General features: G+C 39.7%; 8 protein-coding genes, 2 non-coding genes and 2 pseudogenes across 15 annotated transcripts in view; 6 read left to right on the top strand and 6 right to left on the bottom strand.

The window, feature by feature from the left end:
- Nucleotides 1-6,270: 6,270 nt before the first annotated feature.
- Nucleotides 6,271-14,417, top strand: LOC104592778 (V-type proton ATPase subunit C). 2 transcript variants are annotated; one of them, XM_010252260.3, is made up of 11 exons: nt 6,271-6,536; nt 6,675-6,743; nt 6,840-6,967; nt 7,080-7,179; nt 7,854-7,921; nt 8,369-8,510; nt 9,292-9,408; nt 9,619-9,744; nt 10,640-10,723; nt 10,820-10,899; nt 14,146-14,417. In XM_010252260.3, the coding sequence occupies exons 1-11, from the start codon at nt 6,417-6,419 to the stop codon at nt 14,240-14,242; spliced, it is 1,131 nt and encodes a 376-aa protein (XP_010250562.1). In that variant the 5' UTR covers nt 6,271-6,416; the 3' UTR covers nt 14,243-14,417. The 2 variants fall into 2 exon arrangements, with proteins under 2 accessions (XP_010250562.1, XP_088757821.1); XM_088901695.1 differs by having other exon boundaries at nt 6,275-6,536; nt 14,101-14,161.
- Nucleotides 14,418-40,220: 25,803 nt separating this feature from the next.
- Nucleotides 40,221-42,823, bottom strand: LOC104592777 (basic helix-loop-helix protein 80-like). Of its 2 annotated transcripts, none has more exons than XM_010252258.3 (8): nt 42,302-42,823; nt 42,020-42,193; nt 41,854-41,919; nt 41,655-41,723; nt 41,438-41,524; nt 41,084-41,263; nt 40,881-40,982; nt 40,221-40,777 (listed from the first exon to the last, which is right to left on the bottom strand). In XM_010252258.3, the coding sequence occupies exons 1-7, from the start codon at nt 42,677-42,679 to the stop codon at nt 40,893-40,895; spliced, it is 1,044 nt and encodes a 347-aa protein (XP_010250560.1). In that variant the 5' UTR covers nt 42,680-42,823; the 3' UTR covers nt 40,221-40,777; nt 40,881-40,892. The 2 variants fall into 2 exon arrangements, with proteins under 2 accessions (XP_010250560.1, XP_010250561.1); XM_010252259.3 differs by having other exon boundaries at nt 40,638-40,777; nt 40,881-40,979; nt 42,302-42,818.
- An 18,056-nt stretch (nt 42,824-60,879) lies between these two features.
- Nucleotides 60,880-62,908, bottom strand: LOC104593260 (GDSL esterase/lipase At5g03980-like). Its single transcript, XM_088902322.1, has 5 exons — nt 62,653-62,908; nt 62,284-62,499; nt 62,019-62,173; nt 61,535-61,808; nt 60,880-61,328 (listed from the first exon to the last, which is right to left on the bottom strand). Exons 1-5 carry the CDS (start codon nt 62,906-62,908, stop codon nt 61,111-61,113), a joined length of 1,119 nt encoding a protein of 372 aa, XP_088758448.1. The 3' UTR covers nt 60,880-61,110.
- Nucleotides 62,909-63,436: 528 nt separating this feature from the next.
- On the top strand, nt 63,437-63,518 carry LOC148800900 (small nucleolar RNA SNORD36). The gene has a single exon (XR_016084854.1). It is a non-coding gene; the product is annotated as a small nucleolar RNA SNORD36 (small nucleolar RNA).
- A 2,372-nt stretch (nt 63,519-65,890) lies between these two features.
- On the bottom strand, nt 65,891-71,035 carry LOC148800899 (mitochondrial phosphate carrier protein 3, mitochondrial-like). The gene is made up of 6 exons (XM_088900256.1): nt 70,291-71,035; nt 69,191-69,552; nt 69,038-69,081; nt 66,916-67,130; nt 66,718-66,842; nt 65,891-66,363 (listed from the first exon to the last, which is right to left on the bottom strand). The coding sequence occupies exons 1-6, from the start codon at nt 70,588-70,590 to the stop codon at nt 66,300-66,302; spliced, it is 1,110 nt and encodes a 369-aa protein (XP_088756382.1). The 5' UTR covers nt 70,591-71,035; the 3' UTR covers nt 65,891-66,299.
- Nucleotides 71,036-72,549: 1,514 nt separating this feature from the next.
- LOC148800898 (small nucleolar RNA SNORD36) lies at nt 72,550-72,631 on the top strand. Its single transcript, XR_016084766.1, has one exon. It is a non-coding gene; the product is annotated as a small nucleolar RNA SNORD36 (small nucleolar RNA).
- A 5,355-nt stretch (nt 72,632-77,986) lies between these two features.
- Nucleotides 77,987-84,082, bottom strand: LOC104593259 (mitochondrial phosphate carrier protein 3, mitochondrial-like; annotated as a pseudogene). Its single transcript, XR_016083486.1, has 6 exons — nt 83,637-84,082; nt 82,533-82,894; nt 82,380-82,423; nt 78,737-78,951; nt 78,539-78,663; nt 77,987-78,184 (listed from the first exon to the last, which is right to left on the bottom strand). The product of XR_016083486.1 is annotated as a mitochondrial phosphate carrier protein 3, mitochondrial-like (transcript).
- Nucleotides 84,083-100,738: 16,656 nt separating this feature from the next.
- Nucleotides 100,739-102,993, top strand: LOC104592776 (acyl carrier protein 1, chloroplastic-like). Its single transcript, XM_010252257.3, has 4 exons — nt 100,739-100,898; nt 102,203-102,301; nt 102,428-102,550; nt 102,681-102,993. Exons 1-4 carry the CDS (start codon nt 100,830-100,832, stop codon nt 102,810-102,812), a joined length of 423 nt encoding a protein of 140 aa, XP_010250559.1. The 5' UTR covers nt 100,739-100,829; the 3' UTR covers nt 102,813-102,993.
- A 3,164-nt stretch (nt 102,994-106,157) lies between these two features.
- LOC104592775 (protein NETWORKED 3A-like) lies at nt 106,158-107,983 on the top strand. Its single transcript, XM_010252255.3, has 2 exons — nt 106,158-106,663; nt 106,793-107,983. Exons 1-2 carry the CDS (start codon nt 106,576-106,578, stop codon nt 107,524-107,526), a joined length of 822 nt encoding a protein of 273 aa, XP_010250557.1. The 5' UTR covers nt 106,158-106,575; the 3' UTR covers nt 107,527-107,983.
- Nucleotides 107,984-108,183: 200 nt separating this feature from the next.
- Nucleotides 108,184-110,940, bottom strand: LOC104592774 (uncharacterized). The gene is made up of 4 exons (XM_088902183.1): nt 110,914-110,940; nt 109,842-109,907; nt 109,687-109,760; nt 108,184-108,640 (listed from the first exon to the last, which is right to left on the bottom strand). Exons 1-4 carry the CDS (start codon nt 110,938-110,940, stop codon nt 108,256-108,258), a joined length of 552 nt encoding a protein of 183 aa, XP_088758309.1. The 3' UTR covers nt 108,184-108,255.
- Nucleotides 110,941-119,895: 8,955 nt separating this feature from the next.
- LOC104592773 (uncharacterized) lies at nt 119,896-123,179 on the bottom strand (annotated as a pseudogene). The gene is made up of 2 exons (XR_016084747.1): nt 122,130-123,179; nt 119,896-121,606 (listed from the first exon to the last, which is right to left on the bottom strand). The product of XR_016084747.1 is annotated as an uncharacterized LOC104592773 (transcript).
- Nucleotides 123,180-140,917: 17,738 nt separating this feature from the next.
- The window catches only part of LOC104592771 (serine carboxypeptidase-like 45), a 3,535-nt gene continuing 985 nt past the window's right edge, over nt 140,918-143,467 (top strand). Inside the window, exons 1-7 of one of the 2 annotated variants that reach the window (XM_010252253.3) lie at nt 140,918-141,359; nt 141,489-141,590; nt 141,731-141,826; nt 142,208-142,300; nt 142,387-142,466; nt 142,580-142,861; nt 143,006-143,130. In XM_010252253.3, coding sequence (XP_010250555.1) covers nt 141,002-141,359; nt 141,489-141,590; nt 141,731-141,826; nt 142,208-142,300; nt 142,387-142,466; nt 142,580-142,861; nt 143,006-143,130 — 1,136 coding nt within the window. In that variant the 5' untranslated portion in view covers nt 140,918-141,001. Of the gene's footprint in view, nt 141,360-141,488; nt 141,591-141,730; nt 141,831-142,207; nt 142,301-142,386; nt 142,467-142,579; nt 142,862-143,005; nt 143,131-143,467 lie in introns of both variants that reach the window. The other variant, XM_088899540.1, reaches the window with a different exon arrangement.

Here is a 143,467-nt window from a genome sequence, read left to right as displayed (position 1 = left end):
AAACGGGCAGCATTCTGATATATAACACATGCATGCATGGTGTAAACTGATGGACGAATAAGCTCCAAGGAGGAATTGGTAGCCTCTGGTCTGATCAGAAGCGAGCTCTAGCCTTTGGCCTTGGCATTCTCGATCCAATAGGGATAGATTTAACTTATTGCCAGGTGCCAATGACGACCACTAACTAGCTATAGCTACAAATAAAAAAAAGAAAAAAAAAAAAAAAAACTGTGAGATTGTACCAACGCCAACACCCAATTGGGAGGTACCATGCATGTGCAATCAAGCCCACGCCTGAGTACTCTCCTCTCCATTACAATATCACAAAATCTACTTCCTGCTGTTTGCCATAAGCATCCAAGAAATGACAGCAGAATGTAGATCATATCATCATCTTTCCGCTTCAATCATCCATCATAAGAGAAATCCTATATACATGCAAGATCTGAATTTCTATAATTATAGCCTTCTTTTTTCATATATATATATAGAGAGAGAGAGAGAAACAATTATTATAACAATAACTTGCACTAAACCAAACTATAGTTTTTAATTAATTTGTTAGTCTTTATCATCATTTAATACGTACTAATCTCATATGTCAGGGTTCAAAGCTAGTAATGGAAAAGAAAGCTGCTGATCAGATGAGATTAGTAATGGAAATTAAAAGAAGAGAGAATCCGTACGTGAGTGGCTTAGATTGAAGGCTCGTTTTAATCTAAAGACGACCCAACCCGCTTCGGATCAAGAAACGGAGAGCTAGCTCTGTATGTCTGACCTTTCCCTTTGACAGTTTGGATTATGTACCAGGGTGCCGGAAATCCAAGAAACTTGCAGATTTCTACGGGGAGGTGCTGGTGAGTATTTGTAGCACCCGAGGTAGTAGGGGAAGGAATTAATCAATTAATGTAGCAGTTTGAGAGCTTGTCTTGCTACGCCTGCGTTGTTTTTCTTGAGATGGGTTGTGTTCGATCTTTGCTTCTTCCTTGGTTCGTGAGGGTCAAGTCTTTTTTGGGTCTTTTGTTTTCTGTGCTGGGCCTACTGCCCTAGGCCTTATTGAGGTGGTTTGGCTTTTTGAGGGTCTTGGTTTGGTTTGCGGCTTTGGGTGTTGATGTGATATGGGCCTGGGCCCGTTGCTGATAGAGTAGAGACATGTGGGCAAGAAATCCAGTGCGATACCAATAAGTAACTTGAACTTATATATTTCATCAAAACCTTTGGACTCTTAAGATTTGGGTTTCTAGGTTTTGGTCCTATCAGATAACCCCAATGGTTAAGATGGTCACTTGGCAGTTGGCACCCGTTCAAATAGGAGGCATCTATAGGATAAAACCCATGAAAATGCAGGCTTTTCGTGATATGGCGCTAATGGGCCCTGAGTTCAGATTGATGCCCCACAGAGCGCCCCTCACATACATATTTCACCGTGCAATGGAACATTTTCCGTATTGATTGTCATGGGAGATGTTTCCGAGATGTGCTGTGGGGTGCCATGCAAATTCATGGGCCTCACATGTACCCTGCTTTGCCCCATCACCAGTTTGGTTCCCTTGTAATGTGTAGTATTAATTATGTAATAAAAGAGAGAGAGAGAGAAAAGAAGAATGATACCCATCAAATTTCAAATGGTTATTGAAAGGAGATGGGAGATAAATCAGTGATCGTGATTCTCATTTCTAGTTTCTAAAGATAAAGCAATTAATGATACCAAACCAAATAAATCAAGAAATATAGAATAATGATGACGTAGTAAAGAGAAAAAAAATTAAGGAGGATAAGAAATTATTGTGATTCAAACGGTTGAACTTGAAATGATAAGCTATCATGATATGATAGATTAAAGTCAAAAAGAATTAGCTGGTATAAGGCAAAGGCATTTAATCTTGTTTTGCACAGTGATCATTTTGAATGACAAAAATAAACATTATTAATTCATGGAAGATATATAAGTATTACAATTTATCTACTGAACTTGAACCGAAATGAAATTACAGTTTGATTTGAAACGAATACTTAAATATATATTGCCATCAAATCTCCAACTAATTAATGAAAAGCCAAATAAGAACTTACTAGTCAAGTGTGGTATGATCGTCATCCTCGTTGCTTCTCTCTATTTACTACTTTTTCTGGGTTTTTTTTTTTTTGGGGGGGGGGGGGGGGGGGGGTAGCTGCTAAACTCTAAATTGAAGTTTTAATGGGTCTAAGTGCTGAAGCGGAAACCTTACAACATTGTCGTTCTTAACTCACATAGAATGAAAAAGGGTTTATGTGCCTTTTCACCGCTTTGGTGTAGAGACATTTTTATTTAACCAAAATTTTATAGATAGAAATTAGGCTCACAAGATATATTTAAGTTTGTTCATAATTTTAAGATATTCAATTTATGAAAACTTAGGATATATTTAAAATTTTTACCATTTAGTTATTTAAAACATTAAGGCCCCATTATCTGGGTAAATGTACTTATCCGGGTAAGTATTTTTTAAGAAAGATTTATTCGAGTAAACCTAATGACCATTTTAGTCATAAAAATTTATTTAAGTTTGTTGAAAAAATTTAAGGTATTCAATTTATGAAAACTTAAGATATATTTAAAATTTTTACCTAGGGGTGTTCACATTAAATGTCAAACTGACCAAACTGGCCCGACTCAGCCTGAGTTAGTCGATTGTTCAAAGTCATTAGTTGGTTTTGATTTGCATCAAAAAATAAATCGACAATTTGGTTCAGTTTCGGTTTTCATACAAGTCAAATCGAACTGAACCAATCCTATATTTTTAAATAATTATTAATTAGTCCCTACCCTATATGTTAAATGTTGATATATTTTATTTGTATTTTATTTTGAACTTTGAAAAAAAATGGTTATTTATGATAAAAACTAAAAACGTAAAACCAATACAAATATAATACAATGGTACAATATTTAATTCGGTTTTGTATAAATTTAAATATATATTGACAAAAAATCAGTTTTGCATAAAAAACTAATCGATTTAAATATATATTTTGGTTTTGCATAAAAAATAAAAAGAAATAAACTTAAATATAAATAGATATTTTAGTTTAAAAAATATATAAAACTGACTAAATCGATAAACTGACCCAAACTGACCCTTCATGTTTGGGTTGGTTTTGCTTCAGGGTCAATCGGTTTCGGTTTAGTCAATAAGTAAACCGATTAGGTTAGGTTGGTTGAAAAAAAATGACTCAAACCAACCCAACCTGACCCGTGAACACCCCTATTTTTACCATTTAGTTACTCGAGTAAGTATTTTCCAATAAAGATTTATCCAGATAAGTGTATTTGTCCATGTTCTTTTATTTCTTACTTTATCCACCTAATAGGTGAAACCTAGGAAAATAAATTTTCTTTAATCCCACATAAATCTGAAAAGAGAATATGGATTTCTTGCCCTCTCAAAATCAATAAAAAAAAAAAAACGCCCCCTAAGAGAGGTTTAAATATTTTATTAATAAACAAAGGGCCCAGTTTAAGTAATTGTTCCTAAAATCAATTTATGTAGTGACGTCTACTCCGCAAATTCACGTCAATGCTTAGGGTGTGTTTGATATGACAGAAGATAACAAGCAAAAAGTTGAGGAAAAAGCTTTTGACAACCCTTTTATTTTTGGGTAAAAATGTAAAACACAAAAACCTTCTTGAAGTTTTTAACAATCATAAAATCTTCCTCTATAATTTCATTTTAATAAATACCTCTCCTAAACTTTTGAGAAATTCAACAAAAACCTTCCTTCTATCACTGTCACAGAAAACGTTAGATTGATGCATCAATTTTTTTCAAATACCCATTTTATCATTTTGTAAAAAGGAAAATTCCCAATAGGTACCTTGTACTTTAGGCCGAGTGTCAATTTAGTATCCAAACTTTAAAATGCGACAATCTAGTACCTGAACTTTCATTTTGTGACAATCTAGTACCCGGCGTTAATCAACCGTTAAATGACATGCAAAAAGACAAAAATGCCCTTCAAGTGTAAACTCCCACCCTTGCTCCTCTGTGTAAATTCCCAACCTCCACGGCAACCGCTTCAAATGCCTGGACTGTGGACACGTTATTAAGAATGTCGAACAGCAATTTAAATACACTGAGGTGGGTGTTTCTTTCTTTCTTCGGATTATGCCCTTTCCCTTTGCATTTCTGCTTTTACAATTTTCGAATGTTGAGATGCATTTCCTTTTGGATGATTGGTTGCAGCCAATAATCTGCGCGAATGCGCTCTGTGCAAAAAGAACAAAGTGGGCATTGCTTTGCCAAGAGAGGAAATTTGCAGATTGGCAGAGGGTTCGGATGCAAGAGATACCAGCAGGCTCTCAAGCTTTCCAAATTTGCTTCAATGATACTGTCATTTGTCTTTCTTTCAAGGATTGGACGAGTATAATTGCATCTCATTTTCTGCTTCTACAGGATCATTTTCACGGGTACTGTTGTCGTAATACCTGGCATAATGGCATTAGCGTCACCGGGTAAGAGGGCTGAATGCCGCCGAGAAGCCTCCCAGCGTTAGAATTCTGCTGCTGGAAATGAAGGTGTTAGGGGTTTACGGGCATTGGGAGTGAGAGACCTTAACTATCGCCTTGCCTTCATTGCCAACTCAGTGCAGGTTGATCAGTTGAAGGTGTTCAGGTAGTTGTTTCGATGTCAGTCTGGCAAAATTTGTAAATTGCTTTTCAATGATCTCATTCTTATTGGTTTTGCTACGGGTGGCTGATGGGTCTCATCAAATTTCTTCCATTCAATGAGCTCACTCTGCCCTCCTTACTTCGGTTGTACCTGGATGGGTGTTTCATATCGGAGTCCTAGATAAAGTTCATTCGTTCTTCACTTCTTGCGCAAATACTTATCTCGTATATGTGATGCAGACTAAATATAGAACGCCATGACCACCGATCCTTCTTCTTTGTGTCTAGGCCTTGGCCCATTTATCTCATTGTTGGCATCATATATACGGCCATCTGAATGTTTTCTGTAGATCATTTTCCCACACGCCTGTTGTACTTGAGGTTGAGGACTACTGTCTGTCCAAAAAAAAATGGTTGACCCCAGATCCTCCATGATGCCACTATGCCTCAAGCTCTAGATTCCCTATTAAGGGGTTTCCATGTATACATGCCATGAAAGCATCCAACAACGTTCAGCCTTCAATGAAACATGTTGCCGAATGAACATTTTTTCCTAGTGGGCCTTATCATTTGCATTCTACATTTCTTTTTTTTTTTTTTTTTGGTAACAATTTGCATTCAGAGGATGAGTGTCTTTCTTTCAATCCTCTGACAGGAAGAAGAACTAGATAGCATTCTTCAGACGCGTTAAGCACCCCAATATTGTAAGGTTAAGGGCTTATTACTGGGCTGCTGATGAAAAGTTTCTTTGGTGGCGATGTTGGGGTGGAACCGGGCATGGCCGGAGCCATTGTTGCAAGCATTCTTCGATGCGGTGAAGAACGTCTGGCTGGTGATGGAGGGAGGCTTCACCTCCATCAAGAGATTTGGGTTCCCGGAACCTGATCTTCGTTTTCAAGGGTAATTTTGATATTTTTAAAAGTCTTAAATCGCACATGAGGTTACGTAATATACATAACTGATGGTCTATTAACGGTAGGTACTAGATTGTGGCAAAATGAAAGTTCGGGTACTAGATTATTGCATTTTGAAGTTTGGGTACTAAATTGGCACTCGACCTAAAGTATAGGGTACCTATCAGGAATTTTCCCCTTTTATAAATTATTTTACATACAAAATTACTGAAATAACTCTATTTTAACTCAACAAAATACATATTTTAGTAATTTTGTATGTACTGAAATGATCGTTAAAGTAGATTTTTGTTAAGTTAAAACGGAGTTATTTCAGTAATTTTGTATTTAAATAATTTATAAAAGGGTAGAATGGATATTTGAAAAAAAACTGATGCATCAATCTTACGTTTTCCATCTGGGACAGTGATGGAAGAGAGGTTTTTGTTGAGTTTCTCAAAAGTTCAGGAAAGATATTTGTTAAAATGAAACTACAGGAGAGGTTTTATGATTGTCAGAAACTTCAAGGGAGGTTTTTATATTTTACCCTTTATTTTTTTATCAAATCAAACCAAACGTAGTCTTGGGCGAACGGGTAATCTGACGTGGATAAGTGACTGAATTGGCGTCCCGTAATTGGGGGCAGGTGCTACCCACTGTTATCTCGGGGGCATATTTGTAATTCGAATACCATCATGTTTATTTTTCGTTTTCTTTGTCATTTTTTTCGAGCAGAACCCGCCAGAAAATGGGAAGTTTCCGTTTCCATCTCCGCCCATGCTAGAGTTTGCATCGCAAGCCGATCTCTCTGTCTTCTGTTCTAACTTCCAAGTACCAGCAAAGCAATTCGGAACTCGAATTATCGAACTTCACTAATGGCGGCAGTGACAAGCTACTGGGTGGTTTCCCTTCCCGTTCAAGCATCTGCTTCATCCCTTTGGACTCGTTTACGGGAAGAGATCTCCAAGCACTCCTTCGACACTCTTGTTTACCGGGTAAATTTAACCAGAACAACATGTTCAAGCATTTCTTCAAGTCATATCTCCAAATTAAATAAAATATCTGTTTTTTTTTTCTCAAAATTTGATTGAACCTTAGTATATAGTTTATATATTTTTCTTTAAACTTTGCAGTTCAATACGCCTGATCTCCGTGTAGGAACTCTAGATTCTCTTCTGTCACTCAGCGACGATCTTTTGAAAGTAAATAATTCATGATTCAAAAACCCAATTCCTTATCTCCTCATTTTACGTTGAAGTTTTTAACTTTTCCTTTCTTTCGATTTGTGGGGTATGTAGTCAAATAGTTTCGTTGAAGGAGTATCTCACAAGATTAGGCGTCAGATCGAGGAATTAGAGAGGACCTCAGGTGTTGAGGGCGGTGCTCTGAGGGTCGATGGGGTCCCCATTGATTCATACCTTACCCGGTAATATGTTATTTGGATTAATATGGAATTCAAGTACAAGTAAGAGATGAAAGATTGTGATCTTACGCGGAATTTTATTGTCATAAAACTGAATCTGATTTTGCAATGGAAGATTCGTATGGGATGAAACAAAATACCCTACCATGTCACCCCTCCAGGAGATTGTGGATAGCATACATGTTCAAGTAGCCAAAATTGAGGACGATCTCAAGGTAATGAATGCTTCTTCTTGTTGACTGGATTTAGTTGGTCTTTTTTATTCTATTACTCTAGCTGTCCTTTTATAATGTTATTACTTGTTACGTAAATGGACAGTTATGCAGAGAGTTGCCAATTTATAGTCATATGTTTCAAATAATAAAGGTACCCATATATAGTGGACTGTTGAAGATCTCTGGCCTGAACATACATTGGAAAAAGCAAACCTAGCACCACTTTGCCTCAAGTCTTTGTTTAGGGCGGAACAGTGAACATTCTTGTAGCTCCATTGACAGGTCATTGTAGGGTCTAGGACTAGTAGTGTACAAATACTGACAGAATAAAGGGAGTTTATTGGTGGTATTACCTGGTTTTGAAATAGAGCGCTGAAGGTTGAATTCCATTATGGTAGTTGAAGTTGCACAAAAATTTGCCTACTCAATTGTGAAATTCTTCTGCAGATACCAAGCACCTTACATGCAAGATAACATCCATCTGGTCACAGTTTGTGAATTTCCTTCTACTAGAATTCCTTTCCAGAGAGATGCCAATGCAATCCTCTGCCCCTCTGAAGTAGAGTAGATTGTCAAAACAGATTGCAGACAATAGTTTCATTTAGAACAATTTCACTTTATCTTCTTTAGATTGATCCTTGTCTTTGGAATTTTTATTTTCCTGACTTTTCCAGGTACGCGTTGCTGAGTATAACAATGTACGCAGTCAGCTTAATGCAATAAACCGAAAGCAAGGTGGAAGGTATTATTTGAGGCTACAAAACCTTTTAGGATTGAATCTTTCAAAAAATAGGGTATGATGTTATATACCCAAAATGTGTATCTTGAGGAAGGTAATGGACTAGGAGGTGAAAATTGTAGTGTACATTAGATGATGCACTTTGATATGCAAAATGACAAATACAACTCATGACCCTAGGAAACAACAATTGTCAAGGCATAGAACTGTCTCTATACAGAAAAGCCCTTCTATCTCCAATCTTGCCATTTTACTGGCAGGTGAATTGAGCTCTTTTGAAAGTTGAAATCTATCTGAACAGACATTGAGGGTAAAATTCCCTTTGATATGAATAGACATTGAGCTCACTAGGAGTCCATCTGTTCTTGCATTGTCTTTTATTACTAGGTAATTTGCATGTGGAACTCCTATTAAGATTTCTTTATCTGATCTGTCTTTACATAATTGCAGCTTAGCTGTCCGTGACCTTTCAAATTTGGCGAAGCCAGAGGATATAATTACAACGGAACATTTAGTAACGCTCCTTGCAATTGTTCCTAAGTATTCACAGAAGGACTGGTTGTCAAGCTATGAAAAACTTACTAATTATGTGGTAAGATTTGTTTATGGATCATTAGATTTTTTTGCCGATGATGGTTCAGCAGAAAGACTGCTTTTGAATCTATGGATGACTTACTAATTATGTTGGTATATTTTAATGTTATGTGATGGACTTTAGGTCTTGCATCTTTAATATGAGAACATGAAATGAAGTATTTCTTGACTAGATGTTTCAAAGAATCTGACATGAAGATCACTTCCATGAGATGCTCCAATTGGAATACATGGAGCATCAGGGTGTGTGTATATATATATTCAGGAGCCTCTATTCTCCGTGCTAAGATATATGGTTTGGCTAATTGTTTACTCTGTGTTTTCTACCAATTGCTATGGTTTGTTTTTGGACAATAATTGTTATGTTTTAGGTTATGGCAAGTGCTTGAGGAGGATTGGTTTTTCTTTGGTTTACGTTTAGTTGGTTTTTTGAGATTTGGGAGAGGATATCTGAAACATTGAGGTGATTTCTTTGAGAAAAGGAGCTGAAGGTTTTTCTAGCTGTTTTGGGTGGGCTTGGGCCATTCTGTTGTTGTTGAGTCTTGGTGGTAGCATGTTGTGTTTTTCCAAGTGTTTTTGTGGGTTTGAGCATGTTGAGCTTCGTTTCATTAGGGTGTTTTTTTTTTTTTTTTTTTTTTGGGGGGGGGGGGGATCTTTTGCTTTGTTTGAGGTGAAACCTTGTCACCAGAATTTGTATTCTCACTCCATTTTTCTTTTTTAATGAATTTCTCCTTGTGGTCAAAATAATGATATGTATTAATTAAGCTAAACTATTTTAGGTTCCCAGGTCCTCCAAGAAGTTGCATGAGGACAATGAATATGCCCTTTACACTGTTATGTTATTCGGACATGTTGCTGATAATTTCAAAACAAGCACACGTGAAAAAGGTTTTCAGGTGAATTTTTCATGCACTATTTTTTTTTTTGAAAAATAGCCTGACCTCATGGATCGGATCTCTTAAAAGTTTACTTGCTGGTATTCTCAGGCAAAATGGATTCAAAATGCATAGCAAATTTTAAACTAATCATTCTTACTTATATGAGATTGATTTTGGTGGAAGATGTCTTCATAATAGGGGCTTGTATTGTTATTTTTTGTGATTCAGATTCGTGAATTTGAATATAGCCCAGAAGCACAGGAAGGTCGAAATAGAGAGATGGAAAGACTCATGGAAGATCAGGAAACTTTGAGAGGTTCTCTTCTTCAGTGGTGCTATACTAGTTATGGGGAGGTAAAATTTATATTTGTAGCCATATTGTCCTTGGGCATTCAATAGTTTCTAAATTGGAAAATCTCATTCTTTTCCTTTGCAGTAAACCTACATTTCTAGGCAAATACTAATATTCAGTTTCAAAAACTTGTGTAGTCTTTCATTTGTACTTAAAACAGTTTCTTATTTCAAGCAGGACAAGAGAATGCAACTAAGTTATTATTGCATATATGTTAACTTCCAGAGGTATTTCAACCTAACATTTAGTTGGTACCTGACCTCAAATGGTTGGGATTAAGGAGTTAGTTACATAGGTCAAAATTTTTCTTGTTTTCAAGACCGCCTGATTGCTTGAAGTTGGGAGATCTTAATCTATCCATCTTCTTTGCCTTCAGTAATATCCAAGAAGTCTGGTAAATTGGAAAGTTAAGTTAGATTGCTTTAATTTGTTTTGTCTTTCAGGTGTACTTTCAAGTTGCAACTTTTTTCTGTCCATGTTATATTCCAATTTCCATGTTACAGAGTATCCTCTCTAAGCTTTATCTCATGCTTTCTCTTTAAAAATTGCCAATTATGGGAAAGATTTTGAGTAGGCAGGTTTATGGTTAATTCTTTCAAGATTACTGTTGATTCTAAAGCTGTTTAGTGATCAAGTAGTAGTGATTCTTATGTACAAAAATGATAAGAGTATATCAAAAAACAATAGCATAAAACTTTAGATATCTTCCACTGGTACTCTTTCTTGTATTGCCAACTCTAGAACAGTTTTTTTCTCTTTAAATAATCTAGTTACTAATACTATTGTATTACTCCTATTACTATATTTTGTATATTGATCTTTATCTTGTGATTTTTTTTTGTTGTTTTCTGTTGGTACATTATTTCAGGATTTCGTTTTGAATGATTTGTTTTGCAGGTTTTTAGCTCTTGGATGCACTTCTGTGCTGTACGTGTCTTTGCAGAGAGCATTCTGAGATATGGCTTGCCACCCTTGTTCTTGGTAACATGGCTTCTTAAGAATCCTCAAATTTATAATTGGATTTTTTAACCCTGGATCAAACTTTTGATGAATTATTGGTCCTTGAACTGATTTCAGGCAGCAGTTTTGGCTCCATCCATTAAAAGTGAAAAGAAAGCACGCTCTATCTTGGAGGGGCTGTGTGACAGCACACATAGGTGAGTTATAAGTATATGACATTTATAGTGTCCCTCACTAAGTGTTTTGAAAGAGAGAGGGACAAGAAAAGCACAAGGGCTTTCTAGTGCCTGAGGCACAAGGTGCAAGGCACATACTCAAACAAAGCAAGGTGCAAACGTTTTAAAAATTTCAATAAAAAATTTAATATATAAAAATATGCAAATTTGAATTTTAATAGAACTAAATGTTTTAAAAACTTATTAGCTCTTATCAAAATGTATAAGCATGAAATACAAAATAAATTCAATGTGAAAGTGAAAGAAAACAAATATGAATTATACCGAACTGCAACAAATCAAGCATATGAAATTCTTAACATGTTTGCTAATGTCCTAGTTTTTTTTTTTTCAGTAGGGCCTATGTCCTAGTTGAATCACTTAATATAGCTATTGTGATATTAGATGTCTTGAATTTCTAATCCTAGGAGATAGGGGCTTTTACGGAGGCAGAGTGCTAGTAAGCCCAGAGGTTCAGGATCTATGCCCGAAACTTGAATTTTTTGCCCATAAAGATAAAGGGTTGATTTGTGATTTTGGTAATTTGATCATAGTTCATTTATTTTTGTGTCAAGGGTTAGAGATTATCTGTATTCTTATTGCTCATTTAGGTTGGTTTGCAGAAAGGAAGGGATAAAATGGAATATTCTCAAAAATTCTTTTCTTCCCATGTTTGGTTTGCGAGATGTTATGATATGAGATGGGAACATCTAGGATTGTAGTTTTCAATTTCTGGGAAGTAGTATCACACAATTTTGGTGTGAAAAAGTGAGGAAGGCTAGTCTAACACATGTTAGGAGATGAAATGGGAAATGTCTAGGATTGTACTTATCAAAATTTTTTTTTTTTTTTTGGTAAATGGGATCACACAATTTTGGTGTGAAAAAGTGGGAAGGAGGAAAGGCTTGTCTTACACAAACTATCTCCATAAAAAGAAAAGCACTTTCTTTCTTGTTAGGGCTAACATTCCCATTCTTTTCCCTTGTGCAACCAAACAATAGAACATGAAATGATTGCATCCAGTCTTCCTTTATCTTCCCATCCCTCTAAAATCTTCCTGCAAACCAAACCTATCATTAGTGGAAATTTTGCTACCTAAGATCCTATATGCAACAATTTGGGCTTCAGGTATTCAAAGGGTCATTGTTTTTGTTTCTTTTAAAAGTTAATAGACTATTAGAAAGCTTTAACCGTTTAAAACACAAAAGTGCACAACAAATAACTAAAAGAGCATATTTATGAAAGGTGAGCATCTGGGTGCCCTTGTGCCTTAGCCTAGGCAGCATATTTGAAAAAAGGCTATGAGGTACACCTTTTAAAACACTGCCCCCACCCCACCAGAAAGTAAATAAAACAAGTTGCATTAATTATTGTATAATGTTTATGTCACAACCTAGTGGATCGACAATGGCCAGAGGAGAAGAGAATCTTTTTAGGTAACGATAGGGAATGCATGATATGTGTGGTGCATCTGCAGGAGGTTATGCATCCCCTGTCCTATAACATCTAGTGATCCCAGTCGGCCCAATAGCTCAACAATCCCCCACTGCAAACATAAACCTTTATGAATTGATCCCATTCTAAGTAAGTGGTTCCATCTAGTCTTATGGTAGTCACAGCATTGTAGAAATTATCCACAAACTTGACTGGACCAATATAAAAATAAATCAAGCCTGAACAGGGGATTGTTGAGGTATTGGGTTGCAACCTTTATAAAAATAAATCCAACAATACAATGATGTAAAAGCTGCCTAAGAAGAATAATGGAAATAAAGCAATAGGAGAAAACTAGAAAACATAAGAGAATTTAGAGATAGAAAAGTTCATGGAACAAGCTCCCACAAGAAGGTACAATTGAAACTATTTCATTGAATCAATCACTCAACTTACTCTAGGGCAATCAGGTTTCTACTAGGCCAGCCTACCTTGGCTGTTTTTCTAGTATTCTCTATTACCTTGATCTCGGTCCTTGTGAAAGAAACAAGTTCTTAATGTGCTAGAACTAAGACATTACATGTGAGTTGCACTCGAGACAATTTCAACTCAATCTATTAGCTAATTTCTTTAAGATTTAAAGAAACTATTCCTGTGCAATTTTGAAAGTAAAATGAAGTCAATGCCCAGAAATATAAAAATCATATAATGCCACTAAAGGAGAAACTGGGAGATGATGATTCTCTTCTAATCTGGTTGAAATTCTTGGAACTTGAACTGCCCATCCTTGTTTGGCATCCCTGGAGGTGTCATGCTTGTGGGCCAATGGTGGGTTTTGCCACTTTCTGCCCCTTCTCTCTGATGGAGTATCACCTCACGCCTCATGGGGCTTTTTCTAGGCTCTATTAATTGCTTAGTTCTTCAGCTGAATCAAGCTTGAATTTGAATTTGAAGCCCAGTAGATTCTTGTTCTCCATTTGTCCTGGCAAGGATTTCTCCTCGAGTGGTTGACAAAATGCAAGAATGATAATTTGTCCATTATTGTTCAGTTTTATCAAGAGCAGGAGTTGGGATTTGGGCTTTAGGTTTGTATGGGATTTTTCTTTGTTTTTGTTGCACCAGAGGGGCTAAATAAATTGAATTATTGTTTTTGTTGCACCAGAGAGGCTATATAAATTTTACTGCAAAATAAAAATGCAATGTTAAGTGGCATGTGTCTCATTCTAACTTTAGAATCATATTCTTTCCCAAGTAAAATCAGAAAGTTAGCTCATATCCTTCAATCACAACTCAAATCTAATTTAATTAAAAAACCTAGCATATAGGCTTTCAAGATATTACATTGCCTGGACCATTTTCTAGATAAAGTGCATTGTTTTCACAGGTTGACAGCTAAAGTCATTGTTCAGTTTTAGCCTCTTCGTGACAGCCTGAACGGTTTTGACTATACTAGGCCTCATAATGTTTGCCTGGATCTCCTGAAAACAAAAACTGTGCGAACACTCTGAGGGCATGGCATCCAGCTGCACATCGGGAGTATCTCCCATACTTGTTAAATTCATGGAGAGGTTCCCAATGTGCAGCTGAATGGTCATCCTCTCAGTGTTCTCATGGTTTTTTCTTTCCAGAAATCCCTCCACTCATAATGTTGCCTGAAACCAGACTGAAGTCACTATAAGACTACTTTTCATTTGTACTAACGTGCATTTACGCATTTATCAATTTATGCATATAATTCATTCCTTGCAGTCCATGACTTGTAGATCCATAGATGATCAATATATTTTGTTACAGCTCCTACTGGAAATCTGAAGATGAAGGAGGGATGGCTGGTCTAGGATGTGATGCTGATGCTCATCCGTATGTCTCCTTCACAATCAATATTGTTTGAACTAATTAACTACAAGTCGGATTTTTGTGTTGCCATCAATCTGGATCCCTATTTATAGGATTTCTTTTAGACTGCAATAGCAATTGATGGGGATCGGAAACACTGTATAGTAGAATAAGTTACATGATTCTTTTATTGTTTATTTAGATTATATATACAACTAGCTTTATCTTCATTCATGGGCTCTTTTTCCCTGTTTTTTTGGGGCCTCTTCGGAGGCAAAATGTTTTCCTTTATAATGAATTTTCTTGGGCAGGGGGAGGGGACGGTGTTTGGACTTGCTAAATTTTGTATCTTATTTTACCTGGAGGTGAAATCTAAATATTATCATAATCCAGACAACTTGATGCAAATGGCTGCAGGTATACCTTTTCCTAACGAGACAACATTTTCTGCCTTCTCACCAATCAAAGGACAAAAAAAAAAACTGCACTCTTTTTCTTCCTTTGGTTATTAAGGCTCAGTTTGGGAAAAGTGCAAATACAAATATTTAGTTATTTACAGTGTAAAACCTTGTGTGCAGTATTTCTAAACATTGTTTTTGCACTGCACATACTTGTATTTGTACTCTTTCCAAACTGAGCCTAACGTTTTTGCATTATAAAAAAGAGAACTGAAAAGGGGGGAGGCGTAAAGCCCAGATTCGGATATATAAAAGAAGCCCAGATGCGCTGACACGCCATATGAAAAAAGCCCAGATTTGGATGTGGCTATGACTTGTGAGATTCCTAGATTTCCTGGTTTTTACCGGTGGCGCCTGTGATAGAAGTTTCTTGCATTGTATCCATCGCCATTCCATTCCATGATATTTTTTGAGTCTGTTCCTTGGGTGTGTTAATGAGCTTGTTTTAGGTGATATATGTCAGCCTAATTCGACCTGGGTTACTTAATAAAAAAAAAATCCACCTGGGTTTCTCATGGGTAAAAATATACTGTTTGGGTTCATCTAGGTCCATTATGGGACATTAGAGGATTAAACTTTAAACGAGCCAGTTTGGAGAAATACCACGCCTTAACTATCAAAGAGAATCGCTCTCCAATTCTATTGATTCGACTTCAAAATTTAGAATTAAATGGCACATCGTTATCGCCTGCAATCCTACTTCCAAAATGCTTTAAATCGCCTGCAACCCTATTTCCACAGCTAAGCTTTACCAATGGTTTTGTGTTATGGGCCCGAGCGTAGGATCGCGTCACGGGTCGCTCCACCGCAGGAACCTCAGTTCTTTCCTTGCCTTTGGCCTTGCGTACAGGCCCTATTTTGACTATCTCAGGGGTGATTTGTCCAAGAGATCACCAAACTCTCTTTCACTCCCTTTCACTCTCTTTCTTGACTGAATATTCGATATCCTCATTCAATAATAGCGTCTCCTTAAATAGGAGATTACAAGAGGAGGGTTCCTTGTTGGATTCAGCTAGATTAGTCCTAAACGGACTCAAACTCCTACTTCTAATTAGACTACTTATTTTTAATGGTACTACAATTCCTTTTAAGAATAGGGGATAAGATAAGGGAGAATGGGATAAGGGATAAGGGATAAGGCGCGTTCTCTTGTCGTGTCTGGATAAGGGTGGGCCCACCCTATGAGCTGTCGTGTGGGCCCCGCTCTGCTGCTGCTACTGATGCGCATGCGCGCGGCTCATGGTAATCGCCACCGCGCGGCGTGCGCAGTGCTGCGCGTGGTGCCGCTGCCGCGCGGTGCTGCGCGCGACTCATGGTGCCACTGCCGTGCGGTGCCTGTCGTGTGCGCGCTACTGCCTCAACTGCTGCCGTGTGGTGCGGGTGCTCATAACATCACTCCCCTCCTGGACTACGAGCTTGTCCTCAAGCTCGAGGTCTGGATAAGCGTTGTGGAGGTCGGTCCAGGGAATCCAGGTCGCCTCTGCTAGGGGTAGTCCCTCCCATTCGACTAAAACCTCAAAGGTGCCTTGATGGATGCAGGACCGGATGAGGGCACGGGGCTGGAGGATAGGTCTGCCCTCCTGCAAGAGGGGTAGGGGAGGCACATGATCGGGAGGGGTGCCAACATAAAGCTTTAAGAGGGATACATGGAAGATGTCGTGGATCCTGCTGTGCTCCGGGAGCTCGAGTTGATAAGCTACCTTCCCTATCTTCCTTAGAATCTTGAAAGGCCCGTAGAATTTGGGGGCCAGGTTAGGGGGCCCCCGGCGCCTGAGGGACAGCTGCCTGTATGGTCGGAGTTTCAGCCAAACGTACTGCCCTGGTTCGAAGGTGACTTCGCGGTGCTGCTGATCGTAGGCGTGTTTCATACGTGCCTGCGCCTGCTGTAGGCGCAAGGAGACTTCGGCCAGGAGGGCATCATAGGCTTAGAGGCTGCGGTCCACTTCTTCCAGCCGCGTTGAGCCCGGCTCGTAGGACAAAAGGCGTGGAGGATCTCGGCCGTACACAACTTTGAAGGGAGTCATTCCAAGGGAGGAGTGATAGGATGTATTGTAGCAGTATTCAGCCCATGGGAGGTACTCCACCCAGCAGCGCGGCTAGTCCCCCACAAAGCAGCGAAGGTACATCTCAATTGTCCGGTTCACCACCTCTGTTTGGCCGCCTGACTGTGGATGGTAGGCTGAGGAGAAGGCGAGGACCATGCCTTGTAATCTAAAGAGCTCCTTCCAGAATGTGCTTGTGAAGATCGGGTCCCGGTCGCTGACGATGGATTCTGGGAGTCCATGTAGGCGAAAAATGTGGGTGAAGAAGGTATGGGCGACCGAGACTGCGGTATAAGGATGGGATAAAGGGAGGAAGTGAGCATATTTGGAGAACCGGTCCACTACCACGAATAGGACTGACTTCCCCCCGACTTTGGGAAGCCCTTCGATGAAATCCATGGCAATGTTGGCCCAGATCTGCATTGGGAGGGAGAGGGGTTGGAGCAGGCCTGCCGGGTGCAGATTTTCCCATTTTTGCTGTTGGCACACTGTACAGTTCTGGATAAAGTCCCGTACCAAGGCCCTCATAGCTTGCCAGTGGAAGTCAGCATGAATGCGATGTAGCGTTTTTTGAATGCCTTCGTGTGTCGAGTGGTGTATGCTAGCGATGATGGAGGGGATGAGGGGGCAATCAGCGGGTAGGTAGATCTTTTTGTAAAATACCAGCCCATCATGGAGAGACCAATTCGGGTTAGCAGACCCCGACTGTATTTGTTGGACTATGTTGTTCCATTCTGATGATTGTGGCAGTGTGTTCCGAATGTCTTCTAGCAGGGTGGCTCGTGGTTGGGAGATCGCATGGAGGAGCATACTATCTTCTTCTCGTCGGGACAGGGCATCCGCTGCACGGTTCAGGGATCCTACCTTATAGTCCACTCGGAAGTCAAACCCCAGAAGCTTGCTGACCCAATGTTGCTGTGGGGAGGTGGTCAGTCGTTGTTCCAGAAAGTATTTGAGGCTATAGTGGTCTATTTTGACGACGAAGGGTCTGCCCCACAAGTACGACCTCCAGTGCTGTACTGCCTTGGCTAGGCCAATGAACTCGCGTTCATAGGCGGGTAATTTGAGATGGCGGTCAGCTAGCTTGCGGCTGAAGAAGGCTATCGGGTGCCCTTGCTGTTGAAGGATGGCTCCTATGCCCGTGCCGAAAGCATCACACTCGACTGTGAACTCAAGATCAAAGTTTGGTAGCTGGAGGACTGGTGTGGAAGAGAGGGCTTCCCTTAGGCCTACGAAGGCTGCCTCGGCTGTGCTATCCCAGTGGAAGGCATTTTTCTTGAGCAGGTTGGTAAGCGGGGCTGCTAACAGGCCATAATTCTGTACGAACTTTCGGTAGTACCCTGTTAGCCCTAGGAACCCACGGAGGGCCTTGGCAGACTGTGGCCGGGGCCAGTCCTTAGTGGCCTGAATCTTGGAACTGTCCACAGTTACACCTTGCCCGCTGATTACATGTCCAAGGTAAAGGACTTGGTGTTCCCCAAAGGAACACTTGGATCTTTTAAGGAAGAGTCGGTGCTGCTTTAGGAGCTCGAGCACAACCCATAGGTGTTGAATGTGTTCCACCCACGTCTTGCTATAGACCAAGATGTCGTCGAAGAAGACAAGTACATATTTACGGAGGTGGGAGTGGAAGACTTCATTCATCAGGGCCTGGAATGTGGAAGGGGCGTTGCAGAGGCCAAATGGCATAACTAGGAACTCGAAATGGCCATGATGCGTCCTGAAGGCTATCTTTTCTACATCTGCGGAAGACATCCTGACCTGGAAATAGCCTGACCTGAGGTCTAATTTCGAGAAGAATTGTGCGCCGTGGAGTTCGTCCAATAATTCGTCTACGATGGGGATCGGGAACTTGTCCTTGACGGTTCGGCTGTTGAGTTCCCTATAGTCTACACAAAATCTCCAAGTCCCATCCTGTTTGGGCACCAACAGAACTGGGGACGAAAAAGGGGAGTGGCTGGGCCGAATGATCCCCTGCTGTAGCATATTTGCGCATTGCTTCTCTAACTCATCTTTCTGTCGGTGGGGGTAGCGATAGGGCCGAACAACGACCGGGTCTGACCCTACAATTAGAGGGATCCGGTGGTCGCAAGCTCTAGGAGGTGGGAGGCCCTTGGGTTCTTGGAAAATGGCCAAGTAATCGATGAGAAGTCTCTCCACATCCGTTGTGCGCGAATTCTCCCCCTGGAGTGCATGCAATTGTGTCTTGGTCCTTGTCCGGGTTCCCTGCCAAGTAACCGGTTTGCCATCTAATTGGAAGGTCGTGGTCAGGGCAGCGAAATCCCACAGGATTGGGCCTAGCGTGATCAGCCATTTGACGCCTAGGACGATGTCAAATTCGTCCAAGGACAGTACAAATAAATCTTCTTGGAAGGATTCTTTTTCAACCTGAATCCTAGTGTTCTTGCAGATATCGGGGCTGTGGACTCTTTCCCCGTTCGCCACGGCTACCTGTAGTTGTGGCCTGACTTCCATGGGCAACTCTAGCTTGCGGGCCGCCTGATTGCTGATGAAATTGTGGGTGCTTCCGGAGTCTACCAGAATGCGCACGGGTTTCCCCGTCACTAGTGCCCTTAGTTGCATCGTCTGGGAGGTTCTGATTCCTGTGATTGTGTGAAGTGAGATCTCGGGTTCAGTTGGTGACGGCTCTTCCTCATCCTCTTCAGTCTCGTCTACTAGAAGGCAGAATAGTTTCTTGCATCTATGCCCTGTGGAGTATAGATCATCACAATTGAAGCACTGCCCCTTCGCGCGCCGTTCTGCCATCTCGGCTCGGGACAGATGTCGGATGGGGTGTGACACCCTACTGCTCCCTGTCTGTGATACTGATCTGGAGGGGTTACCGGTGTGGGTCCTCTGCTCCCTGTTAGGCGCAGGGGTAGACACTCCCACTGGCCTTGATGGTGCCTAAGTCGTGGCTGGCCGTCTAATGCTAAAGGGTCCCTGAGTAAGCTGCATCTTCCGTTCAAAGGCGCGGGCGAGGTTCATTGCCGTAACCAGATTTGGGGGGTGTTGCATCTCTACGTCCACCCTTAAGGGTTCTATCAGCCCTGCTATGAACATGTCCACCTGCTGATCTGGTCTGACCGTGGCCGCTCTGGCAAGCAAGGTTTGGAACTGGCGTTGATATTCAGCCACGGTTCCCATTTGGTTGAGGTTGATTAGCTCACCCAGCGGGTTGCTCGTCATCGGGGGTCCAAACCTGAGGAGGCAATAGGACCTGAACTGCTCCCAGTTGAGCCCGGGTTCTTCTTGCTCCATGCGATAGAACCAGAGTTGTGCCTCTTCCGTAAGGTGGAAGGCTGCCAGGCTGACCTTGTCTCTGTCATCCGTGCGCTAGTTGCGGAAGAACTGCTCGCAGCGGTACAACCAACCTAATGGGTCTCCGGTGCCGTCGTAAGATGGAAATTCAAGCCGGCTGTACTTGGGGACAACTGCAGTCATCGGTGCTGTGGCTTGATGTTCGTTGGCTGATTCTGTCCCGTCCGTGCGGCGACTGCTGGTAGAGGCTAGTCCCTCCGAGTTTTTTTCTTTGTTGGAGAGGAACGCTTCTAACAGGCGACGCAGCTCCCGAGCGTCATCTTTGACCTCTCGGACCTCCATACTAGTTTCTGCGAGCCTATGTTCCAGTTCATGGACTCTGAAAAACAGCGGCTCCTGTTCCCCCATGACGGTTGGCTCTGATACCAAGATGTTATGGGCCCGAGCGTAGGATCGCGTCACGGATCGCTCCACCGCAGGAACCTCAGTTCTTTCCTTGCCCTTGGCCTTGCGTACAGGCCCTATTTTGACTATCTCAGGGGTGATTTGTCCAAGAGATCACCGAACTCTCCTTCACTCTCTTTCTTGACTGAATATTCGATATCCTCATTCAATAATAGCGTCTCCTTAAATAGGAGATTACAAGAGGAGGGTTCTTGTTGGATTCGGCTAGGTTAGTCCTAAACGGACTCAAACTCCTACTTCTAATTAGACTACTTACTTTTAATGGTACTACAATTCCTTCTAAGAATAGGGGATATGATAAGGGAGAATGGGATAAGGGATAAGGGGATAAGGCGCGTTCTCTTGTCGTGTCCGGATAAGGGTGGGCCCACCCTATCAGCTGTCGTGTGGGCCCTGCTCTGCTGCTGCTGCTGGTGCGCGTGCGCGCGGCTCATGGTAGTCGTCGCCGCGCGGTGCTGCGCACGACTCATGGTGCCACTGCCATACGGTGCCTGTCGTGTGCGCGCTGCTACCTCAACTGCTGCCGTGTGGTGCGGGTGCTCATAACATTTTGGGAATACATGCTCATCATTTAAGCATCACAATCACTATCCTTAATATGAAGTAGATGTTCTAGCCCAAATATAATGTCGCATTGGCAGTGACGTGTTCGTTTCAAAGCACTGAAAAGGAATGCTAGAAGGGTCTGGAAATAGTAGGTGGGCACATGGCTCTAAGAAAACTTTCAATTATGGTGCGTATGGTGGCCGAGAAGGGATGGGATGAAAAAGGATGAGGTGAGAAAGGAAAATTTTATTTTCTCAATTTGGGTGGTTGTATTTACTTGTTGAGAGACCTATTATCCCATAGAAGTTGCTTTCTAATGTTTGGTTGATGTGAAAATTTCGTAACATGTTTGGTTTTAACAAAAATGGTATCCAACTCTACAACACAGCCCTACCATATCCAACTCCACATGTATTTACACCAGGTCTAAAGCACCATTGTTAAACCAGGTGCTAATGCACACTGATGGCATCTTTCTACTCATCGGTGCTAATGCACCAGATCAGGAGAAGGGATTTTTCTAAATCTGTAACAATAACATGGTTTTTTTTTTTCCAAATATGTAACAAAAGGGTTAAACCAGGCGCTAACGCACCAGATCAGGAGAAGAGATGGCTTGTTTCTACTTGTCGGCGACAAAAAAAATCATCTGGCCAACATGGTTGAAGGGGCAAGACGTCGAGAGGTCGATGGAGAAGCTTTCAACAAAGTGAATGAAAATGGTACAAAAAATAATGGAAAATACAAGAGGAAGTTGGATCTATACTTGCGTTGGAAGAAACCACAGGGAACGTCGCTGGTGAGCTCACCGTTGGAGGATGCGCAAGCAGAAGATGAGCGACTGGAGGAGTATTGGTGGTCTGACAGTCTCGATAGATTTTCTCATGTAACCGATATAATTTTCTCTTCTCAGCGGGGTCTCACCATTTTGGCATGACCCCTGTTCTAACTTTTGGGAACCCGTGTCCTTTTATCTTCTTGGAATTCTATCGTAACAAATACGGGAAAGGTGGAATATTCCACCAATATTCTTCCCATCCCTTTCCTTCTCCGCAAATCAAACGGACCATTAGGGCTCAGTATTTATAATGCTGGGTTAACAAAAGAGTGAAACATTCAACTTGTAAACTTTTGATTGTAACAATTGTTCCCTGCGTTGTCGATGGTTAAAAAGGATTCCTCTCTTAGAACTTAATTTGCGATAGAAATATTAGTTTTCAGGTAAAAGACTAAAACATACCCTGAGTTTTATAAATGGATTTAAAAATTCTTTATGACTCTTTTCTCCTTCATTTTCTCTCAAATTTTCAAAAAGAACCAATAAGATTATAAATCCAAATACAAATGAAGATAACACAGAATATCACTTTTTCCCTCCAACCATTAGAAAGAATGGGAAGTGAGGCTTTAATATGTATCTAGAGATTGTTTAACGAGCCCCACCCAGTTCAAGTTGAATTTTATCTATACAAATTCTGGCATTGGATGTTTTAACAGCTGTAGATATTGGTTATACAAATACAAATCTAAAAAAAAAGATTTGAAATGACAAATCCATTTTAGTACCAAGGAATGAGAAGCAGAGAGACTTGATGACCTATTCCTCCAACTAATACCATAAAATACAGTGGATAGTGGATGGTGGATATGCATTGGTTTGCACCACTGTGTAGCACTTAATTTTCCAGGCTAATTGTTGACCAATCATTTTTCAAATAAACTAGTGAAAGCCATCCTTATTATAATTCAAATAATTGAATAGGTGAAATAGGATTTAAGTGAATTTACATATTATAATGTTTCGCTGATGGAGGGTATGTTTAAGTGTAGTGGGTCAATCTACAAGGTATTTTGAGAAACTCAAGATTTATTTAAGTCAATTAATGAAAACTCAGGGTCTTTTACCTTTAGTTTTCTAGTGCATGATTGATTAAATTAAAACAATTCGAATAAAGTTTACACCGGTTTGTAAAATTAATGCCTACTCAGACCATATCCTAACCATGAATGACATTAATTTACTATTTGTTCATAAAAACGATGTCAATTTACTGGAGCTGAAATACCCTGTTTTACATTTATAAAATGAAATCTTTCTTTTTCTTTCCTTTTCTTTGTTTCTTTGTCTCTTACCATTACCAAAAGAGAAAGAGCTTGATTTTTCCGGGATAAAGTGTTAAAAGTTTTATGAGTCCACATCGTCCGCTTTCTGGGTCGGGCCTGGATTGGGCTAGACCTAATTCTCAACCGACAAGAAAATACATAACAAAGATGATAGATCCAGTCCCATTAGGGTCTAGGACTAATAGATCTAAAAGCGACCCCTTTATTTATTGGGCATATCGGGTCAGACTGCTGCCCTGATTATAACTAACCAGCTAGATGTAACTTTGTATTATTCAAAGGCTTTCAACTGGAGAAGAATGAAATGCTGGAGTTGTTCAAATAGAGGGAGACAGCTTGTGAGTTGTGACAACCTGTGAAAGGCATTGATCTTTTCTGAATTACCAAGAAAAGATAGATATGACCTCGACAACTTCTCTGAATAACTAAATCTTGACAAAGAAACCTATTAGAGTTATTAGTATATTAACCAAAACCACTTCGATCCATTATGGTTGTCCCCTTAAAATAGTTATTAATGCCCGCATCTTCATTCCTTGTTCTGTTGATGCTTGTATTTTGATCATTTTTTGAAAATAAAGCTTGGCTTTCCATTCATCTCAGAAAATGATTTTCAGAGGAATCAACTAAAAACTCAGGACTAGCCGACCAAATTTGAATTATATTACAATGAATAGCTAGCTCTCTCCTATCTGGGCTGCTGCCTGCCATGTTATCTTGCTTTCCAATGTAAGAGACTGAGAATGAACGTAGGCGATTTAAGAGACCTCTGCAATCAGTGATCAAGGTGTGAATACACCAACAGAGGATCAATAATACACTATTAATTATTATATACTTAATTTGGTCAATGGCCCAGTAGTATGTATCTTTAAACTGTTCCCGTAACATGGCTTAAAAACTTTTGAACATGCAATAATAGCTTCAACTCTGAGGTAGAAGCAGAACGTCAAGATCATCCATATAATCAATGACTAAACTAACCATTTGACGCACCTTCTGCGGATAGTAATCCTGAGGCCTTGTATGTCAACCTCTTTGGTTGTGTTTGGTACCGCTTCTGTTTTTAATTGAATTGCTTTAGGCTGATTAATACACATTGGCGATTGTTCTTTGAGGCTGTTCGTAGTTGAAACAAGCATACCTTAATAATGCATGTGGGACGCTGTTTGTAGAAACATCAAACTGATGTTTCAGCTAAAACTGAAAATTAAACGAGCAATGATGATAATCATTCTATCTCAAGTGGCTCTCACGCGACAATTTAATACCCAAACTTCTTCAAAACGTGCCAATCTAGTACCTGCCACTAACTAGCTATTAAGTGTCATTTGAAAAGATACAAATACCCTTCAAGTGTCATCTAATTCTCTTTATCAACCATCCAAACGTTGACAAAAAATGAACAGTCCCAGACGTAACCCCAACTTTCTTGAATAAAAGAGGCAAGGATTTAGGACTGTTCATTTTTTATCAATATATGGATGGTTGATAAAGAAAACTATATGACAATCAAAGGGCATTTTTGTCTTTTCAAATGTCACTTAATGGCTGGTTAACGGATTGGTTAATGACAGGTATTGGACCGACACATTTGGAAAGTTTGGAGTCCAAAGTGGCACTAGGCCCAAAGTACAAGGTATTAATCGGGATTTTTCCCTTTTATTTATGAGTATATAATCTAATAAAAGGGGCGGCCAGATCTAATTCTGAGCTTCTCCTATTCTCTTTTCTCTTTTCTCTCTTCTCTTTTAGCTGAAATCTTTTTCTTTTCTTTCTTTTACAGTTTTTATATCAAAACAGGTTGTCCAAACCTTTCTACTCGTAGTAACAACATTCTATGGATTTATTTTTTAGGTGATATGGAAGAATCCAAGAAATCACAACCAAAAAAAAAAAAACAAAAGATAAAATACAAAGACATTGAAGAACATACAAGATTCAATGTTAGTTCGGCAATTATGTCTACTTCTATTGATGAACACTTTAGGAAAATTTGATTTTCTCAAATCAACAATTACAAGTTTACAACCCTAACCTACAAGTTAGAATTTTCACCTATGAAAGTGGTATAAGCCCCTTTTGCACTCCAATTTTCTTGCAAGGGATCCCTTGGTATACAATATATATACTATAAAATTAAGATTGTATCACTTGGATGATGAAAAATGGATACCATTAATTGACCACACCTTCCTGGTTTACTGTCTCTCAACTTGTCACCTACCAAAATTGCTCATGGATTTCTTTGAATATATTCTCATTTTTCTTCTGTGTAGCTTTCCTATTCATCTATCTCATTATTCCTTTATTATCTCTTCTAAATTTCTTTATACATAATTATTTTTGAGCCTGACTTATGATATTGGAAACACATCTTAACCTTCCAGCATCAGCATTATAGATATTGACTTCCTTATGACACTTCGTTCAATACAGCATTGTTGGTCTCATAGTCATTTCATAAAAAAAAAAAAGAAAAAAATTCTTTTAATCCAATTGATATTCTACTATTATAGGACTTTAAATTCAGCCCTTCACCCACCTGTTCTACTCTTATTCTATGGATGATACCCTCCTTCAATTTCTCTCTGGCTATGAATTATTGACCGAGACAATGAAAGAGGTCACATTCCAATTCAAATTGGACCCTGATGCTTGCGTCTATCATTGTTACCATACATTATCAAACCAATGTATTTTTTTTTCTTTTAATTTGGTGATAAAATATTTTATTCAAATTAAACCAAGGTAATGAGAGAGGTGATATTGAGTGATTTCAGACTAAACTATGTATAACCATGATTATTGCAACTACAACTTGAGCAGGTTAGCTAGCCTGGCTTAGGGCCAACCCAAGAGCTCAACCCTACATGACCTAGGCTTGGGCTTAATTTGAGATTGATCCTAATTTTGCATACCAAGACCAGCCTAACCTAAGCCCAAACAGTTTTTTGACATGTCTAGCGTGGGGCATGGAATGGACGGAGATGTCAAATAGTTTTTTTGCGTAGGTGAAATGATTGAACGGTTGTTTAGACTCGAGCCTATATTTGGTTGAGCTCAGAGTCAGAGTCTCTAAGGACTGAGGCCTTCTCAAGCGCACCCAGACTTAACTTAATGTCGATGCAGGAGTGCAGCATGATCATGAAGGCCGCTTTCCAAAGTTGGATTCACTTATCAACCTCCTCCACATCTTATTTTTCAAATAAAAGCTTTATATTTAGTTTGTGTCAAATTTATGAGGTCCGTGTTGGGAGTTGCGATTACAAGTTCTGACCGCACCTCAAATCATCAAATAGTCGTCGACATAAAATATATGTTTTACGAGTTCTGGCACATATGATATGTGGAGTTGGACAAATGTCAATCAGTCCCAAGAGTGATTCTGGGTGTTGGGTTTGGACCAGCCTCAATACAATACTGGGCCCGGCTTTTGGGCAATCACCAAACAAGGCCTAGTCATATTATCAGGTGGGTTGGTTGGGCCATCTAGGACCAGGTCCCTACTCACTACTCTTTAGTGCCTTGGTATCTCTCAAAAGGGTGGGTCCAAGGCTGACCTCTTCATTATTAATCATTGATTAGCCTGCCTGTCCTCATGCTTGCTAAAAGCCACTCATGGAGTCACAACATCCATGCGATTGTCGAGTCCCCTCAGGCCGACTTCTAATTTCCATCCATGTTAAAACTCAAAAAAAAAAAAAAATGTATTAAAAAGTTAAAACTTGAAACTGGGGTCTGGGGGTGTCAATGAGGTACGAGTCAGGCTGGCTGTACAGGATTTTAAAGCTCAAACCAAGCCCAACTAAATCCGAGCCTGATCAAGTCTGATCTGTTCAATTCAGGCCTGGCTCATACTAAAGTTTTGATGCATTTGAGTTGGGCTAAGGCAAAAAAAAAAAAAAAAAAAAGGATTCAGGCCTAAATCAAACTCGAATTAATTAAATGTATGTATATATAAGGAGGCATATATATATGATTGGACCAGGCTCATACTACTTAAAAGATAGATTTAGACTCAGCCCAAGGTGCAAATTGTAAAGTGTGAGCAGGTTGACTTGGCGTTTGATATTAGGATCAGTGAAAGCACCCATATTCTGAATTTTGAAACCCATAAACAGTAAAGTTATCAAGCAAATTGAGCCAACTTAGTGCAAATTATGGCTCAGGTTTTGGGTCAAGCGAGATAAGATAGGTTGGGCCTTGGGCTGATTCACAACCCTTTTTACCCAACTAAACAGTCTGTTCTGATCCACAGTATATAGAAAGAAAAAGGAAATTGTGGTGGGGGAGGGGGAGGGCCATGAGCCATGCCTGTCTTGCCCTTGCAGTCAGATGCTGGTAGTACTGTGAATGTGTGATAAACTAACAAGTCGGCATGGGACCGGTGATGCATTAAAAACTTGGTTACAAGATACTTGATGTCGGCCAATCTTAGCCGGTTCGCCAACATGTCCATTCCCTTCCCCTCCATGGCTCCATCTCCAACAAAAAAAAAAAGATATAAAATCCAATTGAATTTGTTTTTGGATAAAACTGTCCAATTTCATAATACATAATAAAAACATCGATATCCTTCTCTATCTTTATGTAAATAGCAGTTAATGTGGGATAAAATTAGGAGGAAAAAAATTGCTGGGAGGATTAATTAGCTTTTGTTCAATTAGCATTAGCTAGGGTTGGGTCATGGGTGGTAGTTAGGCAACATCATCATTCATTGATCAATAAAAGGGTTAATTTGTTGGCTCAGGCTATATACAACCGTTTCAATTCTCAGTTGATTTGGAAATCACTTCATCAATTGTGGGCCAACCTATCTCTTTAATGTCTTCACAATCCATCCTCCTCGGCTTTGGGTTGATTGATTGCTCTACTTAGGCGCAGGAAAAGCTGTGTAAAGTGATAATAAAAAAGGAAAAACCTTGATATATATATATATATATGGAGTTTGGGCAGCCCATGCCTCAGGCCCTCTCAACTACAAGAGATGAGGTACGACCCTAGCTATATATATATTTAATGAACCATTGTCTGCTTGGTTGTTACTAGCTTGAGCGAGGATGCATCGATCCGTGCCATCTAATAATCGGTCGGGCTCCCCTTTGTTCAATTATGTATTCAAAAGACGACAGGGAAATTGAATGATCCCAGAGGCCATGCCATACATGCATGCTCCTTCTCTCAGTCCTGGTCCTGGCCCGCTGACCCCAAGGACCAAAATTAACCATGATCTGCTGGCTACTGCACCGCCACATCCAGTCCCCATAACCCACAGAGCAGTCATGTGGTCTGGCTCCTCGATCCTGACCCGTGTGAATAAATATAAGTTGATAATAAATCGAAACCCTCTTCATCTCGTCCTTAAGCATTATCCCAAAAGAAACAAGTTGGGAATGCAGAGTAGTAGAGAGAAACCTGAGTGAATTGTGTTGTTATTGAGAGATTGGCCTCCCTCTCCCTCTCCCCGTTGTCTTCTACTACTGTCAGGATCAGCTGGGAAGCTAGACAAGACTCCGACCCTCGACGTCAAGTGTCTTGAGCCGTATTTCTGATGTTTCCGGGAAGGAGAGTAGGATTCGTGGGTTGTTTCCTTGCCACGTCAAAAAAGCATATAGGCCTTACATCCACATACTATATTTGTATTTGCATGTATGCACAAGAAGAAATTTTTGTCAACATCGTACTTCGCAGCTAAGTTCCTATTAAGGTGGTGTTTCGCACCGTGTTCATTTCGTGGATGGGACCATTTTATGATGAACACCCATTCTACAGGTTATGGATGGGACCGGTCCACACTATATCGTGGATCTGTCCTGTCCATACCCTAATTTCTCATCCACAGCAAAATCTCATGGTTGACTGTCCACACTTGATTTTTTATCCCCTACTTCACACTTTCCCTGAAAGGCTGAAACCTTATTGTTTGATTCACATTTTAATATTTTTGTAATAAAATATTAATTATTTACTTAATTTTTTTTAAATTTTTAATGTTTTATCAATAAAATCATATTTAAATATTTTTTATATATTTTTTAATTTTTTATTATTTTACTATTGTTTTTATAAAAAATAATAATATTTATTGATTAATATTAATTCATTGATGCATTTTCCAATATATTTATCATATAAAATGCAAAAATTAGATGTTTATAATTAACTATGTAGATCAAGGTTTTTGAACCGTTATTGACTTAGACGGTCAGACCGTTTGGCTTGGGAATTATCTAGGAAAGTGGTTCCATTTTACCCCGAACCCAGTATTTTGCCAAAAACCATTGATAAAGTCAACAACCCATTGACCCAAGCGGTCGAACCGTCAATCCATCAACCCGTTGAACAGTTTTTAACCGTTTTATTTTTAATTATTTTTTTTTATTTTTTTAATTTGTTTATTAGAATGGGTCATCCATTCGAACCAGACGGTCAGACCGTCAAGCCAGAAACCGGTGACCAGAACGATTTCATTTCCGCATCATTTTTTAAAATGTTGATGTAAATCATTCATAAATGTATATGAGATACATGAAATAAAAAAAAAATGTAGTATGAACTGTTTCACACCATGCCTATAGAATACCATTATGAGTATAGACTAATTTGCTCCACACAATTTATCTAAAGTTCAAAATAATTGTGGTCTGTGAATTGATCTCTGCCATAAGTGTGGTGTAAACCAATCCAAACCCACCAATTTTTTTATTTACATTAAGAAACACCCCCTAAATTAATTAACTACTACCGCTCTATATAATATATACAAATCAGTCTCATCTCGTACAAGATAAATCTAATTAACCAAGAGAATGAATATTCCCATCAATTTGTCCTCTCTCAACCTGATCTGAACTTCAGTTACGTTGTCAATTAAAGAGTCACTATGTTAGAACATCCAACTAATCCCCGTAGAGTCCGCTTCAGTGAGGGCAAAGCCAATAATCTTTACCGCCTTACGTTAAAAATATTTTCATACGTGTATGATTTATTTTATAGAAAATATTTGTAATGGAAAATCGGAAAGGGTCACTCGAACGGTGCAAGCACCGACTTGCTCTGACAAAAGCCGAATTCATCCCCGTATTACATGAGATGAGACTACGAGAGAGAGAGAGCGCTTAAAAGGCTAGGAGTAAGGCATGGGTTCAGTTGAAACACATTTTTGTAGTGGGAAATGTTCATCCGCGTGCAAAAGTAAACCGTACGTATTAGCCCCTAGTCAATTTTGATCAATCAAAATCCACACGTGATTCGCTACCGAGTGTATGATTCGAGTTGATTAATCAGATTTTTTTCGGATATTATATGTTTTTCATACCATAGTTGAACCCTACTTACTAATTCATTGGTTTGAAAACCCAGATGAAGAGCATTATCACTGGCAAAGTGTTAAAAAGGCCCATATCATATGTTTGCACAGTTTTATCAAAGAGTAGTCTCATAATAAGCATGCATTCAATTTGGTGGGTTGGTAGGCAGGCAGGCATACGTAAGAGGGAAATTAAGTGAAAGACAAATCAAAATTTACCACCCCAAGAGGCAAGAGCTCTCTCAAAAAGTGAACCTATATCTAAATTTAATCACATTCGAATTAGAATCGGAAGAGGTCTAGAGAGAGAGTGAGAGAGGTAATTAGGTAGTTGTGTTGAAAGACCACGTGGATGTCATTGTGGCCCCTACACGGAGCCCCTGGCATGTGCATGTGAAGAAGCATCAGGAAGGTGCCCTCTAGGGTCTACTGTCTAGGTAGGTGGCCGGATAGAGGATCGATCCCCATGAATGTAATTGTTGAAATTTTGAAAACAAGGACCACCCTGATGAGTGATGAGTGATGACTCCTCCCTCTCCCTCATATGCCCGCCTATGGGTGTTGAATGTTGAATTGTTTTGTTTTGTTTTGTCTTCTCTCTAGTCTTCTCTTCTCCCCACGAATATGCTGTCATGGCCATCCCTTACTCGGATGTTGTGTCGCATGTATACCTTCTTCGCCTTGGCCTAGCTAGCAGTTTTATAGTTACTATAGAAATTGATTGAATGGACCGAGATGAAGTTTGTGGAATAAGTATGCAAATGCTCGCATGCAAATGCAGCATACACCACTTAAAATTTAAGATTAGTTATACTTTATCAGGTGATCTGATGAAAAATGTATACATACGTACATGGGTGTATTTGGTCAATTATAAAGCAACAGCATATATAGATCCTACATGGATGGATGGGATGGATGATGCATGAAAATGACACTCATAGAAATGGCCAAAAATCCCAGTCCAAGTGAAAGAATCACCCACGGGTCCTACTGTTGATGCCGTGCCCATGACATACGACGATTAGAGTGTGGATCGAAGCCTCCTGATAATAAGGCCAACCGGGAAAGATCGCGTGGTTTGCTAAGTGGTCCAAACCATTAATATTTTTTCTTATTTCTACTAGCTACCAACTTAAGAGACCAAGAAAGAACAAGCCGGATCTATATATTTATTCGTTGATCCATGCATGTTGTAAAAGAAGAAACGATGAGATTGGATTTGCTCATTGGCCTAATTAAATTTTATTGCCCTTATCATTGATATTACAAATATTATTTAAGAGAAAGAAGCGATATACTTGGAGCTACAATTATATATATTCTAATTAATTAAAGGAGTTGCATTACATAGATTGACCCAAAATGAAAGTGCAATAACTCAATAAGGATATCAATTTAATGAAACATATATATATATATATATAGGAAGCTTTATAGAGTGGAACTGGGAAACAACATTCATACATTCAAAGGCAAATAAATAATTATTGAGGCTATGTTAGTCGAATAGTTAATTGAAAAAATACATACAACTGAGATTTCAAAATTAGCACATGTCGCATGTAGATGAGCGTATAAGAAGATGGATGAATATAATCATGAAAATGGTAGCAATTTAGGCGGTAATCAGCACTGTGTTCATCTCATGGGTCTCGTTCATGGGGTGAACACCTGTTCGGCTGCTTGTGGATGGGAGTCCCGTCCATGCCCCAATTTTTTATTTACGGCAAAAACTCGTGGTTAGGGCCTGTCCATATTTTATTTTTTATCCACTGTTTCACACACTTCCTAAAAGGCTAAAATCCTATTGTATGTTTCACATTTTAATATTTTTGTCGATAAAATATTAATTATTTTATTTATTTTTTTACTTTTTGTTAAATTTTTATTGTTTTTGTCAATAAAATAATATTTTTAAAATTTTTAATTATTCTACTATTGTTTTTATAGAAAATTTAATATTTATTGGTCATATTAATTCATTGATGTATTTTTCAATATATTTATCATATAAAATGCAAAAATTATTTATTTATGATTAACTATGTAGATCATTCATAAAATATATATAAGATACATGAAATCAAAAAGTGTGTGTGGATTGATCCACACCATGCCTATAGAACGCCACTATAGGTGTAAACTTATCTAGTCCACACAATTTGTCCATAATTCAAAAACGTTATGAACCATTCCACACTCACTAATTTTTCATCCATACTACAAAACACCTCTTTAATTAGCACAAAGCACCAAAGCACCAGTGTGCATGCCATAAAATCAGAGTGGCTTTAGTAGGAGTCATGCCTTTTTGTGGGGTGTCAGTGTTGTCACGGCCATGTCTTCCTTTTGCCTTTTTCCGAACCTTTCACCCTTTTGCAAATGAAATTAAACAACAAAAAACACGTTGGATATGCATGCAGTCAACAGCAAGATATATTGCAGAGAGAGAGAGATTTGTCGTGCGCTAATGTGAAGTTGCTTTAGTAGCAAGAGGCAAGAGCCACACGAAAGAACAGTTGATGAACCGGTGGTCCACGGTTTGACTGAGACTGACTACTGCTGAAAATTGATGACCCAGCAGGTCCATACCCTAATTTTTATTAATGAGATTTTGATGAGTAGGTAGTACTACTACTGCCAAATAACAGTAACACAACACAACACCTGTTGTGATTGTTTTTTTTTTTTTTGGGTAAATACACAACACAGTGATTGTGTTTTTGAACACTGACGATGAAATGAAAGCACAGTTATATTAACGCACGGTCCAATAGTCCACACTCAACTACAGCTAAAGTGCTAGCGATTGATGGATGAAGCCAAGCTATAAGGGATATGGGCCGGCCGGCCAAAATGGACAGCTTGCTTCTTCTGTAGAGATACCAACTAGACTAGAGCCACGCTCACCTGCGTCTGTCTTCAAATTCAAATCCATGCATGACATCAACCTCTCTCTCTCGCTCTCTCTGAAAGAAATTAGCGTTTTTAACTGTTCCGTTCATCCCTAAAAATCTTAATTCCACCCCTAAAATTTAGGGATGAAATGAATCCTGACGGTGCATTGGGATATATAGTAATTTTTATATTCAATTTAAGCTATTCTTTCTATATTTTAATTTTAGTCGGGGCTTTTGGGATTTCAAATCCCATGGCGTTTTTCAATTCACCCTATCCATCAACCCTGCAGTGCTATTTCTACGCTTTTTTACATATAAAGAGGACAACCAAATCTTATCCTCTTTTTATCTTTATTATTATTTTATTATTCTATATAATGCCTAAAACTTATGTAGTCGGCCCCATAGATTTGGTATTAATTGGTACAGAGCTTAGATGATCTGAACCCATACTTGCCTTGCTCAAGTCCAGACAACCATCCCAAAACTTTAACTTTTAATGTCCATCTTTCTCCGGTCCTCTCTCCCTCTGTGTTACATATTACCTAATCTAATTCAAGTCCTTTTTTGTCTTTTTGACGAAAAAAATATACATAGACTACATTTTTTGCCCATGCTCATGGTAACGTGTCATACACAGGAGACTTCCAAAACAACTAAAGTTATCTCCAGTGTTTATTGCCACTCAACTGGTCACTGAAAAGGGAGCCTATTGGACCCATAACTTGTCATGGTCTGGTACTTTTATAAAAACAAGGATTGCGACACGGTTGAAAAAGGATTCCAACTAAATATATGAATACATAAAAAAAATGAGTTAAATCATGTTTCAATTTTTTTTTTTTTTTCATTCTTACCCAAGATTAAATTTTAAAATGAATAAGAATGGGTAAAATTGAATAAAATGAGAAAATATTGCTATAAATTTAATGTTTTTTTCTTAAAAATTTATTTTGTTTAGATTGATAAGTGTCCTATGTTAGTTTATTTTCATTTTTCAAAAAAAAAACTTTGTGTGTCATAAATAGCTAGCCTAGGTCTCCAAAACCATTGACATAGATGTTTATCGATAGATGGTCGACAATCAATGTTTGTCAGTATAAGTTCCCACGGCAATTCTCTAGTAAACATCTATGGCGACAATTTTGTAGACCTAGGTCAGCAGTTCATGACCACCAATAAGGTTTCTTTAAAGAATGGAAACGAGCAAGATGGGGCATGATTATTTTACATGTTGCAAGTTACATCAATTTTTGTGTTATGGGTTGATTTTTCATTCTAAAAAGTGACGCAGAACAGAAACTGTAATTGAACTTGATATTGTGCAAGCTACATATTGATAAGAAAAAGCCTAGAATCCACTAAGTTGAAACTCTAGTAATGCATTAAAAAATAAGAGAAACTCTCTGAAGAAATTGTATTTGAAATTCACTACCTATAAATAAAGGCTTAGGGTCCCTTTTATAGGCCATGAATTACAAATTTATTCAAACTAGGAAACCAATTCCTAAGGAAATAAATAGGAAATGAGACAATTCCTACACCTTTCCTAACTAATCTAAAAGAAAAAACAAACAAATAAGAACTCTACTAAAACTAGGAAACTAAAAAAAAGAAACAAATATGAAAGTTGAGTGTTTTCGTAGGACTGTACATTTTCATCATTTCATTCCTTTTGGGGTAATTTCTTCCTATCCAATTACTCCATGTATTTATTTGCAAGCTGCTCCATATCAAAAAGAATAAGGCCCATGACAAGAACTTTGTAACCAAATAAACTAATATTATTTATTCTTGCCCATTCTTACTTAGGATGAGTAAGAATTAAAAGAATGAGACCTAGAACAGTAAACCAAACATGGCCTTAAACACCCAATTTATGCGTTATTTTCTTTCAGGAAAATTTTATTGGCAAATGCAATCGTAAGACTTAACTTCATCCTGCTAGGACTTAATTTTATTTCGTCTCTAACTTTGAGTCTAATATGTGTCGGTGCCTTGAATTTTAGTTGTGACCTGCTTGACCTCACCCGTTTTTATACTTGGATCCAATCCAAATATGGACTCTATGGGGTTGTTTCTCATTATTATATGTTGTGTAAGAAGTTATCTTGTAAGAGTGTGAGACAAAATGAAATAGGGTGTTTAGGTGAACTCAGAGCTAAGAGGTTTGGTAAGGGAAACTGTATAGCATTATGATTGTAATCTCTATTGTTTATATATTAGATTTTTTTCTTCTTTGATGCCCTTAGATATAAATTATAAGCTAAACCATGTGAATCTCTGTGTATATTCTCAAGTGCTCTTTTTTATGTTTCTTTTTTGTTTTCTCCATTTGTCAATCGATTTATGTGTTGGATTTACTATTCTGCAACATAAAATGGTGATTTTTGGCCCAATTGATGTTCACGTAGGGTCCTTCTGATGGTAGGTTCCAATATATATATATATATGGAATAAGTGGCAAGTTATGGGGTTTCCAAACCTATATTCAGTTTCCATATGTGCCTTCCAAACCCTAGCTTTATGGTAGAAGAAAAGATTTTATTGATCTCTCTCTTGGATCCCAATATGGGTTCAATCCATTCAAACAACAACAATAACAATAATTAATAATAATAATAATAATAATAATAATAATAATAATAATAATAATAATAATTTGTTGATCAGGTTGTTATATTAAATGAAACAAGTAATCCTCTTCTATATATAGATAGATAGATAGCAAGATGGTCCACTGAAACATTTCAGCTTGAAAATTTTATGTTCATGTTACGACTGTGAAATAATTAAATACAGATAAAATGAAAATAAAAGTTGAATCTACGAAAATAAAGGCATCTTGACAATTAATTCAAACAAGCCATAATCAACCCATGTACCCTGCCAGTTTAATAAAAGGCTGTTGAACAAGAAAAAGTGGTGTCTGAAAAGATGCCTCTTAATTTTAAGGACAATTAATGGCTGATATGGCTGAACTAAATTAAATGGGTTGAAATTGATTAAGTAGGTTATAATAAGTTCCATAATGGTTGATATGTTATATCTAAAACATTTTTTGTTGCAGTATTTTTATCAATTAAAAGATAGCATAATAAGTCATTGAGTTGAGGAGCCATTATCATTATGTAATGCATCAAAAAAATCATGTAATTAGGTTGGGCCAAGCATGTGGCAATTCTAAACCTCATCCACCTTCCAGATTATCCGTTTACATGCAAAAGGGTTGGTTAGATTGGGCCTCTAAGACGGCAATCTTTATCATTTTACTCTCATACTCCTTGGAACTGACCAAGTTTCTGCTATGGTAGGGTTCAACTGTTTTCATTTGGATTTTAATGCAGACCAACTGACCCATTCAAATGCTAGATGGGGAACACACAAGTCACCAACCAATCTCTCTCTCTCTCTCATATGTTTATAGAGTTGGAGTAGTTGTTGGCCAGCAAGACTAGGTCCCGAATGTCCTCTATTTTCAGGTGAATCCATCTATCATTTTAGCCCAATGTAACTATTTGAAAAACAGGCTTTCAACTTTGGGATGATGCGAAAACCTTTGATTGAGGTCAGCTTTTAAGAAAGTGCTTTCATATCAACTGTTCCGATCATGTTAATTGGTTATGGGTAACTCACCTGCAAGAGATTTGACAATTATTAGGACCTGTGTGGTTTGCAGCAATAAGGTTTTGGATTTATTATTTCCATTCTAACTGTTTGGTTGAATAGGATTGGAATTTGATTTCCATTCCTGGTGAAATAGCATTCCCCTATGAGGAAATGGGCATTCCCTCTCTTTTCTTTGGGAATGAGATACCACTCCGGTCCATTTTCATTTTGATTTTGACTTCCATCTAAACCAAATAGGCTATGAGAATAGACTATTCTAATTCCAATTCCAATTCCAATTCCAATTCCAATTCCAAATGCAAACCAAACAGTTCCTACCCTATTTTAGAACCGATTAATGGTTAATGAGTGATAAAAAGTGTATGACTATGAAAGAGAGGCACTCGCTATAGCATGGTTCCATGCAAAAGGACCTAAATAGCCTCTGTATATCAATTGTGCGAAGTGTAACTCATATTGTATTTGCTTAGGGGGTGTTCGACAATATGGTGGGTTTTTTATTTTTGAAAACAAAACAAGTGCGACATTAGCAAAATTATATTTAGTTTAGTTAAGATGGCATTTGTTCTTTATTTTCAAAAACAAAGCCAACCATGTTGGCCAACACCCTCTCGCCTGAAAATTGTGTCGGTTATATTTTCAACTTTTCACTCAAACGAGTATGTATGGTTTATATTATCATCATCCTAATAAGTAGTATTAGACATTGAAAATAACAGTAAAAGCAGTTAGGTTTAAGGAGTTGCCTTTGGGGCCGGGAGGGGGATTTTGAAACTTATTTACTTGAATGTTATACATAGGTTTCAAGTTTCCGAATTTTTTTCCATTCATTTTAATTCATCAAACACCATACTCAAATCATTTTTAGGGTCCATTACATTCGAGGTCAGAGTCAAGATTGGAATAGGAATCCAAATCCCCTAGAATTACAATCAGATTCCATAAAACTATGTACAAATCCCAAGAAAGATTGGCATTGGGTAAAGAGAAATAGGTTTTGGGGTTTTTAAGTGACTTTTTTTTTGCATTTTTATTCATTTATTTACTTATTTTGCTGGCTAGAATGAAATTACCATTGCCAAGAGAGGAACCCACCCAGAACGATCACTCTCTCAAATAGGAGAATTCATTCCACCAAAAATTAGAATTAGAATCCCATTTTACTTAATCAAACAGCTAGAATTTGAATTCTAGGCTCTTATTCTTCTAAATTAAATAGACTCATAATTCATTTATATATATATATATATATACATACTGTTATATTTTTTCCTTTTAATAACTTATTAAATTTTAAAAAAGTTAAACCGGATATCCAATATCTTTACGGATTCAAATTCAAATTAACCCCTATAAAATCCGATTGAATCTATCAGACGAAATATAGGATTTATATTATCAGATCAGATTCAGATCTGCTCATTCGAATCCAAACCTATCTGTTTTCATTCTTACCTCAATCAATTGGAGATTTTCTTGAGTTGATTTCTCCCGATGTTTATGATTACTTTTCTTTCTAATCAAGTTGGTTTGGCTTTTTTCTGAAATTAATTATTTTCTTCACTTTTCTTTTCTTGTTGTATGCGTTTATTAATTGCTTTGTAATTTGAGCATTTTACGAATCAACTTTGCCTAAGGCTTTTAAAAAAACATCCTATCTAAATAACACATTGTATTCTGATTTGAATATAGATAAATCCGATATCCGTTTGCTCTTCTCAAAGAAGCAAAAAAATAAAAAATAAAAAATTCCGCTTGCCACACTAGATCAAACCCAGATGTTGGAATACATAGATTTCTGGTTTTAACTTTCAAATCGCGATTGTCTTATGGGTTTCTAGAGATTTCCTCTCTCTGCTCAGAGAGTCTCATTCTCGGAATTTTCTCGGGTTTCTTTTCATCGTCCTTCTTCTATTATCGGTTGATTTTGGGGTGATTCCTCTAGAAGAGCTACTCCTCTCCAATGTTTTTTCTTCCCTCTCTCCCTCTTTTCTCTTTTCTCTGTTCTTCTCCCCTTTTCCCTTTTCCTCACTTCTCTCTCTCCTCCGTTCCATTTCTCGTTCTCTAACTCGTTCTTCTCCTTCTTTTTTTGTTTTCTCTTTTTGTTCTTTTTGCATGGATTCTGATACAAGCAGCTGACTCTTGATGATTTTGGTATTGGGCGGTGGCCATCATCACTACTTTGACTTCCACCGTCGGTAGCTGTTTCCCGACTATATTTCACCAGCATTCACAGTTTCGCGTGGTTCCAATTTCTTGGTGCCAATAATAGTTCTTTGGTGGCTGTTACTTTTCACCTCTCATGCAGGGGCGGAGCCAGGGGAACCGAGGGGAGTCATGCCTATGGTTCAGAAAATCCCAAATGTAATACAGTTTTCCATTGTAAATTTTCCCCTCTCTCCACTCTCCATTTCAATGGTTGCCCCCCTATGAATCCATCCATATTTCATTTATATTTTGCATCCCTGTCCCCCTGCTCCTATTTTCATGATTTTTCGGATTTTCTGTCTTTCCCTTTACGATGTTTATCCCTCACTTTCGGTGATTGGAGATACCCTCAATTGTTTCTTCTATTGATGTCTCACTTATATTGGTTGCATAAGTTTTTTTTTTTCTCCTGTGTCTAAAGAAATATATTTGAAGTTTCTTCCTTGATGCTCTCGTTAGTTATCTTTATTGATACAATGGAGCTAGGATTTCAGAGGTGGACTGATCAGTAAAAATCCTTCTTTTTAAGATGAGTATGGGTGTTATAGGTGGAGGTATTTATAAAGTTGAATTGTTCTAAATATGCAGTTTAAATCTGAATTCTTTGGTGAAATGCAAAAGTCCTTAAAAAATTTTGAAAAGTACGAACAGTGAAAATAAAAAACTTTTTATTTTCACTGTAAAATTATAAACATTCAAAAGTTCTAAAAACCACATTCACCCGCCCTGAATTGAATTGGCATCAATTTAAAGCCGACACCTACTCCAAATGAAATGTACATTTGAACCTACAAATTCTGACGCTTGGATTATTGGTAAAAAACTTTCAAATCATCTAAAATTTTAATGGTGGTCGGTTTTAGCAATACCATAGAGACAGGCACGTGGATCCCACATGTCAGGGTGATCATTATTGGTATAGTGCCCTCCGGTTCCCGTAGAGGATTCGAAGTGTTAAATTTCCTACGAGATGCTCTGTCAACTACCGTTACATTACACTTACACAGGTAGACAGGGGTCTTTAACTCGACTGTGAGACCGGATCTGCTCAGACCGGACAAACAGTAGCGAAGCATACATGATAACAGGACAAACAGTCAAATCAACAATTAATAATAACCCTTAAAAGTTAAAACAAAATAACTAGAGCAAAAGAGACTATGGAGGATTGCAACAACCTTTCATTCCTTCACGTCTCGCGTGTCGCGAACACAAATAGTTGCCAGAGAAAAGGAAGATAGAGAAATTAAAAAAAGAAAATGGTAAATGGTAATTACAATAAATTACAAAAGTAACGAAGACAATTTCACATGGGTTTGATGTTTTTTAACTATTACATAATTTCTACATTCAATGTCTAAGTAAACCAGCAGATGATTCAGAATTGGGCGGTCAAATCGACAACAAGAGATCTTTTTTCATATCAACGTTGTATATATATGTTCCATCCTGTTTCCTTGCCTTCTGCTGTCGACTTTATTATGAGATTCATGCATCCCCCATTCATCATCGACCGACTGAACTTGGATCTTCAGCGACTACAATGTTAATCACCGAAGAAGCCAATTCGTCACAACTTTTTACCAAGCAGCTGAAAGCTTTGAAGTAGTGTGACGTTCTTCTAATGTTACTGCTGTTGCTCTGTAAGGACAAATCAATTCAAATCAGAACAAAGGAGTACTCAGAAATAAGTAACTTAATGCATCTAGTGTTTTTTATTTGTAGACTTTAAGGGCTTAATTACCAGATGTATGTTTTACTGGAAAGAACAAAAGGTGTTGAAGTTGGATTGATGATTAAAGCTTCGTATCTGATTCTCCACATCCCATAATAAATTTCCATTCTTCTGGAGAAAACGCATTGTGAAAGTCAGCACATTTTCTTAAAATCTCTATATATCATATGTGGCTTAAATTATATAACGAGTATTAATATATATATATATACCTGAGGGAAGGCATCGGCATTAGGCCTCTGTCCTTGCTCAAGGAAACCAGCTGCAATGGAACTGTCCAGGATAGGGTAGTTATTTCTAGTGCTGAAACTAGTAGTGGAATCCATAAAAGCCGTGGGCTCAGAAGCGCAGGATGCTTGCGTAGATTGCGTTGTTGGTGGTGGCGCCAAGTTCTGAAATTTCATGTTAGAAGCAAAGAAATCAATCAGTCAGTCATTAGTTAGGGATATACAGTTACAGCAATGAAAACTGAAAAGAATTAACTATATATTGATTGACATGGAACTGTGGAAGTGAAACTTGGGGGTGCCGGGTGGGGGAGGCTTTCAAGTTTCAAATATATATACCACTGGTGGTTTTGGCAGGGAGGCATCTAAATCCGCTCCAAAATCATAGAAAATTGGACTCGCCGACGCAAGCTTCATGGAGAGGAACTGCAGACGTAAAATGAGTAAATCCAAATGTACCCAGTCAAATTTTATTTTATTTGCAAAAGATAATAAAAGAAGCCAAAGAAAAGCTATTCCAATCTCTAATTCTATCTTTATATAGATAGATAGATACCTCAACTTGACTCTGTAGGGACCGCACATAGTTGATTATCTCGTCCAACATATGGGCCTTGCCAGTTATCTGCAGGTAGAACATGAAACAGTCAATAACTCAGAAGTAATTTTATCCTAGTCCCCAGATAAGAAGAAAACGATTGTTTAGTCAAGGATAACTGAGAATGACTAGCTAGAGAGAGAGAGCTAAATTTCACCTTGTCACAACCAGGAACAAGACCTTGCAACATCTTCATCCTCTCACTGATTTTCTCTCTTCTTACCTGAAAATCCATTTCGCAGAGAACCATATATAATTGAGAAATATAAATTAACAAGCAAGAATTGGAAGTTGGACCCTATGAACAAGTTATAATTAGGTACCCTTTCTGCAAGGCTGTGGCTATCTGTTGCTTGACCTCTCCTCGCTCTCACATGAATGTAGCCAGTTGGAGCCTCTTCACCGACTTTCTTATCAGCTCTGCGCTTATCTTCTTCTGCATCTTTGGAGGCACTACTGCATTTTCTCTGTCTCTTGCTTTTGCCTTCTCTTACATCCTAATCAACCCAACCGATACATCAAATGTCAAACGAACTCAGCACAATATTAGGATTCGAACATCGATCGATAGCGTTCAATTCAAGCACAAATTTAATTAGTTTTACCTTGGACGATTCAGCGAAATTCGAGCAGGACCCATCTCCGTTCTTCTTCTTCTTCCTCTTGTCCATTTTCTGGGTCTCGTCCTGAGTGACCTGATCGCCACTTTCAAGACCCACGACCAAGGATGAAGAATAGGACCTTTGTTTCTGAGTCATGGAAGGTTCATTATCACTAAGAATGACGTTTTTGCTGGTGTCCAGATTATCAATGGAAGATTCAGGGAGAGGTTGAGGTGGAAAATAAGGAAAACAGGTGGCGTTGATGTCTCCAAGGCCAAGGCCAAGGCCAAACTCGAAAAGTCCAGGCATCTTGACGGGAGAATTTGGAAGCATAGCCGAGTCGAGAAGAAAAGTGGGCTGTTGGTATGAAAAGGCTGCCATCTGGCGGAGCTTAGAATTGATCGAAAGACGATTTGAAGCGCAAGAGAGGGAGGTGATTTGCGCCAAGCTTTCTTTTTTCTCGCTGCAAGATTAGCTCGCTCCTAGCTAGCGACCTAGGAAAATGGGTCTGAGTTTCTCTGAGACAAAGTAGGCAGGCCGCAGGCTTATATAAACTAATAAACAGAGAGAGAGAGAGAGAGAGAGAGAGAGAGAGAGAGAGAGGACAGAGGAGACACGATTTGCTAATATGTCACGTAAGTCCACGAAACCCTTCGGTGCATTTGACTGGTCTAATCAATCACTTTCTCTCTCTAGTATTTATCCATCTCTTTGTTACTCCCTCCAGGCTCCAGCTCGAAGATGAATATGTAAGGGGGAAGGCGAGTTTTTTTTGGTCGAAGGTGACCAATTAATTAATTAAATAGGATTATAAGATAATGTTAATAAGAATAAGACACGAGATTTCCATAATTTCATCTCTATTGCCAAATGCCAATGGAATTAAACTTTGGATGCCATGAACGATGATGTTATTTTTCTTTAATGAGAGGAAATTATATAATATATATAGCTTTTTCCAGTTTAGTGATAACAGCCATTTATTGCAAATCCACTTCAAAATTTCTGAAGATGAGTGATGACTTCCCCTCCCTGCAGTCTGCAGCCGTCATGGTGTGATTGGTCTCAGTATCCAGACTGCTTTCCAGGATATAATATAATTGTTAAAAAAAAAAAAAGTCATCTAAAAATCACAGAAATGCATCAACAATAAACATGCAAACATGTGTATTTTGCTCCCACCTAGTCCTCAGACCTTTACCTCAGTGACTCAACATCTTCTACAGTTTGGGTGGTGCAGTAGCATCATATATTGTCGAGTATCCTCCAATTTCCCCAAGGATTCCGACTGAAACAAATACAGTTAACTAACTTCTCAGCCCCAAACTATTTCCTCGATTTTTAATCTTTCAAATAAAGAAAAAATAAAAAGTAAAATATACAAACTTTTCCTTCCGACCATCATAAAATCCCTCCTGAGGTTTGATTTGAATAAAAACTGGTAATTATGAATTACCACCTGATGTAACTATTTCTGATCATGTGATGTATCAAATTTTTTTGTCCAAGTACTTTGTCAATGACGTATGCTCCCAAGTGGCTTGTGATTCAAAGGCTGAAGTAGAGCTCCTTAGTGGCGAGTTGCCTAGTGGCGAGCTACCTAGTGACGAACTGCCTGGTGGTGAGATCCCTGGTGGTGAACTACCTGGTGACGAACTACCTTGATGAGCTGCTTGGTGGTGAGCTATCTGGTGGTGATTTGCCTATGGGCGAGCTGCCTAGTGGCGAGCTGCCTAGTGTCAAGCTGCCTGGTGGCGAGCTGCCTAGTGGCAAGCTGCCTAGTGCCGAGCTGCCTGGTGGCGAGCTGCCTAGTGGCGAGCTGCATGGTGCCAAACTGCCTATGAGATGCCGGGTAGGTGCCGAACTGACCAGGTGCCGAGCTGGGCAGGTTAGGTGACGAGCTTTCTTGCTCTTTAGAGTCCTACAAGGAACCAAATGTCAGAGGACCCAGGGTGGCTAACCCGGCGAGGTCGCTCCGATGCTTAAGTCAGTACTCTCATAGTAGACTGTGAGCTAAAACTCACAAAGTCTGAGAGCTAGAACTTGCTTACTTGCCCTTGGGGTTGGTGCCTTTATATAGGCATTGTTTGGCGTAGGCTTCACGCACCATGCACGTTGACCACCCTCCGGATCGTTCTACACGTCGCCAGGTCGGTGCCTGGGCCAGGTTGTCAACTCATGCTTGTGCCAGGTCGTGCTTGTGCCAGGTCGCGCCTGTGCCAGGCTTCCAGCTCGCGCCTGTGCCAGGCTGCCAGCTCGTGCCTGTGCTAGGCTACCAGCTCGTGCCTATGCCAGGCTACCAGCTCGTGAATGTGCCAGGTCGCGCCTGTGCCAGGCCGCGCCTATGCCAAGCCGCCAAGTGGGACATAGAGGCTGAAGTGGAGCTCCCTAGTGGCGAGTTGTCTAGTGGCGAGCTACCTAGTGGCGAACTGCCTGGTGGTGAGTTCCCTGGTGGTGAACTGCCTAGTGGCGAACTACCTTGATGAGCTGCTTGGTGGTGAGCTATCTAGTGGCAAACTGTCTATGGGCAAGTTGCCTAGTGCCGAGCTGCATGATGCCGAGCTGCCCGTGAGATGCCGGGTAGGTGCCAAACTGACCAGGTGTCGGGCAGGTGCCGAACTGACCAGGTGCCGAGATGGGCAGGTTAGGTGACGAGCTTTCTTGCTCTTTAGAGTCCTGCAAGAAACCAAATGTCAGAGAAACCGGGGTGGCTAACCCGGCGAGGTCGCTCCGATGCTTAAGTCAGTACTCTCATAGTAGACTACGAGCTAAAAATCACAAAGCTTGAGAGCTAGAACTTGCTTACTTGCTTACTTGCCCTCTCTCTTGCCCTTGGGGTTGGTGCCTTTATATAGGCATTGTTTGGCGTGGGCTTCACGCACCATATCTGAGATTTCTGCGAGGTCGTCTAAGTGGTTCGAGATTCCTGGAGGTAACCGCCATGCACGTTGATCACCCTCCGGATCGTTCGGCACGTGGGCCAACTTCCAAGGATTGTTTGTCGGCGAGCACGTCTTGTAAGTCGCCAGGTCGGTGCCTGGGCCAGGTTGCCAGCTCGTGCTTGTGCCAGGTCACGCCTGTGCCAGGTCGTGCCTGTGCCAGGTCGCGCCTGTGCCAGCTCGTGTCTGTGCCAGCGCATGCTTGTGCCAGGTTGCGCCTATGCCAGGCTGCCAGCTCATGCCTATGCCAGGCTTCCAGCTCATGCCTATGCCGGGTCGTGCTTGTACCAGGTCGTGCCTGTGCCAGGTCATGCCTATGCCAAGCCACGCCTGGGCCAGGCCGCGCCTGGGCCAGGCCGCGCCTGGGCCAGGCTGCTAGGCCGCCAGGTGGGACACTATCAACTTGGCTAAGGCAAGTTGTTGCCAAAGTGGTTTTGGGTGTCACCTAGTTGTTTTGAGGTACCATGTGTCACAATATTATTGAAGGGCTAAATCTGCCCTCATCACCTCCTTTTCATTATTGTCCCAAATCAAAACGTTAGCTTAATGCATTAATTTTTTGAAGAAGTACAAATATAAATTTGTGGATTATAAACCCTTGTATTTTGTATTGTTTTCTATATACTTACACTATATATTTGTATTTATACTTTTTTCAAACTGAGCTTAAAATACCTCGAATGAATTTTTAAGGTTTGACTAAAAACGTTTCTTGGGTCAAATTGAAAAGAGTAAAATAATTTTTACTCTGACTCTCTTTGGAAGGATTACAAATATCAATATATGGAGTGTAAATACATATAAAATAATACAAAACATAAAGGTTTTTCATTCTATATATTTATATTTATACTCCTTCCAAACTGAGCCTCTATAAATTCGTTAAGTGGAGTAAAGTCTATAAGGGCAAATATGACATTTTGGATTATGTAAAAAGATGCCCTAGCTAGTAGTAAGGATAATTTTATAAATTCAAAGTTTTTTTTATTGTTATTAGGACAATGACGGAAAGGGAGGTAATTGCAGTTTTTTTTTCAAAATTACAGGGGAGGATTTTAGTAAAAAGAAACTATCCAAAAAAAATCAAATTCTTCACTCATGATTCCACATGTTAAACTGTTAGAGTGGAATTAGGATAATTACCTTGTTTTATTTCTAGCAGAAAAAATAATATTATGATTTTGGAACAAAACTGAAATAATTGTATCAAGGTTTTTGTGGATAAGCGTACAAAGGAATCATATCAATGCTGAGATCGACTTCGGTCAGTGCAAGGCCGTTTAAACAGTCTTGCATTGGGAACATTTCCATATTTCTGTGCTTTATTTTATGGGGAGATATTCTCAATGCAAGGCTATATTGGCTGTTGGAACGAGATTGCACCGACTGAATCCAGTTTCATCAATGCCTATTTCATAAAAAAACAAATGATGCCCACAAGGATCCTCAGGGGATTAGGGTCGTAGGGATGGCAATTTGACCTGCCCCCTGTTAGGGCGGAGCATGGATTTTACAACTGTTGAGTGGAGTGAGGGTGGGTTTTGGAAACTCATCAGGTGACCGAAGAAGGGGTCAGGGTGATATTTATCTATCCCGCCCTAAGCCTGGCCCCAAACCTGCCCTATATATATACATACATACATACATAGTTACTTGATAAACCAAATGGCCACATACCCTTTAAGATTAAAAAAAACATATCCTTTAAGATATAAAGATATAATGACTTTTAGAAGAATTTATAAAAAAAAAAATCGTTAAATTTCAATATGATAACTTATCAAATAAATAAATAAAAACCATGCTAGGGTGGGGTGGGGCAAATTTAGGGTTCCTATTCCCATAGGGATTAGGGATGGAGGGGCTGGGATTCCCAGCACCATCAGGGTATGAGGCAGGGTACATGTGTTCAGTGTCAGGTACAAGATATGCAAAAACCAGCCCCGCCCCACCCGCCCTGTTACCATTCAAGGGGGTGTTTGGGTACAATTTCCATAACCCTCCCCCACCATCTCAGATAAGGGTAAGGGTGCTCACGGTTCCATTAGCTGTGGTTGGCATCAAGATTTATAAAAAAAAAATAATAATAATAAAGTAGGAGGGATAAAAGGCAAATGTTAGTATGTGAAAACCATATGTTATAGGAATGAATTGTGACCACACAATCCCTAATTGTATTGGCATGTATGCCACTTTATAACCTTACTTATCTCCCATGAAATGAGAGGTGAAGTTTTTCTATAACCTATAATTATCATATGTTAGTATAATCGGGGAAAAATTTGCATTCGGCTGCTTAGGTTGATCATATCTTTCTTTAATTAGTCCTTACAGACTTCCCAAATGGCTCCACAATAATATTATTTCCGCTTGACAAGAAAAAAGAATTCTTCCTTTTTTATATTTTATATAAGGGAAAACCTATAATACCAATCAAAACCTCCTGTGAATTTTGATTTTGACGGAAACCCACCTAAAATAATTGAACCCTTTACTTAATTATGTTAAGTACATAAAATAATTATATTTTCCACTTGTCTTTCTTTATACATTTTATAATTATGTAAACCAAAATTAAAAAACAATTAATTGTTGGTTAATCTGACATGGAAAAGGTTTAAAAAATGCAAAAGGCAAGGCCTAGATATTCCTTTGTCGATTGTCATTGCTTCAATTGGTATGGAATCCTTGCTAGTTGAAGTAGGCTGTAAAGCGTGTGAGGGAACTATATATGTAATGTAAGACAAGAGGGCCTTTCCATTCCACATGGAGCCGGAGCTGTTAGATTGAAATTTACCACATCAAGTGAGACTATGATCTAGAAAACAACATTGAGCCTGCTTTCATTTACCTACACCACCAAATAAGCTGTGCGCCCGTCTAAATCAGCATAGTTATATGGCAGGAAATTGTCTAAAATTCATCATGACTTTTCAGCATTTCTCTTAAATTTATCACAAGTTTTCAAAACGTCTCAACTCACTAAAACTCACCATGTCAGTAAGTTTTATTTTCCAAAACTCACCTTCCATTAGTGCACCATTAATGTTTCTTAACAGAGGTGTCCAGGTCAGCATAAATAACAATTTTTATGACCGAATCACCCTTGAATGGCGAGTTAGAGGAAAATGGTCTTTTTTCATTATTCAATTTATTTTTTACATTTTTAGTGTTTTGTTATAATTTCTAATATTTTTTATAATTTCTGTTTTTTTACATTCATCTATTTTCTACCATCTATAAAATTTCCTGTATTTTTTGTTATTTATTTGCAATTTCTGTGTTTTTCTATAATTTTTGGTATTTTTTCTACAATTTTTATTTTCTGATTTTGTCTTTCAATTTCTATAGTTTGTATAATTTGAAAATAATTTTTTATTTTGTGTGCAATTTCTATAATTTTTTATATTTTTTGCAATATCTGTGTTTTTATATGTATTTTATATTTGAAAATATTTTTTGAATTTTTTTTACTTTTTTTTCATGTCTAAATATTAAATATATGTATATATTTTATATTTTTCTATGAAGGTTAAAATGGTAATATATTAACAGCCGTTAGGCTCTTTAACGTCAAGTTAGTGACATGGTGAGTTTTAGACATTTCGAAAAGTTGTGGTGAGTTTAAGAGAAATGCTGAAAACTCATGGTGAATTTTTGACAATTTCCCTTACATGGCAATAGCCAATTTTACTCTTTAAATATAGAAATGGAAATTAAGCCACTGTAAGATGTATTTATACGCTAAACACTGTGAATTGATGCATGCATGGGCACTGGTAATAAAACCTATTTAAGGGTTTCATCTAATAGCTTAAATTTTTAGGTTGAATGGTTTTTTTAAGTGCATACGTGTCATCAAATTGATGGTGTACTGGTGTGGTCTCTGATCCTCCGTACCCCTATTATAATTAATTAAATTTCAAGCAAGATATAAGTGTAAAAATTCGAGCTCGATTTGGTATGGAAGCACTCAATTGTAATTCCATTAAATTAGGGAAAAATATATACAAGAGAGAAAAGATATAACTTTATTTGCAATTGTCAAAATAATTAAAGGATAATCAGAAAAGGAAAAGAACAATGTAAGAAGACTTTCCACATAGCCATGGGTTGAGAGAATCCATGATTGAGGTATGGAGAGGAAAGTAAATATTTCTAATAGGGTGGGCCTGTATTTGTCCACACTTGAAGCCCAATAGACATTAACATGAAGCAAAAGGGTTTTAGGTTGCCAAAATAATGAAACATTAGACAACTCCTACATTATTAATTTGCATGCAGTTTAGAAACCAAAAACGACTGATTATCAAGAATTTGTCAAGGATATTGATACTATATGGACCAACCACAGAAAAATTGTATAATCGGGTCCAATATCGGATATTGATACTATATGGACCAATTAAAGCCACGCCTTGACAGTTTTAACACACCTTGGACGGAGACTAGTCACTCTCGTACATACTCGGTAAGAGTGAAACTTGGGCAGGCTCATCGGGTTGAACAGTTGTCAAAATTCGAATGGGTCTGGGTCAAAAAAAAAAAAACTTGCACTCCTACATAGATATATTTCAACTGTTACCAAACAACCTTGCATGGTGCAGATGCTACATTATTAGAAAATGAGACAAATTAACCATATTGATGGTAAATTACTTGATGATGATCATCATCCGTTGCATGCCTTCCAGATTAAGAATCTAGTTAGCTTACAATTAAGAAAATTAAACTGGTGATGTAACGAATATTTTAGAGTTTAAGCATAGAATTGGAAAGGTTAATGGGTCACAGGACTTACCCATTTTTTACTTATAAGTGTAACCCGTGAAGAGCATCAAACAATTAACTAGCATCTGATCTAGCTTAGGAAGCCCGGCCCGCTGGATCACCAATGGACCAGTACACTTATCCTCCTGTAACTGTAAGGGAGGGCGTAGGGCCATCAACCGGTGGAAAACATGGCCATCAGTAGATATGCAATCATGTCAACTTTCAGATAAATCTCTTTAAACAATAGCAATGAAGTAGGACAAGTTTTGATTGTATATGTTCCCGCAGCCCATGCTGTTAACAGGGATTTCTGTGTGGCCCACGTTAGTCCATATGAACTTAATTTGTGCAACAGCAACACTGCTGAAGCCTGAAGGCAAGTTTTTTTTTTTTTTTGTCAATGGGACTATGAAACGATCGAGGGTAGTGGGTAGTGCATTCCCCAAACCCACAATCCCCCACTCCGGTGGCAGCAGGATTTGATTCAAGTCTCCTCTTCTACGAGCAGGAACCCCACACCAATCGAGCCACTCTATTAATTGGTAGTGCATAACTGTACGAACCAAAGGTGGGGAAATGGGTCTGTTGTATGTAAAACCAATTGAACTGAGCTCAAATCGAGTATTAATTGGTTTTTGGGTAGGATTCGTCTCCAAATTCTTGAAACCAGCAATCTCCACCTAGACCTACCAATTCCAATGTCTAGTGGTTTATCCTATTCAAATCGACCCACAGAATAAGCTTTGATTGACCTTAATTAGTGGAATCAACATGAAATTGGCATATAGATTGAAATGATGGATTATGTATTATTATTTGGGTTGAATATAGATTATATTCTATTAATATTAAAATTGCATTTAACTAAAGTGTGGAATGTGTGAAATTAAATTATGGATTATGTTTTATTTTGTTGAAGATTGAATGACAATATAGATTTGAAACATGAATAGTTTACGATAAATGGTTATCCGCCAATATCAAAGTTTTGAAAGGGGAAACATTAATATATTAGAAGAGATCCTGACAAGGTATATAATATGAACTATATATGTGTGATGTCGAAAAAACTTGTGGACAGCACAAAAGTTATTTTTCAATTTATTGGGTGCAATGCATGTTCAACTTCAATCCATAAATATGAATAAAACAGATAAAATAGAAAACACCTACATACACACGTAGATATTGAAAACGTGCAGCAAAGCAAAGGAAGGTTCTGCTGCTACTAACTACTAAACCATGAGGATTGGATTGGATTGGATTGGATTGGGTTGTCCACGTGAACATTGACAGGAGTTTATTACACAGAGGCTTATTTTGTTTTGTCTTGCCAAGCATCAACCATCAAGCATGCCTGCATATCTTTGTAGATGCATCTCCCGTCTACTTCCTATACCCCCACCATTCCTAATTCCTAATTGAACAAATTTTATATTTGAACAAGCTTTATAAGATTTCCTCAATCCATCGATGATAAATTAATTAAACCGGCCGCTGCTACACGTGATGGGTTTTGACTTTTGTGAATGATCTATCGTGTCAAGTCGTACCTATACTTAAGTTTGGATTTCTTCTGCAGTTGGACATGGCCGGGAAAATAGGCATCTATTCAACTCAATTTTTTTTAAAAGAAAAAAAAAAAAAAAGGAAAAGACCGAGTGCTTACAGTTGGAGAGATAGACTCGTCACGATCCAGGATTCGTGTAAATCCGGGCTTCAATTATCCAACACAGGCACACAGCAGTGAAGATGGGCCTGGTGGGGCACCCAACCACAGCTCACAGACATGGGTCATACGGGTAGGGTGGAGCCCGGAGGGAGCATTAGTTAGGTTTGATCAGGTTTCTGGGAGGGAGGATGGAAATGGAATAACTCTGAAACACGTCATTTAATTTTCAGACGCATGTACTCATCATTTAATGCCTACACACACACTATCATGTATTGTATTCTGGAAAAAAGGATTAAGAGGATTAGAGGAGAGGATCACTTACAAACCACTAATAAAAAGGTGACAAGTCATCAATCAGTGTGGCACCGACCAGTCCAATATCAATATTAATCCCCGCTAGCTCCTAAGTCCTAAGTCCTAACTCGATTCATGCATTTGATTTGAATGTACTACTCACCCATGAGGTTGCAATCAATCATGTTTCACACACACACACATTATATATATATATATATATACATCCCCCGGCTGTACCTGGCTGCTGGGATACCCGACCCCGACCCCACCCTAGAGTTGGTGTTCCCTATTTATATATTATAGATAAATAATTCCCATCTCTAATGGTATTATATAGACTATAGCCTATATAGATAGGGACTGCAACCGAAAAGCCAAAAGAACAAGCAATTTATAGTTTTATATATACAATATTAAATCCATATATCTATCTCTTTACTCTTTACTCTTTACTTACAATAATAATACTAATATAATCAGGGTCTTATCTCTTCTTATGTTGGAGGTGCTAGCTCCATTCCATTAGTATTAACCAGTCACAAACACAATAGGTCTCAATAATACAAATAATATATATGCACAGACTTGATGTAGATATTCATTCATGTCATCTTCATATTGTCAATTTGTATATATTAAGTGTCACTCGTGTAGAACACGTGAAACTAAATAGTATAAATTCTAAGACAAATTCCTAATAATATATCCATAATTCTACTCATTCAATGCTCCATCACCCCGACCCCCAATCACCTTCCCCCAGGTTTTTTTGTCTTAATTTGTGTATTAGAGAAATGCATCTAGGGCTGTGGCAAATGGTGCTCCTTAATTTGTTCAAATTTGAATTTGTTTTTTCAAGAGTTATTGTTTTATATTTTATAAAATTTATTTTTAATTGATTCTGTTCGTGTTTGATACATGAATGTCAGCCATGTTTTTTTTTTTTATTATTTTTATTTTAATTTATCAATACTATTGAATATCTGATTGCATTATTGCAATCTGAGGAGTTCAATTAAAATCTGTGATAAAATTATTTCAGTCCAAGTACATATAAATGAGTCAAATATAATTTAGATCTACCTTATATCTAATTTGATTGGATAAGCTTTTGCAATACGTCAATTCTACTTCTGTTGCCTCCCATTGTTTTGGACATATTCATTTAGAGGCTATATTTGGTTTGAAAGAAAAGATAGGGAAAGACAAGGTTTGTAAAAGTTTTTCTTTTCTTTCCCTACATTTTTCTTCAAACCAAACATAGCCTTATTTCTTATATATACCTTGTACCTTTACTAAACTACTTAATTAAATATACCACCTTGTAGTTTGAAAGTTGAAACACTACTTCGAAGTTGGCCCCATATTGACATAATTGGACCCGTCATTTATTAAACATATAGAGCAGAGCCACCTATTGTAGTTAACATTATATCTTGGGGAAACATATATGATGTCAAATTTGCCCTTTCTTTTTTAAAAACACTGTTCATTTTCTTCTAAACACAAACCGTAAAGCTTTCAGACACTGTTCATCTGTTTCTTTATTTTCATCATCTTTGTGAGTGGGTTGATTTGGGATAGAAAGGACTATTCTTATGTTCTCTTGTTGCAATCGTACACTCCCCACAAGAACCATTATTACTATCCACAAAATTAAACTAATGCTCTCTATCACTCTCAGATATTTGAAGTCGTACTATTATATATATATATATATATATATATATATATTTTCTTTTTGTAATGTGTTTTCTGTTTAGATCAGCCAGGGAGATCCTATACGAACTAGCTTCTAAAGAGAAGTAACAGTTTGAAGCTCCCTAAACGGCAAAGTTTCACTTCTTCTGCTTCCTATTGACATTGACATTGTTTTTGTTGCCGATGATGAATTGAAAAGGGAGAGGTTTGGATTTTAGACTTTAATAAGTAATTTGTAATTTTCTTTTTTTTTTTTCTAACTTCTCTATAATTGAGTTCCATGGCCAACAGGGTTGAAGCAGTAAATGATGACGAGAGTAGAATAAGGGCTTCGGAGTTCGGACTCAAGTAATTGAGCACCTAGGGAACCCAAGTTTCAATCCTGGCATTCTATAGAGAATTCTTTTTTCTTAAGGCTCAGTTTAGAAAGAGTACAAATGCAAATATGTAGAGTGTAAAACCTTATATTTTGTATGTATTTGCACTCTACATGTTTGCATTTGTACTCCTTTCAAATTGAGCCTTAAGAAAAAAGAATTCTATGTATGGAGGAGGGAGAGAATGCCGGGGTTGAAACTTGGGTTCCCTAGGTGCTCAATTACTTGAGTCCGAAGCCCTTATTCTACTCTTGTCATCATTTGCTGCTTCAACCCCGTTGGCCATGGAACTCAATTATAGAGAAGTTCGAAAAAAAAAATTGCAAATTACTTATTAAAGTCTAAAATCCAAACCTCGGTTTGAAAGAAGTACAAATACAAATATGTAGAACATAAAATCTTGTATTTTGTATTATTTTATATATATTTATATTGTATATATTTGCATTTGTACTCTTTCTAAACTGAACTTTAGGTTTTAAAAAATTAGAGAGAATATTATTGTAGGAAGAAGGAGGAGGAAGAGAAGAGGAAAAAAGGATACTTGTTTTTTATTTTAAATTCTTTCTGTTAATCTTAACAGTTGAATGGTCAACAAGAGATATTTAAATAGTTTTTCAAAGAATAGAGCATATCTAAAACGACAAGTATATAAAAGTAATTATCTCTTGTTTTTTAATAGAAATAAAAGGATTCTTTTAAGCCATAATTATACCCATTTCCACCTGTCGTCTATCACCAAATTAGCAACTCCTAAGATTGGTTGAGGATCAAACGGTTGGAATCTCTTTGACTGAATTGACTTTATTTGTACAAAGCCTCTTTATTGGCACCCTCCTCAAAAACAAAATAAAATCACATTTACAATCTGATGAAAAACTTTAAGCTTAATTTAAAAACTATACGTCAAAAAAGACATGTACTTTCGGCCCAACTGTATTTTGGGCCTAAAAATTTTGACTTTGAACTAAATCGTGATTGTCCTTTATTTTATTTTATTTTATATTTTTTATTATTTTTCTGAAAAGAATAGACTTTCGTCAAATTAAAGAAAATGTTACGAACAATTTTGAATATAAAAGTTGTACAGCTTTATTATTATGTACCAGCTGATTAGCGAGTAAAATGAGAGTCTTGACGGATCAGTGACAAAATCATAAACTGTGGGCTGGGCAATCTATCACTAGTGAACACATATTGTTTTAGCATGCATAAGGTGTAGGTCTCATGTATATGTTCACTCGAGAAAGATTGCCCAACCCACTGTATATGATTTAGCCTCACATGATCCACGTGTATAAAATAGTACGTGGCGTGTTCATTCGGGATAAGTTGAGACCGGATCTTCTCTTCACACCTGGTGCCTCACAGGCATCTCACACGCATATCCTACCATGCATTGGAAACATATTCCGCACTTGTTAATTATTATTCACGGAAGATGTTCCTAATGCACGGTGGATGTGCATGTGAGGCGCCCATTTGTGAGGAGCAGATCCTGTCTCAGATAAGTTGCCCAGCCCACTGTATATGATTTAGCTTCACATGGTCCACGTGTATAAAATAGTGGCGTGTTCACTCAAGATAGGTTGCCCGGCCCACTGCATATGATTTAGCCTCCAGCCCATCTAATCTTATATACGGGTGTCAATGGACCGGTTTTGGATTGGACCCCGTCCATTCCAAAATCAATTTGGACAGATTGGACAGACCAACAAGACATATTATATTGGACTAAATCGACCTGATCTGTCTATAATAAATTTATATTAGATTAGGTTGGATTAAGCCAATATCTGGTTCATTGATATAAGATAAGAATATAGGTATCAATGGACCAGGTTTGGGTTGAAACCAATCTAAATTAAAATGAATTTGAACAAATTAAATGGTCCAAACATTGAATTGGATCGTTCCAAAATGGTCTAAAATATTCATTGGATTGGATTGGACCTGGTCCATTTGTAATGGATTCACATCGGATTGGATCGGATTGGACCAAATCCAATCCAATTGGCACCCCTAGTCTTATAAAATGGGTTGGAGGGTTGGATTATAAGAATGCTCGACCCGCAAATACTATCTTCCTCGCCTGAATATTATCTGTGTTGGCTTGAAAACAGTGAATCTAGCAGCAACTAGAGGTGTCAATTGGACTAGATTTGGTCCAACCCGATCCAATCCAATGTGAGTCCACTTACAAATGAACTGAACCCAATTCAGTTCAAATCCAATCCAATCCATTAAAATGTAAATGGATTGGATTGGATCCAATCAAACCGAATGAAATATAAAAAATTACAAAAATATATTAAAATGAAGAAAATCGGAAAATTACAAAAATATACCCTTTTATAAAACAGTTTCTGTAAAAGTACTTTCATAAAGACTTTTATAAAAGTGCTTTCGTAAAAAATATTTTTGTAAACGTACTTTTTATAAAACTATTTTTATAGTGTTTTCATAAAAGTATTTTCATAAAAGTGATTTTATGCTGGCTTCAGTTTTGTTTGGTTTCAAATTGGACAAGGATTTGACCTCATGATTGGATTATTGAAAATTTGGTTTAGGTCCAATTCAGACCAATAAGAATATGAACCAATTTATTTTGGATTGGCCCAATCTAATAATTATAGTGGACCGTCCAAATCCAATTTAATAAGGTTTGGATCAGATTGGATCCAATCCAAAATCGGTCGATTGACACCCCTAGCAGCAAGTAAGGTACTACTAAGACCTCACCATTTGGCATCCAAGTCATTCCATGGATTCCAATGATTTAGTAGAAGCTAATTTACAATTAGAAACCAGCGAATTAGAAATAAATTTTGCTTTAGCAACTTCATGAAAAATGTAGATTCCATGTGTACTTATGGCTTGTTTGGTTTGAAGGAAAAGAAAGGAAAAGGTAGGGAAATGTATACAAAGTTTATAAAGGTTTTCCTACAAAGTTTAGGAGAGATGGGGTGAAACTCTTATTCCTTTGAATCCATTCTAGATTTCTACAAAGAAAGAAAAAGTGTATTTTGCAACTTCAAAACTATATTTGATTTTCAAAGTGCAATATACAACTACTTCCCAAAAATCAAAGAAGTTACCTAACAAAATCAAAGTAAGCTGATTCATCATTTCTGACTTAGGACGAGCTTCCTTCTCAAGCTCAGCTTCTACTGATATCTCCCTCATGAAGTTTGATGTAGATTCACCACCATGAAGGCTTGGAGTCCCAAATCCCAAAGACCAAGAAGAATCCATTCTTCACACCTTTAGACTCAATATCTCCATGTAGCCCAAGAAAGTTGAAAGGTTCAAATACTAAGGATCCAAAATGTAAGGACCCTTTGAACCATCTCATTTGTGATATCATCTTCACCACGCTCTTGGATCCTATCACCTCGACAATCTTTCCAACTCAGTCCTTGAGAAACATGTGCTGGCCTTCTCGCACTTCCTGATAAACTTCTTAGGCTTGACCTCTTCCATCTTGCATTTCTTCTTTATCACCCTTCTTAACAGACCACCGATGTAGACTGTGAATCTCATTCTCTTTCTTTCCATATTTCCATGCCCAACCCATCTGATGAGGGTAGATTTGGTCCTCCAGTGAAATTGCGACACGTGGCACCTCGTGACAACTAGGCGACACCCAAGCAACAACTTACCAAGTCGGTGTCCCGCCGGGGCACCGACCTAGCCGGCCTGGCGCGCGACCTGTGCGACCTGGCCGACCTGGATCAGCCCTGCACATGATCCGACCTGGCCGACTTGGCAACCCATAAGACGCCCACCGATGAACCATAACGGCATACCCCACGAGCTCGGTAGCTCGCCAAGGAGCTCGATAGCTCACCAAAGAGCTCGCCAAGGAGCTAGGCAGCTCTCCAAGGAGCTCACCACCAAGGAGCCAAGCAACTCGGCAAAGCTCGCCACAAGCAACTCGGCATAGCTCCCCCGGGCAGCTCGCCACTTGTAGGGTAGCTCGGTACATAATTGTTTGGCATATTGCAGGAAGATCTCCTACCTGACAACCTGGCCCAAACACCGACCCGCCGACTAACACAGGCGCCGACCTGACAACCTGGCCAAGGCACCGACCTGGCCGCCTGACACAAGTGCCAGCCTGACAACTTCGAGGAGTTCACCACCGTACCCCGGTTCTGACGGGATGTGACGAGTCTTACCGTTTGAAGGCTTTTCACCCACCTAACCCGCGAGGACACCACTATATAAGGACTCCGACCCCCAAAGACAGAGGGAGGAAAAAAGGATGGTAACTCCTGCTCTCTAGTTCTCTCATTTCTCTCCAAGCTCTCTGTAATCAGAATGCTAACTTAGGCATCGGAGAGTCCCCGCCGGGAAAATACCCCCGGGTCCTCTGATTCAATTCTCGCAAGTCCCTCAGCTCCCGCCGCCTACAAAGGAGAGGAAATCACCTCATGCAGAGGGCAGTCGGGTTGCGCTGCACCAGGGAGCTCCACCATCCTCTGAGTTGCAGGCCGCCTAGGAGCAAGTCAAATGACGAGTCCACCAGGCAGTTCTCCCCCAGGGAGTTCGCCACCAAGTAGCTCTCCACTAGGCAGTTTGCCACCAGGGAGCTCGCCACCAGGCAGTTCGCCACCAGGGAGTTCGCCACCAGGGAGTTCGCCACCAGGGAGCTCGCCACCAGGCAGTTCTCCACTAGGGAGTTCGCCACCAAGCAGTTCGTCACCAAGTAGCTCTCCACCAGGGAGCTCGCCACCAGGTAGTTCTCCACCAGGGAGTTCGCCACCAAGTAGCTCATCACCAAGGCACGTCACCACCGGGTCAAATAACGAGGTACTTAGTCAAAAAAATTTATACATCACAAAAAATTGGTACATGACCAGAAATGGTTACATCACAATCTTTTCTTTTTACTCATTTCATATAAAACTTTTAAAATTTTAAATGATATGGTTTCTGCAACTTCAATGTACCTGAGAGAGATGATTTGTGAAATGACATGATTTATAAAATGGTTTCTGCAACCTCAACTTCAAGTGGTTGGTGGAGAATAAAGCATTCAACAAACATTCTCTATTTAGGGAAGAAAAATTAAGAAACTAGTAAGGAAATCTATTTAATTCGGGAAAGACGAAAAAGAAATTAAGAATGCAGGACTAAATCTATCTACAAAGGAAACGTATTGGAGGTAAATAGGAGCATGGACAGAATTATATCTTAGTAGCATCATGCCCAACCTTTCATTTAACCCATGGTTGTGCAAAAGGCTGGGCAGAAATCCAACGTTCATTGTTTTCTGGTGTGCTTTCCCAAGCCTAAAACTGGGCCAGCTGAGAATCCAGCCCTCTCAAACAGCTAGGACTGCAACTCGGATCGGATTCATCCAATCTCAACCCAAAAAAGTTGAGTTGGGTCAGATTGATTATCAGGCTGAGGTTAGGGCTGAATTTTGCCAAGGCAACTTCACTTCGGGTTGGACGTTTGGGCAACCTGACCCAACCCGATCGAACCCAACTCTTCTATCGCTGATATCCATATCAATTTATCTACCATCATATTAATTTGTCTTAACTCCTAAACTCTAACAACTCTAATTAATGACAAGTTGTCATTAGTGTTTTTTTCATTAAGTTCTTCGTTTTTTTATCATTTTTGTCTATGTGGAATTAGATTTAAAGCATCTAGCATCCATATATCGCATTGTATCATGTATCGCACTTATGGAATACTATTGTGTGGTATATATGTGTTTGGGTTCTCTTCCTCTAACAGCTAACTTTTAAGGGTGAATTTTCCTAAGGCACGTAACTCTCTCTCTCACACACACACAAACTCTAGAATAAAGAAGAAAATGCTATGAAATTTCTTGGGCTACTCTCGTTGCGCTTCTGAATTAAACTTGGATGGGTTTCAAGTAAATTACACATTTACACCAGAGGAAAAGGAGAATATGGTTTCTTCCTCAATAGTCAGTTTTATAAACCTACTTACAAATGTCTGGTAAGAAGCCAGGAAAGTGCCTTTCGTGCCACCTGACTAGACTACTTGATTATGAATAAGAAGGACCATCATCTCAGCCTTTACTGCATTGCCATCTTCGGTAAGCCACAATTGGATTGATGACAGAGGTGGCAGCAGTTCACAACCCAACCCACTTCATATCTTCTCTTTGTTATGGGTTGGGTTAGATATATACTTTTACTCATGGGTCATTCACAAGTCACAAAACCCATCGGGTCACCTAATGGTTGGGCTGGTTGGGTAGCGGGATGGCCAATGAGTAATTAACCAGTTTAATGTAAATTATTGTCCAAATTTATTTTGGCAACCAAATGCAAGCACAAGTACGCATCTCTCTGCACCAATCTCCAGATTGTTCTCTCTTAGGGGTGTCACCACTCACCATGTTGAATTCAGGCTGGGACCGTGTTTTTGCATATCTAAACATGGGCTCTTTAACAAGTATGGATTCCAGGTCTTGATTAGCATTTGTTCTGGGTCTTGTGGGGTTTGGGCTTATTGTACACCTGCACCCACCAAATTATTTATTGTGTATCGGCTTCGACAAGGATTTCTTTCTTTTGGTGTCAGAGTCAGATTGGTAAGGAAGGGTTAAGGAGCAAGAAGAAGAATTTTGTAGTTTAGGGAAGCCTGTGAAGTATAGGTACCAAGACCTGCACCCTCGAAAGTCGAACCCAAATCAACATCACAATAACATAGTAATTAATTGAACTTGAGGGATAACAAAGTCTTAATAGATAGATCAATAAAGAGTCAAGAGAGGAGGCAACAGAAATAGGAAAGCGCAAGCTGAGACCTTAGAAATGCCAACATCATAGATGAGCATTATTAATTATTTGGCCAAATGAATTGACCAACGCATAACGGATACACCTATATATAACCATCTTAATTAGTTAAAAATAGAATTTGCTCTTACCAAACTAATTAAAATTCTCCTGTATATATATTTATATATTATATATAAAAACTCATATATTGAAGTTGGAAGCGGTGACTATCCTTGTTTGTTTTTGAGTTGTGATGGCCGAACCCGAAAATAAAAGTCTACCAGACACACTGGATTCTAGAAAGAATATCTCCTGTAAGCCAGTCTGCCATGTGCCTGTAAGCCTCCTGGGTTAGATGAACGCCATCCCAGTGAATGCGGTTAGCTGGGTTAGGACAGACGGGGACACCTGGAGATCCGCACATCCTGCTTCCATCGAAGTTGTATTCACCTCCGATCCCACAGCAAGCTTTCAGTAAGGAACTCGCAACAAAGCCTAATCGATCATCATATATGGGCCAAATTAATTAAAGAAGCCGTACGTCATAATTAGCAACAATTAATTTGTTCTAATTAACAATTCAAAAGACAGAGAGAGAGAGAGAGAGTGAGTGATCAGAATTCAGAAATTAATTAAGGGGAGGGGACCGGGGAGAACAAATGACAAATGGACAATTAATGTTGTAATATATACATACTGACCCAGAGAAGGAGCCCGACGAAGAACCGACTGGAAAGCGGTGTAGTAATCGGCATAGAGAATAACAACGTTAGGATAGTCCCGTCTTAATCCGTCCAAGGCACGCTGCAGGTAATTGTTATGAAGCATTGCAAAATCGTTTAGGCCACTGAGGCACCCCATGTCATCGTATGCCCTTGGATCGTTGTTGCGGAACGATGTAAGGTAGATGGGGATGCATCCTATCGGAAAATTCCCAGGAACAACAATCCGGATGCCACCCATCCCTATTACTTCCTGTGCACATAGAGAGAGAGAGAGAGAGAGAGAGAGAAGAGAAGAGAGAGTATCCCCCAACTCCATTAGTTCCATTAGTTGCGCGCGGAAAATAGAGATATCAAATCATCATTACCATTTATTATTATATAACGTACACAATAAAGAAGAACTCGATCGAGATGGATGGTTCCATATAATTAATTAAAGCGAATGCGCTTGCTTACTCACTCTGACAGCGTTGGTTATGGCTCCCACCACATAGGGTACGTAAGTCCGAATCTCTTCAATGGGTTTGCCTTGAAAGAAGGCGTAGTTATAGTCGTTACCTCCGATCTCTCCCACTAACACAAGAGCTCTTTCAAGTCTGTTATTGTTACCACAATCTGAACATTCATACAAATCATATCATGCATGAGAGATTGAGAATGAGTACTACGTACTAATCACACAACTCTAGTCTACACTAGCTAACAAGTAATGGGTCAAGCTGTACCTGTCTGATCAGTATGACAGAGGGAGTTCAGATGGGTTCTGAACCAGTTCAATTGGGTGCTAAGTGGACTGTTGGACAAGGGCACGTGAAGGTTTCTAGCAGAGAAAAACGAAGCATCAAGTGCGGTGCTTCCTGCCACGGCAAAGTTTACTCCATGATCGAATGAGACGCCTCTCTCCAAGTATGGATTAACAAGTGCAAGACGGAGAGCCATAGCTGTGTAAATGTCAATCATGCTTCAGCAATCTAGACACTAGAGAGGTCTTGCCCCCAGCCCAGAATCCCAGATCATTAAACAATACAACAAACAGAGAATTTAAAAAAAAAAAACCAAAACGTAATTTTCTTTAATTAATTAATTAAACTCACCAATATAGTCGATGATCAAGAGCCCATTGGAGCAGCGACCAGTGGGCCTGTGGAAGAAAGTCTCACCATACGGGAAGCGAGCTGCGTAGGACATAGCACCGGCCGGACCTTCACGAATAAGGTTGCCGGTATCGGAAATCGAATCGCCTAGCTGGTATATAGCTTCAAACGGGCAAATCGTATGTTGTGCACTAGTAGTAAATGGAAGAAGAAGAAGAAGAAGAATTAGTGTAAACATGTAGAAAGCCGAGGCCATGGTTGAAGCCGATCGAATTTTGATTGGTGAGGGCCTGGGCTTTATGATGAACTATCTCTAACTCTAAAGGAAGAGGGTAGTATTATATAGAAATAGAAGAGGGAATGGGTAAGTTCTAGGATACCTTTAACAATAATAGCATTTAGACTTGTATTAGGAGAATAATCAGATCCATCGAGTAAGCATCACAATCTAATAGGATACCTTGTGATCATTGCCACCGTTGGATCTCCAATCACAAATTCAGAATACACCAAACGGACGGGGAAAGTGGGTCCAACACTGTGCTCCACAAAACGCGCGGGCTCGTTAGTCGTTAGGGTTCTTGGCCAGGGGAGGGGAGTCTCTCTCGTCTTGTCTCCGCTCTTTTATAAATTTGAGCGCATAGGTTTTGCGTTCTAGGGTTTTCAGCTGTTTCTTGGTTGCGTTGTGTCTCTGTTTATAGCTTTCGTCTTATTGTTTTATTTTTTATTTTTTTTCTTACTCAAAAGATTTGATTGAGCTTTGTGATAGAATGGGGAAGGATCTTAGCAAATGACGAGATATGTTTTCTTGACTGAGAAAATCGCCATGAAGCTTCAAACATCGAGCATTTTAAAACCCATGCTCGGACTTCCCAGTTAGCTTAGCTTTCTTCATATCGCGCTGCATATTTCTTGCTCTCTCCTTTATTTATTTATCCTCTTCTCTCTCTCTCTATTTGGAGTGTAGAGATTTTTCGATCAGTTAGGTTGCCTCTCGACATGACTGCACTCCCCAAAATGTTGAGAGATCGCCAGCCAAGCCAATGACTCATAACCCCTCCCGTCTGAACCTCAGATCGTTGTCTGCCTTGAGATACTTAGATTCTTTCTTCAAGGAAAGAAGAGGGTCAGATTGGGGTTGGGTCGAGGGTACCCATTGGGTCATAAAGATGAGGGCCGGTTAGGTTGACGATAACAGATTAAAATATCAATATAGTATGTCCGATATGGGGCGTATCAATCCGATATGCCACCGTATCTATCGGTATTGTGTAGTATCGGCCGATACAGTCAGGTACGCATCAATATGAGACAGTATGGAATCTCCGCTTGACAACTTCGCTATTAAAAAACGCAGCTAACGTAACTTGGATTCAAGACCACAACCCACCTAGTGCTCAATAACAATGCATCTTTAACTACTGAACCAACATTTATTCTGTGTTAATAAATAGAATACATTAACTTTTATTACTTCATAGATAAAATCCCAACCAGCATACAATTATCTTCAATAACTCTAATTAAAAATTAAAAAGAATAATATTTAAAATTAATATTTTATAAACCAATAGAATAAATAATCTACCAAATCCACATTTATATCAAAAAGTTGATTTTTAATTTAAAAAAATTTTAAAATATTAATAATATAATAATTATTTTAATACTTAAAATTTACTAATTTGCACATGATATATATCTCAAATTTTTTTATAAATTATTAAATAATATTTTAATTTGCATTAAATAACCATGTATTTATTATTTACAAAAATAAAAATATTATTTATAAAATGTTTAAAAATGTAATATTAATTGAATCAATCAAATCCACTAATCTATATTTATATTAAAAATTTATATTCTTTATTTTAGAAATTAATAAAAATATTAATAATGAAATAATTATTATAGTAATTAAAATTTGTGAATTTTCATATAATATATATCTTTGAAATTTAAATTGATTTGATATTTTAAGTTAGGATTATATATTATTATAAATTATCAATTAATTTTGATTTGCATTTTATAATAACACATTTAATATTTACAAAAATGAAAATATTGTTTACAAAAATTTTGAGAATTAATTTTTAGTTAACATTTTTATTAATGTTAAAAATTATAAGTAGCAAAATAAAAAAAAATGATATAATAATTGAAATATAATAGTTGGGTATATTTTGTGCCTGAGACTTTAATATAAAATAAGATAATAATGGATTTGTGCATTTATTAATTTGTAAAAATCTGTATAATATGTTTCTTACAAACTTGATTAATGCATATCAATAAAATTGTATGATATGTATGCATTCCGCTATATTAATTATAATACATGCATTTCCAAAGTGTATTCATATTTGTATCCGTATTCAAGTTATCCAATACAATACCTGATACCAAGGTTCAAAATATCGATACACCTGATACACCCCTACCGGCATATCGGGTGTTTCAATACTAACTTTTTACCTTTTTTTCTATTTTTCTGGAAAACTAGTTCAGGGAAGCCGGTCTAGAACCCCTCCATCCCCTGAACCGATCAGACCCTCGATACACCCACTGTAGGGGCACATCGAAAGGGTCCCAGAACAAAATGTATCAATCGATATGGGCCGATACATAACGATACTATGAATCTTACCTGATACCAATACTTAAATCCTTGGTTGACGAGAGGATCAATACAATACCTGATACTGATGAGTCAGCTCAAACTGTATACCCAAAAACAATGGTTTGGGATTGAATGTGCTTACAGATGAAATTGCAATCAAGCTCAATATGCTTGATGCACTCATGGTAAACGGGATTAGCAACAATGTGAAAGGCAACTTTGTTATCACAATGGAGTTGCATAAACTCTAGATGATTGAGGCCTAAATCATAAGAGACGTTTCAGCCATAATAGCTCACTAGTGGCTCAGCCATGGAGAAAATAAGTAGGCAAGGAATCCTGAAAAAGCCACACCCCGAAAATAGGGAGACACGATAAACAGTAGATCTGTGATTTGATAAGGCGGCAAACAAAACCAGATGTCCACGTTTGACAGCCCTCTGCTGTCCATAGACCTCCCTATCCATAGCTACTCATGTGTACCATGTATACAGTATACCCCAAATATATATCAGAAATGCAATACCTTTTAGTAATACCCATTTCCGACCAAGGGAAATCCCCTGTATACCTCCAACAAGTCAAAAAGAAAATTATAGAAAAGAAATAACTGATAAGAAGAATAGAGGCAAATGCTCCAAACCAATAATATCGGAATACATCCAAATGTTTTCAAAATGAAGTACAAAAGAACAGACAAATTCTCTCTCTTCCCATCTGTCCATTATTCTCCGTCCCCTTCTTTTCAGGACCCATCATCTACTAAATCTTCTTCGCCTAAAATGAAGCTTTTACATGATATAACTTCTTAAAGTTTCCAGCAATTGAAGGATGAAATCAAAACCAACCTCCCAAAAATATCATACGAGGATAAATAATCTGTTCTAAATTAAAAAGAATACACTCACACCACCAGCATTAACCATCAAGGCAGGGTCAGCAACCTATGGTTATTAATCTGTCTAAGAACTACCTCATTTTCTTGTCTAAGAGACACGTCCATTGATCATCAGCCAATGTTTTACATCCTTGCCAGCTCAGTAGAAGTAGGGGATGCAGCAGGGGCAACACCACCAGTGGTAGGCCTGCCATGGAAACAAATCCAATTGTCAATCAACTACAGTGAACAAAAACAGGGAAAAAGACAGATTTCTCCAAAGTGTCAACAATGATATCAGAAAAACTTGTAACCAATCAACCAGTATCATAAGTTGCAACGAATCAAGTTGTATTTATCAAAATTCATGGGGGATTTTCATTGGTCAAAGTTCTTCCAGTATCATGTCTTCCGGACAACAAAGATTTTTCCTTCTCCAAAATAGAAGTTTCAGGGTCTCCAATATTCATCAACAACAATTAGATGCTCCAGGATGGCCAAGATAAGACAATATTGAATACAACAGAATAAGCAATCCAACAATTTGAAGGAAGAAACTTACAGCCCAACAAAAACTTTAAACGCATCATAGATTCCCCATTGAGCACCTGTGAGGGTACCAATCATGACAATACGCAATGGAAGACCACGTGTGAAAAGGCCCCACACCCCTAGCTTCTTCACAGCCTGCAAGTTACAAGAATAGAGGATGAGAATCAGGGAAAACAGGGGAGTGAAAAATGTACAAATTCAAACTTACATCACCAACAGTAGCCCCCTTGGCATTATTAAGGAAAGACACAAGATTGTCAGCAGGATGAGAAACGATAGCACAGAAAACACCAGCAACATATCCACCAGCAAAGCTGACACCCAGCTGCAGAGTCTTGCTACACTGGTCCTTCGGAGTAGGAATAGCATGCTTGTACATCAGCTCCACAATGGTCTCAAAAGATGCAAATTTCATCATGGTATCTACAACACAAACACCATCCTTACTATCAGCAACCTTAAAAAACTAAGAGCCATGAAGGAAAATGGAATCTATGCAGAACACGAGACCATAATGAATTAAGGATTTCCATCAGTCAGTATTTCTTTGGAAGCTATATCTACAATCTCAATGTTGTGACCATTGATTTGAGCATTATCAATAGTCACCAATTATGATATTTTTCCATGAATTTCAAATCCACCACAATAACAACAATTTCATTTAAATGCAACTCCATTCAAAATAAGCTAGAGAAGACTCGAACAGAAAGGCTGGTTTGCAATACACAGGAACAATCCTAAATTAAGGAGAATTTCCAAGATGAAACAAGTGCAACAATAAAATAGAGGAAAAGAACAAACAAGAATAAATTAAACTAGAGGAAAACATCAAACTTATAAAGTGCTTAGTAACACAAAATATTGAGGAATGCAATTATCTATCATGTTAAAACGTAAACAGGGAGCATGAGATCTGCTGCTGAAGCTTCAGCAAAAAACTTGGTACAAAAGGATGGTGACTGAATAAGGAGGCATCTCAGGGGACTTTTGGTCCAGCCACAGCATTTCAGAAGCACATCCACACTTGTGCATAGGAGCCAAGTTAGAAACTTGGAATTAGCTGCAAAACACATGTAATAAGGCAAACATAATGTACAACAAAAGCTATGTACAACCTGCTCAGAATACAGCAACCTACATTCTACATGGATCCACCAATTGCAAATTTACAAGAGACATCAGGATACCGCCACATAGGCACATACTCTTAAATTGCCTTTTAACACTATCCACTGCCAGTACCATATGCTTATTTTAGCTTTTGAGTTCATTTCTTAGTTCTCCGTTATTCCCATTTTCTCCTTTAGGAGTCAGATGGATCTAGTTTAGCTAGTTAAAAGTCCTTAAAAGTGGCTTGATCAGTTATAGTAGTGAGGTGACTGGGATCAATTTGAATGAAATGATCAATAATATTCCTTCTTTTTCTTCAACGTCAAGGCTTGGCCAACCTTTCTTTCCTATAAATAGGTATGTGAGGCCACAAATAACAATAGGACAAATTGAATGAAGAATAATTTCCAACTGCAATGTAGGATTGGTGCTCAAAGTTATTTTTATTTTCCTCTTCTCTTTCTTTCAAATAAGATCTAACATTTTTATACTCTCTTGAGGTCTAATCTGATTTGTCTGCTATTTTCTATTTCTTACATTTGTACAGTGTTCTTGACTATTTTATGATTTCCTTAATCCCTAGACCCACAAAGTTAACCCTATGGGAATAAAAGGAGATTATTTCATCCCTAGGAAAGATCACCCTCTGTGGAAACCCCTATTGTCATGTGAAGCACACCCTATCATCCTGAAGTTGCAGACTCCATTAACATAGAGCCTTGCGACTTTCTAGGGATTCCAAACCCTTTATATGCACAATTAGCAGAGCCTAGAATATAATGGGGGGTGGAAAATGAACAGAAAATGCTATATGCTCAGAAAGAAAAGACTTCTTCAATGTCAAACATGCAAACTACAAAGAACTAATTATCCATGTTGACGTGGTAAATGGAACATGAACCAAGAATAATAGAAAGTTAGGAACCAGTGGTACAAGCATACCATTTGCAATAAAAAAAAAAGAAAAAAAAAAGAAAAAACGCAGGAGAGAAAGACGTAACCAAGAAAGAAAAAGGCTTAAGTACTAGATAATGTGATTATTAAATTAAGAAAACGCAAGCAGACAAGTTCAGATGTTCTACCAGAGACAGAGCATACTTAGATGTTCAATCAGTTCAAATTTCAAACATGTAAGGAACGTGTACGCATAAGGGTATGTTTTACCATTCACCAAAGTAGTAGATTGAACAAGAAATAATGGAAAATTTACATCTTACATGGAATTTGACGCCCCCAAAGCGGAACAAGCCCCTTGTACAGACTGTGAAGAAGATTTTATGGAATAAGAAAACATTAAATCCGTAGTGTGAAATTCCAATTCATAGATGAGAGAGGGCAAGGGGGGATGAAAGAAACAAGGAAGAACATACCCTAGAGCACCTTCAGATTTCACAAATCTGGGAAGGCCATCAGCCAATCCTCTGGCAAACCCAGGCTGAGTTTGCACCCGGACCTTCACTGCTTCCATGGGGCAAAGTGCAACGTCAGCAATAACTTCAGCAGATGCAGAGCCAGCAAGGTAGATCAGGGTCTTGTATTTGGCTGCATACTCAGGCCCAGCAATGTCTGAGTAGTACTTCTTAAAGAACTCGTAGAATCCAAACTTGCAGGCACCCTGAGCACTATAGCCAAGCAGGGTTGGCACCCAACCCCTGAAGAAACCTCTAACTCCCTGCTCCCTAAGCAAGACCCCAAAACCGGATGTGATGCTCTTGTATTTAGCAGGATCAATCTGAAAATTGTACGAATTCCTTTTTTAGAATCATATGCTCCAGCAGACCAAAGAGAAAGTGGAAAAAAAGAAATGCTATAAGATAATCATGAAATAGGATATGCGGTTAAACAAGGGGAAATCAATCAAACAGTGGAATTCAGCTTTCAACTACCAAACTGGAAATGGGAGAAAAATCTCGAATTGAATAACATAATCCATGAGAAATCACCGAAACAGAAGGCAGAAAATCTAAATTCACTGATTCTATCGCTCAGTAATAAACAGAAAACAAATCAAGAGAAAGTTAACACCGTCTAAAGCGTAACCTATTCATATGGCACCATTGAGGCAAAAAATGAAAAACTCCGACCGGACAAAATTTGAATATCAACGACTCAAAAAATACATGAGATTCCATTGTAAATTTTATAACATTCAGTAAAAAGACATGACAATTCGAGATATCATGTAATCCAATAGAATGAAATTCAGTAAAATAATTCCAGAAATACGATGCACTGACCGATCAATAAAACAAGACTCAATCAGATGCAAGCATAATCCTAATTACGTAAATGAAAAGCTATAATACAATATCTAACGACCATGAATAAGCACAAAATATCAAAAGAAAAAAAAATCCTCTGGAAAGACGGATTGGATTCTGCACAAACTCAAAAGGTCAAAGAAAGGCATGAAGCACGAGCCAAATCGGAGGAAAAAAAACGGTGGATAGATGGAAAATGGAAATTATACCTGCATATTACATTTGACGAGATCAAGGGGAGTGACAGACATGTGAGTGAGGCCACAACTCAAGATTCCGCCGGCTGTACAGGCGGCATAGAAAGTGGGAGAGTACATCTCGATCTTGCCGGGCTCGCTGGGAGCCGGAATCACGAAACTCCTCTTCGCTGAGACGCCATCTGTTGAAGGCAAAGGCAAGCTAGGGCTCCTGTTGAGCAAATCCAAGGTTTTCTTGAGCGACGAAGAAGAAGAAGTCGAGTAAAGGAAGCTTGGGATCAGGGACTGACGGTTGTTATCGGAAAGAGCCATTGAGAGACTAGGGTTAGGGCGGGTCGGTTGAAGTTTTCAAGGGGAAGAAAAAAAGCTAAGACTTTTTATGTATGAAGAAGGGGGAGAAACATAAACAGAGAATGAATGGAAGAAAGATCGGAGGAGGCGAGAAGGAAACAAACCAAAGGCTCTCCCTCACAACTCGATCTTTCGCTGCACGGGACGAGACCACTCTCGTTTACTTTGAAGTTTAGAAGAAGAAGAAGAATAAAAAAAGCGAATCTGAGCTCCAGTAACACAGGAAGGTCCCTCCCTCCTGCACCTTGGCGTTATTTATACGAGACGAAACCTCAGGGTTCAAAATTCAACAGCCCTCGCCTCTACTCCAAAAATTCAAGAATCATCAATTTTTGTTTTTTCTTTATTCTAAAAATCACCGATCTCAGCCCAACCCATTAATCCGCCTAGCGGCCTTGCCCCGCTTAAGTAAAAAGGAACATAGTAAAATGATGAATTGTTAATAAATGTACCAAACAGCCGCCCTCCAATGAAATTATGACACCTGGCACCTCATGTCAACTAAGTACATGACATTATGACACATGGCACCTCATGTCAACTAAGTACAGTGTGTTGACAGTTAGACAGTTCGAGTTTACCTCAAGTAGTTCGTCACTTACAGGCATCTCGTCATAGGCAGTTCGCCACAGACAGTTTGCCCTAATTAATTCGCCATGGGTAGCTCACCCTCTTATAGCCTGGCAACTTAGACAACTCGGCACTACACAAGTAGCTCGCCAGCTCGCCACCATGCAACACTCACAGGTAGCTCGCCACCATGCAACACTCCATAGGCAACTCGCCTCCAAGTCAGACCGACCACCGCATGACAACCCCAAGGAACTCACCATCGTACCCCGCATTTTACGTGATTGTGACTTGTAACAGCTATATTAGCTCACCCACTCCCCGATTTAGGCGTAAATGGACAACCTTACTGGTTGGTGGCTTTATCCACACCTAACACGAAAGCAGGTCCCATCACAGCAGGAATCCAGGAACTGCTCCACCAAACCCACGAGGACTCCAATATATAAGGATCTCACCCCCCAGGGGTGAAGGCATGATGGAGAAAGAGATGGTAACCCCTGCTCTCTAGCTCTCTCATTCTCTAATATCATTTTCAGCTTGCTACTAAGTACTGACTTAGCCATCGGAGTGACCTTGTCGGGTAAACACCCCTGGGTTCTCTGATTTAGTTCTTGCAGGTCCCTCAGCTCCCACCGCCTACAAAGATGAGCAGACCATCTTCAGCTCGGGAGGATGGGTTCCTCAGCCTTCATCGTTGCTGGTAGCCAGATCACCTCCTGCAAGGAGCAGCTGGGTTGTGCTACGCCGAGGAGCTCCACTTCAACCTCTGAGTCATCGGCCACTTGGGAGCAGACGAGGTGGCAAAGTACTTAGCCAAAAAAGAAAAAAAAATGATACGTGACCAGAATCCGTTACATTAATTGACGTCGTCTGTGAGAACACGCTACTAAAAGTTAAGTTGTTATCCTACAAAAACTAAGTTCTTATCTTATAAAAAGCTAAGTCCTCTTCTCCCAAAAAGCTAAGTCCTCACCTTTTTAGAATCACAATCACAAATTCATCGAGTAAGAATCACAATCTAATAGGATACCTTGTGATCATTGCCACCGTTGGATATCCAATCACAAATTCAGAATACACCAAATGGACGGAGAAAGTGGGTCCAACATTGTGTTCCACAAAACGCGCGGGCTCGGTAGTCGTTAGGGTTTTTGGCCAGGGGAGGGGAGTCTCTCTCGTCTTGTCTCCGCTCTTTTATAAATTTGAGCACATAGGTTTTGCGTTCTAGGGTTTTCAGCTGTTTCTTGGTTTCGTTGTGTCTCTGTTTATAGCTTTCGTCTTATTGTTTTAGTTTTTTTCTTGCTCAAAAGATTTGATTGAGCTTTGTGATAGAATGGGGAAGGATCTTAGCAAATGACGAGATATGTTTTCTTGACTGAGAAAATCGCCATGAAGCTTCAAAAACCGAGCTTTTTAAAACCGATGCTCGGACTTCCCAGTTAACTTAGCTTTCTTTATATCGCGCTGCATATTTCTTGCTGTCTGAACCTCAGATCGTTGTCTGCCTTGAGATACTCAGATTCTTTCTTTAATGAAAAGGCCACGACATAATATCTTCGCTTTCGAGATTTATAACTCTTTAGAATTGGGATGGTTATAAACTTATAATGGCTTACGTCCATGGTCCTCAAATCACAAATGACTTCCGTATCTATCACCCGTAAAAGTGATGTAAAGGACACGGGATTTGGATCTATTTATCAAATATTACAAGAAATATAAACATTCATGAGAATATATTATAAAAAAAAAAGCATAGATATTTCCTCACCATTAGTTTATAAGCATTTTAATTACAATTCGCGATACTCATGAAGTCCTATAAAACCACAAGGGGCTACACAGAACAGGGGTAGCACGTCCCCAAATATTAACACAGCAAATAGCAATGCGGTAATCCACCATTCCACCAAGCCTCTCCAACATCACCTTGCAGCCTTCAATAATCGACTTCACTCTCCAGAGGGGGGTTGGTAGCACTCTTCACACAATCCATCATCAGCTTAGAATCACCCTCAATGATAATGAGTTCAACCCATATGGTCTCTAGTTATACAAACTATCGAACAACTACCATTAATACAAGAGGCATCAAAGTTGATTTTAATGACCTTTAATTCAGGACTTAACCATCTAATAGGAATAATTTCTCTTCTCCTCCGATCAATCACATCCCTTTCCTCACTAACTTGGATCTCAGCCCACGAGTTTCGCGCTCTCTCAATAATAATGGGAGGAACGACATTTCTTTTATTAAAAACCCTATCATTACAGTTTTTCCAAAGTTGCCAAACAAGCAACATAAATTTTTCCTTTCTATAAGGGCAACTAATTAAACCCCCACCTTCATTACTAGAAACAATGTTCCACCAATCGCGGACAGAAACATTCAAGTCGCTAGGAACCTTAACCGAGTCTCTAGTACCCAACCAAACTTGTTTGGCAACCAAGCGGTTTATAAAGATATGGTCAATTTCTTCTTCATACCTACAAATCTCACAGGATCCATCAATATCCATCCCTCTTGTTATTAGCAATTTCTTAGTGGAAAGTTTGTTATTGAGAAGCAGATAAAGGAAATACTTGTATTTTGGAGGGGTTTCCATGCCCTATATTTTATTTGTTCCATCCATAGATCTTAGGTCATGACCATGAATTAAACATGCCTCATTATATATAGATTAAATGGAGAATCCCCTACTCGGATTGGGCCTCCAGATTCATTTATCTTCCACATCACCCGACGGGATAAAGATGGGCTTGATCTTGTTCCATACTGATGAGGGAACAAGGTTTCTAATTTTTGGCGCATTCCAAGTGAGTTGTTCTTTGTCAATCACCTTACTCACTTTTAGATCAATATTTGAGACTAAGTTTTCATTAACTGAACTAATAAAGGCCTTACTGCCCACCCAATTATACAGCCAAAACGTAGTAGAGTTGCCATTACCAATAATAACTCTCGTCCCTCTCTTAATTAACTCCCTAGAGGAAATAATGCCTTTCCGAGCCCAAGAGTACCCTTTCTGGCTGGCCATGTCCAAAAAATTTTTATTCCTTAAGTAATTTTAACTCACCACTTGAACCCTAAGATTATCCTTTTCATTTAGAATTCTTCATCCCACTTTAGCCAAATTTGCTTGATTAAACCACTGCCAATTTTTAATACCTAAACCTCTTACAAACTCTGTCCCAATTGACAAGGTGAATAGGCTTTTTGTCATTTTGCTTAGACCATAGAAAATTCATTTGCTTCCTCCCCATTTCGTCAAGGGCATTCTTAGGGATTTTAAAAGACCTCATGATGTATTGAGGAACCATGTTAGCAGACGAATTAAGGAGAGTGATTTTTCCTGCTAACGACAAAGTATTTCTTTTCCAATCGGCTAGTTTCCTCTCAATTTTCTCATTTAGGAAGTTAAACGTTTTCTTGCAAATTTTAGTAGCAAAAATAGGGGCCCCTAAGTACAGCTCACCCCTGGTACCTAAGGGAATCTTCAAATTTTTTGGAAAGAACCCTCTGAATTTTAGGATAAATATTTTTAGACACAATAATACTTTATTTGGAAAAATTAAGAGCACGGCCAGATGCCTTAGCAAAATTATCCAAAACATCTCTAATTACCCAACAAGCTTGAATATTAGCTTTGGCAAAGATTAGACAGTCATCAACAAAGTGCAGAATCGGAATGGTAGGGTCGTATCTTGAGGCTTTACAGCCAACCAAACTTCCTTAAGTGGGCATAAGTCTCTAGAGATTCTTGGTTAAAGCCTTAGCACATAGAACAAATAAGTAAGGGGACAAAGGGTAACCTTGTCTTATACCCCTAGAAGGAGAAAATTCTCTAGATAAAAGACCATTAATCAATATTTGATAAGTTACTGCTCTAACACATTCCATCACCCAACCAATCCATTAGGGTGGAAACCATACCTTATGAGAGTATTCTCAATAAAATTCCAATCGAGTCTATCATAGGCCTTCTCCATATCAATCTTACAGGGCATACTATAGACTTGCCTTTCTTTTTCTTCATTGAAAGGAAATTTTCATGAGCAATTAGGACATTATCAGTAATTTGCCACCCCCGCACAAAGGCACTTTGAAAGGGGGATATTATATCAGCTAAGTATGGTTTAATTTTGTTCACCAAAAAATTCTAGCAATAACTTTGCCTCCTCGACACAAAGGCACTTTGCAAGTCCCATCCATGATCTAACCCCGAGTCTCCCATAGTAGGAACACTACCACTATATCGAAAGTTGCAACAATCTTTTTTAGTAGGGCTGACAATGTTGACCCTAACCCTTTTGACCCACCCATTCCAGTAGTGGGTCAACATGGGTCAAGTGACCCATTAGGGTCAAAAGAAGAGGGTCAGATTGGGGTTGGGTCAAGGGTACCCATTGGGTCATAAAGATGAGGGTCGGTTAGGTTGACGACAAGGATTAAAATATTAATACGGTATGCCCGATATGGGGCGTATCAATCCGATATGCCACCATATCTATCTGTATTATGTAGTATCGGCCGATACAATCCGATACGCATCGATATGAGACTGTATCGAACCTCCGCTTGACAACTTCGCTATTAAAAAACGCAACTAGCGTAACTTGAACCCAAGACCACAACCCACCTAGTGCTCAATAACAATGCATCTTTAACTACTGAGCCAACATTTATTCCAAGTTAATAAATAGAATACATTAAGTTTTATTACTTAATAGATAAAATCCCAACAACCAACATACACTTATCTTCAACAACTCCAATTAAAAATTAAAAAGAATAATATTTAAAATTAATATTTTATAAACCAATAGAATAAATAATCTACCAAATCCACATTTATATCAAAAAGTTGATTTTTAATTTAAAGAAATTTTAAAATATTAATAATATAATAATTATTTTAAAACTTAAAATTTACTAATTTGCACATCATATATATCTCAATTCTTTTTTTATAAATTATTTAAATAATATTTTATTTTGCATTAAATAACCATGTATTTATTATTTACAAAAATAAAAATATTATTTATAAAATGTTTAAAAATGTAATATAAATTGAATCTATCAAATCCACTAATCTATATTTATATTAAAAAATATTTTTTATTTTATAAATTAATAAAAAATATTAATAATCTATATTTATTTTAAAAATATATATTTTTTATTTTAGAAATTAATAAAAATATTAATAATGAAATAATTATTATAGTAATTAAAATTTGTGAATTTTCATATAATATATATCTTTGAAATTTAAATTGATTTGATATATTTTAAGTTAGGATTATATATTTTATAAATTATCAATTAATTTTGATTTGCATTTTATAATAACATATTTATTATTTACAAAAAATGAAATATTGTTTACAAAAATTTTGAGAACTAATTTTTAGTTAACATTTATGTTAATGTTAAAAATTATAAGTAGTAAAATAAAAAAATGATATAATAATTGAAGTATAATAGTTGTGTATGTTTTGTGCCTTGGACTTTAATATAAAATAAGATAATAATGGGATTGTGCATTTATTAATTTGAAAAAATCTGTATAATATTTTTCTTGCAATCTTGGTTAATGCATATCAATAAAATTGTATGATATCTATGCATTCCGTTATATTAATTATAATACATGCATTTCCAAAGTATATTTGTATCTGTATTCGAGTTATCCGATACGATACCTGATAATAATGATCAAAATATCGATACACCTGATACACCCCTACCGACGTATCGGGCATTTCAATACTTGTTTTTTGCCTTTTACTTTATTTATTTTTTTTTTGAAAACTGGTTCAGGGAAGCCGATCTAAAACCCCTCCATCCCCTAAACCGGTCAGACCCTCGATGCACCCACTGTAGGGGCATATCGGAAGGGTCCCAGAACAATACATATCAATCGATATGGGCCGATACATAACAATACTTTGAATCTTACCTGATACCAATACTTAAATCCTTTCTTGACGAGAGGATCGATACGATACCTGATACTGATATTAGTCGGGTCAAACCGTATACCCCAAAAAATGGTTTGGGATTGAATGTGCTAACAGATGAAGTGGCAATCAAGCTCAATATGCTTGATGCACTCATAGTAAACGGGGTTAGCAACAATGTGAAAGGCTACTTTGTTATCACAGTGGAGTTGCATCAGCCATAATATCTCACTAGTGGCTGCAGCCGTGGAGCAAATAAGTAGGCAAGGAATCCTGAAAAAGCCACACCGCGAAATAGGGAGACACGATCAACAGTAGATCTGTGATTTGATAAGGCGGCAAACACAACCAGATGCCCACGTTTGACAGCCCTCTGCTGTCCATAGACCTCCCTATCCATAGCTACTCATGTGGACCATGTATACAGTATACCCCAAATATATATCAGAAATGCAATCCCTTTTAGTAATACCCATTTCCGACCAAGGGAAATCCCCTGTATACCTCCAACAAGTCAAAAAGAAAATTATAGAAAAGAAATAACTGATAAGAAGATTAGAGGCAAATGCTCCAAACCAATAATATCTGCATACATCCAAATGTTTTCAAAATGAAGTACAAAAGAACAGACAAATTCTTTCTCTGCCCATCTTCCATTATTCTCCGTCCTCTTCTTTTCAGGACCCATCATCTTCTAAATCTTCTCCTAAAATGAAGCTTTTACATGATATAACTTCTTACAAGTTTCCAGTAATTGAAGGATGAAATCAAAACCAACCTCCCAAAAATATCATACGAGGATAAATAATCTGTTCTAAATTAAAAAGAATACACTCACACCACCAGCATTAACCATCAAGGCAGGGTCAGCAACCTACGGTTATTAATCTGTCTAAGAACTACCTCATTTTCTTGTCTAAGAGACACGTCCATTGATCATCAGCCAACGTTTTACATCTTTGCCAGCTCAGTAGCAGTAGGGGCTGCAGCAGGGGCAACACCACCAGTGGTAGGCCTGCCATGGAAACAAATCCAATTGTCAATCAACTACAGTGAACAAAAACAGGGAAAAAGAGAGATTTCTCCAAAGGGTCAACAATGATATCAGAAAAACTTGTAACCAATCAACCAGTATCATAAGTTGGAAGAAATCAAGTTGTATTTATCAAAATTCATGGGGGATTTTCATTGGTCAAAGTTCTTCCAGTATCATGTCTTTCGGACAACATAGATTTTTCCTTCACCAAAATAGAAGTTTCAGGGTCTCCAATATCCATCAACAAAAATTAGATGTTACAGGATGGCCAAGATAAGACAATATTGAAAACAACAGAATAAACAATCCAACAATTTGAAGGAAGAAACTTACAGCCCAACAAAAACTTTAAACGCATCATAGATTCCCCATTGAGCACCTGTGAGGGTACCAATCATGACAATACGCAATGGAAGACCACGTGTGAAAAGGCCCCACACCCCTAGCTTCTTCACAGCCTGCAAGGCACAAAAATAGAGGATGAGAATCAGGGAAAACAGGGGAGTGAAAAATGTACAAATTCATACTTACATCACCAACAGTAGCCCCCTTGGCATTATTAAGGAAAGACACAAGATTGTCAGCAGGATGAGAAACGATAGCACAGAAAACACCAGCAACATATCCACCAGCAAAGCTGACACCCAGCTGAAGAGTGTTGTTACACTGGTCCTTCGGAGTAGGAATAGCATGCTTGTACATCAGCTCCACGATGGTCTCAAAAGATGTAAATTTCATCATGGTATCTACAAAACAAACACCATCCTTAGTATCAGCAACCTTAAAAAACTAAGAGCCATGAAGGAAAATGGAATCTATGCAGAACACGAGACCATAATGAATTAAGGATTTCCATCAGTCAGTATTTCTTTGGAAGCTATATCTACAATCTCAATGTTGTGACCATTGATTTGAGCATTATCAATAGTCACCAATTATGATATTTTTCCATGAATTTCAAATCCACCACAATAACAACAATTTCATTTAAATGCAACTCCATTCAAAATAAGCTAGAGAAGACTCGAACAGAAAGGCTGGTTTGCAATACACAGGAACAATCCTAAATTAAGGAGAATTTCCAAGATGAAACAAGTGCAACAATAAAATAGAGGAAAAGAACAAACAAGAATAAATTAAACTAGAGGAAAACATCAAACTTATAAAGTGCTTAGTAACACAAAATATTGAGGAATGCAATTATCTATCATGTTAAAACGTAAACAGGGAGCATGAGATCTGCTGCTGAAGCTTCAGCAAAAAACTTGGTACAAAAGGATGGTGACTGAATAAGGAGGCATCTCAGGGGACTTTTGGTCCAGCCACAGCATTTCAGAAGCACATCCACACTTGTGCATAGGAGCCAAGTTAGAAACTTGGAATTAGCTGCAAAACACATGTAATAAGGCAAACATAATGTACAACAAAAGCTATGTACAACCTGCTCAGAATACAGCAACCTACATTCTACATGGATCCACCAATTGCAAATTTACAAGAGACATCAGGATACCGCCACATAGGCACATACTCTTAAATTGCCTTTTAACACTATCCACTGCCAGTACCATATGCTTATTTTAGCTTTTGAGTTCATTTCTTAGTTCTCCGTTATTCCCATTTTCTCCTTTAGGAGTCAGATGGATCTAGTTTAGCTAGTTAAAAGTCCTTAAAAGTGGCTTGATCAGTTATAGTAGTGAGGTGACTGGGATCCATTTGAATGAAACCGTTTTTGGTCACGTACCATTTTCTGGGATGTGTAAAATTTTTTGGCTAAGTACCTCGTGTTTGACCTGGTGGTGACGTGCCTTGGTGATGAGCTACTTGGTGGCGAACTTCCCAGGGGAGAATTGCCTGGTGGCGAACTGCCTGGTGATGCTTCCTGGTGGCGAATTGCCCGGTGGCGAACTGCCTAGTGGCGAACTGCCTGATGGCGAACTACTTGGTGGCGAACTGCCTGGTGACGAACTGCCTGATGGCGAACTGCCTGGTAGCGAACTGCCCGGCAGTGCTCCCTGGTGGCGAATTGCCTAATGGCGAACTGCCTGGTGACGAACTGCCTGATGGCGAACTGCCTGGTGGCGAACTGCCCGGCAGTGCTACCTGGTGGTGAACTGCCTGGTGGCGAACTACCTGGTAGTGTTCCCTGATGGCGAACTCGTCACTTGACTTGCTCCTAGGCGGTCTGCAACTCAGAGGATGGCGGAGCTCCCTGGTGCAGCGCTACCCGACTACCCCTTGTGTGAGGTGATTTTCTCTCCTTTGTAGATGGCGGGAGCTGAGGGACCTACGGGAACTAAATCAGAGGACCCGGGGGTATTTTCCCGGCGGGGACTCTCCGATGCCTAAGTTAGCATTCTGATTACATAGGGCTTGGAGAGAAATGAGAGAGCTAGAGAGCGGGGGTTACCATACTCTTTTTTTCCCCTCCTTGGCTTTGGGGGTCGGAGTCCTTATATAGTGGTGCCCTCGCGGGTTAGGTGGGTAAAAAGCCTTCAAATGGTAAGACGTCATATCCCGTTAGAACCGGGGTACGGTGATGAACTCCTCGAGGTTGTCAGGTCGGCGCCTGTCAGTCGACGGGTCGGTGTCCGAGCCAGGTTGCCAGGCCGGCGCCTGTGTCTGTCGGCGGGTCGGTGTCCGGGCCAGGTTGCCAGGTCGGCGCCTGTGTCAGTCGGCGGGTCGGTGTCCGGGCCAGGTTGCCAAGTCGGCGCCAGTGTCAGGGTCAGGTCATCAGGTCGGCGCCTGTGTCCGGGTCATGTTGTCAGGTCGGCGCCTGTGTCAGTCGGCGGGTCGACGTCCGGCCAGGTTGCCAGGTCGGCGCCTGTGTCCGGGTCAGGTCATCAGGTCGGCGCCTGTGTCCGGGTCTTGTTGTCAGGTCGGCGCCTATGTCCGGGCCAGATCGCCAGGTCGGCGCCTGCGTCCGGGCCAGATTACCAGGTCGGCGCATGTGGCAGGCTCATCCGGCCAGGTCGCGTAGGTCCCGCGCAAGCCGCGCGCAGGCGGCGTGCGAGTCGCGCGTAGTTCGCGCAGGCCGCGCCAGGCCGCGCCAGGCCGCGCAGGTCGCACGCAGGCCGTGCCAGGTCGCGTGCAGGTCGCGCGCAGGCCACGCCAGGTCGCGCCAGGCCAGCCAGACCGGTGCCCGGGGGGGGACCAACTTGGTAAGTTGTTGCCTGGGGGCTTGCCTAGTTGTCACGAGGTGCCACGTGTCGCAACTTCACTAGAGGGCCAAATCTGCCCTCATCAGAAATGATCAATAATATTCCTTCTTTTTCTTCAACGTCAAGGCTTGGCCAACCTTTCTTTCCTATAAATAGGTATGTGAGGCCACAAATAACAATAGGACAAATTGAATGAAGAATAATTTCCAACTGCAATGTAGGATTGGTGCTCAAAGTTATTTTTATTTTCCTCTTCTCTTTCTTTCAAATAAGATCTAACATTTTTATACTCTCTTGAGGTCTAATCTGATTTGTCTGCTATTTTCTATTTCTTGCATTTGTACAGTGTTCTTGACTATTTTATGATTTCCTTAATCCCTAGACCCACAAAGTTAACCCTATGGGAATAAAAGGAGATTATTTCATCCCTAGGAAAGATCACCCTCTGTGGAAACCCCTATTGTCATGTGAAGCACACCCTATCATCCTGAAGTTGCAGACTCCATCAACTTAGAGCCTTGCGACTTTCTAGGGATTCCAAACCCTTTATATGCACAATTAGCAGAGCCTAGAGTATAATGGGGGGTGGAAAATGAACAGAAAATGCTATATGCTCAGAAAGAAAAGACTTCTTCAATGTCAAACATGCAAACTACAAAGAACTAATTATCCATGTTGATGTGGTAAATGGAACATGAACCAAGAATAATAGAAAGTTAGGAACCAGTGGTACAAGCATACCATTTGCAATAAAAAAAAAAAAAAAAAAGAAAAAACGCAGGAGAGAAAGACGTAACCAAGAAAGAAAAAGGCTTAAGTACTAGATAATGTGATTATTAAATTAAGAAAACGCAAGCAGACAAGTTCAGATGTTCTACCAGAGACAGAGCATACTTAGATGTTCAATCAGTTCAAATTTCAAACTTGTAAGGAACGTGTAGGCATATGGGTATGTTTTACCATTCACCAAAGTAGTAGATTGAACAAGAAATAATGGAAAATTTACATCTTACATGGAATTTGACGCCCCCAAAGCGGAACAAGCCCCTTGTACAGACTGTGAAGAAGATTTTATGGAATAAGAAAACATTAAATCCGTAGTGTGAAATTCCAATTCATAGATGAGAGGGGGCAAGGGGGGATGAAAGAAACAAGGAAGAACATACCCTAGAGCACCTTCAGATTTCACAAATCTGGGAAGGCCATCAGCCAATCCTCTGGCAAACCCAGGCTGAGTTTGCACCCGGACCTTCACTGCTTCCATGGGGCAAAGTGCAACGTCAGCAATAACTTCAGCAGATGCAGAGCCAGCAAGGTAGATCAGGGTCTTGTATTTAGCTGCATACTCAGGCCCAGCAATGTCTGAGTAGTACTTCTTAAAGAACTCGTAGAATCCAAGCTTGCAGGCACCCTGAGCACTATAGCCAAGCAGGGTTGGCACCCAACCCCTGTAGAAACCTCTAACTCCCTGCTCCCTAAGCTAGACCCCAAAACCGGATGTGATGCTCTTGTATTTAGCAGGATCAATCTGAAAATTGTACGAATTCCTTTTTTAGAATCATATGCTCCAGCAGACCAAAGAGAAAGTGGAAAAAAAGAAATGCTATAAGATAATCATGAAATAGGATATGCGGTTAAACAAGGGGAAATCAATCAAACAGTGGAATTCAGCTTTCAACTACCAAACTGGAAATGGGAGAAAAATTTCGAATTGAATAACATAATCCATGAGAAATCACCGAAACAGAAGGAAGAAAATCCAAATTCACTGATCCTTTCGCTCAGTAATAAACAGAAAACAAATCAAGTGAAAGTTAACACCGTCTAAAACGTAACCTATTCATATGGCACCATTGAGGCAAAAAATGAAAAACTCCGACTGGACAAAATTTGAAATATCAACGACTCTAAAAAAATACATGAGATTCCATTGAAAATTTTATAACATTCAGTAAAAAGACATGACAATTCGAGATATCATGTAATCCAATAGAATGAAATTCAATAAAATAATTCCAGAAATACGATGCACTGACCGATCAATAAAACAAGACTCAATCAGATGCAAGCATAATCCTAATTACGTAAACGAAAAGCCATGATACAATATCCAACGACCATGAATAAGCAGAAAATATCAAAAGAAGAAAAAAATCCTCTGGAATGACGGATTGGATTCTGCACAAACTCAAAAGGTCAAAGAAAGGCATGAAGCACGAGCCAAATCGGAGGAAAAAAACCGGTGGACAGATGGAAAATGGAAATTATACCTGCATATTACATTTGACGAGATCAAGGGGAGTGACAGACGTGTGAGTGGGGCCACAACTCAAAATTCCGCCAGCTGTACAGGCAGCATAGAAAGTGGGAGAGTACATCTCGACCTTGCCGGGCTCGCTGGGAGCCGGAATCACGAAACTCCTCTTCGCTGAGACGCCATCTGTTGAAGGCAAAGGCAAGCTAGGGCTCCTGTTGAGCAAATCCAAGGTTTTCTTGAGCGACGAAGAAGAAGAAGTCGAGTAAAGGAAGCTTGGGATCAGGGACTGACGGTTGTTATCGGAAAGAGCCATTGAGAGACTAGGGTTAGGGCGGGTCGGTTGAAGTTTTCAAGGGGAAGAAAAAAAGCTAAGACTTTTTATGTATGGCGAAGGGGGAGAAATATAAATAGAGAATGAATGGAAGAATGATCGGAGGAGGCGAGGTGAAGGAAACAAACCAAAGGCTCTCCCTCAACAACTCGATCTTTCGCTGCACGGGACGAGACCACTCTCGTTTAATTTGAAGTTTAGAAGAAGAAGAAGAAGAAGAATAAAAAAAGCGAATGTGAGCTCCAATAACACAGGAAGGCCCCAGCGAATCTGAGCTCCAATAACACAGGAAGGCCCCTCCCTCCTGCACCTTGTCGTTATTTATACGAGACTAAACGTCAACCTCAGGGTTCAAAATTCAACAGCCCTCGCCTCTACTCCTGGCTGGCACTCTGGCAGCCTCTATGCTTATTTCTTAATGCTATGCCTCCAGTTTGTTCAAAATTCAACATCTTTGACCATCCAACCTTACCCAATCACTTCGTTTCAACATCTTTGACCATATCGGAAATGCATGATTATTAAAAGTATTTTGTCCAAAATTCATCATCACTTTTCACGAATTCTTTTAAATTTATCATAACTATTCAAAACATCCAAAACTCACCATCTCAATCAATTTTTATTTTCCAAAACTCATTATCGTTTAGAGTATTTATCCAAATTGTTCACGCCAACCTAAATATAAGTTTTATGACCAAACTGCCCTTGATAGTGACTCAGCTTGTTAAACAATTTTTTTTTTACTAAAGTGCCCTTTAAGGGCCCAAACTTCTTTCATATATAAGATTTCTGTTTGTTGAGATGAGAACCTTTCTTGCTCTCAATGTCCAAGAAAAAGTCTTCTTACTCTCAACATCCAATGAACCTCTTATCAGTTATTTCACCTTCATTTTTTTTTCCATTTTTGCTTAATTAGGGCACTTGTTTTTTCACTGAGCGTGGGGGTGGTTTTTTATTCCAAAACCACACGTTACTGGTTCCCTAACCAGAAGTGGCTGATGAACACAGAAAAAACAAAATATCCAGAGTACCCATCGCCCACTAAATTCTAAAACGAACAACTTAGTTCATTGGATCTCCATTAGAATATTTTCGTTATTTCTTCCTTTTAAAAATAATGTGGTGGAGAAATTTCATGTTTCTTGGCTGACGAGTGAGTGGATTCCTTTGGAATGAACAAGAATTTGATGTTGTGGTGGGAGATGTAAAAATCAAAGCAAATTGATCATTGTATGTGGATTTTCCATTGCCTTACACTGAATCAAGAAATGCTATGGTGATGCCAATCAAAGATGATCATAGGAAGAATACTTGGATTTTTTTCAAGCCTTTGACTTGAGATCTGTAGTTGACGGTTTGTAGCCTTCATCTTTATTGGCATCGTGGTTTGGGTTCTTCAACACCAAATAAACACAGAGTTCAGGGGATCACCCGGACAGCAATTTGGAATGATATTCTGGTTCTACTTATCTCTCTCTCTCACTAAACATGCAAATTAACACTAAAGTCTGAAGTCTGAATATGAAGTTGGGTCTAATATGCTGAAAAAACATGATCTAAAATTAACAAGTTAATAAAGAGCATCCTTCTCATCTATATTGGTTTGGCCACATCATCATTCAATGCAGATGAAGCCGGAAAAATTTTATAGAAAATGATGAGGGTAGATTTGGCTCTCCACTAACATCATGACACAAGGCATCTTAGAACAATTGGGTGACACCTAGAACCACCTAGGCGACAACTTGCCTTAGCCAAAATGATGGAGTCCCAGCTAGCGACCTGGCATTGTCGCCGACCTGTCGACCTGCCCCTGTTGGTAACTTGGCGACCTACCTCTAGCACCGACCTAGCGACTTGCCCATGTTGCCGACCTGGCGACCTACCTCTAGTGCCAACCTAGCGACCTGCCCCTGTTGCCAACTTGGCGACCTACCTCCATTGCCAACTTGGCGACCTACCTCCACTGCCAACTTGGCGACCTGCCTCTAGTGCCGACCTAGCGACCTACGAGACGTGCTCACCATCGATTTTTGCATGCATCCCATCACTCCCAGGTCTCTCGGAAGTAAGCTCTCACACCGAAAGTTTTGGGAGAAACCAAGTAAGGCGCAAAGATTGGTCTACGTGCATGACTACCTTCGAGGACTTTGGGGCAGTTAGGCACATCCTCACAGAAATCCCGGACGTGTTGCGTGATGCTCATGCCAAACAATGCCTATATAAAGGCCTTACCTCCAACCCTAGGGGGGAGAGGCTCAATTTAGTTCTCGAAAATCTCTAGCTCTCTCACATTTAGCTATCTTAAAATCTCTGATTCGCTAACTTAAGCATCGGAGTGCCCACCCCAAGTAAAGCAACCAAGGCACTCTGACACTATGTCCTTGCAAGTCGCATCAGAGCCACATCTTCAGCTCGTCACCACTCAGATAGACATCAGAACCACCTTTCCAGCTTGTTACCACTCAGCTAGACATTAGAGCCACCTCTCCAAGTCATCACCATTCAGTTTGGCGTCAGAGCCACCTCTCCAGCTCGTCACCATTCAACTAGGCGTCCAAGCCACCTTCCAGGTAGGAACCATTCAGTCAGGCATCTAAGTCACATTTCAGGTAGGGATTATTCAACCAGGCATCCAAGTCACCTGCCAATCGGGAACTGCCGAAATGCACTTCATCAAAAAATAAACTTAAAGTTCCTATATAATTCTTTTATCATTGTCTCTAACAGTATTAGACAAAGGAACTATAATTGGTATGTATGTACCTTAAATCTCTTTAATCAATCACTTCTGATGTTGTGCGATCCGGACACTCCTACCGGGCGGAGACCTGGCTTATAGCTGGCGACGGACGATACCTGAGAAGAAGAGGGAGGTGAAGAATTCCCGGGGAGCTCACCCGGCGGGAACACTCTGATGGTTAAGTTAGAACTCTGAGAGAATTGTAGAAAATGCAAAGAGAGAGCTAAGAGTGCAGATGGCGCAAGTTCAATACCTTTGGTCCTTGGGGATCGGGGTCCTTTTATATTGGAGTTCTATCAAATCAAGCGTAACCGCCTCTGTCGTAGCCGTTACTGCCAGAGCTGAGGTGGCGGGTGCAGGCAACCGTTGCAGGGTACGGACCTGTCAAGCATGCCACATCTTTTAGAAATGGCAAGCACGACGCCGCCTGACGAGGGACGTGGGTGCAGCCTCCAGATTTGGCAGGTACTGTTGTTAGGCAGATCTTTCCTACAGGTTGCCGAACTACTTTGCACCGAGCTACCGTACACCGAGGTTCTGGGGGTGCGTCGAGGTGCTTACGCTTGAAGCGGGCCTTAGGCAAGTATAAACAAAAGTGTTAATGGTGCTGACCCAAAGTGTTTCCACTTCGGGATACCTAGCCGCAGGTCTGGGTGTTCCCTTCTTAGGAAGGAAGAGCTCGGGGTTCATTGGGAGGAGCTCGGGACTCCTTGCTTGGAGGGAGCTCGGGGTGCTCCATCCTTAGAGAGAATTCGGGGTAAGCTGGATGTTACTTCTCGGTGAGTTGCCACATCCACCGAGTTGTCCGGCTGGGCTCCAGCGAGTTCGTTACGCCGAGTTATGGCCAAGCTGTCACACTGAGTTGTCACTTTTGCCAAGTCATGTCCACATGTCCCTGTGCTACGAGGTCGGGCCAAATCACCCTCCATCAATTGCCCCCACTCCCCGTGTTGGGGGTTCTGACCCAGCGCAGGGAGTCTGCGGTGTGCCGAGTGGATTTGGCTTGGAGCTCAGGCCTTCTTGTCAGGCAGCTCATTGGTCGGACCAGTTCACTGCTCGGCTCAATCAAGAGCAACCCGAGTCGCGTGCTGTTCACGTGCGGACGTAACGCGATCTATGGACTCCACAGACGTAAAAAAATGCGCTAAACTGATTTCGCTTCGGGGTTCACGTAGCCGGTTTTCTTGAGAGCCATCAGATCATCTTAATCCTAACCGTTGATGCCCGAGTATAGTGGCTATAAATCGTGGGGGTCCTGGTCATTTTTCCCTCGCCATAAGTTCTCAGCATTCGTCAAGAGCTCGCGTCTAAGGTCTCCAGCTCGGGTCAATTCTCCCTAGTTCGGTTGCTTTTCCTTGGTGAGTCCCCTTAGCTTTTCTTTCAGTTTTCTTATTTCTTCCAGTTCGTGTCTTTCTTTCACAATGTCTAGCTTCGATAGTCAACTGGATGAGCCCGAGGTGGGTACCTCGGCTCAGGGTGACCCTACCGAAGTCCAGTCTCACGAGGCGCGGGAGGCCTCGGGTAATCTGGCATCCACCTCTCACCAAGGTCGGATGCCGAATTGGTTCGGTCCTTCCACCATGACCCTGGAAAGATTCTGACACCTTATCCGGCAATACAACTTACCAAGGGAGTATACCTACAGTCTGCCTGCGAGTAACTTCCCATGGGAGCACGGTCCTGACGAGATTGTGATCTTCCAGGAGCAGCTCATAACCGGGCTTCGTCTTCCTTTCCACCCCCTTATTGTAGAGGTTCTAAATCACTTCAACGTCACAATAGACCAGCTTCACCTGAACTCCATTCGTAATGTGGTTGGGACCATTTCCCTCTGCTTTGAGTACGTCTTCCCTTTAGACTTAGACATTTTTTGCTCAATTCTCTCAACAAAGAAGAGCGCTTAAAGCGTTCTCCCCGAGCACAGGCGGGCCTACTACCTGTCCCCTCGCCCGGGTTTCAAGTTACTGCACAAGCTTCCCAGCAAAGTCCTGGCTTGGAATCTGTACTACTTTGTAGTCCGGAACACCGCGGGGTGGCCCTTCCCCACTCATTGGAGGGCGGTTGTTCAGGACCCCGACGTCATACTAGACAAGAAGACAAGGGAGACACTCCAGTCATGGGCTGAGCTCGGGTTTAATTACAAGGATTATATCACCGAGAGCAAGCTCATACAGGCCGGCTTGAGCCCGGGTAGGTCTTCTTACCTAGAGTTAAACATTTTACCTTAGTAGCTTGTACCTTTGAGTTGCTAACGCCGAGCTTTGTGGCAAGACCCATGGAGGAAGAGAAGCTCAAGGGGGAGAGGCTTTTCAGGCATATGAAGGGAAGGAAGAAGTGGGCTGCCAAGAGAGCTCGTGTCGAGTCCCTGTAGGCCCCCACCTCTGAGCCCAAACTTCCGCAGGCCCCTACCTTTGAGCCTGAGCTCCCTGATGTACCTCCGATCATCAATTTGGAGGAGATCTTACCACCTCGGGAGCCCGAGACATCGGTAGAGCCTGTTCCAAAGGTAGTTGTGGAGCTTGAGGTCACCACCGAGGCCGCCGATGCAGTAGCTGAAGCTTCCGCTAAGCCCATTTGCACGGCCAAGACGGCAATTTCTAGCTCGGGGAGTCAAGAGGGAGCCCAGAGTATTCTGATCCCACAGTGCAGCCTTCAGAAGAGCAAGGGGGTTGTCTATGCCGAAGAGGTTTCCGAATGGGCTGACCTCACTCCTAGTCAGCTCGGAGCCCGGGCTGCCACCCACTCCATGGTGGTAAGTTCTAAAGACTTATTTTCTCCTTTCTTTCTCTCTCTCTCTTTTTTTTACCTCTTCAGTGCTAACGGACCTCCTCTTGTTAGGTGAACTCTGTCGTGCACGCCTTGACCCTTCAGTCTAAGAGGCACCTGAAGCGGGCTCTGGCTGCCAAGGACTCGGCTCGCACAGCCCATACCGATCTGAGGGCAGCTTGCGAGAAAGAACGTCATCGAAGCATTGATGGCGAGAAAGAAGAGTTGGCACGCAAGAGGGACGGGCTGAGGAGCGAGGTGAACGCCCTCAAGGCAGACAAGGGGGCCTTAGAGCTCGAGGTGAAAGGCCTCAAGGAGGATAAGGGAACCCTGGAGCACGAGGTGGAGTTCCTCAAGGCTGATATTGAGGAGAAAACTGAGATCTTCACCCAAGCCATAAAGGAGACAAAGGTCAAGGCCGTTATGGACTATGTCAAGTCAAACAAGTTCGATGCCGTGCTGGGGGAGGCCTATCGTAAGGGCTTCAAGCTTAGCAGGTGGTTGATAAGGCACACGTACCCCGAGCTCGACACAAGCGCCATCACCACTTCACGGATCACGAATGACATAGCTCGACAAGCTACAAAGGATCCAGATTCCGAAGAGGAGGGTGGTGACGAAGAGGTAGATGTCACTAACTTGGTTGAAGCTCCCGAGTAGAAACGACGAGCCCCCAAAATAGTTATCCTTGTACTATGAGCCTGCGAGCTTAGCTTTAGTTTCTTCTCCCCCTTTTTTTTTATCGAGCTCATTGTATAGAACTCTCATCAATGAAATTTGTTTTTTTGCCAAGTGTTGTCACTTTATTCTTTTGCTGAAATGATTGTTTTACCCAAGCTATTAGAGTTAAGTGCCCGAAGTAGGGTTTCTCAACTGTCGTCACCCCGAACTGTCTCCCAGTACTTTGTAGGGGTGGTTTTTATAACGTACACCGAGGTGAGCGACATAGTAAGGCATATGCCCGACCTGTCTACTCCTAGGTTACTTGATAGTTGTCCCTAGTGGGTCCAACCTATTGTATACCGAGGTGGGCTATGCACCGTAGGGTTCACACCCGAGCTGCCTACGTCCTTAGCATACTAAGCCTACGCCGATGAGGCGGTTAGGTCACATATAGTGCCGAGGCCCTTAGTTAGCTTGGCGTTTTAGCCCTTAGGGTCTGGGAGCGACTACGGTCTACCCCCTCCTGGAGTTTGCCCATGCCGAAGAGGCAACTGGGTCTTATAGTGCTGAGATCTTTTTGTTAGCTCGGCATTTTGGCCCTTAGGCTCAGAGAGCGACTTGTAGTCCACTCAGTTCGGTAATTCATAGGTAATATTGCCTTAAGTTGACAATATTCCATGCCCTAGGTACTTGTTTCCCTTCTAGGGTTTCGAGCTCATATGTACCTTCCCCAAGCACCCGCTTTACTCGGTAGGGTCCTTCCCAATTTGGCCCGAGCTTACCAACACCGGGCTCAAGTACCATAACTTTTCGAAGGACTAGGTCTCCAACACAGAAGTTCCGCTTTTTGACCCTGGCGTTATAGTACCGAGCTACTCTCTACTGGTAGGCCGTGGTCCTAATGTATGTCAGGTCTCGTACCTCATCAAGTAGGTCGAGGTTGGTGCGTAGCTCATCTTCGTTTGCTTTGTCGTCGTGCGTTTCTAGACGTAGCGTGGGAACCTCGATTTCTGCTGGGATAACTACCTCGGTGCCATTGGTGAGGTTGAAGCGAGTCTCTCCCGTAGCGGTCTTCGCCGTGGTCCGGTAAGCCCATAGAACACTAGGTAGCTCGTCCGCCCATAGTCTTTTAGCTCGGTCTAGTCGTGCCTTCAGTCCATGGAGAATGGCTTTGTTTGTGACTTCCGCTTGGCCGTTTGCTTGAGAGTGCGCTACCGAGGTAAAGTTTTGTTGTATCCCCATGTCCTTGTACCAGTTCTGGAATTTGATGTCCTCGAACTGTTTACCATTATCGAAGATCAGTACTCGAGATAGTCTAAAGCGGCATACTATACTCTTCCAGAAGAAGTTCTGTACATTCTGAGCTGTGATCGTTGTGAGGGGTTCAGCCTCAACCCACTTAGTAAAATAATCAACTGCCACCACTAGGAACCTTCTTTGCCCTATTGCTGGTGGGAATGGGCCAGGTATGTCGATCCCCCACTATGTGAATGGCCATGGGTTGGTAAAATATTTTAGGTCGGCGGCAGGCTGGTGGTGGATGTTGGCATGCTTCTGACACTTGTCGCACTTTTTGACGAGATCGGTCGCGTCTGCCTTCATCATTGGCCAGTAATACCTCTGTCGCAGTGCTTTCTGGGCGAGTGCCCTGCCCCCCAAGTGTCTTCCGCACAGGCCCTCATGAGTATCGCGAAGGACGAGCTCGACCTCAGAGGGTCGCAAGCAGCACCGATAGGGGAGCGTGTAGGATCTTCGGTACAGTCGTTTGTCTATCATGACGTATTTGGCTGCCTGACGCTCTACCCTTCTGGTGGCATTACGATTTGCAGGGAGGGTTCCGTGTAGCAGGAAGCTCGCAAGCGGATCGATCCAGCTTGGCTCTGCTTGAACGACGGGAGCGACCTCCTCTGCCCCCCCGAGAATGCTAGGTCAAGGTAAGTTCTCTCTATGCACGGTTCTCATGGTGTTATCACTGGTGCTGGCTAACCGGGATAGGGCATCAGCCTCAGCGTTCTCTGATCTCGGGATCTGCTGGATGAAGTGTGACTAGAAGTTGAGCAGAGCCTCTCTTACTTTGGCTAAGTAAGCAATCATGGTTGGCTCGCGAGCTTCGTACTCACCCGTAACCTGGTTGACCACGAGCTGAGAATCACTACAGATGACAATGTGTTTGGCTTTCACTTCGTTTGCTAGAGCCAACTCGGCTAATAACGCCTCGTACTCTGCTTCATTGTTGGATGTCGCAAACTCGAAGCGTAGTGCATATTCCTGTTTCACACCGCTTGGCCCGTACAAAACGATCCCAGCTCCGCTGCCCTGTTGGTTTGACGAGCCATCTACGTGAAGGATCTAGGGCTCCTCATCCCAGTTCGCGCTTGGTCTCACTAGGAGAGATGCCACGTTGGTTGCTACTTCGTGGTGCTCGAGCTCAACCGGCTTGGGAACCTCAAGCTCGCCCAAGCTGGGGGCCTCATGTTCGATCGGCCTGGGGACTTCGGAGCTAAAGGTGCATTTTGCGACAAAATCTACTAAGGCTTGGGCCTTGATAGCAGTTTGCGACATGTATTGGAGATCGAACTCGCTGAGCTCGATGGCCCACTTTGTCAACCTACTGGAGACCTCAGGCTTGAGCAGGACTTGCCTCAGAGGTTTGTTGGTAAGGATGATGACAGTGTGAGCTTGAAGTACGGACAGAGCTTCCAGGCTGCAATGACTAGTGCGTAGGCCAGCTTTTCTATCTCTGGATACCTCATCTCTGCTCCCTGCAACACTTTACTAACATAGTAGATGGGTCATTGGACCCGATCTACTTCTCTTATTAGTACCGAGCTGACCACCTCGTCACCTGTCGAGAGGTACAACTCTAAAACATCACCCTCTTCGGGTCGGGTTAAGACTGGGATGCTAGCAAGGTACCTTTTGAGCTCATCGAACGCGAGCTAGCACTCTTCGGTCCATTCAAAGCCTTTGCTTTTTATTGCCTTAAAGAAAAGCAGGCAATGATCTGCCGATTTGGACATGAAACAGCTTAGAGCAGTTATACGGTCGTTCAATTTCTGAACCTCCTTCAATTTCTGGGGTGGTCTCATTTCTAGGATAGCCTTAATTTTGTCCGGGTTAGCCTCAATGCCGTGAACTGCTATCGGGTTCAATTTCATGGATGTACCCTAGGAATTTACCCGAGGTAACACCGAAGACACACTTATTAAGAAGGCAGTCTTTTCTTCATCAGCTGGGTCCATCCTGACCTGGTTGTAGCCCGAATAGGCATCTAAGAAACTCAGCAACTCATGCCCTGAGGTCGCGTCCACCAGACGGTCGATCCTGGGGAGTGGGAAGCAGTCCTTTGGGCAAGCTCGATTCAGGTCGGTATAATCGATGCACATGCGCCATTTACCGTTAGCCTTTTTTACCATAACGGGGTTGGCCACCCAGCTCGGGTAATGGACTTCTCTTATAAAGTCGGCTGCGAGGAGCTTCCCGACCTCCTCGTCAATTGCTCTCCATCGCTCTGGGGCTAAGTTACGTTTCTTCTATCTAACGAGCCTAACTACAGGATCAATATTAAGCTTGTGAGTTATGATGCTAGGGTCTATGCCTGGCATCTCTGCCGCGGACCATGCAAAAACATCTAAATTTTCAAGTAAGAAACTTACCAGTTGGGTTCGCAGAGGCTCGTCAATAGAAGCGTTGATCTGAAGTGTCCGAGCTGGGTCCTCTGTCGACGTCGGGACGGAGACAGTCTCTTCTGTGGGTGCAGCTCACTCCTCACACTGCTCTGCACGTCGCTCCAGCTCGAGGTTGTCTACCACCTTGGCTTTTCCTTTGAGGGCGGCGACGTAGCATTTGCGGGACTCAAGTTGATAGCCTCGCGCCACCCCGACTCCGAAGTCCGTAGGGAACTTCATCGCCAGATAGTAGGTGGAGACCACTGCACGTACGATGGGGGTGGTGGGATGACCTACTATGGCATTGTATGGGGAGGGAGTCGCGACCACCAAGAAATCATGGTTGAGCCTTACCATGCTAGGCCAGGTTTCGACCTCCACAGGTACGGTGACTCTTCCCAAGGGCCTGACTTCCTCTCCGCTGAAACCTACCAAGGGAGTGATTGCAGGCTTGAGGTCGCTCTCCTGGAGCTAAAGTTTGTCGAGTGCTTCTTTGAACATAATATCTGCTGAGCTGCCAGAGTCGACAAGGACACGCGTAACTTCAAAGTCATTAATCTTTATCTTTATGACGAGCGCGTCATCGTGGGGGTAGTGGACCTCGGGCGCATCATCCTCTATGAAGAAGATCGAGTCTTCCATCCTTGGCCACTTCAGGGGATTCTGTTCTTCCCTGGCGGCCTCGCAAGCTTATGTCCGAGCTGTAGCCGAGGTGCAGCCCACGACGATCGAACCTCCGACGATCACATGAATAGTTCATCGAACTGGTCTTTCTTCAGGGGGTTGCCTCTGTGGCTACTCTGCTTGCCTGTTGGATTCGAGAGCATCCCTACTTTGCTCCCCCTGCCGACCTGCTTTATTATTATTATTATTCTGTACAAAATTTCTTAAGTATCCGTGACGGATGAGCTCCTCTATCTCGTCGCGGAGGTTCTTACAATTTTTGGTGCTATGATCGTGGTCTTTATAGAAATTACAATACAATCCTTATTTCTTACACTAGGATCCGCCTTCAGCCGAGGTGGCCACTTCACATATGGGGCGTCCTTGATCGCCATAAGGATCTCGGCCCGCTTCGCGTTTAAGGGCATGTAGTCTGTCCTCTCTACTATTGGAGCTTAGAAAGACTGACCTGGCCTTGCCCCCCGAGCTTGGTCCTTCTTCTTCTTGCTATCACCCTGAGTTGAGGACTCTATTTCCCTTTTTCTTTTCTCAAGGGCCTGTTCACCTTTCTGGTTGATCTCCTCCTCCGTCCCTATAAACTGATCCGCGAGCTTGAGGAACTCGGTCACAGTCTTGGGCTGATTAACAACCACATGCCACTTGAATTCTTTGTGCATGTTCCCCTCTTGGCCGTAGTGAGCCGAACTGCGGGGTCCAGGTCGGGTATCTGCAGGCAAGCGTCATTGAACCGCTTGATATAACTTCGGATGGATTCTCCTTCTCTTTGGACTATGCCAATGAGGCTCTCCTGGTTCCTAGGGCACCGCTTGCTGGTGACAAAATGAGAAGTGAAGACTTGCGCGAATTGCGCCCAGCTTCTTATTGATCTGGGTGCGAGGTTCCGGTACCATGTGCGGGCCACCCTTTTGAAGGTGGTGGAGAAAGCCACACACATGCAGGACTCGCTGGCCCTCGCCAAGTGCATATGGGACTGGAAGGCGTCAACATGATCATTCGGATCAAAGGATCCGTCATACTTATCCAACGGGGGAACTTTAAAGTCCTTGGGCATGGGAACAACAAGGAATTCTAGAGATAGGGGGGATGAGACTGAGAGAAGCAGAGTAGCTTTTACTTCACCCGAGCTTACCTCTTCCTTACCCTTGAGCTCGGGCAGGTCGTTAGTGGCAGCTCGACGAGCTCGGCGACGCCTCCGCTATTTCTTTGCTGGCTCGGTGTTAGTACTGCTGACCTTTGTGTTACCGAGCTTGATGGGCCCTGGCTCGGACTGCTGCTGGTAGCTGCGAATGGAGGGGCCTTGCCTGAAATCTGCAACCAGTACCTCGAACTGATTTCCTGCGAACGGGAGCTCGAATTGCGAATGCTGAGGCGACGCGGGCCTAACTGGCTGAGAGGCCCCCGACTTGACTGCAGGCTGCGAGGCAGGGGTAGCTGGTCTCTCCTTCCTATCCTGAGACAATGTAGAGGTCTCTCCCCGGCGAGAAGGACGTTCGTTTCGACGGCAAGGCTTAGCTTGCTGCGTGGCCGGATGCCGAGGAGGAAGCGGCTGCTGGGCCTGAGGCAGTGGAGGAAACTGTTGTTGATACTGATACTGGGAAACTTGATGCAACACTTGCTGCTGATAGAGTTGAAACTACTGGAACTGTTGCATTTGAGCTTGCATAGCCCGCATGCACTGCACCAGGTCTTCAAGCTGGTTTTGGCTGGTCACCGGAGGAATGATGGGGGGTTCAGTGAAGGTTGTTCCAATCGTGGAAGGGAGTGGAGCATGCACAGGTGCCACTGACTGAGGCACATTCAGGCTGGGAACTCCGTCCGTAGAGAGGGGGACGGTGAACTGTCCAATGTAGACAGTGGGAAGTTGAGGTCACTCCTCAGTGGCGTTTTGGTCGGCACCTCGTCCGACATTGGTAGAGGAAGCCATGGATGCTGAGTTCTGAGAGTTTCAGAGATTGGAGAAAGGCTTCCTGAAGCGTTCCCACAAACGGCGCCAAATGATGCTGTGCGATACGGACATTCCTACCTGGCTCCTAACTGGCGACGGACAGTACCTGAGAAGAAGAGGGAGGTGAAGAATTCCCGGGGAGCTCACCCAGCGGGAACACTCTGATGGTTAAGTTAGAACTTTGAGAGAACTGTAAAAAATGCAAAGAGAGAGCTAAGAGTGCAGATGGCGCAAGTTCAATACCTTTAAACCTTGGGGATCGGGGTCCTTTTATATTGGAGTTCTATAAAATCAGGCGTAACCGCCTCTGCCGCAGTCGTTACTGCCAAAGCTGAGGTGGCGGGTGCAGGCAGCCGTTGCAAGGTACGGACCTGTCAAGCATGCCACATCTTTTAGAAACGGTAGGCACAACGCCGCCTGACGAGGGACGTGGGTGCAACCTCCAGATTAGGCAGGTACTGTTGTCTGGTAGATCTTCCCTACAGGTTGCCAAACTATTTTGCACCGAGCTACCTTACATCGAGGTGCTGGGGGTGCATTGAGGTGCTTACGTTTGAAGCGGGCCTTAGGCAAGTATGGACAGGAGTGTTAATGGTGCTGACCCGAAGTGTTTCCACTTCGGGATACCTAGCTGCAGGTCGGGGTGTTCCCTTCTCAGGAAGGAAGAGCTCGGGGCTCATTGGGAGGAGCTCGGGACTCCTTGCTTGGAGGGAGCTCGGGGCGCTCCATCCTTAGAGAGAATTCGGGGTAAGCTGGGTGTTACTTCCCGGTGAGTTGCCACATCCACCGAGTTGTCCGGCCGGGCTCCAACGAGTTTGTTACGTCGAGTTATAGCCAGGCTGCCACGTTGAGTTGTCACTTTTGCTAGGTCATGTCCCCATGCTACGAGGTCAGGCCAAATCACCCTCCATCCACTTCTTATGAAAACCTTCTTTAATTAATTTCATTTATACCCAAACATTGATCAAACAACTGCTGCTGGAGGTCTCAACGATAATGATTTTCCCTTTCTCAAAATGGTGGAAAAAGTAGCAGCAATCATTTTCACATTCTCGAACGGTGGAAGAATTAGTGGCAATCGTTTTCTTTTTCTCAGACGGGAGAAGAAGCAGTGGCAAAATGGCAATGGTTTTCCCTTTCTCAAACAGTGTAAAAAGCAGCCGCAATGGTGTTTTGGTGTTTTCTTCCGTTCAAACTATTAGGGTTTTGGGTTGAAAAATGACGGGGCTAATTTAAGGATATTGTAAAATAGGTGGATCATAAAAGAGGGTAAAATGGTAAATTAGCAACATCCATTAGTCAAGTTAATGTTATCTAACTGATATGGTGAGTTTTGAATGTTTTAAAAAATTATTATGGTAAATTTAAGAGAATTCGCAATGACTTTTAGACAATTTCCACCAAAAAAAAGCAAAGACTCCCCATCTTACACCTGAAATTTCCATTATAATATAAACTCTTGATTTGACAAAAGCGAGGGAAGGGAAAAAAATATTCCGCATATTAATAATGTTTTTTTTTTTATGTTGATTTACAACAAATCGAGAAGATTGAATATTTTTCCATGTCAAAAATGTAATGTAGGTTGGGTTGAATGTCGGGTCTGTGTTGAAAATTATGAATCCCACCGAGGTCTAAGGAAGCCCGATCCAATCTCCAAATAGTTTTTCTTTTCTTTTTTTTTTTTTTTTTTTTTTTTGTTTTTTCTTTTTCTAACCTTTCTTTGGGTGACTAGAGATCAACCCCTCAATGAGTCAATCTAGGGGGAACGCATGCCAGGGGCCTCATTGCACACAAAATCATGGTTTTTAAAACCAAATTGCACCGCCAGACCACACTTTCCTCAGAAGCTCTGGAATTCTTTAAGGGCCTGGACAGCAAGAGCATTTACAACTTTGTTAGCGGCTCAGGAGACGAACCGGAAAATGGACTTAGGATATCCAAATGGTTGAACCTAAACAACATGCAGTTTGTAGGTTGGTATTAAAAATAATATAAATGAATTTAAAATTAAAAAAACGTGTCCCGAATGACCCAGTCAACAAATTAGTTATATATACGATTTTCTTTATTTCTCTTTGTTTTCTCATTCTCTGAATATCTTTCGACTGAAATAACATGAAATATGATTTGTGGTGAGACAAATATTGATAGTGACACTTTAGATCATCATAGGACAAGTGGCAAGTTATAGCACCCGACCTGCAATGCTGGTGGAACTCAGAGAGTCCCATGGTGATAGTCTAATCAATTTCATTTATATCAACATCAACATGTTTGCATTTTGCAACATTTAATAATATATGGCATGCCTGTAATTGTTAAGCTAAAGTGATGACAATGACATTACTACATACCATCCTTAACATTTGTATGAGTTATTCTCTGCTTCATCATTGACACATTAGTTCATACAGAAGAGACTCCTTCTAACAGTATCGCGGTAAATCTTTTATCTTTGATTCTGCCAACTTCTACTTCTTCTCCGAGGAAAAAAGAATGGAATTTATAATTAAAGATTGGTGGTCAATATATGGCATTATGCAATAACGTAAGATCATGCGAATGTAATTACATAAATTTGGCCAATGATCTCATTCATACAAAATTTCGGGTCCAAACTTCCTTAAGATGTCGTGACTTATTCGATTTCTCTTCTAAACGGACTACCTGTTTCACCATGACAAAAATGTAAATTTAATAGGAAATAACTAATTTACAAGATGGTCGTGTTACGGTGTTTAAGGTGCCTGTAACACTAGCAATTTGCCTTTTAGCACAAGTTTAAAGCATCGGACTTCTTTTTCCTAAAATGGGAAATACCCTCAAACCACTGTACCACATTTGTATTTGGAGCCTTCACCTTTTCACAGCCTCTTCCAGCTGAATCATATCAGCGTCAGCGTATAACTACATCAATACCATTTCCATCAATGGACATCTTCTTTACTAAGCTGCTGATCATGTTCATAGAACCAGATAAGGTCAAAACCGACCATCAATTAGAAACTACCAAGTGGCAACATGTTAGGGGGTAAAGTTGTCAATTGATGAGATGATTTGGTCTTGACGAGCTACGAACTAGTCTGATCCTAACAAGTTGATTTGACACCAATTCATAACATGCATAAGCAATACATGGCTGAGCTAATCAGAACATCAATGTTAATACAATCCATACAGGCCCACTACTTGTCACGTGCACTGCACACAACATATCAATTACAAATGGACTGAGCTCCGACCACATGTGAGAGATGAATCAGTTCTTGGATGAAGCTCCTCTCCTCACCTATAAATAGGGGCAAGTCCCCCATTCATTTGGACACATCTGAACATAATAGTACACATTATAAACAATGAATGCCAAACACCAGCTCCCCTAACAAACTCTTCAATTCATCACATGAAGCTCATCAGCTCTCCTTACGAGCTCTTCAGTTCATCCATACGAACTTACTACCTCTCCTCACAAGCCCTTTAGTTCTCTACACAAACTCTCATCTCATCTTACTAAGCTCTCCAACTCACCTTATTTTTTGTTGATCTAATTGACTCAACTATCAGAATCCATACCCTAAGATCACCCGAGGCCTCTGCATTTCTTATATTTGCAGGTTTTTCTTAATAGCCAAGGTACCAACAAAGCGAGCTCCGAGCCAAGGTGACATTCCAAAACCATATTGGATTGTCATTAGTCCAAATATAATTGACCCAATGTAGGAAACACCTTGTGCATATATAAGTTCAAGAATCATCAATGTTTGTTTTTCTTTATTCTAAAAATCACCGATCTCAGCCCAACCGACTAATCCGCCTAGCGGCCTTGCCCAGCAGCTTAAGTAAAAAGGAACATAGTAAAATGATGAATTGCTAATAAATGTACCAAACAACAGCTGGTTCTTTGATTCATAAAACAGCATAAATGCATACCTATTTGGTAGGGTTTAACTGAACATTCAACCAAACTGGTTCAGTTGCTTCGAGTCTAGATACCTATTTGGGCTCGCTCGCTCGCTCTCCGGATTTTTCAGCCAACGCTGGGATTTTGCAAATCGGCGTCGGATTTCAATTTTCATTAGTCGGATCGGGTTAGGATGTTCCTGAATCCGATTAGTTTACAGCCCCACTTATATTAATCAACTTTTAATTATCAAGAAAATCCAAAATTAATCAATCGGGCTTCGGAGCGAAGGAAATGCAACGTGGCACTCGAGGTCTCCGTTTATCTTCTGACGGCGCGGCTCACCTATACATGTCACATGTGTCATTGCATTCACTATTACGGTATATAAAAGATCCCAGTTGTCCGGTTCATACTCTTCAGATTCTCCTTCCTTCTTCCTTCACCTCTCCTTCTAAACCTGCTCTTATCTCTCCTCATCTCCGTCGACGCTTCTGCAATGGCGACTGTCTATGCTACTTCGGTCAAGTTCGCATCTTCGTTAAAGCACTCTGTTGGGGATTACAAGGTGATTTTTCGGTGATTCTTCTTCCTCCTTTACTTCTCCACGTTTCCTCAGTTGTATTTTAAGTTCTCCATCTTCATCTTGGGACCGTAGGTTCCTGATTTAAGGTTCCTAATCTGGTTCATTGGCGACTAACATGTGTCATTCAATGCTATTCAATTACTGTGGTTGGTTTATGTAATTTAGTTTCTCGACTTCAGATCTAGCTGGAGGATGAAGACTGGAATGTTTGTAACTGAATATTCTCTTGTTTTCCTTCTATAACAAATAACAATGTCCCCCTTCTTGGTGGTTTAGTCTCTTTTCTTTTTCTTTTTTCTGCTTTAGACAAATAGCATCTAGGGTTTAAACATTCAAATCACATTTCTAATACAGTTGTTAGAATATTTATTGAGTGCTTACTCTGTGCTCACAAGGGTGTGTCTGCTGGATCCGGATGCATAAACAGACACTAACGCACATTTCTCTGTAATTTTTCTAGGAATTTCGAATACATGTTATTAGGATATTGTTTTTATTTTTGGCCCTGTGAATGTTCATCTAACATTGATACTCTTCCCCATAACAATGCTGCAGAAAATATGGTTATGTATCTACCTGATAAACTTTGATTTCTGTCCCTTGTAATTTGTTTTGATGTAAACGACAGGGAAAACAAAGTTTTCATGCAGAAAAATGGCAAAAATGTAGTTCAAATATTTCAGTATGAAAAGAAATTCTGTCAATTTAACTTTTGAAACAAATGGAGCCCAAATGATAAAAGGGTGGGGGGCATAGAACATTTCGAATTATGTTGTATCTTGTATGAGGAAAAGAAGGTTTTCTGAAACGATTCATTCGGATTCTTATAATTAGGCCACCTCTCCTATATCTATCATCTCCATGGAGTGATGATGTGACTTCTAGGTCCTGCTCTATGTCAGCTCTACGTGCTACAACACATTGAGTTGTTTCTTAAGTGATAATAACTTACTCTTCAATTCTTACAAAAAATGGTCTGAAGAATTGGTATTTGTTTTATGGGTATATGATTAGATACTAAAGCTGTGAAAGATGACTGTATGGATGAATGTAAATGCATATGTATGGTATATTATCAAATTAGGGAAAACTGACTATGTATAAAATTATATATCTTGCATAAAACCAAGATACAAATCCAAAATTTTGTAATTAACAATCTAACTTGAGAGTAGATAAGCATTATACTGTATGAGGAAAAACAAAACAAAAAGATAGGAAGGAAAGGATATAAGCTATGCCAAGATTATGTTCAATATAAATGCCCATTATGAAAATTTTTGCAGCTAACTGGAAGGACCTCAACTTTGAGGCTAGTTTCTATGAATTGGACCAAGAATGGCTTCCCTTCTTTGCGGTCTTCACGCTTCCGTGTGTGTTGTGCGGTATTTCCTCCCTCCCTCTCCAACATCTTTCTCATCTTATTCTTTTGTTTTTCTATTTAATGTTTTAAGAAAGAAATGCTGAAAAATTGTTGCGTATGAATGTGATTTAATGGGGTGCATTTACAGGCCAAGCCAGAGACTGTCCAGAAAGTTTGTGATATTGTAAGGAAACAATTGGCATTGTCTCCTGAATCAGCGCTTACCCCAGAGTCTAAGTTCTCTGATCTTGGTGCTGATTCTCTTGACACAGTACGTCCTTTTTATTTCTCATGTTTTTGTTATTTTAATTGGTCTATGTTGGTGTTTAATTTTAATTGGTAAACAGTTCTTCAACATTATACAACTCCCTCTGTTTGGTAATATGGACTACCATGTGCAGGTGGAGATAGTCATGGGACTGGAGGAAGAGTTTGGAATTAATGTCGAAGAAGATAGTTCTCAGAATATAACCACGGTCCAGGAAGCAGCTGACTTGATAGAAAAATTGGTTCAGAAAAAATCTGAAGCGTAGAGAGAGAGAAGAGAGAGATGAAGTTTTGTATTAGGAGGGGGGCAGGAATCATGTGGAAAATTTTCTGTCATGGTATGTTGTTTTGGTTGTTTATATTTGTTGACTCAGCTAGGTCCCTGTTTCAAGATGAATGACTCAGAATTCTTTTTTTTCTTATGAAAGGTAAATTTGCTTTCATTAATATCCAAACTGATCGCTTGAGAGACTTGGCTGGCCATTTTCCTGTCAGATGACGGATCACCTGCCAATAAAATACATTCCAGGCCATGTTTGGGAGTGCTTAAGTTAAAAATAAGTACTTATTTAATAAGGCTATGTTTGGTTTGAAGGAAAAAGTAGGGAAAGGAAGGGAAAGGTAAGAAAACCTTTACAAATCTTATATGAGTTTTGATACCTTTCCTTCCCTTTCCCTTCAAACCAAACATAGCTTGAGTGTTTAAAAACAAGCGTTTATTCAAATAAACACTTATTTGTGTTTGGCACTCAACTTTTTCAAGTGCTTATTTATTTTTTAAAATAAGTAGTTTTTTTTTATATTGGGTGTTTGGTAGTTTTTTTTTCTAATAAGCACTTAAATAAGCATTTGTGACTATTTTGTTCTTCATTTTTTTCAATTTTTCAAAATATATCTTTTGAAAGTGCTTTCATAAGGGTATTTTCTTAAAAGTGTTTTTGTAAAAGTAGTTTTATAAAAGTATTTTCTTAAAAGTGTTTTGTAAAAGTATTTTTATAAAAATGTTTTCGTAAAAATGTTTTTGTAAAAGTGTTTTCATAAAAATCTTTTATAAAGTTCAACTAGGGATAATGGTATTTTAAAATTCAACTAGGGATAATTTTGAAAGGAAAATACCAATAAGTGTTTAATGGCCTACATAAACACTTATTTTTAAGCACTCCTAAACATGGCTCAAGTCAATTGTCGGTTGAACTTTTTTTATATCATTTTGAAGGGCTACAGAACGGGGGTAGCTGGCCCCCAACCCATAACCCCCCCAATGCAGGTGCAGCAGGAGATCTTACCAACCAGCTGATTGGCACCTTGCATTGTCTTGGTTGACATCATGTAGAAGTTATTTGAAGCACACGATCACCAAGTGGTTCATACCATAACCATAAGTAGGCCTTGCTCAAGAAATTGTGGTTATAAGTATGAGAACAATGACAACAAGAGAATTTTTTTGTGTATCCATAATTCATATTCCATGGGTTCCAATAATCAATGAGAACAAAAGAATTTTTTTTTTTTGGTAATAGACAAAAGCATTAGAATGCCCCTTAAATTGCCTTCAACTCCCCTTTATTCTCTCCACTTTTTCATACAAATAAAGCCTTTTATTTAACAATTAACACGAGGGTCAATTCAACTTTTGCTTTGTGCTCTAAGGGGTTATACAAGAGGGGTAGTCCATCCCCTAAACACATAAATCCCTCGAAATCAAATAGGTTCGTCAATAATACACAAAATTTCGAGGATGGACATCTGATCCGATTATCTTGGATTCGGATGAGGTATTTATATAATCGAATAGGATTCGGGCAATCTATTTCTGATTAATAATTAGATCAGATTTAAAATTGATCTATCTAATCAAATTAAAATTGATCCATCTAATTTTTATTAATTTTAATATAATTATATTTAAAATTATAAAAAATATATTGTATATATTATATTATATATGAATTTATAACTAATAAGTTCAATATGTTATATTTACATTAATTTATTACATATAAAAGTTGAAAAATAATTAATTTTTTTAGTATTTTCAAAAACTAAAGTGGAATTAGTTTGTCACCTTGCGATCAATCCAACTAATAAATACAATTATTTATATTTATATATTGTTTCCAATTTAGGTTAATATTTATCCAATTTAAAAACAAATGAGTTCAATCCAATCATCCGTACAAGTGACCTTTCTAATTATTTTTCAAGTAATAGATTATTTAGTTAATTAATCATAACATAAAAAAATAAATAAATTTTAACTCATTTAGTTCTGTGACTTGCTTAAAGTTATTACTTATTTCCTTAATCAGTAAACTTCATTACCTTTATTAAATTATAACTAAGGTTAATTAATTAGTTATAGTTATCTTTATGTATGCCTAACCAAGTAAACCAGTTACTTTTAATAATTAAAGTAGAAAATTATTAATTAAGTTTCTTGATTACATTAATTAAATTAATAAATTTAGTTAGCTTAGAAAATGATTATATAATAAAAAAAGATTAGTTAAAAAAATAAGATATTTATATAATCAATTAACTAATTATGACTTAATTACCAAAAGTTTATTTAATTATATAACTAACTAACCAATAACATAATAAATTAGTTAACTAATTAAGTTAATAATTTAATAAAAATTATAGATAAAAGATAATATGAATTAATGAAAATTATTTGAATAATTTTTTTACTAATGCAAGATTTTATTTAAAAACAAAGTTAATACAAATTAATACTTGTTTATTAAAAACAACAAAAAGGTAAGAAAATTTTAGTTTCAAAATTTTATCTTATAATATCATGTCTATTAAATTTTCATTTACATATAAAATAATGCTAAAAAATTGTTGATAATATATTAATTTTAAATTTAATGATTATTATTTTAAAATCCCTTAATCCATTGAAAAATAATAAAAATGAATATTAAATAAAAAATATTAAAAGTTAAAATAATTTAATAAAAATATCAACAAAACACCAGATTTGTTGTTTGGCACACTGTTAACGTTTTCACCTGTAATCTGTTTGGTTCCAAGTGGATTTTTGATAGATTATGTAACACATACTGCACCAGCATAGGTCGATACTTATCTTATGAATAACACCCGTCTAGCTTCCTATCTAACGGCCATTATTTGATTATTTAGAGATCCAACGGTTAAAAAATGTATCAAGACATATATTCAGTGGTTAGGATTGTTGAAAATGGAAATTCAAAAAATGTTACAAGGCAAAATGAACTCTTTATTCATATATTTAGACTAACAATTATATTTTCTTTCAAATAATGTAAGCATGTACGTCCCAATGTGCCTTTCTTTATCTCACAAGCTACATCCCAGCATGAAATGTTTTCTAGTGCACTGAGATGCACTGGATAAGACCTCCTCGCTCGTGCCAAATCAGCATCCACATGGGATCCATGTCACGTGGTTATTTCAAGAAAAACGTTGTTGTTGCTCGGTTGTGAGTTGTGATATTTTCAAGGCGTTGCTGTTTCATCTCATTTGTTCTCTTAAAACATCCAAGTTCCAACCAACTGCATTTTTTAACCATTAAGCTTGACACGCCTACGTGGCATTTAGGTGTACTAGAAAGTAGAAACGGTAACGCAACGCCACACTACCAAACATCGCCTAAATCAAGAACCTAAGACAGAACTACGCAACGGCTCCTTAATACCCAGAAGAGTAATCTCTCAAAATTATGCAACGGCTCCTTAATATGCGCAAATTTGAATCTAAAGCTTTGAAATCCGTGCTAATAACAATCAAATGGAGTAGTCGTATTTTGGTAAGCAGAGAAAATCATGCATTAGTTGAAGGCAAATGAGCGTTATTGTTTTGAACCTTCTTTAATGCTCCTTGTTGTCAATCCAGTATAAGAGAGTGATGACGATTCAGAAGCCCAGAGCTTGAGTGTCCTCCAAACATTTAAAAATTCCACAGGCCAATTTCTGAAAAACAGCTACTTGTTAGAACAGGACGGAGAATACCCAAAAGGGGTATCTCACTGTACGTGCGATGGAGAACAACAAGGTTTCCTATTCGTCTAGGTGGGATGGCCATGACAGTGCCTGCCAATGCCCCTGGCTTCAGGCTACGCTCTCTGGTCCTCTCTCTCTCTCTCTCTCTCTCTCTCTCTCATATCGAAATAATAACGATTTTGGGTTTTCGATTAATGAATGGTCCAAGGTGAAAATTCGGAGCTTAACTTGTTATAACCTCTTAAAATTTGCAGATTTGAACGAGAAAACAAAGGCCATGTTAGTCCTCATACAAGAAGATGGCGATTCATTCGTTCAGAGAGACGAGATGTACTACAAGAGGCGGCCTGAGCTCATCAAAATGGTCGAGGAGTTCCACAGGTCCTACCGTTCTTTAGCTGAACGCTACGACCAGTTGAGGTCTAAGCCTGGCTCATCTCTATTGGTTCAGTCTCGATTTTCCTCTCCATCCAACTCTTTCAAACATATGCGCACCAAAGAATCAACACGAAGCAGCTCTACTGATGCTAAATTAGAGACATCTGAGTCCCGTCCTGAATCAGTTGTTGAAGACCCAGATTTTGAAATTCGAGATCATAATCAAAAGGAGGGAAGATGCGAAGCGTTGCTGCTAGATGCCAAGGAGGTCGATGAGAAAGTGAGTGGTTTTGGAGTGGATCTTAATTTGGTTGGAGATTTCCCAGTGGATAGCTTTGAGAGGGAGAGTACGTCGTCTGAACTTAGGTTCCAAGTTTGGAAGCTAATGGAGGATAATCTACGGCAACAAGAGGAATTGATACGTAGAAATGATGAAAAGAGAGAAGCTATTAAAGATCTCTGTTTCCTGGTTGACAGACTAATGAATGAGAACAAGGCTCTCCAGAATTGCTTGAGATGTTCAGAGGTTGGTAGGAAGCAAAATAAATCTCATATATCGAAATTGAAGAGATTGATCTTTGGGAAGTTGTTCAGAGGAGATGCCCCATGATTTGGTCTTCTATCTATATCACCTCTTCCTTTTCTTTCTCCATGTTTTTGTTTGATTTGAAGTCACATATTGAGTAAATCATGTCGATGCTTTTATTAATTTCAAAATTGGGATTTTAAATATTTCATACCTCAGCCGGTCTTGAACTTGAATCCTGCTCAGATAGCTTTAATCAAGTAAGTCATCCTCAAATCAAAAAGAGAACCCTTCGACTTCGATGGTGGACAAATTGCAAATTGAAAAAGTAGCATTGGGATGACCACATATATGATCAATAATATGTTAATTACTTCTGGACTAAATCTCCAGCCCAGTGTAATCTCAAAAAATAAACGGCACCAAAACTATCAGCGCCTTCTTGAATCATTTTGCTTACAACCTCTGTTTCTTCCTCTTGAAACAAGCCAATATTAGAAAGTTGTTTGCTTGACATTGCATAGTAATTATTTCATGGCTAATAATTAATATAGCATCCACCTCTGTAAGTTGGAGTCCTTATTGATAATGTCGAAACAAAACTCACCACAAAGTACGACTCGCTATCATATCAGACTTGATGAAATATAGTGGACCAAGTCCTTGTTTGCACAAGCAATGCATATTGCAACACATTTCGATTCAATAAAGCAATAGATCTGCTTTAGCAAGTAAAAGTGCTACTACTGAAAATACAGCAATTTAGATTGATCTACAATTATTATTTAATTCGACAACTCCTTAAACACCCGTTTATAGTACTAGTGAGAAGAAGCAAGAGATCGACATACCAAATACAGCAAGCTCACTTGCAAAATTAGGCGAACTAGATAAGCTCTTTACCCCTACAAACTCACCCGAACTGGGTGCCGGTGCAGGTGCCTGAGCAACATCTGGGGGCGATTGGGTGCTTGGTGAAGGAAAAAATGTTGATATATTTGGGGCTAGACCAGGTAAAACAGCAGGAGAAGCGGAGATGGTGCTTAGAGCAGGCACATTCTCTGAAAATAATGCACCAAGGTTCATGAAGGAGATCGCCATGGAAAACAGTAAGATAGCAGAAAACTTGATCCCAGTAGCCATGGGGACTTGGGGAACGACCCAATCGATTAGGATTAGGTGATCAACATAAAATTTAATTTATAGCTACACGACTAGGTGGACTGTTGGTTAAGGTAGATTTTTATTTGTTTGTAGCAAAATCACGAGATTGACAGTCCTCCTATCATGTGGTTTATTTGTTTAATCGTTCCTTCTCGTGCTCTTTGCTTTGTCGTTTACAGGTGAATAAAGGTTCGGTTTTTTTATTTTTCAAATTTTGAATTGCAGCTAAATGAGCAGTGATGGATGACGGCTGAAGCTGAAGAGTTCAAATCAACCCCCCACAAGATAGTATCCCACAACATCCCACAGCACATCCCCGCCGTGCATTAGAAACATCTCCCGGTGATAATAATCAGAAATTAATGACGAAAAATCATTGGGAAATGTTTATAATACATGGCGGAGATATTTTGTGGGACATTGTGGAAAACTTATCTTGTGGGGAGCTGATTTCATCTCGAAACTGAAAGCTGATGGGGTTATACTTAGGCCCTTCTACGGCTGAACTGTTAGAAGTTAGAACAGGAAATTAGTTTACTGTATCTGGGATGCTGAAACTTTTGTTCTTTGAACTTTGAAATACGGATTCCGCCTTCCATAATCGTTAGAAGTTGAACGTTGAAACCCACGAGAAAATTGAAATTGGTTGATAGCCAAGTCTCGAGCCATCAAATGATCAAGTGAACGGCTTTGGTGCGTGTGCAGGTACCAATGCAAAGTTATAACTGTAGAGGATTCCGACTCAGTTCCAGTTATAACTAGGGTAACTAGTGGTGCCACGGTTCGGTTAAATATCCAAACCGAACCGACCTGATCAGTTTTTTAAATATCCAAACCGAAACCAAATCAATGCAAAGTTAATCGCGGTTTGGTCTTTTGATTTTTTTATGCAGTTAGAAAAAAACTAAAAGTCGGTGGTTGCTGTCGGTGTCGGACTAGTTGGTGCCGGTGGTTGCTGTCAACTATCGCTTGAAATGAGAGGTTGAGAGGTGGTGCCTGGCGGAGATGTAGAGAGGAGAGGTAAGAGAGAGAGAAGAGAGATGCAGAGATCAGAGATGACATTGGACCGTTGGTGCTTACTTGCCGGCAAGGCGGCAACTGGCGTTGCCGCTTGGTGCAGTCATGTTGGTGGTCGGTGCAGGCCGCACGACTGTCTGGAGTGGGGAATACGAAGAGTTGAAGAAGAAGAAGAGTAAGAGAAATGAGACTGAGAGAGTGAGAGAGTGAGAGAGTGAGAGAGATAAAAGAGAAAACTGAGAGATTGAGAGGGAGAAAAGAGAAAAGACAGAGAGTCTAACGCTCTGCAGTTTGGGGAAAAAACAAAAGAGAAAACCAATAAAGACTGGTGCAGACTGACGAACTTTCAATTGAAAGGTTCAAATTTCAAAGAGAAAGGCTGAAAGTCTCTCAAACTGTCGAACTCTTTTATTCGATTTTCAAAAAAAATAAAAAATATAATATAATATATATAATATTATATAAATATATGTTACTGTATATATATATATATATCGGTCGGATTGGTTAACGGCCAGTTTTTTTAAATGGTTAATCGAAATCGAACCGAAACTATCATTTTTTTAAGAATATCGATTTGAAACCGAATCGATCGGTTCAGTTAACCGATTTTTTGGTTCGGTTTTAGTTGGTTTTTTTGATCAGTTCATTTTTTGGTTTTTTTTTGCTCACCCCTAGTTATAACCTTCTCTACCTCTGCCTCGTAGGGGTGTCCATGAAAAACCGAAAAAAACCTAAAGCCGAACCAAGAAAACCAAACCAGAAAAAGTAGTTAATCGAACTGATCAGCTCAGTTTTGGTTTGGTATTTTTGAAAAATCGAAGGACCAGTTCGGTTTTCAATTAACCTACAAAAAAACGGTGGTTAATCGAACCGACCAGTATATATATTTATACGTATATTATATATATATATACACATATTTTCCCTATATTATATATAGATAAATATTCATTATATATAAATATATACATATATTATATTTATAATAATCTATTTATAAATATATTATATATTATATATTTTTATAATATATTATATATCATTTATTATTTATAATATAATATTATACATATTTATATAATATATTATAAATATAAAAAACTAAAAATCGAAGAACCAAACTGATCAAAAACCAAAAACGGCAGAGCGATTAACTGATGGTACTGGTTCGATATCGATTTGGAGAAATGGAAAAATCAGTGGTACCAATTCAGTTTGCAAAAATTGCCCTTGGTTTGGTTAACCGAACCATGGACACCCCTACTACTTGGGGTAGACCCTAGATACAAATTTCGCTGTTGTCAGGAATTTCATGCTCAAATGGCTTGTGTTTGGTTTGAAGAAAAAAGTAGGGAAAGGAAATGAAAGGTAGGGAAACCTTTACAATTTACAAATCTTGTGTGGTTTCCCTACCTTTTCTTTCAAAGGTCAGTTGCTTTTTTATTTTTATTTCTGATGAGGGGCATTTTGGTCCAGCATAGTAAAGCAGCTCGCCAAAGTGATACCAGGTGTGCGGCCGAGCTGGGGCGAGCTCAGCCAGCCGACAACAACAGCTACCCCACACAATTACAGACACATGGATGTTTTCAGCGACACAGTGTCCAACTCAGCATGACAGCTCGACAAATCAGCACGTGGCGATCGACATCAAGTGCGCGACCGAGCTGGTGAGAGCTCGGCTCGCTGACAACAATAGCTCACCCCGGAAACGTCTCGCGCGCCTTGCCCGCTCAAACACCGTTACCACGACTACAGGAACAACTCGTCGAACCGTACGCCGTAGGACTCACGGGCGACCTGTAACTGCCACGCAAATCTAGCAACTAACACCTTAATACGCCTAAAAATAAGGAAACAACTCCAAAAATAGCTCAAGACAATTACTTGAGTCCAAGAGCGTATATAAGACGTCTAGATCCACCCAGAAAGGTATGCACACTGATACTTTCAAGCTCCCTTACATTCTTAGAGATTACTCCTACACATTCGCTAACTTAAGCATCGGAGTGCCCTCCCTGGGTAAAAGCTACCCGGGCACTCTCACCTTCTTCTCTTTTTACAGCTCACTTCAGCTCGGATTCCCAGCTCGCAGCTCGTTCACGTAGCTCAGCCCAGCCAGATTGCTGCCAGTCGGAGTCCAAGTCATAGCACACGAGGGAGCATCCAGATTATGCATCATCTATTGGTGGGCCTATTTTGTGCTTCATCAATTTCTTTAACAAATCTTTTGGGAAAAACATGATTTGTCTTTTTTCCTCTCATCTTTCTCGTCTTCCCCACTTATCTCTAACTCCCTCTCCTTCACCCCCTCCCCAGGCCCCAACCCAACCCTGAGTTGCGCCTGATGAGAAACGAAACCTCTAGAGAACTCAGGAGCAAAGTTCAAAATATCGATAAGTCGGGCAGTATCGGTAGTTTTTTTAGTTTTTTTTTTCAAATCTGATTTAGAGGGACCGGTTTAAGGTCTGCTCACCCCGTAAATTAGTCAAAACCCCGATACACCTTCTGCAAGGCCGTATCGGAAAGCTCTCAATACGATAAGTAGCAGCCTGTATCGATATTTTGAACCTTGCTAAGGAGCGCGCCAAACATTGTTGACAAATAGGGATGTCAATGGGCCGGGTTTGGCACGGGTTTGCCTCAACCCGAACCCGATCCCGATCCGCCTTAAAATACATAATTTTCAAACTAAAAACGATTCTACAGCATCGGTACCAAACAAAACTAGTGTTGTTTTCCCAAAAAACAACAGCCTATGTGGCAGCACCATTTCCAAACAAAAAATAAGTACTGCTTTTTGGAAAGCGATGCTTACAACTCACACATGCCCAAAACGCTGCGGTGTTCCCAGCACCGATGCCAAACACCTACTAAGATTATATTTTTCTTTTCAGATTTATGTAGAGTCCATGAAAAAATTATTTTCCTCAATTAACTTTTTCACCTGGGAGGAAAGTTGCCAACACTTTAATGAGACAAAATTGTCCTTTTTAATAATGGCTCTGTATGGTTAAAATGGTCATTGTCTTATTTACCAAGGAAATAAAAGAACATGAGTAAAATGCAATTTTCGAGATAAGTATTTCCTAAGAAACACTTAAGCAGTATTTGGAACCGTGGGCATTTATTTAATAAATGCTGCTACATAGGCACCACTTCAGGATTTAGCCATCATGCTGATCCATACGCATAAAGAATTGCAAAAGTAGGCCTTGATTTATGTGCAATTTTCGAGATAAGTATTCCCTGAATGGATAAGCATTTATTCACTGTTTTGCTAATATGGTGCCTAATGACGCCTAATTATCAATAAACAGTTTTATTGTTATTTTTCTCAATTTTACAAACAAATCAAATACAAAGATTTAGTGAATAAACGAAAGCTATCAGATAAATTTTTCTCAATTTTATAAAAGAAGCACCCATCCTATATGATGTAACCGTTTTTTGGTCACGTACCATTTTTTGGGATGTGTAAATTTTTTTTTGGCTAAGTACCTCGTGTATGACCTGGTGGTGACGTGCCTTGGTGATGACCTACTTGGTGGCGAACTTCCTGGGGGAGAACTGCCTGGTGGCGAACTGCCGGGTGATGCTCCTGGTGGCGAACTGCCTAGGGGCGAACTGCCTGGTGGCGAACTGTTTGGTAGTGCTCCCTGGTGGCGAACTGCCTGGTGGCGAACTGCCTGATGGCGAACTGCCTGGTGGCGCTGCCTGATGGCGAACTGCCTGGTGACAAACTGCCTGATGGCGAACTGCCTGGTGGCGAACTACCCGGCAGTGCTCCCTGGTGGCGAACTGCCTGATGGCGAACTGCCTGGTGGCGAACTGCCTGATGGCGAACTGCCTGGTGGCGAACTGCCTGGGGGAAAACTTCCTGGTGGCGAACTGCCTGGTGGCGAACTGCCTGATGGCGAACTGCCTGGTGGCGAACTGCCTGATGGCGAACTGCCTGGTGGCGAACTGCCTGACGGCGAACTGCCTGGTGGTGCTCCCTGGTGGCGAACTCGTCACTTGACTTGCTCCTAGGCGGTCTGCAACTCAGAGGATGGTGGAGCTCCCTGGTGCAGCGGTACCCGACTACCCCCCGCGTGAGGTGATTTTCTCTCCTTTGTAGACGGCGGGAGCTGAGGGACTTGCGGGAACTGAATCAGAGGACCCGGGGGTATTTTCCCGGCGGGGACTCTCCGATGCCTAAGTTAGCATTCTGATTACAGAGGGCTTGGAGAGAAATGAGAGAGTTAGAGAGCGGGGGTTACCATACCCTTTTTCTTCCCCCCTGGCTTTGGGGGTCGGAGTCCTTATATAGTGGTGCCCTCGCGGGTTAGGTGGGTGAAAAGCCTTCAAATGGTAAGACGTCATATCCCGTCAGAACCGGGGTACGGTGATGAACTCCTCGAGGTTGTCAGGCTGGCGCTTGTGCCAGGCGGCCAGGTCAGTGCTTGGGCCAGGTTGTCAGGTCGACGCTTGTCAGTCGACGGGTCGGTGTCCGGGCCAGGTTGCTAGGCCGGCGCCTATGTCTGTCGGCGGGTCAATGTCTGGGCCAGGTTGCCAGGTCGGCGCCTGTGTCAGTCGGTGGGTCGGTGTCCGGGCCAGGTTGCCAGGTCGGCGCCTATGTCAGTCGGCGGGTCGGTGTCCGGCCAGGTTGCCAGGTCGGCGTTTGTGTTCGGGCCAGATTGCCAGGTCAGCGCCTGTGTCCAGGCCAGATTGCCAGGTCGGTGCCTGTGTCCGGGCCAGATTGCCAAGTCGGCGCCTGTGTCCGGGCCAGATTGCCAGGTCGGCGCCAGTGTCCGTGCCAGGTTGCCAGGTCGGCGCATGTGGCAGGCTGATCCAGCCAGGTCGCGCAGGCCACGCAGGTCGCGCGCAGGCTGCGCCAGGTCAGCCAGACCGGTGCCCGGGGGGGGACCAACTTGGTAAGTTGTTGCCTGGGGGCTTGCCTAGTTGTCACGAGGTGCCACGTGTCGCAATTTCACTGGAGGGCCAAATCTGCCCTCATTAATTGCCCCCCACTCCCGAGCTGAGAGTAACTCAGCGAAGGGAGTAGATTTCTTTTGGCCCGTAAGTTGACGAGCTAGTAAGTTTTGATCCAATTCCTTAGGCTTTGGGAGCTGCCTGTATGTGGCGAGCTGCCAGTAAGACGAGGGGGTCTCCGCCGGTTTCAGTAGTGTAGCCCTTAGGCTCTAGGGCAACTTATAGTTCACTTTTGCTGATTTTGTTCCTACTGAGAAAGCGATTGGATATTTAGCAATAGTGTGGCCCGCAGGCTTTGGGAGTGATTCATAGTCTACTCTTTTTTATTTTTGCCCGTGCCGGAGAGGCGACCGGGTCTTAAGCAGTAATGTGGCCCGTAGGCTTTTGGGAGTGACTCGTAGTCTACTCTTTTTTGACTTTTGCCCGTGCCGGAGGGGCGACCGGGTCTTAAGCAGTAATGTGGCCCGTAGGTTTTGGGAGTGACTCGTAGTCTACTCTTTTTTGACTTTTGCCCGTGCCGGAGGGGCGACCGGGTCTTAAGCAGTAATGTGTCCCGTAGGCTTTTGGGAGTGACTCGTAGTCTACTCTTTTTTTACTTTTGCCCGTGCCGGAGGGGCGACCGGGTCTTAAGCAGTAATGTGGCCCGTAGGCTTTTGGGAGTGACTCGTGGTCTACTCTTTTTTGACTTTGCCCGTGCCGGAGAGGCGACCGGGTCTTAAGCAGTAATGTGGCCCGTAGGCTTTTGGGAGTGACTCGTGGTCTACTCTTTTTTGACTTTGCCCGTGCCGGAGAGGCGGCCGGGTCTTAAGCAGTAATGTGGCCCGTAGGCTTTGCCTGTGAGGTGTCGAGCTATGATTGTGCTGCATCAGCTTCGTAATGCCGGTCACCCACTCCTACAAGAAGCTACTAGGGGCTCGACATTCGGGGGCAGCACTACTAACTTTAGGTTGCCAGCTCACACGGGAGCCTTGGAAGGCTCGACCAGTAAGGGCGCCTATGTAGTCTGTTGGCCGTCAACTCCCGCGGAAGCCATGAAGAGCTCATCTTTGTAGGGGAACCTTGCAGAGAGGACTGATGAGGCATCATTTGAATCGAAAGTAAGGTTGGTAGAGCTACTTAGTCTGTTAGCCCCCTGCATAGTTTTTGAGTTCATAAAAAATGTAAACTATAAAGTGATATCTTCAAAAAAGTGAGGACTTAGCTTTGGTAGGATGAGAACTTAGCTTTTGTAGGATGAGAACTTAGCTTTTTGTAGCGTAATCCCACAGACGGCGCCAATTGATGTAACCGTTTTTTGGTCACGTACCATTTTTTGGGATGTGTAAAATTTTTTTTGGCTAAGTACCTCGTGTTTGACCTGGTGGTGACGTGCCTTGGTGATGAGCTACTTGGTGGCGAACTTCCTGGGGGAGAACTGCCTGGTGGCGAACTGCCGGGTGATGCTCCCTGGTGGCGAACTGCCTAGGGGCGAAAAGCCTGGTGGCGAACTGTCCGGTGGTGAACTGTCTGGTAGTGCTCCCTGGTGGCGAACTGCCTGATGGCGAACTGCCTGGTGGCGAACTGCCTGGTGGCGAACTGCCTGATGGCGAACTGCCTGGTGGCGAACTGCCTGGTGGCGAACTGCCTGATGGCGAACTGCCTGGTGGCGAACTGCCTAGGGGCGAACTTCCTGGTGGCGAACTACCCGGCAGTGCTCCCTGGTGGCGAACTGCCTGATGGCGAACTGCCTGGTGGCGAACTGCCTAACGGTGAACTGCCTGGTAGTGCTCCCTGGTGGCGAACTCGTCACTTGACTTGCTCCTAGGCGGTCTGCAACTCAGAGGATGGTGCAGCTCCCTGGTGCAGCGCTACCCGACTACCGCCCGCGTGAGGTGATTTTCTCTCCTTTGTAGACGGCGGGAGCTGAGGGACCTGCGGGAACTGAATCAGAGGACCCGGGGGTATTTTCCCGGCGGGGACTCTCCTATGCCTAAGTTAGCATTCAGATTACAGAGGGTTTGGAGAGAAATGAGAGAGCTAGAGAGCGGGGGTTACCATACCCTTTTTCTTCCCCCCTGGCTTTGGGGGTTGGAGTCCTTATATAGTGGTGCCCTCGCGGGTTAGGTGGGTGAAAAGCCTTCAAATGGTAAGACGTCATATCCCATCAGAACCGGGGTACGGTGATGAACTCCTCGAGGTTGTCAGGCTGGCGCTTGTGCCAGGCGGCCAGGTCGGCGCCTGGGCCAAGTTGTCTGGTCGGCGCCTGTCAGTCGACGGGTCGGTGTCCGGGCCAGGTTGCCAAGTCGGCGCCTGTGTCTGTCGGCGGTTCGGTGTCCGGGCCAAGTTGCCTGGTCGGCGCTTGTGTCAGTCGGCGGGTCGGTGTCCGGGCCAGGTTGCCAGGTCGGCACCTGTGTCAGTCGGCGGGTCGGTGTCCGGCCAGGTTGCCAGGTCGGCGCTTGTGTCCGGGCCAGATTGCCAGGTCGGCACCTGTGTTCGGGCCAGATTGCCAGGTCGGCGCCTGTGTCCGGGCCAGATTGCCAGGTCGGCGCCTGTGTCCGGGCCAGATTGCCAGGTCGGCGCATGTGGCAGGCTAATCCGGCCAGGTCGCGCGCAGGCCGCGCCAGGCCGCGCAGGTCGCGCGCAGGCCGCTCCAGGCCGCGCAGGTCACCCGCAGGCCGCGCCAGGTCGCGCCAGGCCAGCCAGACCGGTGCCCGGGGTCGGCGCCTGTGTCCGGGCCAGATTGCCAGGTCGGCGCCTGTGTCCGGGCCAGGTTGCCAGGTCGGTGCATGTGGCAGGCTGATCCGGCCAGGTCGCGCCAGGTCGCGCGCAGGCCGCGCCAGATCGATGCCCGGGGGGGACCAACTTGGTAAGTTGTTACCTGGGGGCTTGCCTAGTTGTCACGAGGTGCCACATGTCGCAATTTCACTGGTGGGCCAAATCTGCCCTCATCACTATACATTACATAAACATTGCTTCCATTTGGAATTTTACATGTTTTTTATTGTTATTTCATACGGTATGTCTTATTTTGCAGTAGATGCTAGATAGCGAGGAAAAAATGTTTGATCCACCGGACTGTTACCTAAACAGTGCTTGTTTCATTAAATGTGATTTTTGAATCAGACTGTGCAAAGCCGGTTTTGTCATGCTGTAAAACTGTTCCTGATACTCAGATATCGTTTTTTTGCTGTCGAGACATTAAGGAAGCAGCCGTGAGAAAGAAATTATAATTTCAAGCTTTGTTCTAGGTTTAGGAATGGAAGTGGCTCATGCTGTATTCTGTTTAGTTTGTTTTGTTGTTTGTTTTATCGTTAATGAAACTTTAAACATACTAAAGTCAAAGCACCAATCCAGGGCTGGCTCGTTGGTGTGTTAGTTGGGTTATCCAGCATCGATGCGGATTCAAAACTCGCAACCCCGACTTTGGCTGAAAAGAAAAAGGGTAAAAGGGATAGGGAAAAGTTATTGCCTTTTTAACCAAAAAGAAAAAGACAAAGCATGACCCGAGGGTTGGATTATGGGTCAACTCATTGACCCCATTTTCAGGTCTAATTGGGACTATTTATGCATTGTTAGAAGTCTCCACTTTTTAATTTTTACTATTTAGTCTTTACTCTTTATTATTTATTTTTTGAATTGTTAAATGTTTAATATTTTTTATTTTTTTATTTGGAATTTTAAGATTAATTCCTTTATTTTTGGCATTTTTCATGTTTTTTTTTTAAAATTTCATATATTTTTTGGGATGACTCAAATTGACCCATGGGTCAACTCTAACCCGAACATTTAGTGTTAGGATCTAACATTTGACAACCCGAAGTGTCTTGACCCAACCCAATTGCCAAGTCTAATGTTGTATATTCTGGGCAGGAAAATTTTCCCCATTACACGCACCCATAATCCTCTTACTCAGGATCTGCTACTTGCATTGCCGTGTTGTGGGCTAGTAATCAATTATAATTTATAAATGGGACCCACAATGGTGATATAATCAATCATGATTGAACATGCTAGCACTAGTACGTAGTAGCTTGCGATACACAGTAGTTCCGGGCCTTCCAGTAAGTAGCAGATTTTGGTGGTGTTCGGCATCGTATTCATCTCGTGGATGGGACCGAAACAGCTGGGTGTGGACGGGACCAGTCCACACCACACCCCAACATAGCATGGAACGCTCCTGTCCACACCCCAATATAGTGTCAACGGAAAAACTCATGGATGCATTCGCTCTATGGTTTATTTTTTATCCCATGCTTCACAAGTCTCTCTGAAACCTTATTGTTTGTTTTATATTACCGTTGGATTAAAACCTATTTTTGATCCCATGCTTCAAATGTTTAAATATTATTTTTAATATTTTTGTTAATAAAATATTAATTATTTTATTTAATTTTTAATTTTTATAATTTTTTTTATGTTTTTATCAATAAAATAAAAATTTTAAATATTTAAAATATATTTTTAATTATTTTACTATTGTTTTATAAAAAATTAATATTTATTGGTTAATATTAATTCATTGATGCATTTTTCAAAATATTTGTCATATAAAATGCAAAAATTAGATATTTATGATTAACTGTGTATATCATTCATAAAATGTATATGAGATACATGAAATAAAAAAAGAACACCGATGTGGATGCGGACTGGTCCAATCCACATAGTTTGTCCGCACTTCAAAACAGATGTGGACTATGGGGTGAACTGGTCTACATCCATCAATTTCTCATCTACACTACAAAACACCCCTTTTATGTCATATTCACTCTCTCTTGGCAATGGGTGGGTACGGAATGGTTTTGTAAGACAAGGAGAGTCATAGTATTCAAGGGTCTAGACCTAGGCTAAGCACCCCAACGCTTAAGTTAGCCGAGTAGAGAGTATTTAGAAAACAGAGAGAGAGAGAGAGAACTCTTATATGCATGATTTCACACGTATCTTGTGAAGGTGTGATCCTTTTATACAGGCATCGGGGTCCGAGTGGCGTATTCAACATATCTAGGAACAATAAGAATTATCAGCCTGTTAATTTTGGGGCACGTCATACCAGCATTGCGATGATCCTCATCTAGTTCCTCACAAAACGAATGGAACCAGACTCATCACTACCAGGTGGGTGATGTGTCGTTGTGTGCCACGGAGTTGTCGAGGTGTCATAAAGCGGTTCAGACTTATCACATGACAGAGTATAACTAAAGGGCCAAATCACCCCTCATCATATTGGATTTTCAAAATCCAAATCCTCTCAACATTTGAGGGTGGATGGATTGGATCTAATTTCCTACTATTTCCTGTTATATATAAACAATAAACAAGTAAAAGAATCAAATTTTTTATTTATTTGATTAAAATATATAAACAATACATAAAATATCAACTATCCTTTACATCAAATTTAAAATATTATTAAATTCAACACCTAATACATAAATTTATATACCTGCCAAAAATCTGTTTCTCAAGCAAAAGAAGGCGAGTAAGGGCTGCTGGGCTGGTACCCACCGGACAGGGTAGAAATTAACATCCCTCTCTATCCAGGCCAGGCCCAATGATATCATGTTAACTTATTTAAGTTGCCCGCCTGAATCCGTTGCCAGCTAACAGGCCTTCCATCCAATGCTCTTTCTTCTCGACTCTTTGATAGTTGGTTACGGTTGATGCAAAAGCCCACGAACCAACCAAAGGTGGTTATGGGATCTCAGGGATGCGAGATCGGTTGTCATGTACGATGCCCCAACTTAAACTACAGCAGTTGCACAGCCAACGATGATTTCCCAATGTTTAGTACCTACCGGCTGAGACAAGAAACAAGGCTTTCCTCAAGAAGAAAAACAAACTCAATAGACAAAGAAGAAGCAATCACAACACATTTAATTTAATCTCTCAACATCCAAATTTAATGGTTCCTGAAACTACTTACTCTGTCTAGATTGTTAAATACTTGTACAAAAACAATGCCTGTAATGCTACTAAAAATCAAAAGAATCATTCCAATGGAAGATGCTCCAGCTCTAACAGCTTTTCCTTCTTTTTAGAGATGGAAAATTGGAAAATATGTCGAATAGAAACACCTGACGGGTGCAAAGTATTGCCAATTGCTAATTAAATAAAACACTGGTGTCCCAAAACTGGAATTCCTGAGAAACTACTGGTCCAAGACTCCCAAAGAAATTCCTTGGACAGCAAGGAAAATTAATGAGCTAATCAAGAGTACGGCAGATATATCCAATCAACCACTTGTAATAACATCAATCCTCACCAAGTACAGTAAGTGACCTCATTTATCCATCTCCCGGTTCCATTGGAGGATTTAGAGAAGCCTGAGATGTGCAGTATCATTGAGTCTATTTATCTGCCATCCTGTTGTTAATGAATGCTGCAATACCGTCACTGAAGAATCATCTATACAGATCTTAGTCGACATTGCTGGGCCACTTCCAAGGAGACCAGTGAGGAGACATTTAATTGGCACAGCATGGGTGAAAACACCAATGGATGTGTAGGAGGAAGAGGACTCATTTCTGACATCTGTTTCATGAAGTTGATCTGGATTTTTAGCTTCCTGAGGGGAAAGCACATCCTCAACCTCATGATCTCCAGTTGTGGTCACAAACTGAAACTGGCTCTTACCAGATTTCTTTTTTGAAAGGCCCTGCCTGTGCCTGTGAAGCAGATCCCCATGTGGAGGTGGGGATACAGGTCCATCTTGGTACTGAACTGAATTGGCCGTAGCCTGAGAGTTATGGCTGGAAAAGCTCTTCATCGCATTCTGATGGAGCAACAAAACATCCCTTGTTCTCAGCTTTTCAGGAAGCTTGACTATACCATTAAAGAATTGGATCATCCTGAATTCCACCTGCCTAAGTGATTCTCCAGATGGTGCAGAGAAGTCAGACTGCAATTTATTAATTATATTCATAATTTCTGGAGTGTATATTTCTGAACACAGAGACCCCTCCCAATGGCCTTCACTCTTCTCAACAAGAGCATCTGATGATTGGATTTGTTCCTCTGCAAAATTCAATTCCTGTGGAATTTGGAGTGAACATCTTTTGGCTCAGTTAAACATCCGGTAGAGAAAAGAATTACAAATAATAAAATTCTACAGGTGTCTATTCTGAGAAAAGTTTTTTTTATAATAAAATAAAACTTATTGAAAGGAATCATAAATACAAGGAAGGTAATAATAAACCCGTCAACTTCAGAGGTACATTATGAAATTCGTATTGATCATAGCATCAAATGACTAATAGACTCTAGACAAGTAAACTGTATAGTTCATGATACTTCAATTTCAACATTAGCATTTACTTTTGATTTGCAAATGCTTCAATTTGAAAACAGACAGCATTTATTTTCTTCATTTGCAAAATCCTGGAGTTGGCTCAATAACCTTAAATACATATCTGTATGCTTTGTTATCTTCAAGCAGCCCAAGGACAACAATCGCAAATAACAGTCCATACAGTTACTCAAAATTACTAACTTCCTGAATAATCAAAGAAAATCTAAGACGGAGTAGTCACGAGAAACAGCAAAAAAGAAAGTACCTGGCAAACCAAAACGGCGGTCGCCTTCGCCCGGTCAAGCGGCGACAAATAGACAACACTGAAGCGAACCCCGCGAGAATTAAGGAACACCGCCAAGGCCCTCGCCTGCCGCTTCCCATTCGGCATCAGGGATGCCTCTGGCCACCGTCCAGGAACCAAATCTGGCCTGAGATTCATACCACATTCGCCATGGTTGATCAAGAAGACCTCGGTAACAATATGATCATCGTTATCAAGGGCGTCCGATGAGAAAAACCTCGGTGGGGGCGGTGGTGGTGATGGCGGTGGCTCGAGAACGTTGTAAGGATCCATACCTTAATTGAGGGTCCGAGACGCGGAGTTCCAACTGTGGACAACTGAGGAGACAGGGGAGACGCGGACGCGTGACATGGGAGCATCTCCGGCTCTTGCTCCAAAACCTTCTTCATCACAGGGTTCTCCAATTCTCTTTTATCTTTTTCGCCATTATTGTCCTCCTCCTCCTCCTCTTCTTCTTCTTCTTGGACGGATTGAGAGGATCCCATCCTAGCTCATCTTCCTACTAAGACCACCAGATGAGAGGATCTAGGGCTGTTGAAGTGGCATCTGATTCATGAGATCGATGGGCTTATCTGCATAAAACATCTAATCTAGTCTGAATTGCAGGGAAAGGAAGGTAACCTGCAAGGCTGCAGTGCAACGAACTACGGCTTCGGAATCTAGGAGTACAAATCCTGATGAGAGGAAGATCTGGGGTTGGTTTTCAGGAATTCGGACCTGCTGACCACAAAACATCGATAGCCACACATCGGGAACATCTCCAATGAATGACAACAGAAAATACAAGTGATGTTCCTGATGTGCGGCTGCGTGGATGTTACCAGAGATGTGTTGTACCAGTGGATCCGAACTCGGTTTTCAGTTTGTGGTTTGTTTGTACTATGCCTGATATTATGATTTGGGCGATCCAAATCTGGCTCTATCTGTTTCTTATCGATGGAGTGAGATAACGGATCTGCAGCAAACATTGATTTGAGCACAGCCAAATTTTTGATAGGGAGGGCTCGAAACCAAAGACAGCCTAAATGGTGATGGGATCTGCTCCTCACACTGGGCGCCTAAACTGGGAACATCTCCCGTGAATTATAACAAGAGACTGGATCTGCTCCTCACAGTTGGCGCCTCACATGCACATCCTACCATCCATTAGGAACATTTTCCGTACTCATTAGTTATTATTCATGGGAGATGTTCACATTGGATGTACCAGTGAGGCGCTCATTTGTGAGGAGCAGATCCCGCTTCTTATAACTAATAAATGCGGGAGATGTTCCCAATATATGATAAGATGTGTGTGTGTGTGTGTGAGGTGCTTGTGAGGCGCTAGGTGTGAGGAGCAGATCCGGTCTTGCCTAAATGAGCCCGGTTTAGGATGTGGCAGGCCAAATTAGTCAGGAAAAATATAAAAAGTGAAAAAAAAAAACAAATAAAGATTTCTAATTTAATATTTTCTCTTAGGTTGTGTTTGGTTGTGGTGCAAATTTATTTGCACTAATACAAATGTATGGGAGTACAAATGTAAATAATGCAAATTCTTGTTTTATTTTGTTTCAGATTTTGCTTTATTCTGCTTCATCTCTTAATTTACTTCATTTGTATTGCAATCAAACAAAATAAGCTAAAATTTAAAACAAAAATAAATCAGAATTTACACTCAAATCATTTGCACTACCATGATTTTGCATCAATGCAAATTTATTTGCATTGTAACCAGACACAGCCTTAGGTTAATAAATTAAGAAAAAAATAATTTATTTAAATCTCATTTTCTTTTTCATAAATCCATTTATGCAGTGTAAAAAATGGATCTTTGTTTTGCAGAAACAAGTATCTTTAATTTGGGATTATACAAGCTTATTATTGCCATCCTGTTCCAATTGAAGTGTATTTCATTTACATGAAAACAAATTAGAATAATAGGGGTGTGAGAGATAGACATGCAAAAACACTATAGACCCGGTTTAATCCATTTTGAACCAAAACTGAGTCAGTCCGGTCTAATAGTAAGAATGCATGATTCTCATGACTGGGCCGAACTTAGCACCTATAAAATATGAACTATGATAAGGGCTATAGCCCGGGCCCAGTTGTATACAGGGATATAACATATTACACACACATGGATTACGGATTACCCCACAATTAATTAGCGAAAATAAAATTACCATACAATTAATTAATGGATTATGAAACAAATGTTCTTGAAGGCATCTCAAGATACGAGGCATGTGCCTTGTACTTCAGGCATGAACCTCGAAGTTGAGCCTAATTAAGGGCTTTTTTTATATTATTTTATTTAATTAATTATCTATCTATAGCAATATTGCCTCAGGGAGGCTTTTCTTTAGCATTACCATGTAAGACGAAGATGTGTAACAATGGTTTAATGCCATTCTTCTACTTGTTGGGATTAGATTAATAGGCGTTTAGCATTGATGTCGTTGTTTCAAAGCCATTTTTTCGAAATATGCTATATGGATGAGGGTCTGTTGTATTGTTTTCTTAGAAAACAGCTCTTTTTACTTTGTTTGGCATCAATGCTGCCACTTAGGATGTTTTCTGGAGAAACAACATCAGTTTTATTTGATACCAATGTTGTATAACTGTTTTTAACATTGGCCTATATTATCCAATGCTTCAGATGATGCCACATTGGTGCCACATCATTGTATCATTGACAGTAATGTTCTGACCTCAGAAAATGTTGAATTTGATGTTTCCTCAGACCTTGCTTTCCCGATTTCTAAAGCATGGTCTGAAGTAACATTTTCTGATGTGGTGCTAATGTGACATCGTTTTTGAGGCAACGGCATCGATGCCAAACACCACCTTAGAGTACAAAAGCTGAAGCTGAGTACAAATGTAACAGCCGAACAGCTTCGAGAAGCAGAATCCGAAGCAAGAACTCTTAATTTAATGCCACATAGAATGACCACTGATCAGACTTTTTTTTTTTTTTTTCATTCACTCTCTTGAAAATTTGTATCACATAATTTGTGATATTTATTCCTGGATCCGCATTTCAGGAATCAGGAGGAAGTTGTTCTTAAGGTTGCTTTTGTTTGTGATACAAATGTAGAAATGCAATTATTAACAGGGGAAAATGTCTTTTCTGACATTTTCGTAATTTGGGGAGAGTGCAATACTGTATTCATTAATTTTTTGGGTACAAATTTGTATTTTCCAAATCTCTAATTGATCAAATGAAAGAGACCCCGTACAGCCTTTTGCATTGATTTAAAACAAACAAAAACAAGTTCGAACTAAGAACCCACTCTGCATCCTTAAATCGAAAATTGGGCATTAATGCAAATTACATATTTACATTTGTATCGCAAACAAACGCAGCCTAAGAGATGCTGACTTTTTCCCCTATTACTATTGGTGTTGTGTCATGCTTTTAATAAAATCCATTTTACCTCACTTGGAGGCCATTAGATTGTTTTTAAACTTTGAATGTCACACATAAATGTTATTGGGAAATGAGGAATAACTTAATCACTAAATTTTCCACATCTTTTCAGTGTCTCTCGAGACTGTCAATGAGCAGATTTTACATACATCTATGTACTATAAACAATGAGTCCATGACCAATCGGTTCAAGCAATGGTAGTTTGAAAGGACTCTGGCTTTTGGAATTTTGATTATAAGGCTGTGTTTGATTGCAGTGCAATTTTATTTGCATTAATACAAATGTATGGGAGTGCAAATGAAATGAATATAAATTTTGATTTAATTTTATTTTGAGTTTTATTTTTTTCTGTTTCGGGTCTTATTTTATTTCGTTTGTATTGCAATCAGACAAAATAAGATAAATTTTGAATTAAAAACAAATCATAATTTGCATCAAAATCATTTGAACTATCATGATTTTGTATCAATACAAATAAATTCGTATTACAACCAAACCCAACCATATGGACTTACAACCGTTACTTGCTGATTGAAATTAAGGATAAATGGCAAGCCATAGATGAGAAAAGCTAAATTGCTGGTTAATACCATAGAAGCAGGTTTTACCTGGGGTTCCACTTCCACCATCAGCTCACTCACTTGCCGACTCCTTAGCTTGAGAGCGTAGCTAACAGGCAAGGCAATCACTGATGTTTTGGAAGATTGAGGTTGTAACTTGTAATTTCTGCTGGACTAAAGGCCACGGAAGAATTAATGTCGATCCGAACCCAAGGTTAGGAATATCACTAATTATCCTGTCCGTGCCATTCTTTAAGGCTATGTTTGGTTTGAAGGAAAAAATAAAGAAAGAAAGAAAAAAAGAAGGGAAACCAATACAAGGTCATTATAACGAGTTTTGTAATATTTCCATCATATATAGGATGATGGTATGTGTACAATCCCGTCAAAATACTACAGTAAACTTTAAAACCTTTTAACATGCAAAGTTGACCAAGAGAATAAAGGAACAAGGAAGAATGAGTGTTCAGCCTTCTTAGCCTTACTGTACAGTTGGGTAGATGTGAGCTGGAATTAATGTCAATACACATGCGGGTATAGTGGGGTATACTTTTTCCGATGAATAAACTTGTACTACATTTAAGTGATTTGACTGGAGAAGACATTTAGCATTGCTTTTAGTTGAACATTGAAATGGACTTGCAGTATCTAAGGTTGTGTTTGGTTTGATAGAAAATATATAATAATCTAACCGAAAGTTTGAGAGAATCAATTTTCGGTTTCTCTCTTATTTTCCTTCAAACCAAACACGGCAAAGTCCCTGTCTTAAATATCTAAGGTGTCACCCCTATTCATTTCTCTCTTTCCCCTTATTTATATTTATTTATGCATATAAATATATATATATATATTAGCAATAAAAAATGTATAAATATGTTTTAGATATGTTATATGTATTATTTTATATTTAATTTATGTTTTTAATTTTTTTTTATTTATAATAAATACTAAAAATTGGAATTTGAGGCCAAAAAATGGTGTTTCTTTCATGAAAATAGTGGGGCAAGGTGCGTAGGGACGCATAGATCTCAAAAAGTTACCAAAAATAAAAAAAAAATCACCACAATCGAACATTGGAGTGCAAAGTTATGGCCTCTGAAAGTTTGTATGCATTGAGTATGTAACCCGTGACCCGATCATCGGATCGAACAGTTCTTGACTAAATCAATGGTTTTTGACCATCTAGTGGGTCTTGACTGAACCAGACACGAAATCTTGACTGGGTGATGGTTTGAATGGTTCGACCGGCGGGTCAACGATGGATTGGAAACATTGATTCTATGTACCCCATACTTAATTGTGTTTGGTTGCAGTGCAATTTTATTTGCACTAGTACAAATGCATGGGAGTGCAGATGTAAAAAATGCAAGTTCTTGTTTAATTTTGTTTTGGATTTTACTTCATTTTGTTTCATGTCTTAATTTACTTCATTTGTAGTGTAATCAAACAAAATAAGCTCAAATTTGAAACAAAAAGGTCAGAATTTACACTCAAATCATTTGCATTACCATAGTTTTGCATTAATATAAATTTATTTGCATTGCAACCAAACTCAGGAATTTAGTAAGCCTATGTTCAATTGAATCCCCCTTAAATGTCAATTCCAAGAAATAGGCTTACTAATAGTTTTTGTTATGTATTATCCCTTTTAACTCTGGCCGATGGAGAAGGCTCTCTTGTTAAGATGGATCTAAGATAATTTTATCTTCTGTATTAGTAGCGACTATAGGGATATGTGCCGCTTACTAGTGTATTTTTGTACTAGTTGGGGGGGTATTGTTAAGAGAAATTGTTAGCAACTCTAATTAATTAGTAATTACTTCCAAACAAAACAAAAGTTTTGCTTATCTTTGATATTTTTCAACTACTGAGCCAATGATATCCAAATTTTTCGGGCTAACTGTCGGAAAAGGAACTCCAAAAGCCTATGATCGAATAGAATGGGATTTTATTTTTGAAGTCATGCATTTAAGGGGTTTTGCAAAAGATTTCTGTAAATTGGTAAAACACTGCATTTCCTCAATAGTTCTATTAGGTGCTCGATCATTAATGTCTACCCTTTTCTATAATTTACTCCAGAAAGGGTTTTAGACAAAGATGCACTTTGTCTCCTTATTTATTTTAGGCATAGGCGTTTTCTCCAGAATGTTGGAGTCACAGTGGTCTAACCATGTCTTACATGGCGTAACTCTAGGGAAAGGGAAAGGAGGTTGTAAACTTAACCACTTGATGATGTTTGTAGATGATATTTTAATTGTTGGTAAGTGTATTACAACTGAAATTCACATGATAAAGGAGACTCTTTCAAAGTTTGGAAGCTGGTCGGGGAAGAAAGTGAATTTTAAAAAATCTTGTATTTTCTTCAGTTTGAATACACATAGGAGGGTGAGACGTCAACTAGAGATTGCTTTGGGAGTGAGATTAATGAGCACCACTGAGAAATATCTAGGGGGCTATTTATTAGCAGAAAGAGGTTGCAACTTGCAAGGAGGAGGAACGTATGATCATTCATAAAATTAAAGCAAGGCTCCAAGGCTGGAAAGCCCAATACTTGCCTCATGCAGGCAAGACGGTTCTTATTAAGAGTACTTTGGCAGCAATACCACCTTTTATATGGCAACTAGAATTTTTCCAAAGAATGTTTGTATGATGATTCAAAATCTGGAGAGAGACTTTTGAGGGTAACAAATCCATTCATCTTCCTAGTTGGAGGTTGATGCTATTGGATTTTAATCTCACCTATCTATCTATCCATCTCTCTCCATTTTTTATCTATTTTTTTTTTTAGTTTTTAAACAACCAATGAGATGCACTTAACCTAAATAATCTCTTCTCCTAAACTACCTCCCCCGCTTTCTTCAAAATTATCTCTAATTCCTATTTATCATCTAAGCTATCTCTAATTCCTATTTATCTCCAAAGTTGTGGCTAATTTAATAGAGAATTTCTCTCCTAAATTATCTCTAATTCCTATTTATCCTCTCGCATACTTTTTATCTATATCTATCTAAAGAAAGTTAAGATAAAAAAAATTAAGAATTATTTAAATATTCTAACAAAATTATAAAATAACTTTAAAATATTTATTAAAAACAAAAAAAAATAATTTTATATTTTTACAAAATATATCACAAAATTATGTACTAACAATTTAAATTATGTTTTTCTGGATTAGCAATTTAAATGTTTTTTAAATATTTAATAATAAGTAATAGATTTAAATAAATAAAATTCAAAAAACAAAAAATTTTAAATATTTTATAGATTATTTATATATTTAAATAAATAATTATTTATCATAACTAGATTTTAAATAGTTAAAATAACGAAATTATGTAATAAATCTAAAAAATTCTCTAAAGTAGAAAAATAATTATAACATAATATTTAAATTAATAATAATTTAATACATTACAAATTTAATAATGTAATTATGTAATCATAGTAAAAATTATGATTTTATGGAAAATTAAATTAATAAGTAATTAATATTTTAAAATTTAAATATTTTACATATTATTTAAGTATTTAAACAACTAAATAATTTAAATAGAAAAATATTTAACATAAATAGATTTTAAATAGTTAAATTAAATAAATTATGTAATAATAATTTTACTCTTAATATATATTTATTATGTAATTATATATACTAAAATTAATATTTATTGTCTTTTGTGATAAATGCATTTTCAATAAGTATGTATAAATATATTTTGTTAAGTTATTTAATAGAAAACTTTCAATAATTATTGGAGATTAAATTACAATTATTGAAAATTTTAAATTTATTTTATTGTACTTATTGTATTTATTGTGTTTTTGCTATAAGTTATTGATTAATATTTAGTAGAGATTAAACTATTATTTGAGATTATACTATTTATTGACTAAGTTAATATATTTTTAGTACTTATTGTATTTTTGTAATTTCTGTAATTATTGTAGTTTTCATTATCAATATATTTTCAATAATTGTGTATTTTTGCTATAAATTTTCAATAATATGGGAGATTAAACTATTGTTATTTATTAAATATATGACTATTAATTTAGCTAAAATTATGAGTGTTCATGAGTTGGTTTGGTGCAGTCGTAGGCTATTTGGCCAACCAAATTGACCTGCTCAAGTTAGGAAGTTGGTCAACTGAAACCGACTGACCTTTTGTGAAAACCGACACATTCAAGTTGTATTGGTTTGGGCCGATTTTTTAGTTTGGTCAGTTTGTTCAAAAGATTTAAACTTAAAATTTTAATTTAATTTTAAAAATTATAGTGCGATTATTAAATAATAAATTTAAAAATTAGATTCATGATATAAAACATTTTAGACTAAGAAATGTAGGAAAATTCCCACTTTTTTATATTTAAAATATAAAATATTAATATATATCCATGGTTAGGTCGTTCGGTTTTGGCCGGTTTACAAATGGCCAAAGTGGAATTGATCCAACTTGGTCGAATTGGGAAATTTTTTAACCAAAGCCAACCTAAAATACTAGAAAACCAACCAACTCGGGTCGAGTTAATTGGGTTGGTTGGTTTCATTAGTTTGATAAATAAACCTAACTGAAATTAATTATTGTTATTTTTTTATTATAAAAATTTTATTAAAAGTAGTATATAAAATATGAATAATTATTAATTGTTTAAAAAGTTAAAAATATAAAACAAATTGTATACTCTTATGTGTTTCTATTAGGGTCATTTATTAGAACACACTTTTAGGGATGAAAAATTTCCCCATCCCCAACGGGGACCTAACTTCCCTGATCCAATGGGGTTGGAGAGGGACGAGGATTAATAGGAATCCCCGATCGAGGTCGAGGTCGAGGTCGGGGTCGGGGAGGGGGATTGAGGTCCCTGCCCCACCCCAACCCCGATTATATATATATATATGTGTGTGTGTGTGTGTGTGTATTAAATGGTATTTATATTAAATATACTATATACTATCTATATTATATATATCAAAACATATTTAAAACATTATTTATAATGAAAAACTTTGATATATATAATATAAATAGTATAATCGTATATTATATTTTTATTTTAAAAATATACTATATATATAAAAATTATATATATCAAAATATATTTAAAATATTATTTAAAAAATACTATTATCTAGAAACATTTAGGGGATTCGGGTCCCCACGGGGAACCCATCCCAATCAGGGATCAGGAATGGGGGTTAATTTCAGAATCAAGGTCAGGGCCTTAGGCCCACAATTTCATTAAGGAGTGTTTGTTTTGCCCTTAGACCCATGATTTTTTATTCCAAAGATACCCCTAACACTTTTTTTTTGTATAAAAAATAAAATTGAACAAATGTAGCCAATAGAGTGGTTGCCCATGTCTTATTAAGGGCAAAAATGGTACTTTATTTTTATTTTCTTTTGATTAAATTTATTTAAATGAACATTAGGGTCAACACTGTCATGTTCCACTATCATCTAATGGAAAATTGATTAAATCCATTGCAAATTATAAGTGATGTTTTAGTAAAATGTTAACTATAGGTCATAAAACTATAAGGGGTATTTTAGTGTACGACCCTTCTTACTATTTAGCTTTCTCTTAATAAATCCCGTGCATCGCACGGGTCCCCACTAGTTAGAAATTAAATCTAATAGGGTTTGATTGGTCAATTACATGAAAAATTATACTTGCACACATATCTTGAAAATAGCTTCTTTTCTTGCTAAAAACAATTTTTTAACTTATCCCACAATTAAAAATTACAAGTTTTGTTTTGGGTTTTTTAATAGGAGATGATTTACACTCTTTAGGTAAAGATAAGAGAGTATAGAAGCTTGCTATTGCGCAATGTGCGTGTGCGCGTGTGTGTAGTGCAATGAGGTGCTTTAGAGGCACACTTTGCTAGCACTTTGCAAACACCCGCATGGCTTGCGAATGGAGGCTTTGACTTTTGGTGCGAGGCTGACCGTTGATGAATGACCACGATTTGATTAGGTGTGATCAAGAAGCACCATTCAAAGTTAATAGTCATTAATTGTTAATTACCTTCTAAAAAATATTTTTTCACGAGCTGTTCGTGAGGCTCGCGAGCCAACTCGAATATATATATATATAATAAAAAAAATTATAGAAAATAATATATATAATAAAAATATTATAATTATTAATTATTATAATTCTGAATTTTTTAAATATCAAATAAAAATACTTTTATATATAATTTATTTTATTTTTATAAAATATTTTTTTCTCAAAATCGAGCCCGAGCCAAGCTGAACTCGAGATTATGAATTTTTGCCTCGAACCGAGTTTGAGCTCGAGCTCGAGCCTTGTAGAACAGTCTCGAGCCAAGCTCGAGCCTAGTACTATTCGGCTCGGCTCGAATCCACCCCTATTCATGACTTCAAGATTATTTAAGGAACACAAATCAAGCATTTGTACACATACAAAACAATTTCTGAAAATCACTTTCTCTCTCTTTTAGTATGATCTGCTATTATCTCACAGAAGATTTCTTCGAAGAATTTTCAACTTTATTGATTGCAGATTATTGCCTAAGGCTCTATTGTATCCTGGAAATATATTTGCCCGTAACCCAAAAACAAACTTAATAAAAATGAGTGGGAGCAAATAACGTCATAAAGACAATATGTTCAGACGCCACTCAAAACTTTTACTCCTCCAAGTCTCAATAACCCCATTTTCCATTCTCCATCAGATGCAATTACCGGATTGGGGATTATAGATACCTTGCCGAAAAATAAAACTCAAATTATGAGGCCGAGGTGGCGATTTCTTACGTGAGAAGACTTGCTGTGGGAGAGAGTATTAAAATTCAAATATATTAGGCACCAAAATTCCTTTTGAATTCTCAAGGAGAACCAAAGATCCTCAGGTAGCTGAAATAATATTTTGAAGTTTATGTCATCATTAGGAGAGGGGGCGTTATGGTCAGTGGGGATTGGGTGGAGCATTAATGATCTTACCGATCTTGTACCCCAGGGGTACACCGTACACGCAGTGGCACAGAGATAATACTTCTCTCCCTTTGGGGCAGTGGAAGAGAGTAGCGGATTTTATCGATGCTGAACATAATTGTTGGAAGGAAGAGGAGCTTCGAAATGTATTTGGAGAGGAATCGCTGCAGAGCCGTTACGTGTATAAGTTACCGAAAGTAGTAGTAAACAGTGAAGACCTCCTTGTCTGGTCCAAGGATCCCCACGGGTTTTTAACCACTACAGCCAGCTATCGTGCTCTGAGATTGACGGAAGCTCAGTCTTCAGGGGTGGCCCCAGCATTTGGAAGTGTGTCGTGGAAAAAAATTGGCGATTCAAGAATACTCCGCCTAGAGTTTATTTATTTCTTTGGAGGTGCCTTAATAATGTCCTCCCGTTAGAGTGGAGATGCAATGTGCCCTTTGTGCGGTGAAGGAAATGAGACAATAGATCATCTTTTTGTGACCTGCCAGATTACAAGAGTAACTTTTTGGCAAATCTTTAGGTCTCAGGACTGATGAACTCAGACACCATTTTTTAATAGAGTGTCTATCTCAATGGGTATTAATATATGATGCTTTTAGTGAGAAAAAACAGTCTCTACCCTTGCTATAGGAGCTATTCTTCTTTATCACATCTGAAAGATGTGTTGCAAGGGAGTTCAAATCAGCTCCTACAAAATTGTCCCTTATAACGTTTCACAGTGCATCCTCGCTGTGTATTGGAAACATCTCCCGATGATGATATTACTAATTTTGATATTATCATTGCTAGATGTTTTCTACACGGCGGGGATGTGTTGTGAGACATTGTGGGGGCTGATTTGATCTCATTGCAAGGTAGTCTTAGAACATTCTCCAATTAATATTGAGGAGGTGACATCTAGTGTAGAGGCTCGGTTATCTGATTTGGAAAGCCAAATATAAAGGTATAAATCCATTCCAAAGAACCTAGTTGTGGTAGAGACTAATAGATTGGTCAATCATTGGTGTCGCCTGCCTGAAGGTGCTATATATGAAGCTGAATTTCGATGGTGCAATAGGAGTGGACAGAGCTGTGCTGTAGGTTTAGTGCTAAGGACCTACTCTGGGAACTTTATTAATGGGCGTATTATTCTTTTACCTTCTATGTCTGCAACTGAAGCTGAAGCTAGAGCTCTCTTAAAAGGCTTAAAGTTCATTGTGGAGTTGGATTTGTCTTGGGTATTATGCAAAGGCTGTTATTATAGATTTATTGGAATCTATAATTAGTCCCTCTTAGCAAATTTATCCACTTGTATAGAATTATAGAACCGTTTTAAATTCTCTCTCAAATTGTTGAATGATTTTTGTATCAAAATCAATCAATAAAATAGTACACATTACAATTCTTTATGTTTTATTTTCTTCTAAAATTATTAATTGACCTGAATGCCAAATAATAACTTAATGAGTATTTCATAATGAATTGGTTTTGTCATATTTAAAAAAAAATAAAACAGTAAATTTTTATTTTACTGTAGTATTGGAAAAGGGGTCCATTCTCCCTCACATTAATGATGAATCGGTTGATCACGTCAGATTAGAATACAAGTAACAGGTAGCAGCCATGCCCCACCTTCATGGGAAGGCGAGGGCCTCTTATTACTGAATCACGACCAACTGGGACTGGGAGGAGCAGGGAATACATACGGCCCATTATTATTTTCATGGACTTGAGAAATGAGAAAGTAAGATGAACAGGTAGGGTGGGGGACTGCGACTGGGGGCCCACTAATTTTTTGCAATGGCCTGTGGAGGAGGAAAGTTGTTAACAAGAGTCTAGACTCACAGGCACAGGTGAGCGCAGGCGCCGCGAAGTCCAGCACCAGCAGGCAAGTACAGCGTACACATACTACAGAGAGAGAGAGAGAGAAGGAGGGATTCGTGAGTTGCAATGTGCGATGGAGTGGAGTGACTGGACTGACTACTTTGTTACGGTGTCATCAGTGGAATATGTGCCGATAGATACCGATACCGATAGAATGAACATTCAATTCAACGTTGTATATTATTTTGGGAGTGTGGGTTTTGTTTTCACGCCCACTCGCAACTCACACTCACTGATTACAGTTGCAGGCGCGCATGCGTACCTTACTGTGTGTTTTCTTCGAAACCTCTACTACTGCTACAGTACTACCCCTCCCCCCTCCTGCATCTGTGATCTGTCCATATCCGTAATTTTCATACAATCCACAGCACCAACTGCATTTTGACCAACAACACAGAAAAAGGCCAACACTTTGAGCTATTCGCGCCGGCCTACCAACTACCAAGTGGTGTCTGATGTGTTATCTCTCTTATATTAAGGTTGTGTGAACTGTGAACGTGCTTTGTGTGAGTACACTAGAACAACACACACACATGAAAAAGCATATTTATTTATTTTTAATTAAAAATAGATTATATAAAATGAGCCACAACACTCACTCAACACAGTGGGACTGTGGGACTTGGGACTGGGACTGGATACAGAAGTTACCTCCTTCAACAACTCTGTCAATTCAAACGCATAATCTACTATTAGTCTTAGGAAAAGGAGTAACAACATTTTGCCCATGCTAACTTAACTATAACCATTTTCAGTTGTCTGTGTCACTGTGTGTGTATATTTGTCAAAAAGTAAAGTACGGAGAAATCTCCAAATAAAATTGCCCTATCCCACACGACTCGGCATATATATATATATAATTTAAGCTTTGTAGATGATCCGTAGTTGGGCGAGTCACTATATGTATGTCACATAAAAGAAGCTGAGTTGAAATGATCAAAACTGTTTTCATGTGTTATACGCTTGCTTAATTTTAAAATGTTGAATCCCAGGTGTGCTGTGTTGGAGTTGGGAGTAGGGGTGTTCACGGGTTGGGTTGAGTTAGTTATTTGGGATTTTTCCAATTGACCCGACCTGATCGGGTTAGCTAAGGTGGGAATCGAAACTGATCCACTGACAGGCCAAACCGACCTGGTCGGTTTGAGTTGGGTTGGGTCGGTTTCGGTTTTGCTCTTGTACAAAGGTAAATAAAATCTGAATTAATTGATAATTTGATATTCAAGAGTCCAAGATAAATCTAAATTTAATTCAGGTAAAGAATAAAATCAATAAATTCTTTATGTAAAAACAAGTGTTAATAATGGGCCTTCTAGAGTAAAAAACTAGGTAATCTAGGTAGGTAAATCAATAAAATAAAAATTTAGAAACCTTCTAAATTCTAATCTATGTAAAAAACTAGAAAATGACACCTAATTGAATTCTAATTGTAATTGCCTAATGGACCTTCTAAACTTCTAGTTCTAGCAGAAGTCTAAAGTAGAAGACTAATAGAAATTAGGAAACTACTCAAACTAGGAAGTAGGAACTACCAAACTAGTAGAATATTAGTTCGGTTTGAAAACCGAAACCGACCTGAGATTTCAGTTTATGTATGTGCCCAACCCGAAACCGACCGGTATGGATGAAAACCCAACCGACTCAAGTTGAATCGATCCGGGTTAGTCGATTTGATCGGGTTGGACATTCTTATGAACAGCCCTAATTGGGAGTTGGGACTGATCAGGCGAACAAGTCAGGAGGAGCATCCCCTGTTCCACTTGAATGGTGGAATGGAGTGGGGGATTTGGGTTTGCCCCGTTGTAGTCGTGTTTGTTTTACTTGATGAATAGAATAAGAATCTCTTCTCCAAATTCAGTTCAACAGCACCCCCCCCAATCTCTAAAGCATATATATATATATATATACATATTCAACTTGTGTGAATTAATAATAGACAAAGCAACACTCCGATTATTCCATTCTTGGCTGTTGTGGTTGGACACTAGGGATCTGAAGAGGGCGTGGTTTCAATCGTGTTCGTGCCCACAGGAGACCCCAAAAAGAAAAAACAAAGGGGAGGTGGAGGGGCCGAGGGGGTTGGTTTTGAAATCACACCAATACGCCATTCCTTGCGCACTCTTCCTCTACGTTGAGGCGTTGAGCGAACAGTGGGACCATCACACATGCTCTCTCTTTTACATCTGTACTGGCCCACCACGCCAAAAGAATATCTCACGTGAGTAATTCATGCCACGAGCGGGAATGCTTATCGCCTTGTCCTCGTTGATTCCTATTATCATTCCTTTCTTTGACCCATCATTTCTCACTCCCACCATACAAGACTTGCGGAACAAGGATGGATAAGACCGTGAGAGAGAAAGAGAGACTTCTGTTCGGACAGTTTAGTTTTTGACCTTTTTCACATTTGAAGCTTTATGTTTCGTATTTCCACTCACTCATCAGTATATATATATATATATTCTTTTATAGTTAACTGTTCTCTAGTACATTAGTGATAAGTCCTACATAAAAACATTAATTACTAGTTAATAGGAGTTAATTATGTAGTTTAATTGGGAGCACAAGCACATCTGGATATATATCACATTTTTGAACCCCCTTCAATAAGGATGGTTATGGTAGTGGTTTTCTACTAGTGCTGGGCGACCTGGTCAGATCCCATATGAACCACATCCGTTTTCTTTTCCATTTTCCTCGCTCATTTATAAAAAATAAATAAATAAAACCTAATTGCTATCAGAAATAAAATAGAATTCATTACTTTTTAACAGAATAAATGGATGGATGTGGGTAACTTGGATTCAGAGAAGAAACAAGGGATATACGGTCCTACACTAAACAAAGAAAAGCTTTGTTGACAAGGGGGAAAAAAGTGAATGGACTTTTTCAAAATAATAATTAAAAAAGAACTCCATCATTAAAAGGGAAAAATGAAGGTGAAAGAAGAGAAAAGGTGAAGCATTGGGTCCATCGCAAGGCTCCAAATTTGAAAAATGAAAAGCGAACAACACTCAACACCACGGTGATGGTCTTGAGCACGAGTGCCCCCCAGGCCCAGGCCCAGGCCCCCCCATGCTCCAGTGTTCCACTCCACTCCAATGAGTGGTATTGGTATTGGTAGGCACACATTTAACATTTTCCAACATGAATAATCTATCTCAACCACTTCTATATCTTAATCAAAAGTAATACCCAAATACATTAATTCATGCAGATGCAGATGCAGGAGCAGGAGCAGGACTACTGCATCAAACAAAATATTATAAAATATACATACATAAAAAAAAAAAAAAAGAAAGGGGCTGGAGTTGGAAGTATGCATGGGAGATGGGAGAGATTAGATTTCAAAAGCCAAGAAATGGAATGTCTTGCTTTTTTAATTTTTTAGTGGAAGTGGATGGAGTTGGAGTGGAGTAATCCGCATTCATGGAGATGATAGGAGTAGGCGAAGGAGGGGTAACTACTGAGAAGAGAGGAAGGATGACTTGCTGCTAACCTTCTGATCAGCAGTCATGAGTCACCCTTCACATCTTGACCTTAAGCAGACGGCAGAGAACAGAAGGGCAGAAGCCTTGGCTTGGATAATTAACCTGCATTCTGCAGCTAGCTAGACAGAGAGAAGGATGCCTTGCAGCAGCTAGAGCAGTCAGCTCCAGTGTCAGTGTCTCGCATGATCTCCTTTTCTTCGTCCATGATCTCCACGTACATCTTCGCCATATCTCAAGCAAAAAGACAAGATGGTCTACTCCGGCTATATATAAATAATATATGCATGTCCCTCCATCAATTCATCTATTTGTCAAATAGTTTCTGGCTCCCTTCCTGCGCCATGTGCACTGTACTATTACTGTTTACAGTTCATTATTATTATTTTTTCTTCTTCTCCTTCTTGGATGGCATATTAATTGTTCCGATGCTCCATACATGATCCTAACCCTCCAACAAATCCCATCATCATCATCCAAGCTGCTTTTAAATGTTACTATGTTAGTGGCAATAAAGTAATTACATGCTAGGATCAGGGTCTTTTGTGAAAGACCAGCTGTGTCTGTGTGTGCTGACCATATGAACACGGATAACGGACGAAATTTTGTCGTTTATAAACGCAGACTTTAAATAATTGCTCCAAAATGTAGCAAACACCCCGAACTGAGTATTAAGAAGAAACAAAGAAAACGGTCTTGGTTGTTACTTGCAACATTATTTTCTCCCTCTATAGTCTCTACCCTGATCTATGTGTATTTAATTGTTTCATCTCACTTCATCAATGTGTATCAAAATACAAAAAAGAAAATTTGTGGATCAACTGAACTTAATTACTCTAAACATTACCAAATTTTCTCTTATTATGACTAACCAGAACCCATCGTGCAGAGAAGTTTCTTATCTATATAAAGAGAAGATCACTTTATTATCCCATTTTTTTCGTTATATCCTTTTTTTATCTAAAATGGAACAATCCCAAGTTCCCAACCCATATACCAAATCAAAGAGATTCCCTTTCCTGATCACTATTTCCAAAAAAAATAATAACAATAATGAACAGCTCCAGTTTCCTGTTATATCAGAAAGAAGGCAAAAATAATGAGAAAACTACAACAGTTTCCAAACAAATGAGAGGTTTTCTTTTCTCCCCCATACAATAAACTTTGTGCAAACAGTTTGTAATTTCCATCTGGGGTAGTGGTCCTTTTCTTGAAAGGTATCACGTGAGTGTGCAAATGTTTGCCTTGTATGACAGGTATTCAAGTCGGACTGTACAGAATGACCCAACTTTTTCAAAATGCCTTCTGTAATGCGAGTACCTTCCCTCAGCTGGGGGGGGAGGCAAAACTATATTTAGTGGTCCATACCTTCAGAAGCCCACATTTCATTTCACTATTTACTTTTATCATATGTATGCTTGAATCAATTTGCAGGGAAAAAAAAATAGGATCTTGGGATGGATGGAAAATTGTAGCTTGAGTACCATTAATTGTACCAAGACAATGCCTTTTTTTCTCTTTCACAGAAGTTAAACAGAAAATTTAAAAAAAAAAAAGAAGAAAGAAAATCACAAACAGAGCAAATTGTTCTGAGAAAACAAGGGAAATTAAGAAAAAAATGTTCTACATTCCTGTTAATTAATCTTCTAATTATTGATAAAAACCATTTATAATGTAAACATTCCAACATGGTTGTCTTGACTTGGAATAGTTTTTGACGAATTATCAGTCAAACCCATTTTGTCAGATAAAATTCGCTTGTTGCATTAATTAGAAGGAAAATGTGGATGGATAATGACATAGTGCGTTCATTCAATGACAGTATAGTAGCAACTAGCAACTATCATACATGGATAATGGCATCTTCATCCATATCTCCTGGCCTTGTACTTGGAGATAATCAAAGTTTAATCACTCAATCCATTTCTTTTTTGGAAAACACAAAAGAAGCGAGGCCTGGTTTCTGACAATAGTTCTCTTTTTGTTCAAGCAAAAGATGATATCTTCTTTTATTAATTAAATTTCTCTTATATATTGGGAAATACTGTTTTTCATTCTCTTTCATTTTCAGAAAGGAAAGTAATCTTGTAATGCAACTTTCTGTGCAACAGAGTGTAACTGCATTTGCTTAAAGTATAAAGGGTATTTTTCTTGTTTATTACTGGTTATTATTTGGTTAAAAGTTAAAACAAAAATAAAAGCCACGTGGTTGTAAATATTTAATTTCAGGTAGGGAAATCAGGGTTTTTAAGTATCAGGAATCTGGATTTCAAATATTCCAAAACTCTCTTTTCAATCTCAAAGCAGCAACCTCTATGCTGAATCAGCCAATTCAGCAGAGACGACCCTACTCACGAGTCACTGTGAAGTGCTCTCTCTCTCTCTCTCTCTCTCTCTCTCTCTCTCTTGTTTCCTGAACGTCCTATGTCTCTATCATCTCCATACTCAAACCAGGAAGGAAAGAAAAAAAGTTAGAATAAATAATAAAAAGTGGGGTTTCTGTTTATTAAAAATGTCCACTCACTGAGCAAACTATTTATTAGTCGGATGGGTCTCTTCTTCTACACTAAAGAAACAAACCTCCCCCCCCACCCCCACCTCTTTCTCTCTGAAACTTCTTTGTTGTCAAGCGTCATTTTCCCTCCTGAAACAATGCACTGTCCATCTCGGAAAATTATCGCCACAGCTACAGCACTGCTGCAGCTATTCCAGTTTATGGGGATAGCAGCATCTCTTTCTTTGTCTGATAGGATTACCGAGTTACCCGGACAGCCCCAAGTCAGTTTCCAGCAATTTTCAGGCTATGTTACTGTGGATGACAAGAGACGGAGAGATTTGTTTTACTACTTCGCTGAAGCAGAAATAGATCCTGCATCGAAGCCTCTTGTTCTCTGGTTAAATGGAGGTAAGTCGAATGGATTTTCTGTGTACAGAAGAACTGAAGACGGAAATGTAGTGTGCAGAAGATGAGAGAAAGAAAGAGAAGGAATTCAGGATTTTAGGATTCTGAGTGTGTTCGAATTTTCTTGTGCAGGGCCTGGTTGTTCTTCCCTTGGAGTTGGGGCATTTTCTGAAAATGGGCCTTTTAGACCAAGTGGGGAGGTTCTGGTCAGAAATGAATATAGCTGGAACAGAGGTGACATGCCCATGCACTTCCAATAGTTATTCTTTTTGTTTATGTTTTTTCCCTTTTTTTTTTCTTTTTCTGAGCATTAAGATGTGGTAACAGAAAGCATAAAAGGATATGGCTGATTCCTTTATCTCTCTATTCCACAGAAGCAAATATGCTATATTTAGAGACACCTGTAGGAGTCGGGTTCTCTTACTCGACTGATACTTCCTCCTATGTGGCCGTGGATGACAAGATAACAGGCATGTCTCAATTTCATTACTCTCTCTTCCTTTTATTTATTTTCACATGTTGACTCGAAAGATCTATACTTATTTTTTTAACTCCAATTTTTGTTTAATGGAAATCTTCTGCTGTTCCAATCAAAATGTTGTTTTGCTTCCCGGAGTTTTTTTATTCCTTCCCTGAACAACCATTATGTTTAGGATTCTAAGATACGGAAAATGAATATTTTGTAGTTCCTTTTGTACAGAGTATCTCAAAAAAATTTTCCTTGTATTGAACGTATCTACCATGGCTTTATCATCCATATCTAAACTTCCGTTTACGAGTAATTCTGATTTCCAGGCATGTAGTCTTTGCAAATTGCGTTCTGAGACTGTTTTTACTTTTGCTTTCTTAAGCCAGGGACAATCTCGTTTTCTTGCAGCGATGGTTCCTCAAGTTCCCACAATATAAGCACAAGGACCTGTTTATAACAGGGGAAAGCTATGCAGGTAAGCTGTTGCTCAAAAACAACTTCCATCTCCTGTGATTGCAAAGGACATAAAAGACACCGATTCCGAAGTTCTTGCTATTGTAGGCCACTATGTTCCACAACTTGCAGAGCTTATAATTCAATTCAACAAGAAGGAGAAGCTGTTCAATCTGAAAGGAATTGCTGTGAGTATTATAAACTCGAAACTTCAAATTTTGACGATTTTACTCGATTCTTAATCTTTAATGAGATTATTTATTCTTGCTTGAACCTAACGATGAAGTTTCTTCAACTGCAGCTGGGAAACCCAGTTCTAGAATTTGCTACAGATTTCAATTCAAGAGCTGAATTCTTCTGGTCTCATGGGTTGATATCAGATTCTACATACAAACTCTTCACCTCTGCATGTAACTATTCTCGGTATGTTGGTGAATACTACAGGGGTTCCATTTCCTCTGTCTGCTCAAGGGTGATGAGCCGGGTGAGCAAAGAAACCAGTAGATTTGTGGACAAGTATGATGTTACTCTTGACGTCTGCATATCTTCAGTGCTTTCGCAATCCAAGGTGCTTAATCCCCAGGTGAGTTTGAAAACATGGTTTTCATCAACTCCATTAACTGCTTCAAATTTCTTATTCTTGTTCTGACTCAACCTTTTGTCTGTGTTTCATTTTCCCCCTCTCACTATCTTCTTTTTTTTTTTCTTTTCTGTTTTTATCTGACAGCAAGTTACCGAGAGGATAGATGTCTGTGTTGAGGATGAAACAGTTAATTACTTAAACAGGCGGGATGTGCAGAAGGCTCTCCATGCACGTCTTGTAGGAGTCCGCAGATGGGCTGTTTGCAGCAAGTACTTCTCTTCACTTTATGAAAAAAACACAATGAATGATATAATTGAAAATTGACCGTCCTGTTGGTACAGAACTTTTGGCCACTCGGTCTCATGATAACTGGCCAGCCTCATGATAGAATTTATCAATGGCCAAATTGAATAATTTAATTATCCTAATAAGCAGACATAATCCCATTTTCTCAGACTGTTTTTATACTTCTAGTAGCCAAACTAGCCATGATATTACAAGAAGACTGCTTGAGTGCTTGTAGTTTATTGCTTGAAGTGTAGGATGCAGAAGGGACTCGGTTCCTCTGTGAACAGGATTTGGGGCCGAATGTGGGGCAGGGTTTTC

This window comes from Nelumbo nucifera, chromosome 3 (assembly GCF_055504915.1).
Source record: "Nelumbo nucifera cultivar China Antique chromosome 3, China Antique-T2T, whole genome shotgun sequence".
In the NCBI taxonomy this organism is placed as follows: Eukaryota; Viridiplantae; Streptophyta; class Magnoliopsida; order Proteales; family Nelumbonaceae; genus Nelumbo; species Nelumbo nucifera.
The sequence above is the reverse complement of the archived record's forward strand: the minus strand, read 5'-3'. Positions and strand labels throughout refer to the sequence as shown.

Coding starts and splice junctions, on each gene's coding strand:
- LOC104592778 (XM_010252260.3), top strand. CDS start 6,417: ATGGCGGCAGTGACAAGCTACTGGGTGGTTTCCCTTCCCGTTCAAGCA. Junction 8,511..9,291: donor AAAAACTTACTAATTATGTG/GTAAGATTTGTT, acceptor AAACTATTTTAG/GTTCCCAGGTCCTCCAAGAA. Junction 9,745..10,639: donor GCTATACTAGTTATGGGGAG/GTAAAATTTATA, acceptor TTTGTTTTGCAG/GTTTTTAGCTCTTGGATGCA.
- LOC104592777 (XM_010252258.3), bottom strand. CDS start 42,679: ATGGCAGCCTTTTCATACCAACAGCCCACTTTTCTTCTCGACTCGGCT. Junction 42,194..42,301: donor ATTTCGCTGAATCGTCCAAG/GTAAAACTAATT, acceptor TGGGTTGATTAG/GATGTAAGAGAAGGCAAAAG. Junction 41,264..41,437: donor CCCTGCCAAAACCACCAGTG/GTATATATATTT, acceptor ATGAAATTTCAG/AACTTGGCGCCACCACCAAC.
- LOC104593260 (XM_088902322.1), bottom strand. CDS start 62,908: ATGGCCTCGGCTTTCTACATGTTTACACTAATTCTTCTTCTTCTTCTT. Junction 62,174..62,283: donor CTGTCATACTGATCAGACAG/GTACAGCTTGAC, acceptor ATGAATGTTCAG/ATTGTGGTAACAATAACAGA. Junction 61,809..62,018: donor CCATAACCAACGCTGTCAGA/GTGAGTAAGCAA, acceptor CTATGTGCACAG/GAAGTAATAGGGATGGGTGG.
- LOC148800899 (XM_088900256.1), bottom strand. CDS start 70,590: ATGGCTCTTTCCGATAACAACCGTCAGTCCCTGATCCCAAGCTTCCTT. Junction 69,553..70,290: donor TCGTCAAATGTAATATGCAG/GTATAATTTCCA, acceptor TACAATTTTCAG/ATTGATCCTGCTAAATACAA. Junction 66,364..66,717: donor TTTAAAGTTTTTGTTGGGCT/GTAAGTTTCTTC, acceptor TTTCCATGGCAG/GCCTACCACTGGTGGTGTTG.
- LOC104592776 (XM_010252257.3), top strand. CDS start 100,830: ATGGCGACTGTCTATGCTACTTCGGTCAAGTTCGCATCTTCGTTAAAG. Junction 100,899..102,202: donor ACTCTGTTGGGGATTACAAG/GTGATTTTTCGG, acceptor AAATTTTTGCAG/CTAACTGGAAGGACCTCAAC. Junction 102,302..102,427: donor GCTTCCGTGTGTGTTGTGCG/GTATTTCCTCCC, acceptor GTGCATTTACAG/GCCAAGCCAGAGACTGTCCA.
- LOC104592775 (XM_010252255.3), top strand. CDS start 106,576: ATGGAGAACAACAAGGTTTCCTATTCGTCTAGGTGGGATGGCCATGAC. Junction 106,664..106,792: donor GCTTCAGGCTACGCTCTCTG/GTCCTCTCTCTC, acceptor TAAAATTTGCAG/ATTTGAACGAGAAAACAAAG.
- LOC104592774 (XM_088902183.1), bottom strand. CDS start 110,940: ATGAAATTCCTGACAACAGCGAAATTT. Junction 109,908..110,913: donor TCCTGACAACAGCGAAATTT/GTATCTAGGGTC, acceptor CCCAAACTGCAG/AGCGTTAGACTCTCTGTCTT. Junction 108,641..109,686: donor AGTTGCCGCCTTGCCGGCAA/GTAAGCACCAAC, acceptor GTAGCTATAAAT/TAAATTTTATGTTGATCACC.